General features: G+C 42.3%; 2 protein-coding genes and 2 long non-coding RNA genes across 6 annotated transcripts; 3 read left to right on the top strand and 1 right to left on the bottom strand.

Annotated features, from left to right (window-relative positions):
• The first annotated feature begins 39,242 nt into the window (after positions 1 to 39,242).
• On the top strand, positions 39,243 to 107,305 carry Smarcal1 (SNF2 related chromatin remodeling annealing helicase 1). 3 transcript variants are annotated; one of them, XM_070017578.1, is made up of 19 exons: positions 39,243 to 39,431; positions 40,221 to 40,295; positions 40,576 to 40,608; positions 41,493 to 42,380; positions 43,289 to 43,339; positions 53,213 to 53,425; positions 55,108 to 55,158; positions 60,034 to 60,220; positions 63,846 to 63,996; positions 65,283 to 65,441; positions 67,952 to 68,017; positions 80,422 to 80,562; positions 84,972 to 85,187; positions 89,366 to 89,436; positions 94,943 to 95,045; positions 100,765 to 100,947; positions 102,461 to 102,561; positions 103,530 to 103,626; positions 106,629 to 107,305. In XM_070017578.1, the coding sequence occupies exons 4-19, from the start codon at positions 41,552 to 41,554 to the stop codon at positions 106,860 to 106,862; spliced, it is 2,853 nt and encodes a 950-aa protein (XP_069873679.1). In that variant the 5' UTR covers positions 39,243 to 39,431; positions 40,221 to 40,295; positions 40,576 to 40,608; positions 41,493 to 41,551; the 3' UTR covers positions 106,863 to 107,305. The 3 variants fall into 3 exon arrangements, with proteins under 3 accessions (XP_069873679.1, XP_069873695.1, XP_069873687.1); XM_070017586.1 differs by lacking the exon at positions 39,243 to 39,431 and adding an exon at positions 39,929 to 39,945; XM_070017594.1 differs by lacking the exon at positions 40,221 to 40,295.
• Positions 100,937 to 105,592, bottom strand: LOC138824020 (uncharacterized). Its single transcript, XR_011370978.1, has 3 exons — positions 105,340 to 105,592; positions 102,557 to 102,779; positions 100,937 to 101,541 (listed from the first exon to the last, which is right to left on the bottom strand). It is a non-coding gene; the product is annotated as an uncharacterized lncRNA (long non-coding RNA).
• A 6,417-nt stretch (positions 107,306 to 113,722) lies between the features above and the next one.
• Positions 113,723 to 115,469, top strand: Rpl37a (ribosomal protein L37a). The gene is made up of 4 exons (XM_070017564.1): positions 113,723 to 113,822; positions 114,146 to 114,274; positions 114,466 to 114,548; positions 115,351 to 115,469. The coding sequence occupies exons 1-4, from the start codon at positions 113,820 to 113,822 to the stop codon at positions 115,412 to 115,414; spliced, it is 279 nt and encodes a 92-aa protein (XP_069873665.1). The 5' UTR covers positions 113,723 to 113,819; the 3' UTR covers positions 115,415 to 115,469.
• Positions 115,470 to 121,643: 6,174 nt separating this feature from the next.
• On the top strand, positions 121,644 to 126,725 carry LOC138830247 (uncharacterized). The gene is made up of 3 exons (XR_011372971.1): positions 121,644 to 121,717; positions 122,852 to 123,023; positions 126,624 to 126,725. It is a non-coding gene; the product is annotated as an uncharacterized lncRNA (long non-coding RNA).
• Positions 126,726 to 143,855: the final 17,130 nt, after the last annotated feature.

Here is a 143,855-nt window from a genome sequence, read left to right as displayed (position 1 = left end):
TCTCTGCTCACTCCCCACTTCTAGGGTCATAGATTTCAAGAAGGCATTGCAATGAGTCATTCACACAACAGTACTAATTGTAATAATGCTTTTATAAATCCTGGAACCATAGAACAATATTCAAAATCTCTATACCAAAATATCACCGGCCTGAAGTTCAGTCCAATGAATCATATGAAAACTACCCCCTTGCTGGCATTTTCATGAATGATTCATCCCTTTGAGCCCTAAGGGTCAAGGATATGTATCTGTGTCTTGATTAACCCAGTGTCACTGCTTGTCTGAATCATGCCCCAACACATGATATGAATGCTGAGACACTTCCAAGGTGTTTATAAATGATGCTGGTGCTTTTAATAAGCATAAAGTAATACTTAAATTATTGATACATCTATGAGCACTGTACTTCAAAGAGAACTTTATCTAAAATCCACTGTGCTCCACATTACCTTGTATCTGCCTCAAGCATTGTGCCAATCACCATACAAAATTTGTCTCATACATTCATCATATATTCATCTCCCCTTTACATGACTCAGAGCTGCTTTTTTGTTTCTATTCCTGGGGCTTGAATTTAGGGGCCTCGGGGCCTGGTTGCTGTCCCTGAGCTTTTGTGCTCAAGGCTAGTGCTCGACCACTGAAGCCACAGTTCTTCTCTGGCTTTTTTTGGTGCTTAATTAGAGATAAGGGTCTCATGGTCTTTCCTGCCTGGGCTAGCTTTGAACCTCAATTCTCAAATCTCAACCTCCTGGATAGCTAGGGTTACTGGAGTGAGTAACTGGCACTCAGCAACCAAGAGCTTCTTGAGTGGACAGTATTTTTCAATTTGCATCAGCGCTTGTAACACAAAATCTGGAATCTAGGTCAAGAAAATGACTGAGGGATGGGGCATGCCTCAAGCAGTAGAGAACCTGCCTAGCATACATAAGGCCTTGAGTTCAAAACTTAGTACTGAAGAAAAAAGACTGAACAAATAGATGGTCTTTTGTTTCAATGAAGCTACATATTTCTCCCCTTCAATATAGGCATGTGTGAATTATTTCACACAGGACTGAATATCTGCTTCATCTAAAATCGATTTTTAGGGTTTATGCTCATGAAATGCTATTTCAACTGTACAGTCCAAGCACACCAGGACAAGATAGAACAGCCATATTCAGAATCACAGAAATGAGCAATATCCATAAGAAGACTGCCTTTCCCAACTGAAAGTGAAAAGATTTCCATAAGCAGAAAGTTGCTATAAATGAAGAAAAACAATAAGATTTTTTTCAGAGAGATTGAAAGGCTTGAAAATTCTGCTTTGAATAGACTGTAAATCATGAAAAACATCACACTGAGTTAGATTCCCTTTATGTCAGTGCTGAATCATGAGCCCCAAGAGTAAATAGAAAACATAAAGAAAAATGTTAAATCAATGCATCTCCATTTAAACATTCACAAAATATAGCTATGAACACCAATCATAGGTAAGGGATGGTGTTAGAAGATATGGAAAATACAAAAATGAATTGTCAGAGTTGCATCCTGGAGGGTCTAGTACTATAAATACACACATAGTCATATTAAATGCTTCAAAGGTATAGAGCTTTAGGGGTGTTCAAAATAGGAAAATGGTACCCACAACCCGGTGGCAATTAAGAGAAATGCGAGAAGAAGAGAAGGATGATAATGCTGTGGGAAAGCCCTTCTTTGAGAAGGGACATTTGAGCTGGGGGCTCATGTCGGTAATCTAGCTACTGAGGAAGCTGAGATCTGAGAACCATAGTTCAAAGTCACTCCAGGCAAGAAAGTCCATGAGACTCTTACCTTCAAGTAATCATTAAAAGGCCAGCTGTGGAGCTGTGGCTCCTGTTTTGACACCCTTAAAACTCTATACCTTTGAGGCATTTAATGCTTTATACATTACATTATGGTTATGTATATATTTATAGTACTAGACCCTTGAGCTGAGACTCAACTAGTAGAGTGCTAGCCTTGAGCAGAAAAGGTAAGGGATAAGGCCCAGGTTCTGAGTTCAAGACCCGTACTGGAACAAGAAAAAAAGATAGTGACATTTTAACTGGATTAAAATGAGTAGAATTTAGCTGAAGGAAAAATTTCTTGGCAGTGGGAACACTGGTTGCTTTAGTCCTTCCATTTAGCTGGGCCAGAAGGTACTTTGAAGTAAGTAGCCAAAAGTAAAGGCAGGAAGGTAGAATGGAGCTAGATTACAGCATATCCTAAATGCCGCTCTGGGAGAAGATTTATTCATTGACCAAGTACTTGTTTTAATGGTTTTAAAGATTTGGAGCTGAAGGTGAAGGGCAAAAATAAACTTTATCGCTGAGCAGGTTAATTAACTGGATGGAATTTCATTGCTAACAGGTGGGAAGCAATCAATATTTTTTCATTTCACGCCAGAAAGTTCTTGGCTCCTTAATAGATTTATTCTTTTAAATGAGGTTGTTTTCAGACATATTTCATTACTTACAGAGATGCTGAGGTCATATGAATTAGAAGAAGAGTAGAGGAATGAGAGGCTCCAAGGAATAGACTATAGGAAGAAATATTAGCAGACCCAGAGCTTCAGAGAAGAATCACTATGAAGTCCACTGCACTTGCTTCTCCAAAGGAGGACTCTAAAGGGATTACAGGCTAGCTGTTGTTTCTTGTACTAAGACTAGCAGAGATTTTACAGAAACCTAAAAACAAAACCCAAAGCAGTCTAAAATGATTAAAAAGCTGAGTCTAAGATTCCACAGCAAAGTAAAAATGTCATACAAGAGCTAGAATTCATACACCTTCTAATCCTCACTATGATTTACTTTTCCCAATTTTCAGTTTATCCATATATATCCATATATATATATATATATATATATATATATATATATATATATACATATATGCCTCAAAATAGTCGTAGAATTACTACTAGTATGCAAATAACTAATAGCTACCACATACTGGACTTAGAAGTTCTTAAAGGTGTCTGGTTCCTCACTAAAGACAGAGATTCCACTGGACACCAATGGCTCACACCTGTAATCCTAATTACTCAGAAGGCTGAGATCTGAGGATTGCAGTTCCAATTCAGCCCAGGAAGAAAAGTCACCGTGAGACTCTTATCTCTGACTAACTACTCAAAAACCGGAAGAGGCACTGTGGCTCAAATGGTAGAGCTCTAGCCTTGAGCATGAAGAGGCTCAGGGGCAGTATTCAGGCCCTGAATTCAAGCCCCAAAACAAAAACAAAAACAAAAGTTCATTGAGAATGATTGTACATGCCTATAGACTCAACACCTGGGAGACTGCGGCAGGAGAATCATCATGAGTAGCAAGCCCGGGCGACATGTGAGATCCTATGTCCAAAAAAGAAAGAAAGCCAGGCGCTTGTCAGGTGCTTGTAGCAGGCAGGGAGGGAGGGAGGGAGGCTAGGAGGGAAGGAAATGATTTCTCAGAAACAATTATCTTACCAAAGTGATTTTTGATCCTCAAAACTCCTTAGGTAGCAGGTAGTGATTTTTTCCTACCTTTTCTTTTTTTCAGATAAGAAAACAAACTTGAAGAAACTAAGTTGAAAGTTGTGTACTTGGTGAATCCCCAAGATGAGATTCCAACAGAGGACTCCCTAAGCCTGAAGTCCAGGCTGCCCTTACTATGCAACACTGCCTTTCATTAAATTTCTGTGTGCTACATGGAATTCCCACATACTTTCTGTCATACTATAGACACTAGTTCAGAATTCAGGCTAAGATGGCTTAAGGAGCTTTTAAAATCTCTCCCATTGGTCTATCGAATGCCATGCCATTGTATGTGATTGACTTAGTGACTTTTTGTCGGTCCTAGGACTTGAACTCTGGGCTTGGGCACTGTCCCTGAGCGTCTTTTGCTCAAGACTAGCTAGCACTCTACCACTTGAGCCACAGAACTACTTCTTCTGACTTTTCCTGAGTAGTTTATTTGAGATAAGACTTTCCTGCCCCAGCTGGCTTCAAACCATGATCCTCAGATCTCAGCCTTCTGAGTACCTAGGATTTACGGGCATGACCCACAGGTGCCCAGCTGGACTTGGTGGTGGTGGTGGTGGTGGTGGTGGTGGTGGTGTGTGTGTGTGTTAATTCTGGGGCTTGAACTCCGGGCCTAGGCACTGTCCCTGAGTGTTTTTATTCAAGGCTAATGCTCTACTACTTGACCCACAGTTCCACTTCTGGCTTTTGATGGCTAATTGGAGATAAGAGTGTTACAGACATTCCTGCTCACACTGACTTTAAGCCAGGAGCCTCCAGTCTCAGCCTTCTGGGGAGCCAGGATTACAGGCATGAAACATTGGTATCCAAGTAGAGATTTATTTCTAATAAATAGAATACACCAAAAAGGATGGAAAAGTTACTTCAGAAAACAACACAAAAGGCTATAACTTCCACCTTACTTGCACATCCTCTCTGGTTTGTCTCACTGGCTTGCTCTGATGGACCAGTTGTGGTGTTGTAAGCTCTCCAATGGAGTGATCAAAGTGTTAAGGAACAGAGGGCATCTTCCAGCCACCAGCCAATGAGAAATCAAGGTCTTCCCTCCAATGGTCCACAAGGAACTGAATTATGTGAATGAGCTAGGAAGTGATTTCTCTCTTAGGTAGGCCTTAAGATAATAGCAGTCTTGGCCACATCTTGATTGTAGCTTCATGAAAGTGCCCAAACCAAGAAACCCTCCTCAGATAGGTACGCCTGAATTCCTCACCCACAAAAACTCAAGCATTTGTTTTAAGCCCTGTGAACTCTATTATAGCCCCTGTGTCCAAGACACATACAGAGACCACTTCTAGCCCATTTTGAACAAATACCAATCTGCAAACCTTAGAATACAAAGTTTTGAGAGTCCTTTATTGAACCTGAGGACATTATAGAAACAAAAAATGACGAAGAATTCATCAAAAGACAGTGTTCCATACAGGAAGAAGCAATGCTAGCACCATTTCCTTCCACTTCCTCTTCTAGAATATAAAGTTCACAGGGAAGGAAATTTTTGTTATTTATTTTGATGCTATGTGTCTAGACCATGGAACATAGTAGGTGCTCAATAAATATTTTACTCCAAGCTCTTTTACATCTTCATCCTTAACCAACATCCCAGCCTCCTCCTTACCTGAGCCTTTTACTGGGCCACTGACAAGGGTCATTTGAAGATTTTAATTTCCTTTTCTGCTCTTGACTCATGTCCTCATCAAAGACTTAGTAGTTAAGAAAGCAGTGTCCCTAACTGAGAGTTGCACATTAGTTGGGAAATTTTGTGGCACAGCAATTGATAACTCTTACATTAAATTCTTGGTATTAATCACTACACCCAGGTTTCTAAGTGCTTCGAGGTACTCCACTTTGACCTCAGAGAATACGATCATTCATAAGGCAATGCAAGCACAAAAGTGAGAACTCAGTGGGGGTGGAGGAGAGTATTTTGGTATGCTTAGTGAGTGAGCTTGAACTCATGAACTAAGAGTATTGCATTCCTGGCAGTAAACCCAGGACTTTGGGCTTGCTAGGCAAGTGGTCTGCCACTTGAGCCATGCCTCCAACCTGAGCATGTCATGAAGATCAATAGTGCTTGTTCAAAGTATTTTTTTGCCTGGGCTGGCCTAGACTGCAACCCTCCTATTTATGCTTCCCATGTCACTGAGATTACACTTCCCATATCACAGGAGTGGCATGCATGTGTTTCTATGCCCAACTTTAGTTGGTTGGTTCAGATGAGATCTCATGAGATTTTCATCCAGACTGGCCTCAAACTGTGACCCTCTTGATGTTTGTTGCCTGAACAACTAGAATTACAGGTATAATTTACTATGTCTGGTTTGGATTTCCAGCTTTTAAAAGATCCCTTGGATGGCTAAATAGGAAACAGACTGGAAATAGTCAAGAGTAGAGACTGTTTTTGCCCACTGTTCAGCTGTAGGACCTAGAGATAGATACAAGCAGAGTCTCAGTTTCCCAATCAGTGAAGTAGTCGCTTGGGATCAAAAGAACAACACCATCCCGTGAAATACACTGGTATCCTGAATTTGACTCAAGTCCCTCTAAGTGAGTAGAAAACTAAGTTTCTAGTTTCTGTCTCGCAGTATTCCATAATCACTTGATACCAGCTCAGCCTTTTCTCTACCTTCCCAAGGCTTCTGAATGGTGTCTGAAGCCACCCACATGCATGGCCTCTTCTTCCTGCTGCAGCCACAGCTCTGAACCATCTGTTGGAGTTTCCAGTTTGGGGATGTTCCTGAAGGGACATTACTGGCCAGCCTGCTTTGGATCAGCACCAACCTTACTGCCTACTTTCTGTACCCACAACTGTGTCAGCCTCTCTGAGCTATTTTTTCTGAGAAGACAAATGTACTATTAAATATTCAGTAAGCCTGACATGAGACTGTAGACATGATAGACAAAAGCTGCTTGTCAATTGTATGAAGGGGGCAGTTGCTTCAGAATCATCATGGAGCAGAGGAGGGATTTCTCAGCTGATGCTGCTTCCTGGGGCTCTTGTGACATGTTTTCTCTGCAAATATGCCCCCAATGTGAGAGTTTTTGCCCTTCTTTAGAACAAAAACCCCTACAGACCATTCCCCAATGACAATATATCTTGTTTGAGTGCCATGGGTATACATAGATTATAAGTGTGATATTAATGTGTATATCTGTAGTCTGTAATTAAAATAAAATCTGTATTTACTTCATGCTGCACAATGACACCCAACATTTAGCCATGGGTACCTAACCCCTTGTAGCAGTAGGCCTAAGTACTTAATGCAACATTGCTTTAAAAAAAAAAGAGTCTGTTTCAAATGGCTACCCAACGTGTACACATAGATCGATATACAGACAGATAGAAATATTGATTTTTAAATACGTACATAACTATAATAAAACCTTGAATTTATATGCCTTCTTCTCTAGGGGAATTCACAGACTGTGTCTAGTCTCTTCTATGCAGAGAGCACCAGTGTTTATCTGTGCATGAGATGTGAGGCAGAATTAATGTAAACACAAATGTTTAAAAGTCCTGTCACATTCTTGTCTATCTATATATGCCCTAAGCATTTGAATGCTTACAGCATCCAAGAATACAGACTTGTATGAAGAACTGAGACAGGCACCAGTGGCTCATTCCTATAATCTTAACTACTCAGGAGGCTGAGACCTGAAGATCACACTTCAGTGCCAGCCTGGGCAGGAAAGTCCTCGAGACTCTTATCTCCAATTAACCACCAGAAAACCAGAAGTGGTGCTGTGGTTCAAAGTGGTAGAACACTAGATATAAGCTGATGAGCTCAACGACAGCTCCCAGGCCCTGAATTCAAGCCCCATGACCCACAAAAGAAAAGCTAGCAACCTGTTCTTCTAAGCTGGGATCAGGGGAATGCAGAATACTAATACATATGGCCCATCTCAGAACTCTCTTAATGCATATGGAGTATAGAGCACTTCATCTTAATTTGATCTCACATTGTAGTGTCATCTTGATCACTGAAGCTCCTTGTGCTTGTTTTCTCATCTGAAAATGAGAAAGGAACTAACGACACTGGCCTACATAAAGATTAAATAAGAAAAAAATGAATGGAAAGCACTTTGAATGGTGTCTGGCACACGACTCTATAGTTCCATTAAGATCACAGTCATCACCCCTACTCCTGGCACTGACACAGGCAGAACCTACTCAATGCACAGTGACATTTAAGAGCCACAACCTCTGCTTCCTAGAACAAAAAGGACTACATATAACCAGAGACCTAACTAGTGATTTTTAATGTCCTGGTTGGCCACGTCATCCATAATGGACAAAAACCTTGTGGTTTCAACACCCTAGCAAGGCTTTATGCTTTCTAACTTTCTCAGCAAAACCTCAGCCTCTTCTTGTTGCAAGCTGCCTTAACCTTAACAGTACTTCTTTTCTATAGAAAGATTCTACTTCCTGGCCCAGGTCTTCCCAGAACATCCTGCAGTTATTGAAACTGGAAAAACTGGCCTAGCCATTGCTCTATCCAATGCACTACGTATGACAGTGGGCAGAATGAGGCATAGATACGTGTGTACAATGAGCAAAACATGGATTCAGGCTCAGATCCTGCATATGTTCCTTGGTGCGAGACATTTGAGACTGTGTAGGCCTTGCTTTTACAGTCTAGAAAATACAGCCAGGTGCTGTACTTCATGCTGAAATGATAGCTACTTAGGAGGCTGAGATCTGAGGATAACAATTGAAAGCCAGCCTGGGAAGAAAAGTCTGTGACATCTTATCTCCAATAAATCATCAAATGAAAGCTGGAAGTGGAGCTATGGCTCAAGTGGGAGAGCACCATCCTTGAGCTAAAAAGCTAAAGGAGAGTGCTCAGGCCCTGACTTCAAGATCTAGTTCGGGCATACGTGTGTGTGTATGTGCGTGCGCGTGTGCACACACATTTACAAATTTATCTCATATGTAGAAGTTAGATCTAAATTAGAAATATATGTAAACATATAAAGGTCATATGCATAAATACACAAACATATCAACTAAAGTATGGTATATGCAAGGAAGAATTCCAATGGTAAACCTCTCTGATCAACTAACTTACAGTTTAACAAAATGAATACCAAGAAGCTGCATCTTGTGGTGTGGAGGAGAGAGTCAGGAGGTGAGGTTTAAAAATGAAGAGTGAAAAGGTGGGTGAATGCAGTCATCATATTCAATGTATATATGTGAAGATGGAACTAGGAAATTTGAGGTCATGAGTTGGGGCTGGGAGAGATGGAGGAGGACAATGAAAGGGGTGACATTGATCAAGATGCATTGTACTCAGCATTGACATGCTGAAATAAAACCCCTGTGTGCAACTACTTAAGGATAATTGTTTAAATTAAGAAAAGTACAACCCTCTGTTTCTATATTAGAGGGTTGTATGCAAATGGAAAAGAGAACACACATACGGAGGAAGTGCCTTATGCAATGCAAGCACCATCACTATCACTACCAAAGAGAGACATGCATTTGCACTAAATAAGGAGTTTGCTTAGGAGAAGGTTTTCAGCTCTATTGTACAGAGAGCTCCCTACCAGCTAAAATCTCTTTGGGCACTGTTGTTGAGATTTGGTCCTAGCTAAGGTTGGCAAGATTTGTGCAATTTGTACACCTTGTAAAATTCAATCAATGTAGCTCTGACTGACATATGTAAGGATTGAGGAAGTCTATGTTCAAACCAACAGGTAATTATAGCTGATAACAGATGTGTAAACATGATGTTAATTAGTAACTCTTCTCATAGTGGTGCCCAGTTTGGGGACCTGTGTACAAATATTAAAGAATATGAATAGATTTGTGCATGCATGTATGAGCAGTCCATACCCCATTCTTTATTAGATCTTTCATTTTTTTTCAACAGAAAATATTACCTTTTTAATTCAAGAAAAGAGAGATCACTTTAGCCTTTCCATTTCTTATGCAATCCCTTTAAACTCAGGTTTCCTGGTAACCTTGTGCTTATACAAAGTGTTTTTAGGTAATATGGACCCTGGCCTCATTTCCTGAGTTCCTAAACAGAATTAGATACAAAGGCCTGGCCTGTCGTTTTTGTTTTTTGTTTTGATTTTTAAGATTTGAGAGTGATGAGTGATAGAGGGCTAAAACAAGAAGGTGGCTAAGATTTAATAAACAGTCATAAGCCAATAAATTGTCCTTATTGGACCAAGAAGGACAGAAACTACACAGGGGAGACAGTGACCCGAATGGAGACTCTGTCCTGCTTTCCAAAGGCTGTGGCTTGGCACTTCTCTTGCAAAGTAGACAGCATTCCCATTTATACTTCCCTAGAGATGGGCTGCAAAACTATTTTCAGTGATGAGCAACCACAATTAATTCCCTGGCCAACAGCAAAAATCCTAGAGGCCCTGTCTATAAATATTTTTTCTAAAGATACATCTTTTTAATTCTCTTTTTTTTTTGTTTCATTTTGGGTGGGGTGGTGTTTGAGTCAGAGACTTGCTGTGTAGATGAGGCTGGCCTCCAACTCACAACCTTCCTGCATCAACCTCCCCAGAGATTACAGGCAGACATCACCATCATGCTTGACTTTAATTGTCTTTATCAATTGATTGGTATGGATAACAAAGGAAAGCGAGGCATGATTTCCCACTCATCCCTCTTAACACTTTTCTTCCTTCAGTAATAATAATGTGTGTGTATACCACTTCCTTTGTATTCTTCTCTCATTGTTTCACAGTTTCCAAGAAATCTCTCTGGAGGTGGGATGGGGGGGGAGAAATCTCTCTGGATAAATAGGCAAGGAAAAGCAGTACATCCTAGTGGATATGACATGATTCAGAAAGATGTGGTTTTGAAAATCAGCCTTTGCATCCTTATACTTGTGATAACAACAACAAATGACTCCGAGTATTGCCAAGTAGCCCCAACTGGACAATATTTCTCTGGATCAAGAACCATTGGAGTACCCAGAAATGGTAAGAAATTTTACCACTTCTGGTTGAAAATTGTATCCCACTTGTCAATGGTTTCTTGAACATTGGACCTGTGATATATTTTTGTCCCGTTAGATATGAAACACTTTCTGGCAGATTCTGGAAACTATTTCCTTCTTTTTAAGGAAAGAGCAGAAAGAATAAAGAGGTAGCTCCACTTCTTTATCTGGAATATGGATATGACACTTGAAATTTAACAGCCATTGTGTAACCATGAGAGAAGTTCTCCTGGGAGGACTGACACTGAAAATGAAGGGGGAGACACCACCAGGCAACTTGAAGACATTGGTGAGAGACTTGGGTCACCATCCTGGACATTGCTCTCTCTGTCTTTGCATCTCTGTTATATGAAGTAGAATATTTTTTTTATTTTGTTTAAGTCATTTGGAGTTACATTTTTCAGTTGTTTGCAGCTCATAGGATCCCAGATGACATACACTTCAATATGAATGTATGTAGTCCTGGGAATTTCTGCAAATTCTCTTCTAACCACAAAGAAAACTTTTCACTAAGGCTTAGAGAAAATACAGAAGATGAAGAGCCAGGGAGAGAGAATTGGATCTTAGTGACAATATTTCAAATATATGAGACAATACAGATTCTCTGCTTGGCTTTAGTTTATAGAGTTCGGATTTCTATTCCTTACAACACAAAATGATCTAATAAATATAGATGGAAGCTGGTACGGGTGGCTCATACTCATAATCCCAGCTACTCAGGTCGCTGAGATATGAGAATCATGGTGGTTCAAGCTAGCCTGGGCAGGAAAGTCTGTGAGACTCCTATTGCCAATTAAATCATAGACAAAGCCAGAAGGAGCGGTGGCTCAAGTGGTAGAGTGCAGCCTTGAGTAAAAGGAGCTCAGACCCAGAGTTCAAGATTCAAGACGTTGAAAAAAAGATAGATAAATATAGGAATAGGGCCTCCCCAGTGAGAAAATCATCTCAAAGTAGACAAGAGATCTTAGTACTTTGGATATCAGTCCACACAAATTAATCAGTACCATTTTGGCGTATCTACGTCAATCAACAAAACAGTATATAGCACAATCCAAGCTACATCCCTACCTTCCCCAAATATAGCAAAAGACTTCTGTTTCAAATATCAGTAAAAAAATTTTTTAAAAGATATACGCTTCAAGTCTGGACACTTGTCACAATGTCTACCGAGTCATTATGGATATTGCCAAGAGGTTCCATACAAACATTTAATTGTGTTGAATCATAGTGTATGCAGAAAAGTAAAGAGCTAAAAGAAACTTAGATACACCCTATCAAATTTCTTGCTTTACAGAGGAAGAAACTGAGCTCAGCAAGGGGAAGTGAGTTTCAAGGTCATGTTGTTCATAAGTGGTAGAGCCAAAGCCAGAAGCTTTATTTCTTGCTGCTCTATCCTTCCCATTCTCCTTTGCCTCTTTTGTATGACATTGGACCCCGTTTTCTAAATTGTTCATGCAGAGACTGAAGAAGTGTTCTGCTTCTCCTGAAGTGCTAGACATGACTATCTCAGCACCTGGATCTTCTCAGGTGGTAGCACCCAGGTAAACACGGGCCTTGTGTCTACAGCCCAGGGAGGCTGTCCAGAAAGGATCACCACCACTCTCCACTCATTCCAATCACCAGTCTAGAAAGGCTTGTCCTTTAGTATGAGTCAAGCCAGCTAGATGGTGGAAAGGCAAAATAACCAGAGACCACCCCAGAGGAGAACAAACCTTCCTAATGGCAGAAGACATAGAATCTTTTGTATCCCTAAAAATGCAATCCAAAGTTAAAGCTGACACACAGGTGGAGTGGGTGGGCCTCTGGGATTTGATGGGTTCTCTACTGCTCTGCCTGCCTAAAAATATCTCTACTACCCACCTGCCTAGGGCACCTTTCCATCTTATCAGGCCTCTAATTCCTACCAATCCTGCTGCAAAGGTCTTAGACAACATAGAAGTGGGCATATTTCTCAAGAGGTCACCGTTAAAGCAGGTTTCCTGTGGATAAAGTAGGTAGAAGGAGAGAAGCCCTTGACCATGCCCCTTTCAGTACAAAGAGCTAATGCTGCCAGAAGCTCAGAGCACATAGGAGTGCCCTAGTTTGTCATTTTGCCTCCCACGGAGACACCAGTCACTCCATTCATTCATGCCCCTGTGACCAGGGCCTTGAAGAAATTAGACAACAGACTTTAACACAAATAAGGTTAGTAGTGTTACAAGGAAAGAACCAGATTCTGCCTCTCCTCTGTAGTCCCCTTTAGCATTGGCATCTTCCTCCTGTGGATTCTGGGCCCAAACTCCCACATGTGTGGGGATAATATGCTATCAGAATGTCCCAAAATGTAGCAGCAGCATTTAAGTATTCTATTTCCCCTCCCTAAATTCTTCCCTGCTTCCTCTGATCCCTTAGCTAATCCCAGAAGAAACTAAAACAAAACAATAAAACAGATGCCTTAGGTCTTTGCATGTTAGTCAGAAGTAGAAGAGTAAAATATCTGTGGGCATGGGAAGGCAGCAGAGGAGAGTCATAACCCTGTTGATTGGTTTTGTCCAATCCATTCCAACAGGTGTGACCCTCAGCTCTGTTCTGTCAGAGTCTGGAACAAAGCAGAGAGACTGACAGAGTGGGTCAGAGGGGAACAGTGGCTGACAGAGAGGGCCTGCCAGGCAGCAGAATGATGAATGATTTGGGGCTTGGAAAGCAGACAATGGTCACAGAAGGAAAGGATAGCGTTGATTGGGTTGGGAATTGTGCTAAGAATGTATATGCTCTGGTGTGAATGAGAAAGCTGCCTGAATACTTAAGATACTTGGTGAATGTCTTGCCAGTTGGAATCAGGATGAGAACTTTGATTTTGGTCAGATCATTCATTCATTCATTCATTCGTTCATTAGCAAGGTGTACATGCTGACTGGAGAAAACAATTGACTGATGAATGTCAAGTTGTTTCATGATCATCTTATCTGATCCAGATGGACATATCTTGGTGAAGGAAGGTGGGAAGCCTTGCTCTGGAAGCAAATGGATATTCTCATTGTCAATCATCCTGACAAGCATTTAATTTGATGCTAGCAATAAGGATATAAAGATGAGTATTCACGTGTTCATGTTTCCTTGAATAGGCCACTCTTCAGTTGGTGTTGCCGCCGTCCCCCTCCCCAAAGCTAAGAGAATTTGGGATCTATCTAGTGTGGGTGCACATTAGGTCAGCAGGATGACCCAATGATGACTGTCATTTGCCAAACATAGGTGGACAGGGAGCCAGGCAGGGGAACAGATTCAAAAGATGGATGTGATATGGAAGAAGATATTTTGGGGTTAATTCTCAGTTTTCATCACTCTCTACTCGCTTTAGGCTTACAGAAAAAGCCCTTTATCATTTATAGCTGAATCTCAGTGACCTTCTACAGCTTATAGGAGACACCAATCAAAAAGCAAAGCAGTGAGCAGTGTCCCTTGCCTGGAGGCCAACAAAGTAATGTCAGTAGCAGTAGTAGAGCAACTGTACCCAGTAGGGTACAGTACCCGATGGTAGATGGATGAAGCAGTGGCTGGAGAAGGCAGAATGAAATAACCTGATGAACTTGATCCCTGAGGCAGCCCTCTGAAATGGTATGAAGGTCTTAGAACGTTAGCTAAGGCTTATCCGCTGGGGTCTGGGACATTTTCTCCTGTGTATCAAATATTCCCAAAAGGCATGGCATTGAGTTGAGTGTATGGACAGAGATGGATGAGACCAGACACCTCCCTTCAGATACTTTCTCCTCTAGGTGATTTTACCCTGTCCCTCAAAATGTCTGAAATCAGATGCTCTTGAGTCCTGGCCCTGGAACAATAGTTTGTATCTTGTACATATTGTTGAGCCCATTGCTGAGTTTTAGGAACACGAGGTTTGTAAGGCTCAAGAGTATTTGACTCAACTCTTTATTTTTTGTTGTTGTTTATTATTTTTCTTCTCATATTTAGATTATCTTGCAAGGGAACGGATTCAAATGCAAACATTTTATCATCTTAGAAGAAAATACTAAAAGACGTTTGATTATTTTACTAAATATTCAAGAATTATTTTTCAGTTTATAAACAAGACAATAAGACCTGTTTTTAGTATCTTGATGAGAAATACAATAGCAACAAGTAGTATTCCACAGTACTAGTTACTGTCCGAATATATTCAAAATAACATTTTTCTGTCTCATACTGTGAAGCAAGAATTTCCTGAGTTCCAACTATATGCCTGCCAATCAAAAGGAATATCTAATATTCTTCTAGATATCAAGAAGTGTAATATACTCTGTGGTATAGATTACTTTGTATGGGTATCATTATAATTGAATACCATGGGAAATGTGTTTTACATGTTGACTCAACTCTTTGATTTCACAGGCTTGGAAATATTTATGTGGCAGGATTGGGTGGGGAATCCAGACCAGTTCCTTGAGAAAGGGTGCTTGGTGTAAGTTGACAAGAAATTATCACCCTCTCTCTGAGACTGTGATAGTCTCAATCTAAAAATGCCCCCTGAAGGCTCAGGTAAAATCCCTCCTAAGATCACCTGGTGGCTGAGTTGCTAAATGCTGGGCTTTTGAGAAACGATTGGATATGAGGGTCCTAACTTCTTTCCTGGAGACATCCATTCATAGTTGAATGGAGTATTAGGAGGAGAAACCTGGTTGGTTACAGGAGGCAGGGCATTTGCCTTTGAAGGGCATCTTATCCCTAGGCCTTTCTTCTCTGTGTCTCTGCCTTCTATTTACCATGAAGCAAGCATTTCCTCTGCCACATGCCCCTCACCATAGTGTCCTGTCTTACTATGCATGGACCCCAAAGCAACATGGCTAAGTAAGCATTGACAGAACCCCCTGAAGCCCACATAATGATCTTGTTGCCTCTGGTAGAGTAGCAACTTTTCTTTGAGATCTAATCCCTTCCCTCTTGAATCTGAGGTGGCTTTGGTGACTTGACTGAGCCCACATACATTTTTATCCCTCAGGTAGTCTGTCACAGTGACAGGAAGGCTGACTTATATGGAGTCAGAGGAAAGGTGACAAGTCCTGTGTCCAAAAGCATAGCTGAAACACAGCATTCAAGGCCTGGTTCTGTTGCAGGTCTATGACAAAAAGGTCTATGACTGAGCCTTTCAGAGCCTCTATTTTCTCATTTGTAAAATGAGGTCAGTAATGGCATCTACTTGCAGAGAGAATTAAATGAGGAAAATCTGTCAAAGGCTTAGTATTGTGTCTTGTACATTAAAAATGATGCTACTCTATAAATTGGTGATATAAAAAGAAAGGTTTTTTGTTGGGTTGCATTTTTTTTGCCTTTCACTCTGTTGGAGTTAGGGCTAATTTGTCTTCTTGTCCTGCCCCAAAATACATGTCAGCTGTACAGTCTGCTGGATTTAAAGCATCAGTTATTACCAAATGATAAGAATATGCTTCTTGCTGGGTGCAGGTGGGTCAGGCCTTTCATTGTAGCTACTCAGGAAACTGAGATCTGAGGATCATGAGGCAAAGCCAGCCTGCGCTGGAAAGTCTCTGAGTCTCATTTCCAATTAATCATCAAAAAAGCTGAACTATGGCCCAAGTGAGCTGTGAGCAAAAGAAGCTCAGAGACAGTACCTGCTATGATACTCTACACAAGGACTGGGGGCATGCGTCATTCAAGTGTAGAGCACTTGGTTAGTAAGGGTGAGGCCTTGAGTTCCATAGCCAGATGAAAAAAGAAATTCTAAGGGAAAAAAAAAACAGCCTTGGCAAGAGGTAAGGAAGGACCCAATGATCTATTGTCATGTAATGATCTATTGTCATGTAACAAACTTCCCTAAAACTTGGTGGCCTAAAACAGCAACTATATGTGTTCTACCTTATGAGTTTGTGGTTCAAGAATTTGAGCAAGGCTCAGCTGGCTTGTCCTGCTCTGTTTAGGATTGCCAGAGGTTACTTGTGAGATTCAGTTGGCAGACAGACTGGGATGGGGAATCCAATGGGACTCCATTCCTATGTCTGATGCTTTGGGACAAATGCCTAGAATTATAAGCTCAGCTGAGATGGTCAAGTGCTGAACAATCTTTCTAGAGCCTGGACAATAGGATATGAAACTGGCTTCTGAAATCACAGGACATCTGTCGTACCATATTCTACTTTCAGTCAAGTCACCAAAGCCACCTAAGATTCAAGAGGAAAAGGATTAGATCTCAAAGAAAAGTTGCTACTCTACCAGAGGCAATGAGAGCATATAGACCAAAATTTTAGTGTGGGGAAAAAAATCCCTCCCCACAAAAAAAAAATGTAAAAGATGCAGAAACAAAAGGAAGCATGGATGATTGCTTATCTCCTCTATGAATGGAGAAACTTTTGAAAGAAACCAGAAAAACAAATACTGTTATAGTTTCAACCCCTGTATGATAAAAGCTGTTGTAAACTGAATAAAACCTATCAACCTCAGGGCTGGTGTTACAAATGGATTGAGAGAACACTTGCTTAGTATATGCAAGGTTCTGAGTTTGATCCACATTACACACACAAAATATCAACCTAAAAGAAACTTACGAGAAATAGATTCTCTAAAGGAAAAAGAATGTTTCTTTAGAGGTGATAGAAGACAAATCTGAGATATGCACTCCATGGAAAGCCATGAAGGAGCTCTATAGGTATGTCATGGGATCAGGGAGACAAAGAAAAGCTGGCATTTTCAGAGGTAAAATGAAGCAACTAAACAGCTTCATCATATAAGAGGTTAATATCTGTAAGGTAGAGAATTAATACAAACTAATAAGAAAAAATAAATTCAAGAGCAAAATTAGGCAAAGTAAATGAATAGACAATTTCCCAAACAAGATACACTGACTAATAAATATGCAGAAAAAACTGCAGCAGTAGAAATTAAAAAGATTTTAATATATTTCAAGATATTTTTTAATCTCACAATTTAAGCTAACAAATATCCCCTTAAACACTGGCAAAAAGGTATGAGATTGGCATTCTCCTCAAACAGCCTGGAAATGAGCCTCATAATATATATATCAAAAGCTTTTTTAATGTCATATTCTTTTTGTGGGCTTTTTTTTTGTCAGTCCTGGGGGCTTGAACTCAGGGCTTGAGCACTGTCCCCAAGCTTCTTTTGCTCAAGGCTAGCACTCTATGACTTGAGCCATAGCTCCACTTCTGGCTTTTCTGGTAGTTTATTGGAGATAAGAGTCTCAAGGACTTTCCTGCCTGGACTGAATCAAACTGAAATCCTCAGATATCAGCCTTCTGAGGAGCTAGGATTTTAGGTGCATGAGTCATCAGCGCCCAGCAATGTCATGCTCTTTAATAATCTAATTCTACTTTAAGGAATGTGTCCTGCATAGAGCTGCATGGACAAAAATATTCACCTCAGTAGTGATTGAAATAATAACAAAAAAGTCAAAATGTAGCAGGTGTTTATTGAAAATGTAGCAGATGCCTTTATTGAAAAGCACTGACTCGCTTAGGCTCTGAGCTAACTCAGAGCAGAGGAAAAGCCTGGCAGCCCAATCTCCATTTTGTATCTGTCTTTTGCTCTCAGCCATTCTCTCTTGCAGCCACTTTACAACCATCTTGGAATCCAGAAAGGAACAGGCAGGAAGACCCAGACCACCTGCCTGGCATGCGTGATCCTTATTGTAATAAATCTCCAGCTGACCAATCTTGAGACAACAAGCTATCAGATCATATGACACCACCTCTGATAACTCGAACATATCTGTAACTAGGACTGTTTATGCATAACTCTCTCTCCCTGTTCCCCATTCTTTATCCATTTAAACCTACAACTCCTGTCTGATAGAGTAGCTGAAGATGTAATGAAGTGCTATCTTCCCATAGCTGCCCATACCATACAATAAATCTCCAGATTTGAGAAGAAATCTATCAATCAAAGACTGCTTAAATAAACTATATTTTCACAGGTTAATACTATATAGCCATCAAAATGAGGAAAACATGTTTCTTAACATGGAAAAAACTTCACATATGTTGTTAAAGAGAAATTATATAGTATTACTCTATTTTGGCAAGAAAAAATATATGCCAATATGCATATAGCCAATGTTAATATGCATCTATATGTGTGTGTGTGTGTGTGTGTGTGTGTGTGTGTATATATATATATATATATATATATATATATATATATATATATATATCAGAAGCATGCTATAGCTTCCATTTCTTGCAGCTATTTGAAGGGGCAAATCTTCTAATGATTTCACCGTAGCTTCATGGGTTGAATTCTGTCTCCTCAGAAGATGCTAAAGTCAACCCCTGGTGCGGACCTTGTTTGGAAACAAGGTCTTTACAGATAATTTAGTGAAGGAAGGGATTTAGGTGGGTCCCCATCTCATACCACTGGTGCCCTTATAAAAATGGAGGAAAGTGAACACAGAGATAGTCACGGGGGAAATATCATGTGAAAATGAAGGCAGACACAGGAAGATGATAGTAGAAACCAAATCCCAAGAACTACCAAAAGCTAGGAAAGACATGTGGAAAAAAAGTTCCTACCCAGCCCCCAGAAGGAACTAACCTGCCAATACCATGGTCTTATATTCCTATGTTCCAAAACCATGTCACACAATCAATACAAAAACTTAACATATCTCCAACTTTGACCTCTGAGGTTAAAGTTGACCTTCGAGCTTTGGATTATAAATCCTTTCTTGATATATGCTTTCCTTCCATGATGACAGAATCCTCCTGAAGTTCTTTTTCCTCCCCCTCACTTTTTTTTAAACTAGTGACATTCTTTAGTTCTAAACAGATACCACCTTTAGCTGTTTCAGCATAGAGAAATGGGATTTGTGGTGTCTCACAGAAACAGGACTGAACAGCCAAGTCTCAAGAAGGGCGGGGGGGGGGGGGGAGGTGTCTCTGCAGACAATAGCATTTGTGTGAGGTCATTAACTAAAAAACCAATGTTGCCATGAATTTGACTTAGTTGTTTCCTGATGCAATGATATAGAGGTTGTGGAACCTGTAAGAAGTGAGGTAAGTCCTCCAGGAAGTGGCGCTGTGGGTCAAGTGGTAGAGCACTCGCCTTGAGCTGAAGAGTTCAAGGACAGCGTCCAGGCCCAGAGTTCAAGCCCCACGACCAATGGAAAAAAAAAAAAAAGTGAGTCCTCCAAAAGGAAATGTACTCTTGACCTGACTTATGTGACTGTAACCCTTCTGTACCTCACCTTTATAATAACAATAAATAAATAAATATGTAAATAAATAAAAGTGAGTCCTGTATAAAATGATTAGGTCATCAGAACACTGCTCTTCAACAAGATGGATGCTTGCTTCTCAGGAGTGGGCTAGATCTCAGATGGGACTGTATTGGTTACTCTATGAACAGTATTATAACACAATATCTATTTTCTTGGCTTATTCTCTTGCTTCATCTCCACATGATTACCTCCTCTCCCTCTTCCCCCTCCACCTCCCACCCCACTGTGTCACCCTCCAGAAGCCAGAGCTAGTGCCACGCTCTTGGACTTCCAGAACTGTGACCTAAATAACTTCTTTTGTTCATTAAGCCCGTAGTCTCAGGGTGTTTTGTCAATGCAACACAACTCAGACCGAAGGCACTCTTCATCTTTCTTTTCAAAATGTGAAAGAACATTGAAGCCCACCCTCACAGACCAATATGGAAGGGAGAAAGGGACCCGAACTGTACTACTGGGCAACACCTTGAGTGTCACATAAGAAAGCTCCTAGACAGCAGTGAGTAGGAGCTGTGTGGTCACCAAATAAATAAAGCTCATATAAAGCCTGTAGACAATGTACTTAGATGGTCTCTGTCAAGATTTAATTGTGATACAGTTGCTTGTTTTGGTTAATATGTTCATATCTATATGGATTGTTGTATCAAACCGATTTGATCATCATACCTAGCAAAATGAACAACAACAACAGAAAATTCCTGATATCAATTACTATTCATTCTAGTTCAAATTTTCTGGTGTGGCAAGAGAATGTCTCTCTCTTTTTTTTTACATTTAATTTAATTCTATTCACATTTTAGTTTTAGCTTGGTGCATGTGGAAGGCATTTTGGAGAAGCATGGGGTGTTTTTGATTACTCCAGGCATGCTTGGGAGCTCATTCTTTGAGAAGTGAAGATGGAATCTTAAGTAGCTTGATCTTTAGCAATCTGTGACACAATCCTGCATATGATTTACCCCAGATCCCATGAAACTTTCAAATGTCCAAGCAGTAATTAAGAGGTGAAAAACTTATTATCACCTGAACTTTTGAATGTATCTTCAACTTTTACATCAGCAGATTTTTAATGTGATTTTTCTATGTGTGTGTGCCAGAATGGGGGCTTACATTCAGGGCCTCACATTCTTGCTTAGTTTTTTTTTCCAGCTCAAGGTTAGCATTCTACCACTTGAGCCACACTTCCACTTCCAGCATATTTGTTGGTTAGTTGGAGATACGTCTATGTCTCATAGACTTTTCTTTCCCAGCTGGCTTTGAACCACAGTCCTCAGATCTCAGTCTCCTGAGTGGCTAGGATTACAGGCACCAGCACCATCAGCTTTTAATTGATTTTTATTACACACTTAGTATACAATAAGAATGAGGCTTTTTGATCAATTAAAAAGATGGCATATGAGCTGGGCGCTGGTGACTCACACCTGTAATCCTAGCTACTCAGGAGGCTGAGATCTGAGGATCATGGTTCAAAGCCAGCCCGGGCAGGAAAGTCCGTGAGACTCTTATCTCCAATTAAAAAACAAAAACAAAAACAAAAAACACTAGAAAACTTAGAAGTGGTGTTGTAGTTCAAGCGGTAGAGCGCTGGCCTTGAGCTGAAGAGCGCAGGGACAGCACCCAAGCCCAGAGTTAAAGCCTCACAACCAACAACAACAACAAAAAAAGATGGCACATGTATCTTTTGTTCTTTCCTAGGGCTCTTCACCACTCAGGGAAAGAAAAAAAAACAAACATGTTGCTGACAGCCATGCTGCTCGTGGTGAATTGAGTCTCCAGCCTACCTGTGTTGGTGTTCATTCATAGCTGTCACATCCATGGTGATTTTACTTTCAGGAAATACTGTTTGCCTGTTTCAGTATGTTTACCAGTGTGGCCTACCCTGGGCTATCACTTATTGAAATGCACTCTGAAGTTTGGTTCCTTAGCCTCTTCCTGCTCTAAATTTCTCTCTACCCTTCTTCTCACCATGATCAAAACAGACACCCAAATCTCCAGCTGCATTGCTCAGAAGGTAATGGGCTGGCACCCAGGTGGGGTTGGGGCCAAAATGTGGACCTGGATTCCCTGGCCATTTTCCCCTGGCCATTTTGGGGGAAGGAAACAAGGGAATACATTTAGAAGTCACAACAAATGGAGAAGCTGACCAAGAGGAAACATTTCATAGCTCTGTCACCATCATCTATAGCAACATTTCTCCTATGTACCTTTCAGATTTGTTTCCATTTCCTGAGCACCTCCACCAAACCAGCCATTGTGCCAGCCATCTCTCAGCATCTGCACAGACATTATCATCCCCATCTTTACTTGAACAAAACAGACACAGCTTCTTCAATATAAGAAGCCACCTAAGGAGCTTCCTAGAACCCTCACTGGTTGGTCTTTTCCGAGTCCAGCTGACACACAACTCTGCTTCCATCCTCCGTATCTTGTTTTATAGCTGTGCAGGCTTGGCAAAAAAAGGGAGGGGGCAGAAAAAGCCCTGGACAGATGGTAGGGTAATAAATGGCTCTGATTTAATAATTTGTTGCTCTCCTCTTAATTAAAAGGCTTTTCCTAAATGAGTTGCTGATCACACAGACAGCACACCCGGGTGGGGTGAGGGACTGGGGGGCTCAGGGAAATCTAGATTGAGAGGAGGAGTTGGATAAAGAGGCGCCAGATGGGCAGAAGGGAGCCCACCCTATGTAGACTCCCTCCTCTGCAAGTCTGAAATGAGTTTGATCTGATGACAGAGCCTTGGGGAACTGGTTCTTCTTGATACCCGATTTTGTCTAGAAGCTGGCTTAACCAGAGGTTTTTTGAGTTTCTGAGATCAAGGTGTGAGCTTCATCTGAAGTCATGGCTCTCCATTCCATTCCTCCATGGCTTTTGGGACCATTTTGAATATGTCCTATAATTTATTCATCTGATATACAGAGAAGGTGGTGAGAGCTAGAGTAAGGACACTTAATTCCAAACACTATACTGTCAATACCTTCTGCTGCACATAATGATGTGCGCTCTGTTTCTCTGGATCTGCTGCCATTTGAAAGTCCCTGTGACTAAATGTACCTGGCAGAAATTATCATACATGTTTTCAGTCTCACATGTCATTGTCAGATGTTATTGATAAAGTATTGGCTAAGGATTTAGCCTGTGAGTCTCCATGAGGGATTGGTCTTGTAAGTAGTAAGTACTGCTTTCCCCCTATACATTGTAGGGGAGAGTCATAACAAGATGCCAAATTCAATCCATGCATACTCAGGGACTTCTGGTTCTCCTTCCCTTGTTCAGGATTTTTTTGTTTTCTTTATTTTTGTACATTTTTATTGTAAAAATACTGTCTAGAGGGGTTACAGTTACATGAGCAAGGTAATAAGTACATTTCCTATTGAGCATTGTTGCCTCCTCCTTTGTTTTTCCTCTACCATTCCTTCCCTCCCATCTCAACAAGATACAGTGTCTTGTACATCTCATTGTTAGAATGGGTCAACCTGTATCCCTATTTAAGCATTTTGTTTTTTCCCTTCCCCTCCCCAAATTAGAAAAATGTATATACAAGATGCAGGGCACTGACATCAAATACAGTAAAAACAGGGGTTATACCATAGGGTAGGAATATACAAAGAAAAAAAATCACATAGTACATAATAAATACATTAGAAACAATAGCAAGAAAGAAAAAATATTTGTGTCCTTATCTTGGGGTTCATTTCGCTTAATATCATCTTATGTAGTCATATGTACATAGATTTTGACCTTTTCCACTTGTCCTACACATGTACTAGTTATTGCAAATAAGGGAAACCATGGGATCTATGTTTCTTTGGGCCTGGTTTACTTCACTTAATAAAATTTTTTTCCAAGTCTTTCCATTTCCTAACAAATGGGGCAATGTTATTCTTTCTGACAGAGGCATAGAATTCCCTTGTATATACATACCACATTTTCTTGATCCATTCATCTACTGAGGGGCATCTGGGTTGGTTCCATATCTTAGCTATGGTAAATAATGCTGCAATAAACATAGTCATGCTGGTAGCTTTAGTGTGGTCTTGTTTGTAAACATTTGGGTAAACGCCCAAAAGTGGGATTGCTGGGTCATAGGGGAGCTCTATGTAGAGTCTTTTGAGGAACCTCCATACTACTTTCCAAAGTGGTTGAACAAGTTTACATTCCCACCAACAATGCAGTAGAGTTCCCTTTGGCCACATTCCCTCCAGCATCTGTTGTTATTAGAGTTCTTGATTATAGCCATTCTAACTGGGGTGAAGTGGAATCTCAATGTTGTTTTGATTTACATTTCTTTTATGGCTAGAGAGGTTGAGCATTTCTTCATGTGTCTATTGGCCATTCTTATTTCCTCTTCAGAGAAGTCTCTCTTTAAGTCTTTTTTTTTAAGAGATAAATTAATTTCATTTTTTATTTGAAATGCGAGATGGTATGTGATTCTGCACTATCAAATTGTAAAGGACCAGGACCATTATTTACATTTTGGATCAGATAGTTCTTCACTGTGGGGCAATATTCTATGTATTATGGGATAATTGTAGCAGAATCTCTGACCTCTACCTCTCTTTAAGTCTTTAGCCCACTTATTTACTGGGCTGTTGTTTCTTTGAGGATTTTTTGTTGGGAGATTCAATTTTTTGAGTTCCAAGCATATTTTAGATATGAGACCCTTGTCTGTTGTGTGTCTAGTGAAGATCTTCTCCCAATCCGTGGGCTTTCTGTTGATCTTGCTAGTTATATCTTTCTGCCATGCAGAAGCTCTGTGGTTTTAGGGGTTTTTTTGAAATAAAATAACATATGCATGAAATAGTAAGTGTATAAAAGTATGCAGAATAAGACAGGGCTGGGAAAATGGCTTAATGGTGCCAGCACCATTTACTGAAGAGGCTGTCTTTCTTCCATTCTATTTTTTTAGCTCCCTTATGTAAGATTAGGTGGCTATAGGTCTGTGGGTTCATTTCTGGGTCTTCAGTTCTATTCGATTGGTCCTCAGGTCTGTTCTTTTGCCAGTACCAAGCTGTTTTGATTACTATGGCTTTGTATTAGAGTTTAAAATTTGGTATTGATATTCCTCCAGCACTGTTCTTTCTTTTAAGGATCGCTTTTGCTATTCGGGGTCTTTTATTGTTCCATATGAATTTTTGTATTGCCTCTTCTATTTCATAGAAGAATGAGGTTGGGATATTGATAGGTATCGCATTGAATTTGTAGATAGCCTTCGGAAGTATTGCCATTTTCATGATGTTGATCCTTCCAGTCCAGGAGCATGGGAGGTTTTTTCACTTCCTAAATTCTGCTTTGATTTCCTTTTTCAGGTTTTTAAAGTTTTCATCATAGAGGTCCTTCACTTCTTTAGTTAACTCTTACGGTATTTTTTGTGGGGCTATTACAAAAGGAATTGCTTTCCTGATTTCTGCCATGCTTTTCTCATTGTTGGCATACAGAAAAGCCATTGATTTTTGAGGGTTAATTTTATATCCTGCTACTTTGCTCTTGTTCAAGTTTGTTAAAAGACACCCAAAGCGGCAGGGAATGTGGCTCAGTAGGGGAATGCTTGTCTAGCATGCATGAACCCCTGGGTTTGATTACTCAGTACAACATAAACAGAGAAAGCCTGACGTGGCACTGTGCTCAAGTGATGGAGAGCTAGCCTTGAGCTGAAGAGCTCAGGGACAGCACCCAGGCCCAGAGTTCAAGCCCCACAACCAGCAAAAAAATGAATGAATAAATAAATAAATAAAAGGCCCCCAAAGATCATTATCACATAGGAAAACATCCTGACAACCTGTAAGTCTCTGATAAATAGTAAAATCTTAGGTTGGATGGAGCTGGGAAGGTGGCTCAGTGGTAGAGTGCTTTCCTTGCATGCATGAGGTCCTCAGTTTGATTCCTCAGCACCACATAAGCAGAAAAAGCCAGAAGTGGGACTGAGGCTCAAGTGGTAGAGCGCTAGTCTACAGCTGAAGAGCTACGGGACAGCGCCCAGGCCCAGAGTTCAGGCTCCAAGACCGACAAAAAAAAAAAAAAGCATACTTGCACTAAAATCTTAGGTTGGAGTGTAGCTCAGTGGTAGCATATATGAGGACCTAGGTTTGATTCTCATTTCCTCTTTCTCCTTCTCCTCCTCCTCACCACCATTATCATCATTATTGCCATCATCATTATCATTATCACCATCACCATGTCATCATTTCCATCATCTTCATCTTCATCATCATCATGATCATCTCTTTTTACATTATTTGGATTAACAAAAATTTCCTCAGCATTTTTGCTTCTGTCAAATTAGATCATTCTTGATCCAATAACTGCTTTCTTCTCTGTTACTTTAGAGTGTCAAATTCCTACTTATTTTTAAAAGCCAGTACAGATACTACTTCATCCACTTAACATTCTTATTCTATACTTCTTGTTCTGCAGCTCTTCTAGCAGGGCTCCTTACTAAACCCCAACAGCAGTTCCTCCATTGCTCTTTCTGTGTTGTATTTTTAACACATCTTCTCTTTCCATAAGCAGTAACCTCTTTGAGACAGAAGTTTATATTCCATTCATTGTCAATAGCCAATAGTATCTTAAACATAGATAATGAAGACTGAGTTGCAGCAAAATGTTGTAAGTGAGATGTGGCTCAAGTGATTTTGTACCAGTCTTGAGCAAAAAAAGCTAAGGTACCAACCTTAGGCTCTGTGTTCAAGCCCCAGTATCAGAAAAAATAACACACACACACACACACATTCTCAAAATCATGAATACAGAATTAGTTATAGGACCTTAGACTAAGAATGTGTGAAAAGGGTTTATGAAGTTGCAGCTTATGTAATAGCTTCATAGTTTAAATCTGTTTGTAGCTTCATAGTTTAAATCTCCATCTGAAAGGAGCTATTTCCGTGTATAGAGTTTGTAACATGTACATATATTGCCCGTTTACAGTGTGTATAGTTTTTATTAAAACTGGCTTTTAAAATGTTTCAAAAGGTATCAGGGTGCTAATCCTTTATATCTATAATCCTAGCTACTCAGGAGACTGAGATCTGGAGGATCATAGTTCAAGGCCAGCACAGGCAGAAAAGTTCACTAGATTCCATCTCCAAAATGCTAGCAAAAAGTAGGGTTGAAGTAAAGGCTCAAGTGGTAGAGTACTAGCCTAGCAAGTTTGAAACCCTAAGTTCAAACCCCATTATTACAAAAACTTTTTTTTCAAAAAGCAAGCTAGGTATCATCATCACACCTGTAATCCCAGTACTTTAGAAGCTGAGGTATCACCCCTGTAATCCCAGTACTTTAGAAGCTGAAGTAAGAAGATGGAAAGTTCAAAGTTAGCTGTTATCAAAGCTCTGTCTCAAAAAAAGAAAAAAAAAAGAACTATTTTCACTTGTGTATAGGTAGAGAGTGATATGCCTATAGCCAAGTTGGAAGGAATACTGAGAAACTATCTGACATTGTCTATTTAACAGAAGCAGAGTGGTGAGAGGTGGGAATTTATTTCCATAATCCAGAAATAGAGCCTTATGCTGGAATTCTCAAAGGCTCCAAGACAGGATTGCATATTGCTTGCCCTACACAGAGTTAAGAAAGAGTGAGCCTGCTTTTTTTTTTTGGAAGCTTACAAGAAAAAATAAAATAAAAACTCAAATAATATTGAACTGATTGCTAAGAGGGAGCTGATTTCCTGGAAGCTAGTGCTACGGACTAAGTAGGTGACTGGAGGGGATGCTAATGCTCTTTCCCAAATGGAGCTGATGGCTGGTGGTTTTCTATTATTGCATCCAGGAGTGGGAGGTCCCTTACAGTAAACTACCTAGAAAGCGTTCATGCTCTTAACTGTTCAATTAGGATAATTTACATTTGTGATGAATGGAATGGTTCCTTCTTCTCAATTTAGTCGGGGAGTGTCTCCATCCAGTGCAGATGAACAAGTTCTGTTTGCTACAGAAATCCAGTCCTGTGTCCTCGCCACTCTGATGTCTGAATTTGTAGTTTGTAGCCTGGCAGCCCACAACCCCTCAGGTCAGAGAGGCATAAAATAACTCCCGGTTTTCTCCATAGTTCTTTCTCTCCAGAGGGGAAAACAAACAAAACAAATCTGAACTTGAAGAAAATCTAGAATGAATTCTAAGAAGAATCTTCTGACAGTAAGAAGTATGAAATACTGGTATAGAGAGAAGAAGTTGCCTTTTCTTTGGATCCCACACTTTGGTAGTTGTTTGCTTTCTGAGTTATAGTAAAGAGGTCTCAGTCTCTGTCTCTGTTGATTGATCTCTTCATTAAGGCTGGCACTCTACTACTTGCTTCACATCTTTACTTATAGCTTTTAGCTGGTTAATTGGAGGTAAGAGTCTCACCAATTTGTTTGTCCAGGCTGGTTTAATACTGTGATCCTCAGATCTCAGCCTCCTGAGTAGCCACGATTACTCGTGAGCCACCAGTGGTTAGCCCAAAGACTCTCTTAATGGTTCCTTCTCTGTTGACATTCTTCAATGACCTAATGCCTTTTGGTTTGTTTGTGTCTTGTTTTACTTTTGTCAAGGATAGCTCTCCCTTTTTTTCCTGTTGAAGATCATTCATCTGTCATCAAGGAAAGCAATTGGTGGCCAGTCAAACAAAAATTAAACACACAAGGATGCAGAAAAGCTAGGAGAGCAGACAGTGTTTCACTAGTACTTTTATTAAGAGCTGAACTGAAAACTAGGAGCAATTCAACTCATAAAGCAAGATTGTCCATTCTATGGACAATCTAAACATGTGAATAAAGAAGTAGAGAAGCAAGGGATGGTTTAAAAAAAGTAAATAAGTATAACACAAAATAAAACTGAAAGAAATAGGAAGAGACAAGAACACACAGGACCAAAACGAGGGGACCAAAGAAAGATGGGTGTCAGAGGGATCATGGGACACAGGCTGCCAGCTCTCATGGAATGTTATCTGCCCCCTAGTGGCACACAAGGATATTGCAGTTGCCTAATGACGGAATCCAGTGGGAAATCTTTCCCATCTGTAGACACAAATGGGATATCATCACTTAAGCAATTTCTCACAGGATGAACAGAACCTTATGAAGAGTAGATTATGGTGCAGAAGCTGATGGCTTTCCTCTGTGGTGGGATCCACAGAACAGTATACTGGGCCAGCAATAGGAACATCTAAAATTTAGGTTGGAGCGTAATTTTCTTCATGTTTTTAAACAAGCTACTTGACTCTTTAACTGTCATTTTTCATTAGTCACAAACAAACACAGATCCCCAAATTTATATTTGAAAGTAACACAGGAAAACAATGTAATTGTGTAAGAAAGCTTGGAGTGTTACCTCAACTTTCTCAGCCAAGTTTAGATCTACTGCATGAATGGAGAAGCTGCGTAATTGTGTACTAGATTCAGATGCTTGGTTTTGTGAGACAGAGATGGTTCTGGAGTCTATTATCTGCCATGGTTTCATTATGGCTTGTCTCTCCTGAAACTCATGTTGAATTGATTTTCTGGTGTTGTTGTTGTTAATCTTTAGGTAGTTGTACAAAGGAGTTTCCACTTAACAAAGCAGTTTTCCTGTTCAAAATTAATCCTTAAGAAGAGACATTAAATGGTGAGATCACTAAGAAGTGATTAAGACATTGCTGTCATTATTGGATAATGGTGAATTGGTTATCTCAAGATCAAGTCTGCTATAAAATCAGTTTGGCTAGATCTCTCCTGGACTTCCTGTGTCTCACCACGTTTTGGTCTACTTCTCTTTGAGACTCTACCAAAACTGTCAGCAGATGCAGCCTCTCACACCAGAACTGTGAGGCAAAATCAACCATTGTTTTTCTTTTTGTCAGTTGTGAGGCTCGAACTCAGGGCCTGGGTGCTGTCCCTGAGCTCTTTCACTCAAGGCCAGCACTCTACCACTTTGAGCCACAGCATGATTTCTGGTTTTCTGATGGTTAATTGGAAATAAGAGTCTCACAGCCTTTCATGCCTGGGCTGGCTTTGAAGCACAATCCTCAGATCTCAGGTTCCTAAGAAGCTAGGATTTCAGGCATGATTACCTGGCTCAGCCTTTTTTCTTTATAACTTCCCCAGCTTGTGGTATCATATAACAGCAACAGCAAACAGTCTAAGAATCCTTTCAGCCTTCCAATCTAGCCCTGTCTCCACCACTTTTTCCCCAGAACTCTGAGATGGCTTCTAATAGGATCTTCCTGTGGACTCTTTGCCTTCCTCTAGAGCTTTCTCCACTCTGAAGTCCCATGTAGGTTTCTTATTTGATGCTGCCACCCCAGTGCTTTTGCACAGGGTATGGCTCATTTTAAGTCCTTGAACTTTCCTTTAGTAAATGCATGAAGGAATGAGTAAAGAAAGTGACATTTGCAATATTGGAAGAAAAGAAAAAGCAATATTTTACAAGTTAAAGAAAATCAGAGCAGGGGCTGGGAAGGTGGCTCAGTAGTAGAGCGCTTGCCTTGCATGCATGAGGCCCTGGGTTCAGTTCCTCAGCACCACATAAGCAAAAAGAAAGAAAAGCCGAAAGCGGCGCTGTGGCTCAAGTGGTAGAGTACTAGGGACAGCACCCAGGCCCAGAGTTCAGGCCCCATGACTGGGCCCCCCCCCAAAAAAAAGAAAATCAGAGCAGGGTGTCTGGGATGGGGGTTGCTTTTAGCAAATGTATAAAGTACTATGTACAAAGAAGGCAGGTGAATCAATCCCAGGTAGGAAAGTCCAACAGTCTGGGAAATGAAGGCCCTTGGAGAACTCATGCACCCAGCTCTGAAATTCTTGCTGTAGAAATCCTCCTGCAGATTCATTTGGAGTTTGAGAGAGAAAGAGGGGCTGGGGGAGGCGGACCAGAGCAGGGAGAAACACTGAACTGTCAGGCTGAAGGCAATTAAACCCATCAGAACGGAACAACCGCTAAGGAGGGTGAATTTCTTGCCTTATAAACCTCTGCAGTGCTCCTCGGTGCTTTGGATATGCAAATGTCTCTTTGGACTGGCAGCACCCTGGGAGGGGGCAGACTCCTTGCCACTCAAGCTTTGCCACCCTCCCCATCTTATCACAGTATCAAAGTACTCCAGGCATAATGAACCTGAGAGGTGGTGTGCCCTTGAGCTGCCTGCCAAAGGACTGCTATGCCCTCTCTAGGAAATTAGCAAGGAAGGAAGAGGGGAGTCCATCGCTTACCTTACTAGAAGCCTAACATCTGATTTGGGTATCCAGATAGGTCGCTCCATAACTGTTTATACATCTAGCTAAGGTCTTTACACTCTAGGGAAAGAGATTAATGGTAAGGACACTTCACAGTGTTACTTTATGGGTAAAGAAAATTAGATTCTCTGGAAATGTGTTAGTAAAACTGTTATTATATTTTGAAGACTCCAGAGAACAGGAGGTAGAAAATTAGGGTTTACTGGTGGGAATGAATATAATGGCTCATGCTTGTAATCACAGCAATCAGGAGGCAGAGGCAAGAGGCTTATGAATTTGAGGTTAGTCTAGGCTACGTAATGAGACCTCATTTTGAAAAAAACGAAAGGTACACAAAAGTAAAAACAAAAAGACTCATACAAGCCTGGGAATGTGGCTTAGTGGTAGAATGCCTGCCTAGAATGCATGAAACCCTGGGTTGTATTCCTCAGTACCACATACACAGAAAAAGCCAGAAGTCATGCTGTTGCTCAAGTGGTAAAGTGCTAACCTTGGGCAAAAAGCAGTTAAGGGACAATGAATAGGCCTAGAATTCAAGCCCCAGGACTGGCAAAAAAAAAAAAAAAGAGTCATATGATGAAAGGAATATGTTTGTTGCTTTTTGCCAGTCCTGGGCCTTCAACTCTGGACCTGGGTATTGCGTCTGAGGTTTTTTTGTTTGCTTGTTTTTCCTGAAGGCTAGAGCTCTACCACCAGAGTCACAGCTCCACTTCCAGCTTTTTGGTAGTTAATTAGAGGTAAGAATCTCACAGATGTACCTACTGCAGAAATCCCAGCCTCCTAACTAGGTAGGATTGCAAGCGTGAGCTAATGGCACTCAGCTAGGACTATGTTTTAAGACACAGCTCTTGTCATCAAGGGAATGAGTCCAAGAGAGAATCTAGGGAGGATAAGGTGGAACCAAAGGGACTAGGTTGAATCCCGGAATGACAAACTCATACCGTTTAGATCCTTTTGTAATCATTGCCATTTTGTGGCTGTATTTCATAGAAAACACCTAGTAACAGTTCCGAGGTAGGAAAGGAAGCATAAAGGGAGGGAGGGAGGGAGGGAGAAGACTAACCTGGAACATAGAAGTCAGCCATCTTTGGATGTAAGCAACAGAGACTGGCATTGGTTGAATTATGCCTTCCCCCAGAAATAAAGAATCAACTGGCAAGCTAAGAGCAATTCATAACAGCAGTGGAAAGGGATGTCAAGAATTACAGGACCGAGCTGGGAAGGTGGCTCAGTGGTAGAGTGCTTGCCTTGCATGCCATGAGGCCCTGAGTTCAATTCCTCAGCACCACATAAGCAGAAAAAGCCAGAAGTGGCACTGTGGCTCAAGTGGTAGAGTGCTAGCCTTGAGCTGAAGAGCTGAGGGACAGCGCCCAGGCCCAGAGTTCAGGCCCCATGACTGGCAAAAAAAAAAAAAAAAAAGAATTACAGGACTTAGGCTTCTCTGAAAAGCTGGACAGCAGAAACTAAGACAGGGTCTATTCAATGCCACTACAGCAGGGCAATTGTGTCTGTTGTCTCCTCTCCTCCGCTGATACGTCTCCTGCTCAAGATTGGACTGGCAGAAGGACTCTCAGTCTGGTTATTTCCACTGTGTCCCCCAGCCACTGTGAGGCCTCTGGATTAATGCTCTCCCAAAGCCATGTTATGTCTCCTCCAAGATGCCATAAATGCTAGCCAAAGGAGGCTGAAAACCTTTGCTGTGCTTGAAGTGAGCCCTGCAACAATGCTATCTGGCTAGGAATGAGGAGATCTTGCAACACACTGCTCCTGTATACTGAATCGTGTTTCCTTAAAATACAAATTGAAAAGTCACCTGTATTTGGAGATAGGACCTACAAGGAGGTCCTGGATTCAATCTCCAGCATAATCAATCAGTCAACCATCAGTCCCTTCTAACTTTATTTATTTATTTATTTATTTTTTGGGTCCGGTTGTGGGGCCCGAACTCTGGACCTGGGCACTGTCCCTCAGCTCTTCAGCTCAAGGCTAGTGCTCTACCACTTGAGTCACAGTGCCACTTCCGGCTTTTTTCTTTTTGCTTATGTGGTGCTGAGGAATCGAACCCAGGGCCTCAGGCATGCAAGGCAAGTGCTCTACCACTGAGCCACCTTCCCAGCCCCCCTTCTAACTTTAAAAGTCACTATTTGGTGCATGTTTTTTCTCATATGTGGAAGCTTGATCTAAAATACAGCTGCAGGTGATAATTTATTCAGGACTCTAGGTATTCACACACAATCAGAGAATTATCTTTAGGGGAGGAACCCAAAGGCATAACTCCTTTGGACATTGAAAGTAATATTTATCCAAACAAATTCCAGGAAATGGGAACATGTGTTTTTGTTGTTGTTTGTTTTTGCTTTTGGGCCTTTTCTTTTTAGAGAGGCACAGGAGGGCACAGAAATGGGGGGAGGAAGGCTGAATAAATGCAGTCATGGTATTCAGTAGACACTATGTGGAAAATGAATTATGCAACTTGTGGGTGGGGACAGGAGGGGGAAATTGGGGGAAAGTGAAGGAAGGGGTGACATTGTACAAAAAGAATTGTACTCAGTACCTGACATGAAATGTTAACCCCTCTGTACAATACCTTAAGAATAACAATGCAATTATGCATATATATATATGTATATATATATATATATTAAAGAACAGATTCCAGACAGCCTGTCTATTCAAATAAAAAAAAGTCAATGTCTCTATGATTCACCCATGATTCAGCCATCTATCAGTGCATATTTCTGTGCTGCTAAACTCAGTCTGAGCCACTAGTAAGAGCAGACTGCTTTTATGGCTTCAGGTAAAATACAGAACACTGTTAAACATGCATTTCAGATGAGCAACGATTCCTTCTGTAGTGAATGTGTCACCTGCGCTATTGGAACAGACATCAGGGACACTTGCTAAGCTTGGCAATTCTAGCGACTTGTCTTCTATTCTCTGAAACTGTAACCAGTAAAAGGATGGAATCAGACTTTACTTATCTCTGGATGCCTTAAATTGTGTCTGCCACATTTGGGGATTTACAAACTGAACATTATTAGATTTCTTTTTAAAGAAAGAAAGGGGGCTGGGAAGGTGGCTCGGTGGTAGAGTGCTTGTCTTGCATGCATGAGGCCCTGGGTTGGATTCCTCAGTATCACATAAGCAGAAAAAGCCAGAAGTGGTGCTGTGGCTCAAGTGGTAGAGTGCTAGCCTTGAGCTGAAGGGCTTACGGACAGTGCCCAGGCCCAGAGTTCAGGCCCCACAACTGACAGAAAGAGAGAGAGAGAGAGAGAGAGAGAGAGAGAGAGAGAGAGAGAGAGAGAGAGAGAGAGAGAGAGAGAGAGAGAGAGAGAGAGAGAGAGAAACTTAAAATAATCAAATCTTTACCAGTGGAGAAACTAGTTAACCATTAGTAGCTGTCAAAAAACTCTAAGGACTTTACATTTGATAATAAGTATTTAGCTCTGGGCTGGGAAGGTGGCTCAGTGGTAGAGCGCTTGCCTTGCATGCCTGAGGCCCTGGGTTCGATTCCCCAGCACCACATAAGCAAAAAGAAAAAAGCTGGATTTGGCGCTGTGGCTCAAGTGGTAGAGCGCTAGCCTTGAGCTGAAGAGCTGAGGGACAGCGCCCAGGCCCAGAGTTCAGGCCCCATGACCAGACCCCCCCACCCCCAAAAAATAAGTATTTAGCTCTACAAAATGTTCATCCTATTTGTCCTTTTGTTTATTTTATATTATTCTAAGTCAACCATGTAAAGTTCCAACTCTACTGGCACCGTCCAGCTGATACTTGGAATGTCAGCTGTGCTGGTCAGTTGATAGGCTTGCATGCCTTCTTCATTTTTGCTTTAGCTTCCAGGGAGCTCAAAATAAAATTGGAACTGAATTGCCACATGTATCCTATCTTCTATTTTCATTCCTTGGCTCTTGTGCATCTTCTAGGCCTTTAAATTATTTTCATAGAATACATTTTCATTATAAATTGTTGTAATAACTTCTGAAGTATAGAATTTTTTTAAAAACCTGCATATAATCGCAAGATATAAGTGCTGTTTCTGAAAAACAAAAGACATGAATCTGATTAAGTTATTTCTGAAAATAAAAATTTTTTGGTTTAATGAAAGAAAAGCAAAAGCATTACAAGAAAGTAAGAAAAAAAGAGGAAATATATTTGTAAAGGAAACCAAAAGTTAATATGCACCAGGAGCTGGTGGCTAACACCTGTAATCCTAGCTACTCAGGAGCTGAGATCTGAGGATTGTGGTTCAAAGCCATCCTAGGCAAGAAAGGCTGCAAAGCCGGATGCTAGTGGTCACGCCTGTAATCCTTGCTACTCAGGAGGCTGAGATCTGAGGATCACGGTTCAAAGCTAGCCTGGGCAGGAAAGTCCATGAGACTCTTATCTCCAATAAACCACAAGAAAACTGGAAGTGGCGCTGTGGCTCAAATGCTAGAGTGCTAGCCTTGAGCTAAAGAGCTGAAGGACAGCCTTCAGGCCCAGAGTTCAAGCCCCATGACCGAAGGGGGAAACACAATGAACGAACGAAAGAAAGAAAGAAAGAAAGAAAGGAAGAAAGAGAGAAAGAAAGGTAGGTTGCAAGACTCTTATCTCCAATTAACCACCAGAAAACTGGAGTGGTGCTGTGACTCAAAGTGATAGAGCACTAGCCTTGAGCAAAAAGAGCTCCCAACACCCAGGGACAGCACCCAGGCCTTGAGTTCAAGCCTCACAACTGACAAAAAAAAAAAAGAGTTAATATGCTTCTATAATATTTGTTTCTTAAAAAAAATTAAGTTGTACAAAGAGGTTTCAGTTCCCTAAATCTGGCTATGAGCGCATGCCTCTTGATCAATGTCACCCTTTCCACCATTCTTCTCCAGCTTTGCCAGTCCCATCCCTACCCTCGTTACGTAGTTCCGTTTTCACATAGATAATATCTTACACTGAATTTTTATTTTAATTCCTAGAATTTTAAGACATTAGAGCTAGAAAAGTAAGTCACATCTTCTAGAGCAATTCGAGACTTCCCAAATTAGGGTTTATGAATGTACTGAGGACCTATGAATTAATACGAACTCTAAGCATCCACAATTAGGATCCACCAATCCAAAGAGCATGATGTTGTGAAACAACTGAGTCAGGAAAGTGAATGACTGCTCCAGTGACAGGCATGGTGAAGGGCTTTCTTAGCAAATTAATTGACTATTGGTGCAGGAAGGGCAGGGCTAACTCATTGATTAGTATTTATTCACACAATACCGCAGGAACTAGGTTGTGCATATACAGAATTCTAAGATTGACCCTAGAAGTACCAACACCCCTCTCACATCTGTTCTGGTATTTCACGTTTACTGAGCATTTTCCCTATATTATCTTGCTTCCAATCTAACAATAAGAAGGGTTAATGAGGTGTTATTTTCCATCTCTACTGAATAGAAGATGAAGGCTCAGTCCCTATGTTTATAGGGCCAATTAAAAGGATGTGTAGAGCTGAGATCTGAACACTTTCTATTAAGTCTCACATCCTGCAAGAAGGCCAAAGTCTGTCATTTCAACAGTGTCTTATAAGTTTCAAGTCATGCAAGTTCTACATGATTACTGTAAGAAAATTCAAATAATTCAGGGAGAAAAAAACGGTTGAAACATGAACTCCATCCAACCCTCCTCCTTCCTAGAACTTTCTCTGTTCTTACAAGGATTTCTTCTTCTCCCGTCACTTCCCCCACTCCCCTTTCCTACACAACTTGTGCTTTTTCTTTTTTGTCAGTCATGGGGCTTGAACTCTGGGCCTGGCCTCTGTCCCTGCGCTCTTCAGCTCCAGGTGAGCACACTTCCATTTGAGCCACAGTGCCACTTTCGGTTTTCTGGTGGTTTATTGGAGAGAAGAACTCACGGACTTTCCTGCTCGGGATGGTTTTGAACCTCCACCCTCAGATCTCAGCCTCCTGAGTAGCTAGGATTACAGGCGTGAGCCACCGGCGCCTGCTTTCCTTTTTTCTTAATATGACATTTCCATTTTCCAGATCCTTACAGTGAGAGCTGCCTCTTTGCTTTTTTTTTTTCCTAATTTTTATTTATTTTTTATTGTGAAAATACTGTACAAAGGGATTACAATTACATGGGCAAGATAATGAGTACATTTCTTATCAAGCATTGTAGCCTCCTCCTTTGTTTCCCTTTCCCATCCCTTCCCATCCCTTCCCATCCTCCTCCCCCTTCCACCCAATCCTCCCCACCCACCCCCCACCAAAGTTGTAAAGTTTGTTTTCTACATAATGACTTGTACTTCTCATAGTTGCAACAGGTCCATCTGTATCCTCATTTAAACTACTTGTTTTTCCCCTTCCCCTCCACAAATTATACAAACATCAAATACAGTGAAAGCAGGGGTTATACTGTGGGGGAGGGACATACAAAGCAACAAAGAAATAATCTTATAAATGCGTTAGAAACAGTCACATGAAAGAAAAAAACCATTTGAATACATATCTTAGGGTTCATTTCCCTAACATCACCTTACCTGACCTTTTCTGCTTCTCTCAGACATATACTAGATATTGAAAATAAGGGAAACCATGGGACCTATGTTTCTTTGGGCCTGGCTTACTTCACTTAGTATAATTTTTTCCAAGTCTTTCCATTTCCTAACAAATGGGGCAATGTCATTCTTTCTGATGGAGGCATAGAATTCCATTGTGTATATATACCACATTTTCTTGATCCATTCATCTACTGAGGGGCATCTGGGTTGGTTCCATATCTTAGCTATAGTAAATAATGCTGCAATAAACATAGTTGTGCTGGTAGCTTTAGTGTGGTCTTGTTTGTGATCATTTGGGTAAATGACTAAAAGTGGGATTGCTGGGTCATAGGGGAGCTCTATGTGGAGTCTTTTGAGGAACCTCCATACTGCTCTCCAAAGTGGTTGAACAAGTTTACACTCCCACCAACAATGCAGTAAGGTTCCCTTCTGTGCACATCCCCTCCAGCATCTGTTGTTATTAGAGTTCTTGATTTTTGCCATTCCAACTGGGGTGGGGTGGTATCTTAATGTTGTTTTGATTTGCTTTTTTTTTTATGGCTAGGGAGGTTGAGCATTTCTTCTTGTGCCTATTGGTCATCCTTCTTTCCTCTTCAGAGAAATTTCTCTTTAAGTCTTTAGCCAACTTATTAATGGGGGGGTGTTTCTTTGAGTATTTGTTGTTGGGGGATTTAATTTTTTGAGTTCCAAGTATATTTTAGATATGAGACCCTTGTCCATTGTATGGCTAGTGAAGATCTTCTCCCAATCTGTGGGCTTTCTATTGATCTTGCTAGCTATGTCCTTTGCCATGCAGAAGAGAGCTGCCTCTTTGTAAATGAGCAACTTTTACAGATATATTCAGGATAGGAAACAATTTGCCATCAATATGTAATCATAATTGGGTGTTCAAAGGTGCTTAAAAATTAAGTAAACTCTAAAGGTTTCGGATAAAAGCAAGACTTTGTCAAATGGGGATAAGAAGAATCTGTATCTCATAGGTTGTAGTCAAGAATTAAATAGTTTATGTTGATGCTCAGTACAATGGCTGATGATAGTGTAAGGTCCATTCCTGGAAGGCGAACAGACCTCTCCCAGTACCTGCATTACCTAGGCAACTGGGACACCTGGAGACTTCACATCTTAATCTGATGTGGCCACACCTTTCTCCCACCTGATCCCACTTCTCTTTACCTGGACACGCCTTTCCCCGCCCTTACCCTATATAAGGCCTAACCCGGGGCCAGATAGCCTCTTTTGCCAGCCGTGTGGAGTGCCAATCTTGCTTGGTCCCAGCAGGTCTACTGAATAAACCTACTACTTGAATACTACGTGCGTGCTGGTGCTGTTCTTACTCGGCTACCTCTTTTTAAAAACCTAACAGATAGCACTGCCAAAGAAGGTGACAATCATAAAGACCACTCCAATTCTCCTTTGGTCCAGGAAGACAAGGGTTGGGACAGCAAGTGTGGGGAAGAAGGGGGAGGGGCTTACATTGCAAATGTAGCAATTCTAAGTATGGATGTTCTGGGAAATACTTGTATTAAGAGCTACCAAATCATTATGTTTGGATTGCTTTCCAGAGGCAGTTCTGATCAAGAAACCGGTTTTGGAGTCTTCAATATCCTATTTGAGGATCTTTTAGCTTGGGTAAACGCTTTGGGGGGGGGGGGGGCGCGGAGAGAGGATTGAGAACTACAGCTCCCAGGGTGCATCGCTGCTCCTGTTTTTTCCCGCCTCATGACGTTGCGTCACTTCTATTTCTTGCCAGACTACCCACATAAAACTATAACTCCCAGAAGGCCCTGCAGCAACAGTCTCATCACTCCTGTTATTTGAATCAGAACTTCGGCCGCGTTGCTCACTGGGAGATGTAGTTCGGAGGCAACCAAGTTCTCTTGGTCCCGCCACTGCAGCAAGGCCGGTTAGCAGGCAGCACCTGAATTCCAGTTCCCCTAGCAGCGCTTCAGTTACAGTTTTCTCAACCGCGCGGCTGGAAGCGAAAACTAGTCGTGGAGGGTTCCGGAGAAGCGCCTGGCCGAGGCTGCGAGGGCAACCTTCATCTTAGGCCTCGCCGGGTGAGAAAGTGTACAGGGGGAAAGGCGGCAGAGGGGGTGGACCAGACCAAATGCCAGCCTGGAGGCGGGGGCAGGCGGGGGCCAAGTGGGAGAATCCAAGAGGAGAGGAACAGGGGCGGACTGGGGCGTCGGCAGCCGAGCTGAGAAGGGGCTCACCGGGGAACCGAGCGGAACAGAGGCCCCAGCTCAGTGGGGCGGCCGGGGGGCGGCGGTAATTCAAGGTCTGGGACTTCTCATCCGCTGGTCTCCAACCTGCGAAGTTTGGGAGTTCAGGAAAACCGTGGCTGGAAACAGAACTAGAGTGTTTGACCCAGGAAGAGTTTCTGCTGTGTACTGGCAACACACCTAGCTCCTTCCTAATCACTCTAGTAGGAGGTGTAACTTCTCTGAGGAGTTGGGGTGCTCCGGCAAGAGGAAGCCCCCCCCCCCAATCAGGGAAGGAAACCTGTGACTCTCCGTCCCTCTCTCAGAGGCCTAACTAGATACATGCAGTATCTAAATACATGCATGACATGTGAGGACCCTACTCCTGAGCCCAGACACAGAAACTGCGGTCTGACTCCCTCATTCCTATGGTCCAGCTCAGTAAAATGTCTAGGAGCAAATTCATGGGGAAAAAAAAAAAAGTTGGGACGACAGTATAAAATGTACAGAACAATCCTACTCTCCTGTATTGCATAAAAATATAATAGGAAGAAAAAGGCAAGAACTGTGTTGTAGTCTGAATTAATGTTGGTTCTATGGCTGGTGAGATAACGATTGAATTTTACCCCTTTACATTTTGTGTAGATTTGCACAATCCACTGCTCAATCCACACGTCTAACCCTGTTTTTTTTGCTGGTTATTTTGGAGAAGAGGATCTGGTAAGTTTTTTTGCCCAGGATAACCTCAAGCTGCAGTCCTCCAGATTTTATCCTCCCAAGTTAACATGAGGATTTTTATAAAGAATATTACATCCTTCCACCTCCTCCTCCCCTTTTTTTCCCCCCAAAAGTCACTGCTGTTGAATTTGTATTCAGGGACTAACTTGCTCACACTGGGTCACATGCAGATTAATTTACCAAGGATCACAAAGGATTAAATGCAAGGGGAAAAAACGAGGGTGTAAGTCTATTTGAGGTTAATGGTTTTTCCTTCTTCCAGGTTGGAGTTCTTTTGAGCAAGAATCACACCATGGTATGTGGTTGTTTGGTCTATTTATGTCTAGTCTGATATCCTTTCTAGTTTAAAATGTTGCCTTTTTTTGTTGTGAAATTTAGCTTATACTGTAGAACTTTCTTGGGGTCTGATAACTTCCTTGACTAGGAGATGGGAAAGAAAAAAATATTGTAGCTGAAATACTTTTTTTTTGGGGGGGGTCCGATCGTGGGGCCTGAACTCTGGGCATGGGCGCTGTCCCTCAGCTCTTCAGCTCAAGACTAGCTCTCTACCACTTGAGCCACAGAGCCACTTCCGGCTTTTTTTCTTTTTGCTTATGTGGTGCTGAGGAATCGAACCCAGGGCCTCATGCATGCAAGGCAAGCGCTCTACCACTGAGCCACCTTCCCAGCCCCGTGAAATACCTTATTTTTAGCTTTGAATTTGATGAATACTTTTTTCATTTGGGTCATTATTTTAGCATATTCTGCCTATTACCCCTGTGCATGCACTTTCTTTTTGATTATAACAGAAATTTAAAAGTCCTTTAGTCATTTCCCAGAACAAAAGCTTCTTAAAAATCAAGGTAGAAGCCAACCACTGGTGACTCACTCCTGTAATCCAGGCTGCTCAGGAAACTGAGATTGAGGATTATGAGTTTAAGCTAATCCAGGCAGACAAATCCATGCAACCCTTACCTCCACTTAACCACCAGAAAATCAGAAGTGGAGCTGTGGCTCAAAGTGGTAGAGCAGCACTAGCCTTGAGCAGAAAAGCTCAGGGACAGCGCCCAAGCCCTTAGTTCAAGCCTCATGACTGATAATAAAGAAATGAAGAAAAGGAAGGAAGGAAGGAAGGAAGGAGCATGGCAAGTTTAATGTTTATTTCAGTCTTTTGTTTTTGTTTGTTTGTTTTTGTCATAGCTTCCGTCAAGTTCCCACTTAAAAGGTTGACATTCCTGCATAGACATATCCCTGTTACAATGTCTTTGCCTCTTACTGAGGAACAGAAGAAGAAGATTGAAGAGAATCGACAGAAGGCTCTTGCTCGTAGAGCTGAGAAGTTATTAGCAGAACAGCCTCCAAGCCAAGGCTCTGGATCCTCCATTGCTACCAACCCTTCTCGGCCCAAGCAAGGCCCTTCTCAGAATTTCCTGAGGGAGCCTTCTAAGCCAGTGGGCCATGGTGTCACTGTTAAACAACAGAATCTCAACAACTCATTTCATGATGACCAAAGACTTCATAATTCCCACCATTTCCAGCCCAGCACATCAAACCAGGCTGAGAGGACATGGAAGAGCCAAGAAGAGAGATCCGTAGCCTGTCCTAGCCACAGCCCACCAAGTCAAACAACTCTTAGTAGGCTCTCTCCCCCCTTGGCACAAAGTCCTCCCAACGTCCTTAACCAACAGCTCTTGGGCTATAAGTTAGGTCAAAGTCATACTCAGGTTTCAGATAAAATCAAATCAACACCTGTGACTAATACAACTCATAAGCCTTTGGCCAAAGCAAAGAATTCCCAGGAAACTCCTGCTTCTTCCTCTGGACCACTTCCTAGAGATCCTGAATTTGAGGTCAGGACTGTAAAACCATCCACATCTGGGCAGAGCATTTTTGACACTCATAATAACTCAGGGGGTGTGACGTCCAAGATAAAAGGAAAATTTCAAGAGACATTGAGAGCCTCAGTCCAAAACCCAGTAAGCTGTCAGAAGGGGGTATGCATCAAGAATGGAGATCGCTTCATGGTGAAGATTGGCTACAACAAGGAACTCATTGCAGTGTTTAAGAGTCTGCCCAGCAGAAGTTATGGTAATGAGGCTTTTGTTCTGCAGATGTTTTTTCTATTTTTGGAATCTTGTAATCATGGTTTCTCATACATATTGTGAGAATGCACTGGCACATGCATTTTTTCTATTTTAGCTGGTATTTCCCTTTATAATAGTCCTTGCCTCCACCAGCTGCCATATTTTGGAGCTCCTGCTTGGCCATGAAGAGAGCAGGTGAATATTTACTAAGAAGCCAGTTCCTCTACCAGGTGTTCTAGATGTACTATTATACTCATAATTTTTCCACCTTCTTTTTGTGTATATGTATGTGTGTGTATCAGTCCTGGTGCTTGAACTAATGGCCTCGGTGCTGCCCCTGAGCTTTATTTTTTTTTTACTTCAAGACTAGCACTCTGCCACTTGAGCCAAGCTCCACTTCTGGCTTTTTCCTGGTTAACTGGAGATGTCAGTCTCACAGATTTTCCTGCCTGGACTGGCTTTGAATTTTTATCTCAGATCTCAGCCTCCTGAGTAGCTAGGATTGCAGGCATGAGTCACTAGTGCCCAGCCCAAATTTTAAAGCGATGGAACTGACTTGGAAAGGTTAGTACCATGCTTTGGTTGGTCTGGAGGTAACGGCAGGATGTGGCTGCTCATTTTCATATTGCTGTGCCTGGCTGCACTGGAACATGGAGAATTTAGATTCTAGTCCTAACTCTGCTTCAGCCCATGTATAAATAAGGCCTGTAACTTTTCCAGGGTCTTAATCCAATTCTATTAGAAGGCAACAAAAGAATGATCTGTATCTGCAATTTGTCTTCTGTAGAGATTGTAGGGGCTTGCTGGTCATATTTTGAACTTGGCATCTATCACTCAGTCAGAAAACAAGCTTTTATTAAGTGCCCAAGCACAGATTAAAACAAGAGTCATCAGCCTTCTGTTTCTTTGTAGATCCAGATACGAAAACATGGGATTTCAGCCTGACAGACTACAATGCCCTGAGTAAGTAGATTCATCCGTGGCTCCTGTGGAGGGAGATCCTGCATTGGAAATTTTCTCTGGGGTAGGAGATACAGTTTAGCTGGTGTCTGGCTTTATAGGTGGTGAAAACTTTCAGGGCATTATCCCCATGCTGCTTCCCACTAAGGCTAGTGCCTCATGGGGGGTGCTTTGGCTAGTGCCTCATGGGGGGTGCTTTGGCGAGTAATTTTCCTCCAGTATCTCCTCCCTTGGGCTTTGTGTTGATTGCTTGATGGCTTGTGCACGTGCCATTCCAGCTCTTTTCCTTGGTTGAGCAGATACCCAGGGTATTATGGGAAGAAGCATTTGAGCAGGCACTGATAAGCCTACAAGCCATGATAAGCCTACATGTTATCTGTCACATGTACTAGGCTATTCTAAGTCCTTAAGTTACATTATTTTTTTTCCCTTATAAGAACCATTTTACAGATGGGTAAACTGAGTCCCGTAAAGGATGAATAACTTATACAGGGTCACATAGCCAATAAGTTATACAACTGGGACCCAAACTGCAGACTGCATCTTTCCATTGGACATTGCCAACCTCCTGTGGTGTCAGGCAGTGGTGCCAGGTTTGCTACTTCTAGAGAGATCACACAACTCAGCAAATGACACCGTCCAATTCACAAACTATAGAGTACAGAGAGGAACTGCCCCAGGAAGGACTAGACTTTGCCGAGAGTGGTTGCAGCACCCCTGGGTCCACCACTGTCTTCTGAGATCTTGTTGGCCAGCATTTTATTTTATTTTTTCATACGTTTTTATTCTAAAAATACTGTACAGAAGGGTTACAGTTACATGAGTAAGGTATTGAATACCTTTTTTTTTGTCGGTCATGGGGCTTGAACTCTGGGCCTGGGCGCTGTCCCTCAGCTCTTCAGCTCAAGGCGAGCGCTCTACCACTTGAGCTACAGTGCCACTTCCGGTTTTCTGGTGGTTTATTGGAGATAGGAGTCTCACAGTCTCTCCTGCCCGGGCTGGCTTTGAACCGCGATCCTCAAATCTCAGCCTCCTGAGTAGCTAGGATTACAGGTGTGAGGCACCAGCGCCCGGCACATTTTTTTTTTTTTGTCGGTCATGGGTCTAGAACTCTAGGCCCAGGCCCTGTCCCTGAGCTCTTCAGCTCAAGGCAAGCGCTTGAGCCACAGTACCACTTCCGGCTTTTTCTGTTTATGTGGTGCTGAGGAATCGAACCCAGGGCCTCATGCATTCGAGGCAAGCACTCTACCACTAAGCCACTTTCCCAGCCCAAGTACTTTTTTTTTTTTTGTCGGTCGTGGGGCTTGAACTCTGGGCCTGGGCGCTGTCCCTCAGCTCTTACAGCTCAAGGCGAGCGCTCTACCACTTGAGCTACAGCGCCACTTCCAGTTTTCTGGTGGTTTATTGGAGATAGGAGTCTCATGGTCTTTCCTGCCCGGGCTGGCTTTGAACCGCGATCCTCAGATCTCAGCCTCCTGAGTAGCTAGGATTACAGGCGTGAGCCACCAGCGCCCGGCAAGTACATTTTTTTTTTATCAAGCATTTTTGCCTCCTCCTTTGTTTTTCCCCTACCATCCCTTCCTTCCCCACCTCCCCAACTACTCCCCTGCCTCCCACCCCCTCTCCCCCCACGGAAATTGTAAAGTTTGTTTTCAACATAGTGTCTTATACATCTCATTACTACAATGGGTCAACCTGTATCTCTATTTAAGCATTTTGTTTTTTTCCCTTCCCCTCCCCAAATTAGAAAAATGTATATACAAGATGCAGGGCACTGACATCAAATACAGTGAAAACGGGTTATACCATGGGGGAGAAACATACCAAAGAAACAAAAAATCACATAGTACATTATAAATATGTTAAAAACAATAGCAAGCAAGAAAAAACCATTATTGTCCCTATCTTGGGGTTCATTTCACTTAACATCATTTTATATGGTCATTTGTACATAGCTTTTGACCTTTTCTGCTTGTCCTAAACTTATACTAGTTATTGCTAGTAAGGGAAACCACGGGACCTATGTTTCTTTCGGCCTTACTTAAATTAATATGATTTTTTCCTTGAGAGCTTGTTTGGAGGTTCTAGCAGGGGAGCGCAGCTACTTGTATACCCTTGACCGGTCCTCCTCTACTGGGGATGGTCGTCCTCTTCAACTGAGCGCGCAGCTTCGGGAGGGACGCACATGGAGCGGTGAGGGAGGAAGGGGACACCCGCCTAGCCAGCCAGATCAGCCGAATCAACCCTGGCGATCAATGGGGTGGCAGATGTCGCAGCCAGATCGCCCTCACATCCGATTTTTTCCAAGTCTTTGCATTTCCTAACAAATGGGGCAATGTCATTCTTCCTGATTGAAGCATAGAATTCGTGTGTGTGTGTGTGTGTGTGTGTGTGTGTGTGTGTGTGTGTGTGTGTGTGTGTGTGTGTGTGTGTGTGTGTGTGTGTGTGTGTGTGTGTGTGTGTGTGTGTGTGTGTGTGTGTGTGTGTGTGTGTGTGTGACGTTTTCTTGATCCATTCATCTACTGAGGGGCATCTGGGTTGGTTCCATATCTTAGCTATGGTGAATAATGCTGCAATAAACATAGTTGTGCTGGTAGCTTTAGTATGGTCTTGTTTGTAATCATATGGGTAAACACCCAAAAGTGGGACTGCTGGGTCATAGGGGAGCTCTATGTGGAGTCTTTTGAGGAACCTCCATACTACTTTCCAAAGTGGTTGAACAAGTTTACATTCCCACCAGCAATGCAGTAGGGTTCCCTTTGGCCATATCCCCTCCAGCATCTGTTGTTATTAGAGTTCTTGATTATAGCCATTCTACCTGGGGTGAAATGGAATCTCAATGTTGTCTTGATTTGCATTTCTTTTATGGCTAGAGAGGTTGATCATTTCTTCATGTGTCTATTGGCCATTCTTATTTCCTCTTCAGAGAAGTCTCTCTTTAAGTCTTTAGCCCACTTATTTACCGAGCTGTTGTTTCTTTGAGGATTTGTTGTGGGGGATTTAATTTTTTGAGTTCCAAGTATATTTTAGATATGAGACCCTTGTCTGTTGTGTCTAGTGAAGATCTTCTCCTAATCCTTGGGCTTTCTGTTGATCTTGCTAGCTATGTCCTTTGCCATGCAGAAGCTCTGCAGTTTCATGCAATCCCATTTGTCCAACCTTTCTTTGATTGTTGTGTTTCTTGGTCTCTATTAAGAAAATTTTGGCCTGTGCCAAGGAGCCCTAGTGTTTCTCCTATTCCTTCCTGTAATGTTTTGAGGGTGTTTGCTTTGACTCCAAGGTCTTTGATCCATTTGGAGTTGATTCTGGTGCAGGGAGATATATAAGGATCTAGCTTTAGTTTTGTACCGGTGATTAACCAATTTTGCCAGCACCATTTACTGAAGAGGCTGTCTTTCTTCCATTCTATTTTTTTAGCTCCCTTATGTAAGATTAGGTGGCTATAGGTCTGTGGATTTATTTCTGGGTCTTCAGTTCTATTCTATTGGTCCTCAGGTCTGTTCTTGTGCCAGTACCAAGCTGTTTTGATTGCTATGCCTTTGTAGTAGAGTTTGCAATTTGGTATTGATATTCCTCCAGCACTGTTCTTTCTGTTAAGGATCATTTTTTGCAATTCAGGGTCTTTTATTGTTCCATATGAATTTTTGGATTGCCTCTTCTATTTCCTTGAAGAATGAATTTGGAATATTGATAGGTATCGCATTGAATTGTAGATAGCCTTGGGCAGTATTGCCATTTTCATGATGTTGATCCTCCCAATCCAGGAGCATGGGAAGTTTTTCCACTTTCTAAGTTCTGTTTTGATTTCCTTTTTCAGGTTTTTAAAGTTTTCATCATAGAGGTCCTTCACTTCTTTAGTTAACTCATAGATATTTATTTTTTGTGAGGCTATTACGAATGGAATTGCTTTCCTGATTTCAAAGGTTTTCTTCTCATTGTTAGCATGTAGAAAGGCCATTGATTTTTTTTTGGGGGGTTCGATCATAGGACCTGAACTCTGGGCCTGGGCGCTGTCCCTCAGCTCTTCAGCTCAAGGCTAGCGCTCTACCACTTGAGCCACAGCGCCACTTCCGGCTTTTTTCTTTTTTGCTTATGTGGTACTGAGGAATCGAACCCGGGGCCTCATGCATGCAAGGCAAGCGCTCTACCACTAGCCACCTTCCCAGCCCTCTGATTTAATTTAATTACTTGTTTCCATCTACTGGATTGGGGTTTAGCTTGTTGCTCTTTTCCAAGGAACTTCAGATGTCTCATTAAATTGGTGGTTTCAGATCTCTCCAATTGTTGATGTAGGAACTCAGAGCTATGAACCTGCCTCTGAGTACTGCCTTTGCTGTGTCCCAGAGGAGCTGATAATTTGTGTGTTCATTTTTGGTAAGTATCATGAACGTTTGAATTTCCTTTCTGATCTCTTCCGTGACCCACTGGTGGTTCAACAGTGTGTTGTTCAGCCTCCATGTGTTACAGGACTTTCTTTGGTGGCTTTTGGTGTTGAGTTCCTAATTTTATTCCCTTAGGTCTGAGAGAATGCAGAGCATAATTTCAATGTTTCTGAATTTGGACAGATTTGCTTTGTGACCTTAAATGTGGTCTATTTTGGAGAATGTTCCGTGTGTTGCTGAGAAGAATGTGTATTCTGATGCTGCTGGATGAAATAGTCGGTAGATGTCTGTTAAGTCTAGTTGGTCTATGCAGTTGTTTAGATCTGTGGTTTCTCTGTTGAGTTTTTGCTGGGTTAATCTATTCAGCGGGGGTAGTGGTGTGTTAAAAGTCCCCAACAATTAATGTCTTTGGATCTGTGTGAGATTTGAGGAAAAGTAGTGTTTCTTGGATAAATTTGGGTGCTCTGTTGTTTGGTGAATAAATACTTAGAATTGTAATATCCTCCTGAAGGAGAAATCCCTTAATTAGTATGTAGCGACCTTCTTTATCTCTTCTCACTAATTTTAATTTGAAGTCTATTTTATCTGATATTAGGTTTGCAACTCCCGCCTGCTTATGGGGGCTGTTTGCTTGGTAGATTTTATTCCAGCCTTTCACTTTCAGGATATGTTTGTGTTTATGGGCAATATGTGTCTCTTGAAGGCAGCAGATAGAAGGATCTTGCTTTTTAATCCAACTAGACAGTCTGTGTTGCTTAATTAAAAAGTTAAACCCATTGATATTGAAAGTTAGGACTGAGAGGTGTTAGGTAGTTCCTGCCATGTTATCCGCCTTCTTGGGGGCTGTGACAACTGGGTTCTTCCTATGATTCTTGGATTCTCTGTTTGGGTGCAGTTTCTTGGCCTTTTTTTGTGCTCTTGTTGGTTTTCTATAAGTATCTTTTGTAGGGCCTGTTTGATAGAGATCTATTGTTTTAATTTTTCTTTGCTATGGAAGGTTTTTATTTGACCTTCTGTTATGAAGGAGAGTTTAGCTGGGTACAGTATTCTTGGTTGATAGTTGTTTGTCATTAGGGTGTGGCACACATCATTCCAGGCTCTTCTTGCTTTAATTGTCTCTGCTGAGAAATCTGAGGTTATTCTGATTGTTTTCCCTTTATAGATGATTGATCTTTTCTCCTTGATAGCTTTAAGGATCCTTTCCTTGGTCTGAATTGATCCTGTATGGATTACAATGTAACAGAGGGATGTCCTGTTCTGATCTGGTCTATTTGGGGTTTTAAAAGCTTCTAAAAGCTGAATAGGCCTATCTTTTTGCATATTTGGGAAGTTCTCTGCTAGGATCCTGTTAAATAAATTTCCTAGACCATTAATTTCATTCTCTAGGTTTGGCCAGCATTTTAATTCCCTTGTCCCGGTGCCTAATATTTTTGTCAAAAAGAAACAGCCTGTGTCTCCTCATCTTCCACCTTACAAATCCTTCCAGCAGCCCTTTCTACACCCATTTAAAACAGAGAAAAAATGGTGTATGCTCAGACCACTTCTCTGATAATACAGTATAATTCCTTGGGGTCACTAGTATCATTTCTGTAGCAAAACTTCCTGGTCTTTTCCTTTAGGCTCTTACTTTGAATCGTGTGGTGTTAGTAGTGGCTGCTGTTGGAATAGTTTCCTAGGGTTGTTGTAACAGAGTGGGGACTTAACAATAGTATTTCCTCATGGTCTTAGAGGAAATAAATTGGAACTGAAGATTGATTAGCAGAGGTCCAGCTTCTCTCTGTCCTCTCATGTCCACTGAGCATACAAATCTCTGGTGATTTTCTCTCTTCTTATGTGAACATTTTGGATTAGGGCCCACCCCTAATGACCTTATTTAACTTGGAAGACTTATGGTCACATTCTAAAGTACTTGGGATTAGGGCTCCAGCATGGGTGTTTTGGAGGGACATAATTCAACCTGCAACACTGAGGCTGGTCTCTTTTGGGAAGGCCTTCACTCTTTTCTTGAGGGTCATGCTGTATAACACTGGCTGCCCATGAACTCATGCCCCTCCTGTCTCAGCCTCCCAAGTGCCAGGACAATGGGCATGAGCCACTGTGCCCTATTTGGAAAGCCCATTTTTAATTCATTTGGTTCAGCATTAGAAGGAGGAGACTCATATAACTGGTTTCGACACCTAGAGTGTCTAGTCTGTTTTCTTTGTTTTTATCATCTTTTATTCCTATTCAACCACAGTTTCTGGTGGCCTTTTTTTTTCCTCTGTGGAATAATCAGTTTTTGGATGCTTCACATATTTTTTGAAAAGTGTTTATTGGACACAAAATTCCCCATATAGCTTTCAGATGAAGTTTACTGATAAAGTGTTTAGTTCTTCTATATATACCTTGAAATTGACTACAGTAATTTGGGATTAGTGAATTTGTCCCTATATTTCTGTGTTTCACATAGAGAGTTATCATTGTTGTGTCTTTTTAGTAGGTTGCATTTTTTTTTAAATCAGTGCTACAGATATAACCCAGGGCCTGGCACATGGTGGATGGGTACTCTACTACTCAACTATACCCTTAGCCTATTTATTCTTTTTACCGATACAAATGTAAAGATAGTCTATCAGTCTTTCTATCATTTTGCTTTAAGTATATCTAGATTTTTGTTTTTTCGTGTGTGTGTGTGTGTGTGTGTGTGTGTGTGTGTGTGTGTGTGTGTGTGTGTGTGTGTGTGTGTGTGTGTGTGTGTGTACAGGTGTGAGGCACTGGTGGCTGGATTTTCTTTTCTTTTTTCTTTCTGTGTTGTTCGGGATTGAACCTAGGTCTGTGGACAAGTGGGACCAGTGTTCTGCCACTGAGCTACATCCCTAATCTGGATTTTGTGTTTTAACTTTGCCACACTTTCATTTCTGGGCATGCAAAGGGGATTAGGGTATAATATACAACTCACATAATCTATACTCAGCCACTACTCACATTTGTGTTTCTTCCAGTCTTTCTTCCCTGCATTAGAAGAAACAGATTTTATGTTTGTATGTGATGTGTATATTGCCTTTTTCAGTCACTGTTCCAGGCTAAATTTTTTAATTGTCTGTAGTTAATTCAGAATGATGAAAATGTGGGTGTTGGTTATTATAATGGAGTATTGTGACCTTCAGAAATTGGTCTCATATTATTGAACATAACATTTTTTGTACTTTGCTCCTTTCCAAAATTTCTTGTTTAAAAGCAAATTAATTTGCTGGGTACTAGTAGCTCATGCCTGTAATTCTAACTACTCAAGAGGCTGAGATCTAGGGATCGCTGTTTCAGCCAAGACAGGAAAGTCTATGAGATTCTTTTTTTTTTTTTTTTGGGTCCGGTTGTGGGGCCTGAACTCTGGGCCTGGGCGCTGTCCCTCAGCTCTTCAGCTCAAGGCTAGCGCTCTACCACTTGAGCCACAGCACCACTTCCGGCTTTTTTTTTTTTTTTGCTTATGTGGTGCTGAGGAATAGAACCCAGGGCCTCATGCATGCAAGGCAAGTGCTCTACCACTGAGCCACCTTCCCAGCCCCTATGAGATTCTTTATCTCCAGCAAAAATCCAGAAATGGAGCCTGATAGAAGGGGTAGAATGCTAGCCTTGAGCAAAAAAAAAAAAAAAAAAGGTGACAGCATCCAGGCCTTGAACTCAAGGCCTATGACTGGTACGTGTATACGCGCGCATGTGTGCACGCTCACGTGTGTGTGTGCGCACACACGCACTGCACACACATGTATCAATGTCTATGACATCCTATTGTATGAGTGGGTTGTACTTGCTTAAACTGTTTACTTCCTATTTAATTTGCCCCAATTTTTCCTGTTTTATAACTCTGAGGAACATCTCTGCAGGAATTGATGTTTGAATTTTCAGTTGTTACTTGGCTTAAATTTCCAGAATTTGGATTCTATCATCATGCTTTACAGCTCTTGTATATATTGCAAGTTTATACAAGACTAGCCTAATTGTTTTTTTTTTCATCTTGTAACTTTTGATAGGTTAAAAAATAAAGCTTTTTATTTCCCTGATTATTTATGAAGTTGGACATTTCTCCAAATATTTTCTAGTCCTTTTCTCTCCTGCTTTGAATTGACTATATTTCTGTCCTTTTTTTTCCCTTTTTTTGGGGGGGGGTCTTAATACTTTTTAAGCATGTGCTTTTATGCTTTATGATGTTTCTTGCAAGTCTCTCTGTCTCTGTCTCTCTGTCCCCCCCCCCCCACTCCCTCAGTCCTGAGGGTTGGACTCAATGCCTAGGCACCATCCCAGAACTTATTTTTCCCAAGGCTAGCACTCTACCACTTGAGCTACAACACCACTTCTGGCTTTTTCTGAGTAGTTTATTAGAGTTTATCTCATGGACTTTCCTGCCCTGGCTGGCTTCAGACCAAGATCCTCAGATCTCAGCCTCTTGAGTAGCTAGGATTATAAGCATGTGCCATCAGCACCTAGCTGCAAATCTCTTAGCAGTTTTTCCATTTTAGTTCATCTTGTTTTTTTTTTTTTTTTTTTTTTTTTTTGACAGTTTAGCTGTATGTAATCAAATCCATAAAGTACATCAGTAACAGGTAATGTTCAGAACCATGAGTGTGACCTGCTGGTCTTCTTCTCATTCCTTGTTCTCCAAGCAGTTGACAGAGTAGGGAGCTGGGAAGAGGATTCAGTGAGGGTGGTATGTTGATTTCAGAAATTTCTCCAACACATGACTTACCCAGGAAGTAAAATGTGCTCATTGTGATGAACTCTTCCCCCTGTTAATTTCTTAATTCTAATTTCTTTGAATTTTTTATCTTTTATTTGTTTACTTTTTTTGTGCTAAGGAAGGTTGAACCTAGGGACCTTGTTCATGCTAGGCAAGCACTCTACCACTAGTTATCCCATATATACATATGTGTATGTGTGTGACATATATATATATATATATATATATATATATATATATGTATATGCAGTTTTTGAGGTCTTGTCTCTCCTAGGCTAGCTTCTATCTCAATTTGTAGCTTATGTTGGCCTTCAAGAACTTCCTTCCTTCCTTTCAAATAACTAGAATTACAGGCATGCACTCCTACATCTGACTTGAATTCTAATTGTTTTTATTTGAAAAATTAAAGGAGCAGAAAAATTACATTGAGAGCGCTTTTTAAAAAAAATCAGGTTCTCACTGTTTCCCAAGCTAGCCTCCAACTCGTGGGCTCAAGTGATCCTCCTGCCTCAGCCTCTCAAGTAGCTCGGACTGTGGGCACACATCACTCTTCTCAGTGCTTTCAGTCCATAGTGAAAGTTCCAAAGCCCCAGTTAAAGAACATTTATCAGCCTTTGTAATCAAACAGTGCCTTTTCTCACCAAGCTGCCAAACCTAATTCCTCCTATACTCTGTCACTGCCATACTTTTCCTCTGCCCCTCCTGCTTACCTAAGCATGCTAGGTGAAGGTTGTCTAATGTTGTCCATCTTGTCACTCTTGTCCTTCTGTTCTTCTTGTATAGTGGAAGCAGCTAAACATCTTCCCACAGTCACACTCCAGCCATTGGAAGAGGTTGATGTCAGCAGTCGAAGACAGACCAATTTGCCTTTAGCTCCATCCCTGGCCTTTGTCAAAGGAAGATGCATACTCATTTCCCGGGCCCGCTTCGAGGTAGACATCGGCTATTCAGAGGAACTCATTGGGCTGTTTAAGCAGATGGATTCCAGACAATATGGCAAGTAATTGGTCTCTGTGATTCTCATGGTGTGTAGGGAGTGATTCTTGTCATAGAGCACCCTTGGTTCTCCTTCTCATATTATAGATAGATGACACCTGAATTGTTCCATATAGTGAACATTTAGTAGGAGCCATTTTATTTTCTCCTAAAGAGAAGACCCTACTATTTTTCCTGGTGCCTGGACATTGTTGTCTTGGTAAATGCAGGTAATTGCTGCTTCAGCTATTTAAATCTTTTTTTGCCAGTCCTGCGGCTTGAACTCGAGGCCTGGGCACTGTCCCTGAGCTTCTTTTGCTCAAGGCTCACACTCTACCACCCGAGCCACAATGCTACTTCCAGCCTTTTCTGTTTATGTGGAACTTGGCTATTTAACTCTTTCAGCCCTACCAGAGTAGACAAACAGTGGTTTCCTTAAAAAGAAATATCTTGAGTGTGCATGAGACCCCCTGGAGGGTTTGATACAGCATATGTTACTGGGCCCCAGTTTCTGATTCTGAAACTTGGGTTTCCAAACAAGTTCCCTGGTATTGCGGCTTCTGCTGTGTATGACCAGGTGCCATCGTTGCAGAGTCTGAAATGCTGTAGGCTCTGCACTCTGGCTGCTTTCTTTCATTAGTTTCACTGGGCTACTTCAAAAACACTGATGCCTGGCTCCTGCCCAACCTTCAGTTGAGCCTCATACTTACCCAGAATTAAAAAACATTGGTCATACCAGAGCTCTTCTTCCTTCTCTTCTTTCTGTATATATGTGCATGTGTGTGTGTGTGTGTGTGTGTGTGTGTGTGTGTGCGCGCGCGCGCGCGTGCGTGCGTGCGTGTGCGCGTGCATATGCTCATGCGAGTGTGTTTCTGTATGTGTATGTGTTTATGTATGTTTCTTCAAAAGCCACTAAGCCAGAATAAGGGACAGAAACAGCTTTGGAATCAACTTCTGAGCTTCATCCTGAATTTTGTCCTTAGCTTAGCATATGTATGATATTTTTTAAAAATGCTCTACCACTTGAGCCACCAGTACCTCTTCTGGCTTTTTCTGAGTAGTTTAATTGGAGATAGGCATCTCATGGACTTACCTGCCTGGGTTTGCTTTGAAACACAATCCTCAGATCTCAGCCTCCTCAGCCACAGGAGTGAACCACTGGCACCTGGCTTGCATCCTCATTCTTAAGATGTGGAAACTGAGGCACCAAGATTTTACATAACTTTCCCAAGGTCTCCAAGCTAGTAGGAAGTGGACCTGGGATTTCAGTATAAGTGAGTTGACTGTTTTGACCATGTGCAGCTCATTTTCCCCTGTGTAAAATGGAGCCAATAAGAGAGCCCACCTCCTAGAGCTGTGAGTTGCAGATCTCACAAGTCCCTGCTCGGGTACCAGGCGTGGCTTGAAGTAAGTGCTGAGTACATGTGAGCTGCAGCTGGCACCCAGGCATTCTGGCCTGGGCCTTATAACACCCTTTATCAGCCCAGGGTTGCCATCATTTCTAATTGTGTTTCCTCCCTGTTTACTCTGTATGTCTTGAGGGTAAGTCTCTTAATTTTATATCCTCAGTGCTAGGCACAGGACCAGCCATGTTCTCAGAGCATCCTGGAAGTTTTGAAGTCAAGGAACAAATAAGTGAATGTCATAGAGTAGTGGGAGGACAGCATATCCGGTTTGCTTACTGCTTTCTTCTCATTTTGCAGATGTCAAGACCAGGAAGTGGAGCTTTCTCTTGGAAGAGTACAATAAACTAAGTGAGAAACCCTTTTGCTGCTTTTTACTTTTTTTAAATCTTGCTGTTGTTAAGTTTGAGTCTGCCTTAACTGTAATGTCTTTGAAGAGTTTCCTCCTCCCTCTGATGCTTGAGGAGTGGATAGGTAAAGGTGGGTTCTTGGGCAGCCTTGTCCAGGTCTACCTAACATGTAGTGGCTTTGTGATAGCCCGTAACAATGCAGAACCCTCTGACCTTGAGAGTGAAATGGTGCTCCTAAAATTCCAAGGCCTAGGAAACTGTTCCAGGTTGGAAATGAGGGGTGTGGACATGGGGAATGGGAGATGCACTGGGATTGATTAGCTCAGATAGAAACTACTTAGATGACCTCTAGGAACAGGCTTTCAGTCTATGTGTAGAACCAGTTGATCAAGAAAGTAGCAGAGTCTCAGTGGTTATGGGACTCAGCATGGGCAGAAGTCTAGGCCAGAAACAAAGCATTTTAACAGATGTTTTACAGACTGCCCAGGGGGAGGGGCTGTGTGTACAGGTATCATGACTATAGTGGAGGATTTGGATTGCCGTGTTTCTTCTGTGTGCCCTGCTTAGATTGGACTGTAAATTCTAATATGCCTGACAGAGGGGGACCTTGCTTTTACCCTGTCTTGAAATGTCAGTCTCGCTCATCTTCCAAGCTGTGGTGATTGTGCTGTGAGTGTTCACCTGGCTCAGCTTATGTTCCCCCTGCCTGACACTGGTGGGCTTGTCAGGCCTCCCAGGCAGGAGTGGTGGTTGAGACCAGTCAGCCAGCAAAGACCTGACCTTGTCTTGGTAGCTAGGAGCCACTGGCCTACTTGCCTGTCTATCTAGGGCTTTAAGAAAGAGGGAAGTGTTGGGTTCCTTGCCTGTGTCTCCTGCTTATATGACAGACTGGGTGATATCCAGTGGTTTTCCTTGAGGAAGGACTTGCTATAATCTACATGGTTAAGTTTAAATATGTGGTGATGTTATTTAGTGTCAGGAAAAGCTTGGCTCAAACACAAAGCACAGCCAGTGTTGATCTGCAGCTCCCTGGCTGCATCTATTTGCAATTTGTAATTTTGGGGGTGGGGGTTGGGGGGGTGGAGGCTGTGGTCCTGGGGTTTGAACTCATGGCCTGGGTGCTATCCCTGGCCTTTTTTGCTCAAGGTTATTGCTTAACCACTTGAGCCACAGCTCCACTTCTGGATTTTTTTGGTGGTTAATTGGAGATAAGAGTCTCACTAACTTTCCTATCGGTGCTAGTTTCGAACTGCAATCCTCAGATCTCAGACTCCTGAGTAGCTAGGAGAGAACAGAAATGAGCCACCAGGGCCCAGCTAAAACTGTATTTTTGGTGAGAAATAGGAGTTAATTCTTTCCTTTTACATCATTGTCTTTTTTTTTTTTTTTTTTTGCTATAAAGACTTTGGCTTTTGTGGAATGACAAAAGGCAGGATACTTAGTGCACTAGTGGATGAATGTAATGGTAGAAAACAATGACTCGTGACTCACAGCATTATGTGATAGTCTATCTAGTCAGTGTGTGGACCAGAGGCTCTAAAATCACTAATGAACTCAATGACTTCTTCACTCAGGAAAAAATGCACATAATGAGCACTCATTATGTTTGCGTTTGACATTAATAATTCCATGGAGCCTAGATTTAGAGCTTTTACAGGCTTTCTCCTCATTACAATGTCTCCTAGAAGGTAAGATGGAACCTCCCCATTTTGCCGATGCATAAAAGCTTAGGCCTGGGAGTAGGGGGAACAAAGAGCTACTTTCCTTTTTGGAAATATTGCAGGGCCACAGGAAAGTCAGTGACAGAAATTTTAGTGAGACTACATTGCCATCTGCATTAGTAACATAACCCATTATGAAATTTAGAAGCGAGCTATATTGAACTAAGAAGCTGAGAAGGGAAGGCATTACAGAATACAGCACAGATCCCAATTCAGTTCTGATTCTACCATTAGTGCTGTCGACCTGGGGAGTGTGCACTCTCCTCACCCTGAGGTCTCCTTCCTTGTGTGTGAAATTAGATTACTGACCCTGAGCTTGTGCATTGGAAACTAATTAAGAAATGGCAATTAGGCCTGAGTCTGTGAGTACTTCTCTGTAGTGTGGCGAGCGTAGAAAATGAATCTAAGAGCTTCCTTCTCTTTTCTTTTCAAGTGACTTGAGGCCTTCTGCCCATAGTGAAATTGGCACGAGGCCTTTTGTTTTCTCCCGGCTGTCACAGTCCAGAAGGGTTCTCCACGATCTTGTCTTGTCAGCTGCTATTTGAAAACATTAGCTTCTCCCAGCTGTGTGGCTAGTAGCATTCTGCCAGAGATCTTTTTACAGAAATGACTTCTAAATGACTCATGAAGCCAGACAGTACATGCCTGTCATTTCCCACCACCAGGGAAGGGACAATAGAGACAGCCATTGGCCAGGAATGATGGCATTCTCAGAAACACACCCAGTGGGCTAAACTGGGAGCATAGGATTTTGGAGGCAGTAGCTGGTGGTAGACACAGTGGTGGTTGGATTTTTCTTCCCTTTTGAGAGGCTCAAGGAACCTGGTTGGTATAAAGTACTGCATTTCACACTAGCTGGATCACCAGCTCTTAGCTTTCATTGGATATTGGAGTTCTGAAGATGACTAGGATTAAAATGAGAATGGTCTTTTGCAAGTTCAGCCTCCAGAAATGCACAGAAATCAGCATGTTTGGATTTAATTTGGAGGTATAAAAACATATTCTTTCAACAACATAGACAGCCTATTTTATATTAAAGCTATCACCATACCTGGAAACTTTCCAGAAATAACTGGTACTTCTATTCAGTGAAGAACAGAAATAGATTTAAATGCATTGAAAATGCAATGCAATTTGAAGGCAACCGTGGGTGGTGTTGCCCTGAATATTTCCATCAGCATTTGCCCTGCTAACAACTTGATGGTGTGGCCAAGGATTCTTGGACTGTCTTGTGAGGATGTTAAGAAAACGTGATCATGCCTGACTATAGGGAATAGAGAGCCAACAACCCCGGGATTTCAAGTAATGCTAGAAATGAAATATGTCTAGTTTCACTGTCTGGTTTCTTTTCTGGACACCTGAGGACATTGAACCTGTTGGTGGGGTACTTGACTCCTTGGAAAAGGAAAAGAGGAAAAAAATAATTGAGAATATTTGTAAATAATGCTTATTCTTCTGCTTAGTTTTTTAAATAGAAAAGTGATAAAAAGAGACGCTCCATAGGACTGTAGGCTATGATTAGTTATTTAATCATTCTTCTACCAGAGATCATCTTGTCTATCGTTGTTTGTCTAACGTTTTAATCTCTGGTTTGTTCATTTTGTTTCACTGTTGAATAGAGATATGATTTTTTTTCTTCTTTAATTTTGAAATCAGGTAAGATTAAACTCTTTCAACTCTATAGTAAAATTAATTTGCTTTAATTTCTATGTATATTTTCTTTCTATTGGGTTAATTGCTTTGCATAGAAGAGATTGCTTTATGTGTGATAAAAGGGTTTAGACCCAGATCATTTAGAAGGGAAAAAGGGGGGACCAAACTGAAGGAGTTTAAGTAATGGTCACCCCAACTAATAGTGAAGACTCTTAAGCTTAGCTGAGAGTGCTTGAGATCAAACCCCAGTGCCTTATTACCTGTTTGGCATGTGATCTTACAACTGAGCTATAACTCCTAGTCCAGTAACTTGCATGTATTGAATACATAAGGCTTGTGGACCATGCAGTCTTAGTCCCAGCTGCTCCACTCTGCCGTTGTCATGTAAGAGTAGCCCTAGACACTTCATAGTGAGTGGCATGGCTGTGTTCTAATAAAACTTTTCCTGAAAAAGGAAAACAAACCAGGTGTCAGTCCAGGTGGGAAAGTCTGTGAGACTCTTATCTCCAATAAACCACTCAGAAAAAGCCAGAAGTGGCACTGTGGCTCAAGTAGTAGAGCACAAAGTATCTCAGGAACAGTGCCCAGGCCCTGAGTTCAAGCCCCAGGACTGGGAAAAATAAAAAAGAAAGGAAGGAGGGAGGGAAGGAAGGAAGGAAGGAAGGAAGAGAGGGAGGGAGGGAGAGAGGGAGGGAGGGAGGGAGGGAAAGAGAAAAACAAGCAGACTGACATGGCTCATGGTACTTAGCTTGCTGAGCCCTACTTTAGAAACTATGCATTGAGCTATTAAATTGCCTGTAGACCATTGCCTACTTGAGCTACTTTACCACAGAGAGCACTACTGCAAAATACAAAACTACATTCTTACCAGTTTGTGGACTTCATGCAGACTCTGCCTGTTGATCTCCCTATTTGTAAGTGGCACTGTTCTGCCCACCCGCCCTCCTTTCTTTGTCTCTTACTCTCTCTTTTTCTATTTCTCTCTCTCTCTTTCTCTTTCCTGCTGGTCCTGGTGCTTGAACTCAGGACCTGGACACTGTCCTTGAGTGTTTTCGCTCAAGGCTAGTGCTCTACTTTCAGCTTTTTGGTGGCTAATTTGAGATAATCTTATGGCCTTTCCTGCCTAGGCTAGCTTCGAACTGCAATCCTCAGATCTCAGCCTCAGCTAGGATTATAGGCATGTGATGCCAGTGCCTGGCAACATTTTTAAAAAGACACTTTTTAGTTCTTTGTAGAATCTGTATAGTATGTCAAATCGCTTTCACATTATCAAGTACCCTTTTATTTGTAGAAACTCAGAAATAGAGAGAAAACTGGTTCTGTGGGTTTATATGCTCTGCCAGATTGCCAGTATCAGCCCCTGGTGTGAACTCTGCTTAACCTTCTTGAGAAGGCTTGTAGCATAATTCCACTGCCTGGAATGTATATACCAAACTCCTTTACCTTCCCCCAGATCTTTTGGGTGTTGCCACTGGCTTACATGCCTCTGTTCTTCTTTGCAGTTGCAGAGGTGCGCTGCCTCCCACAGGTTCAGCTGGAGCCTCTGCCCAAGACTGTCACCCTGGCATTTGCTTCTCAGCTGGAGAAGACATCTCTCCATCTCACAGCAGACATCCCCGAGGCCGACCTTTCTGGAGTGGATGCCAAGCTCGTGTCTAATCTGATGCCCTTTCAGAGAGCTGGAGTTAAGTACGTTCTTGATCTTCCTTTCGTTTTCTCTTGCTTGAATTTCATCACTCCATAGCCTGGGTTAAAAATTTCTCTGTGAACTCTCATCTGGCATGCATGGCTAGAAGCATCCTAGGCTCTAAAATAGCCAGGTGTCCTTTTACTGAAGCCTTATTGTAACTATTGATTTCAAATTTCATGAGTTCACTAGAAGTCTGGATTGCAGGTGTGTAAAACCCAGGAAAGATAGTTACATGAACAGAAAGTCCAAGATCTCTAAGATCTCATCAACATTTTCTGTTTTCCCTTTTCAGCATTGTGTTCTTCCTAGTTTGCTGTCTTCTAGGTGCTCCTCCATGTAGCAGCTAGGGATGCCAGGAGCTTCTGGTTGCATTTCATCATCTGAGCAACCCAGCTTGAGCTGATAAATCTGACCTGCTGTGGCTTAAGACTGGTGGTGATGCCATCACTAGTCATGTGACTTAGAAGGCTTGAAGTCTTGTCAGTGAGACCCAGAGATTGGCCTGTCTCTGGAGCCAGAGGTAGGGTCTACCCCATCCAAACTCTGAGGACTGAGAGTGGCTCTTTAAAAGAATGTTCTAGCCGGAAGTGGCACTGTGGCTCAAGTGGTAGAGTGCTAGTCTGAAGCTGAAGAGCTGAGGGACAGCGCCCAGGCCCAGAGTTCAGGCCCCACAACCGGACCCAAAAAAAAAAAAAAAAAAAGAAATGACAGGTACAAACTTAGTTTTTTTCATGAAAATATAGGAGTTGAAGGAACAGAAAGAAGGTCTTGGTGATGTGCCCAGAATATTGAGAGTTAGAGCTGTTGGTAGACAGTGTGGCTGGACACAGAACTCCAGGCAAGGAAGTTCGGTTGTCAGTGGGACTGACAGATGTGGAGCTGGCCTGCCTGGAGCCTAGTGTGGTATTGTGGTAAAAGTTTGGCTACTTCACTGGTGGGATTTTTCTTTTCTTTTCTTTTTTATCGGTTGTGGAGCTCATTGAACCCTGTGCCTGGGTGCTGTCCCTCAGCTCTTAAGCTCAAGAGCCACAGGGCCACTTTGGTTTTCTGATGGTTTTTTGGAGATCAGAATCTCACAGGCTTTTCTGCCCACGATCCTCAGATCTCAGCCTCCTGAGTAGCTAGGATTACAGGAGTGAGCCACCAGAGCCCAACGGGATGTTTATTTTTGTGTGTTGTTTAGGCATTGCCACACTTTCCAACCCCACAGCCCTTGTTCTGTGCACCCCTTTTCCTCCTTTCCCCTGCCTCCCATCTTCCTCAGAAAATACACTTTGCAGGACTTCATCTGTTGAGATGTCCTTTGGGCCTCAACTTCACTAGGTTCAGTATGATTTATTCCCATGAATAAACCTTTTCTTCTTCCTGTGGCTCCTTCACTAAAGCAGAGACAATTGCCCAGCCCCACACCCTGGTTTTCAACCTCTGTCTATGGTAGTCAAGCTTTTCATGTTCTGGTAGGAATTCTTAGGTCCACATGGTCAATGCTGGCATTACCAGTTCATCTCAATACACTTAGGAGACTTGTGTGGGACACACAAATGTGTCACAGGCCCGTGTGACTACAGCTGTAGCAGTGGGACCAGGGCATGCCTAGCTATTTTCATCTCCTTATCTCTCTGTTCGAATAGTCTTTCTTCTAATATTTGTAATTAAATCTAGTTTGTTTACTTTTGCCTCTGAAAATAGAGGCTTAGTCTTGAGCAGAGGGAGATGTTCCCTATATTTTAAAGTAAGAATTAGATGCATCTTCACATTTATGGAACAGAACTCTTAGAGGTATCAGCTTCTTCTAATAGCTAAATTATCCTATTGAATGAAGCAAGGAGAATTGAGGTTTAAATCTGTTGTTTCTGAAGCATTTTTTTCTTTCATACTGAACTATAGAAAATGTGTTTAACTATATTTCTTTTATTCATGCCTTTTCTTTGTTGCCTTTTTTCCCCCAACCCCCTTAATTGGGTATCTTAATACAGGGAAAAGGGAAAGAACATGAAATTCAGGGATCCTTTCTCATTTAATAATGTCCAAATGGGCCAAATCATCTGTAACTTATAGACAGTAGAGACAGGGGCACTTAGAAGGGCTGGGTATCTGTGGATTTTGTTTATTGGGTGCTATCTATCCTACCTGATCACCAATTTTACACATCAGGAAATGTAATAAGACAGGAATCCTCTCATACCTGCCTCCCCCCTCTCCCCCCATTCATCTGTACTGTGGGTTGATCATAGAACTATCTAGAAGAGTTCATGGGGGAGGTGTGCAGCAGGAGGCCTACTTGTTCTGAGGAGAGAAGTAGTACCCCACTAGGCTCCTGCCCTCCTGGGAAGGGGGGTGTGCTGGCTAGGGTAGGCACTGCGGGAGAGGATGCCTTCTCTCACTGTGGCTGATGTGGCTAATGGAATAACGTCGTCTGACATGACACCTGTGGCCTATACCCTGCTGAGGTACTCCCTCTGGTCTCCAGAATTGTTGTTCTGTTTTTTCCACTTTAGGAAACAAGATTTCCAGGCAAACAGAAATTCTTATGGGCCCATACAAGCTGCTGATTAGAAGAGGTGATTTTCTGAGTTGGAAGGAAAGAAAAAGAACTCTTCCATAGACTTATCACCAGGGTCCTGAACAAGAATTACATAAAAAGATGTACTTCTTGAAGCAGGGAAGCAGATGCCTGCCATTCCAGATCCTTTTAGCATCATAGTGATTTAACTGAAGCAAGTCATTTTACTGTCTGTACCCTGGTTATGTCTCACTTTGTGCAATGATGGTTATAATAGAAACATTTCCTAGTACTTAGGAAGGGGCTACACACCATTTTAAGTACTTACATTTTCTTTAACTGCTCTGTGGGGTAGGCAACACTATTATTTCTATCTCATTGCTGAGGGTGTGTAAAGGTATATGAACCTTTATGGTGGAATTAGGATCCACCCCCAAACCAATCTGGTTCCAAAATAGTGGGCTCCAGCCTCATCTGCAGACTATTAGCAAGGCTTAGTACACTTAAGGGCTTTAGGCTCCTGGAAGCTGCCAGTTCCTGAAAAACCCTGTTCAGTGCTAAGGCCATGCTTCCTCTGAGACACCTGGCTCCTGTCATTCCCTTTTCTCCAGCATTTCCTGCCAGCGCTGCCCTGTTCCTTTATGCATACAGAGTGCACTCTGACCTTCAGAATATCTTACTTCTAATACCACCAGCTCTACTTTCTTTTTGTTCTTCCTGGGTATATCCTTCAAGGGAGCCATAACCCTGGTTGTGGACAGCTTATCACACCCTATTGTATGTTGCCCTGGGCTGCTTGTGCTTGGTTCAGGCTGATGTTTCTTACTGAAACCTCCTCCCTCTATTCTCATGACTCATTCGCCTTCTAGAGCTCCCTGCACGTCTTCTTCATTCCACGTCTTCCCTATCTTGAATGTCTTTCTCATTTCCTTTTATTCTGCACCCCTCCTTGGCTCCTTTCTAGTTCTCTTCAAGGAGAGTTTTGCTGTGAGAAGGGCCCATGCTAGCTGGTGTAACAGCCAGCAACAAGTGATCCCCTTCACTCTGCATGAGGCCAGGCTACCTAAAGCAGATGGGGCAGAGTGTTTCCTGTGCCACTTACTTTCCCTGTCTGCTTGCAGTTTTGCTATAGCCAAAAAAGGCCGCCTGCTGCTTGCCGATGACATGGGCCTAGGGAAGACCATCCAAGCTATCTGCATAGCGGCCTTTTACCGGAAGGAGTGGCCGCTTCTTGTGGTGGTGCCTTCCTCTGTGCGCTTCACCTGGGAGCAGGTAGGTTTTCTTTGGTTTGGAATCCTCACATCTAGAACATCAGAATAACACTTTGGAGACAAGGCCTGGGATCTTGAAGGGCAGGGAGAGAAATAACTGGCCCCTCAGGGTAGGCTTAATAGTTTTCTGAATTAGTCAGGTTATATCTCCAGGGAAGAAAGTCAAAAAGTTACCAACTGAGTGACATATGCCAGTACCTCAGCAGATACTTGCAGTACCTCTGGCCCCTGGGAATAATGCCTTCTATCTGTGACACATTTCAGTTCCAGATTATCTTCACCTCCTTTGTCTCCCTTAGTCCCATGAGACCACAGGCAGCCATTTCCTTTACAGTTGAGCAAACTGACTTTCACAGCGTTGAGTGCCATGCCTCAGGCTAATGAGGAGCAAAGCAGGACTTGGTTAAATGTAGAGGGTGGTGTGGTGGTATGTTCACTGTCAACAAAATAACCAAATGGATGGAAGACCTGATGTGAATATTGAGTTATCGTCCCTGTAAGCCAACTCAGTGAAAAAGGAAGGCCTAACTCATCATCCATAGCTCTTCTAGGCTGTACGCAACTGGTATCGGCCATCAGTTTCCTACAGCTTGGCTTCTTCCTAAGGCCTCTGTGCAAAAAAAAAAAAAAAAAAAAAAAAAAAACCTTGTGATCTGGATTCTGCCAGTGCTGATAGAAAGCAATCATTGAATGCATAACTCCCATGTATTAGATTCCTCAGCACCACAGAAATTCCAGGGAGCCATCACATAGATGGTTCTGAGCAGGGCCAGGACACAGAAAAGGCCAGCATCTCCAGTGTCAGAACAGTGTGGCCCAGGCAACACAGGGGAGAATCTGCATGCTTAGAGGCTGATGTGGAGACACCTGAGGGCCTTCGGAAGGGGCCAGGTTACTGACATAGATGTTCTCATCATTATTAATAAACATAGTTTGCCTTCAATGTACAAGCCTCTTCTGGGTCCTTCATAAAATTCTTCTTAAAGGAATCCCACTCTAAAATAATATTCTGCTGCAGCAGATACTTACTGTCTAGTTAGAAATCAATGGGATGAAGCAGACACACAAAGTGCCTATTGGCAAAGGAGGGTACAGTGGGTTATGGGTGCAGGTAGAGACAGCCAGAATTCCAGCAGGTGTACGAGGATGTGGAGGAGAGACCCGAGTTCATTTTAGGGAATGTTCTAGTTTGTTCACGTTGACAAAGTGCTGTTGATGATGGGGGCTGCAGTCACAGCTGGCGGCTGCTGTCACCATCATGACTTTGTTCTTTCCTGTCACCATCAGGCCTTCCTTCAGTGGCTGCCATCTCTGAACCCAGAGGACATCAATGTGGTGGTGACCAGAAAGGGTCGCCTGACAGCCGGCTTGGTCAACATTATCAGTTTTGACCTTCTTAGCAAGTTGGAAAAACAGCTGAAAACCTCTTTCAAAGTTGTTATTATTGTAAGTGACTTAGAAAAAACTTAAAATACTTTATTTCTTAAAAGCCCCAAGGACTTTGGTAGCTGTGATCTCACTGAGCCTTTCTGTGTCTCTTGTGGAATGGTGTTTCATTCCTCTCAAATAGTGGTTCTTAAACCAGACTGTGTTAGCATCTCCTGGGGAGCTTTTTAAACTGTTGGAAGGGATCTGTGCTAGGGTTCCTAGCCCATCTCTTCTGTACTATGAGGCCAGGTAGAGGTGATTACCTGGACACCAGACTACCTAGGGCTCCAGGGACTGAAATAAAAGTAAATTTTTGTCTTTTTTTTTACTTGAGTTACTTTTTGAAAAAGAAGGTTGTAGGGAGCCCTGCTCCCAGATTCCACAGCTCATGTTTCAGTGACACACATTTCATGAGGAACATCTGGGCTGACTTGGTACCCAGCCACTTGTCACTACTGAATGGGTTGAAATAGTTCCCAAATAAAAACATAGTGGGAGCACAGGGTGGGAAGGCAACACAATTGCTGACCTCTGGGAAATCTCTTATGTTCTAGACCTGAGAACCACTGAGTTCTTAGCATAAGTAAATAGAAACAAACATGTTTTTCCAAAGCTATAGAGGTAATGAGTCTGTAGGGGAGTCATTTCTGGCTTGGCACAAATTCAAATATGGCTTTGAATAAAGTGTCAGGATTTTTTAAGTGAAATACAAGTGAAAAGAAACTCAAGTGAAATGAAAACATTAAAAGAAGCATCCCAGGATGGTGGTGTTGGTTTTCTAGGATGTGTGGAGAACAATGCCTTCATTTCCTGTATGTTACCATTTATTAGAACTTCATATCTAACCATGAATCTTCCCAGTGCCCCTGGGAAGTGTTTGCCTTTATTCTGGGAGCTAACTATCTATTCCTCCACTGATGAAACTTGACAGTGAGAATTTTTTGCCCATAGACATCAAGCTGGAGTGTCATTGACTCAACCTGCTTGTATCTGGTTTCAGAATCCATGCTTTTCTGTTTCTGGTTCATCACTTTACCTGCCATTTGATTTTGGCAAGTCACTTACCAGGAGTGTTGGCTTGTTCTTCAGTGATGTCCTCTTGTGGTTTCAGAGATTCCTTGTAGGAAGCGATGAAGTGACAGCTCTGTGTGACACCCTTAGAAGAGGCTTCTGATTGTGATGGCTTGTGATTTGGCCCAATGATGCTGTGTTTTTACCCATTGACCAAAGTGCCTTTCATATGCTTTGTACTTCTAGTGATTTTTCTTTGTAAATGCCTCGTCTGTGGTTTCCATGAGGCTTCATTGTAAAATCAGACTATGAATGTAGCACCCCAGGCTTCTGGGTTCTATGTGCTGTTGATGTGGGGAGGGGGGAGTTATGGGACAGGACATAACACACATCTCCACTCTTCTCTGCTGCTCTGCTGTGCTTTTGAGTCCTTTTGTTCATCCAAGCTGAAATGGAACGGAATGGGGTTGGGGGAGGGCTTAGAGATTATCCTCAAGGACAAAAATGGGATGTCTCCGGTATTCTAGTCCCAAGGGAGCTCACTGAGTGGCAAGATTGTTCTCAGGGCTGCCATGTGTTAGTCTACTTAAAACTTTTAGGCACCTGATATATTAGGGATTAGCATTATAACCATTTTACAGATGGAGAGGTTGGCACCATGGAAAGGTCACTTAGTGACTCAGAGTCATGTAGCAAGGAGTCAGAATGTGCCAACCTAGAAGTTTCTCCCCAGGCAATAATAACATATTAGTTATTCAGCTGGGTTTAGAAAATATGAAAAATTCTATGCTTGCTTACACAGAGAATACAGAGCTGCAAACAGTCAAATTGCATGTTCTCCACATAGCAGTCAGACACCTTGGAGGACAGAAATCACAACATCTTCTCCTTCCTCTTCTCATTTTCCCATAGTGCTTTGTGCACACTGCCGTGGTGACAGTACTGATCATCTGGGCAGTTGTCAGCGTACCTGACCTTGCTGTACTTGGAGCACAAAGGGCAGGCTCTGGACCCAGAGCTTTGTACCAGTACAGGACACACAGTAGGTTTTCAGCACTCTTTTTGTGTTGGTCCTGGGGCTTGAATTTGGGGCCTGGGTACTATCCCTGAGCTTTATCACTCAAGGATAGCACTCTACCACTTTGAGCCACAGTGCCACTTTCTGGTGGTTAATTGGAGGTAAGAGTATCACAGACTTTCCTGTTCAGCTGGCTTTGACCTCAATCCTCAGATCTCAGCCTCCTAAGTAGCTAGGACTATAGGCCTGAGCCCCTAGCATCTGGCCTGTCAGCACTCTTGACTCTTGTGTCATGCAGATGTGAGAGCTGCTGAGAGAGGTGGGGCGAGGGCTTACTATCCTCATTGTAAAGTGGAAAACTGTCCTCAGAGAGATGAAGGGACTTGTACAAGTCCTGAGCCCTGGGTCCTTTCCTAGACCTGGCTGAGGTCAGGCTTAAGGTGAGCTCTCCAGCAACTCAAGACTGTTTCTCATTCATGCGTATGGCTGTTTCTTTCAGGATGAATCGCACTTCCTCAAAAATAGCAAGACCGCACGCTGTCGAGCAGCTGTTCCCATCCTAAAGGTGAGTGCTGCTGGGAATAGACTTGGGCCTGTGCCCACTGGGCTTGAGATCCACTGTCATTGGCCCAGGCATGTAGATGTCTTGTCAGGGCAGACTGCTGTGAGCTGAGGGCTGTGCTCAGTGTTGCTTCCAGCATCCTTCCTTAGGGTTTGCATGCCTGGTTCAGTTTGTCTTCTGGACATCTTGCTAAGAACCCAGCAGCCCAAAGGAAGACCTGTTGAGGATCACAGGCTTGGTTGAGACTGGACTTCAGAATCCTATCTAACAGGAGGGGGCCTGCAACAGTTTGTCCACTAAACAGCTCAGGAGAAACTGAGTCACCCATTGTGGCAAAGCTATTAAGGTGCTGGAAACCCAGGAGGTGAGTTATTCAAACCTAGAACCAGGCTAGGGCTGGCACTGTAAAGCTGAGACATGCCTCATAAGCCTGCCTATTTTCTTACCTTTGAGGTAACTGGAGGGCCAGCCATGGACATTCCTTTCTGTGGGGGCTTCTACCTGTCCCTGAGCAAGCGGGCTTCAGAGCAGGTGCCTACAAGGAATAGGGTCCAGTCTTTCTCTCCATATGTTGTCGTGCAGCTTAGATTCTATGTTCTGTCTGACAGGCTCACCCTTGTGTATCCTAGTCCCCCACCCCTCACAGAAGGGAAATTTCCTTTCCTCTTTTTTTTCCCCTCTTAAAATTTGGGTTGGGAGAATATGAAAGTAGCATTTTCCCTTAACCAGTTAGCAGTCTCTCACAGAAGACTGGAGGAACCATTTTGGTTGGTATGGACTAAGCAGACAACTGAGAGCGTATCCTATGCTCACTCTATTAAGGCAGGCCTTGTGTTCCATGAGTGTTTTCATATTGCAGCTTTTATTGCTTAAAAGAAGCTTTTAGTTTGACTTAAACTAAGACAAACAAGTTTACTAAATAATGGCAAAGTTTAAAGCCAGGTGGTAGTGGCTCATACCAGTAATCCTAGCTACTTGAGAGGCTGAGATCTGGGTATTAGGGTTCAAACCCAGCCCATCAGGGAAGTCCATGAGACTTATCACCAGTTAACCACCAAAAAGCTGGAAGTTGAGCTGTGGCTCAAGTGATAGAACACTAGCCTTGAGCAAAAAAGAAATAATGCATAGTTTAGAGCTTGAAAATTAACTTTATTTTCTCATCTGCCCCCAAAATACATATGTTTACTCATTTCAAGTTGTAATTCCCTAAGGAATAACAGTTAACATAATTAATATATTTTTGAAGACAGGGTTCTGTCACATGTTTCAAACCTAAAATTTAGTCTTTCACTTAAAAAGCTTGGCTCTGTGTTAGTATTGCCTATAAATATTTATATGTCAGTAGTCATTTATGGATATCCATAAATGAAATGTTTTGCCCTAGGGTAGTGACTCATCTTTTGGGAGGTGTTATTTTCGTAGAAAAGTATTCCTACACCTTGGTACCAATATTATGGCCACAACTAAGACTAATTCTCTACTCCTGATTGTCTAGACAAAAGAAAGGGTGTAATAGATAGATTATATCATTCAAGTTGTGATATGAAAGCTTATTAGCAACTAATATAGTCATTGCCTGGATTCTCTTGGGGCTTCTTTTTTTTTGGTCGTTTTTTTTGTTTTTTTGTTTTTTTGTTTTTTTTTTTTGGTCGGTTGTGGGGCCTGAATTCTGGGTCTGGGCACTGGGCGCTAGGTACTGTCCCTGAGCTCTTAAGCTCAAGACTAGCGCTCTACCACTTGAACCACAGCACTACATCAGCCTTTTTCTGCTTATATGGTGCTGAGGAATTGAACTCAGGACTTCATGCATTCGAGACAAGCACTGTATCACTGAGTCATCTTCCCAGCCCCTCTTGGAGTTTCTTAGTGGGTTCTAAGCCATGTGTCTCTGGCTAGACCTTTGGAACCATCATGTACATCTTTGACATCTTGGGTATGCTTCAAAATGACACTTTTAAAACAAGTCTTTAAACTGCCAACACACACACACACACACACACACTGCATTTGCTGTAGGAGTTCAGAAAACTAATATCATAAAAATAGGGTGTGTACACACACACACACACACACACACACACACACACACACACACACACACACACACACACACACACACACACACACACACACACACACACACACACACACACACACACACACACACACACACACACACACACACACACACACACACACACACAGCATTTGCTGTAGGAGTTCAGAAAACTAATATCATAAAAATAGGGTCCATGAACGTGGACCTGCTGTTCATGAATGTATCTCAAAGTTCACTCTCTTCTATAAAGTTGCTTCCTCTGATGCTCAGCAGCAGATTTTTGCTGGATGTTTTCTAGATCAGAGTTGCTCAGCCTAAGCATGGGTAAACCCATTGACATTTGGTGCCCCATGATTCTTTGCTGTGGGGCTGTCCTTTGCATACTGGTTGTTCAGTAGCATCCTCGGCCTTTACCCACTAGATGCCAAGAGTACTCCTAGAGTGACAGTAAAATGGTCTCCAGATGTCAAATGCAAAATGTCCCCTGTGGGGAAAAAATCATTCCCCACCCATCTACTCCCTGACTCCCACTGAGAACCATTGAACTAAATCCTCTAAGAAATTAATTTAGAATAAGAAGATACTTGCCACTTGATTGTTCCTTTAGTGTATGCTTATTACAGAACTATAGTCTGATCATTACATCACATTTTCAGCCAATGTGCTTCAGGATTTTATCATATAAACCGATATAACAGGACTAGGTCATATCCAGAAAAATGTCATTTTATAAATGACAGCAGTATTACAGAGAACACATTAGGTCAAAAGAAACTGCCAGGCTGGAGGATGGGTCAAGGGTAGAGTGCCTACAACAAAGCCCTGAGTTCAAACCCCAGTACCACGAAAGAAAGAGGAAAAGAGAAAGGAGGGAGGGATAGATGGAGTGGGGAAGAAAGAGACTAGTGACATTGTCCCTCAGGAAATGAGACATCATTCTTCCCCCACAGTACTATTATCCCTGGGCTACTAATACCAAGCAGGGTGGTTCTATTTTTATATATAAATATATGTAGGCAAGACAGTACACTATAAAGAACAAACTTTAAATCTTTTGAAAACCACCATTAAGTTTAATTATTTTTGTAACATGTCAGTTGTGGGGAAGATCAGTCCTAGGACTTGAGCTCAGGGCCTTGGCACTCTTTTAGCTTTCTCACTCAATGCTGGCACTTGAGTCACAGCTTCATTTCTGGCTTTTGTGGTGCTTAATTGGAAATAAGAGTCTCACAGACTTTTTTAAAAGCCCAGGCTGGCTCCAAACCATGATCCTCAGATCTCAGCCTTCTGCGTAGGTAGGATTGAAGGCATGAGCCACCAGTGCCCAACTAGGATCATCTTTTTTTTTCATAATAATTTTTATCGAGATTAAATGATTACATAAATTTCACAGTATTGTAGGATAGTGATACTTAGTTAAAATTACAAACACATTTTAACCTTCACAAGGCAAATTGTCATTATCTTGGCCTATAAAGTTTATGAATTCTACAAGCTTTAACAGTACAATTATTTCTTCGGCGTTGGGTGATATCTATATTTCTCTTCTTTTACTTTGTGTTAGCTGTTCCCTCTTTTTCTCTCCTTCCCTCCCTCCCATTGCTGCCCTTGAGTCACTTAGTTCATTTTCATGTCCAGTGCAGCTGATGTGCCCCTCTGTTGTATTTTTTCCCATTTCCCTCTGATTCTGTGCCCTCCTCCTAGCTTCCCTCAGATGTGCATAATATATATAATTTATGAGGTCAAGAACATGGAGTCATTTAGAAATTATATGACAAATTAACTAGATGCCCTTTGTTTCTTTTTTCTTTCTTTTTTTGGGGGGTCCAGTTGTGGGGCCTGAACTCTGGGCCTGGGCGCTGTCCCTCAGCTCTTCAGCTCAAGGCTTAGCACTCTACCACTTGAGCCACAGCGCCACTTCCAGCTTTTTTTTTTTTTTTGCTTATGTAGTGCTGAGGAATCGAACCCAGGACCTCATGCATGCAAGGCAAGTGCTCTACCACTGAGCCACCTTCCCAGACCCTCCTTTGTTTCTTTAGCCCTATTTACTTTGTCGTATCTCCTTGCATTTTGGATTTACCATCCATATATCAGGGAGACCGGATGCTGTTTGTCTCTTTGATCTTGTCTTACCTTGCTCAGAATGATTTGCTCTAGTTCTAGCTATTTCCCTGTGAATGCCATTATTTTGTTCTTTATAATGGCTGCATAATATTCCATTGTATATAGGTATCACAATTTTTGGATCCATTCATCTGTAGTGGAGCATCTGAGTTGTTTCCATATCTTGGCTATTGTGAATATTGCAGCAGTGAACATGGAGGTGCAGGTGTCCTTGTATCTTTGTCCCTGTGGCTCAGGGTAGATGCCTAGGAGTGGTATGGCTGGGTCATAGGGGAGGTCTATATTTAGCTTTCTGAAGTGCCTCCAGACTGCTTTCCAAAATGGTTATATTAGTGTACTTTCCCACCAGCAATACAATAGGGTTAAGATCATCATTCTTTTTTTTTTGTTGTTGGTCATGGGGCCTGAACTCTGGCCCTGGGTACTGTCCCTCAGCTCTTCAGCTCACGGCGAGCACTCTACCACTTGAGCCACAGTGCCACTTCCAGCTTTTTTGCTTATGTGTTGCTGAGGAATCGAATCCAGGGCCTCATGCATGCAAGGAAAGCACTCTATCACTGAGCCACCTTCCCAGCCCAGGATCATCATTTTTAATGACTGGAACATTCCATTGTACACACATATCCTGTAGTTAAACCTTCAGCACTTGGTTGTTTCCCTTTCTTTTTTTTTTTTTTTTTTTTTTTTGGGTCCGGTCGTGGGGCCTGAACTCTGGGCCTGGGTGCTGTCCCTCAGCTCTTCAGCTCAAGGCTAGCACTCTACTACTTGAGCCACAGCGCCACTTCCGGCTTTTTTCTTTTTGCTTATGTGGTGCTGAGGAATCGAACCCAGGGCCTCAGGCATGCAAGGCAAGCACTCTATCACTGAGCCACCTTCCCAGCCCCATTGTTTCCCTTTCTTGCCATCACAGGTAATTCTGCAAGTGAAAATCATCTTTCTTTATACTTGCTTGCTTATTCTAGTAGGACACATTACTACAAGCTGAATCTCTGGATTGGCTGTCATGTTTCCTTCTGGAGGCCTCTGACATCCAGACTGGCCAGGTGTAACCATTTTCGTTCCTATGCAAGGGTCTTTACCCTCCTATGAACTTTGAAGATTATGGTCATTCATTGAATATCAGAGTGTATGTTTCAGTTTTTTGTTTGATTTATTTGCATTTTTTGTGCTACTGAGATTTGAACCCAAGACTAGGACTTTCTAGCAGGTATTCTTACACTTGAGCCATATATCCAGCAGTTTTTGTTTTGTTTCTCTTTTGAATATGGGTCTTCCTTCCCCGCCAAGCCCATACCCCCACCCCTGCGACCCCCTCTGCCCAGGTTGGCCTGAACAGCAATCCTCCTATTTCTTCGTAGCTGGGATGACAAGTACATACCACCATACCCAGATTTTTATTGGTGGAGATGGGATCTCTTAAACTTTTGTCCAGGCTAGTGTTGAACCACAGTCTTCTGAGTTTCTGTCTCTTGAGGTCCTATTTTTTTTCCCCCTCATGTGAGGCTACAGGAGTTCCCAAGTCCAGTCTATTCTTATCTGTTCCCTGAAATTCAAATTCATTACAGAGCTAGACTTAGAAGGAAATTATTGAAGCTAAATTCTTTCTCTTGTGTTCTCTCTCTCTCTCTCTGTCTTTCTCCCTCTTCTTCTCCCTCTCTCTCTCCCTCTCTCTCTTTCTCTCTCTCTGGTTGCCATTATTGAGGCTTGAATTTGAGGCCTGGGATCTGGCCCTTAGCTTTTTTTGCTCAAGGCTGATATTTTGACACTTAAGACACAGGTCCACTTATAGCTTTTTCCTAGTTATTTGAAGGTAAAAGTCTTCATAGACTTACCTGCTTGGACTGTATTCAGACTGTGATCCATAGATCTCAAGCTTCCTGAGTAGTTCAGGCATGAGCCTCAGAGACTTGAAGTCTAATTCCTAAAGGAAAATAGTGTATTTTACAGAGTAAAACCACCTACCTTAGTGTTTAATTTTTAGGCTATCTTAATAATACCGCTACACAAATGATTTGCATTCCTTACAGCTCTGAATAATATGACTTTAATTAGTTACAAATTACCACTTGCTGAATTATAACATCTTGGTATTTTGAATCAAGATGCTGGTAATCAGTTTTCATCCTGTCTCTTACCCAAGGAATATGTGGCATCATAATTTTAGAGAGGTGGTACTGGCTTAGTTTGAAAGTGCTCTGTGACCATGCAAATGACCTTAGTGAGGTCACTACTCTTCAGGCTTTTACCCTTTAGGTAGTTAGCTAGAAGAAACCAGAACATTTGCTAAGTATCACTGAGAGATAGGTGGCCTTTGGCTGGTCCTGGGAACAGCTCCTGGTCTGCAGTGGCCATCTTGGGTTGGGCTTTTGTTATGGGGGAGTAACCCCTCAGATGCCTTGTGAAGAGTAGAACTTCTTTTTTTTTAATGTAACCATCCAGTGTGTTTACTTGTAGATTTATAGGCATATTCTAGTTACCACAAATGGCAATCGCGTAACCTGTGTTTCTTTGGGTCTGGCTTACTTAATAGGATTTTGTCCAAGTCTTTTCTATTTCCTTGCAAATGGTACAATATCATTCCTTCTGATGAGTGAGTAGAATTCCATTGTGTATATATATCACATTTTCTTGATCCATTTGTCCATTCAGGGGTGTCTCAGTTTATTTCATATCTTGGCTATGGTAAAACAGTGCTGCAGTGAACATGGTTGTGCTGGAAGCTTTAGTGCAGCCTTGTTTGTGTTCTATTGGATAAATGCCCAGAAGTTGGTTTGCTGGGTTATAGAGAAGCTCTATGTTTGGTCTTTTGAGAAACCTCCATATTGTTTTCCAGTGTGGTTGAGCAAGTTTACATTCCTACCAGCAGGGTAATAGAATTTCCTTTTGGCCACATCCCCACCAGCAATGTTTTTTGTTAGTTTTCTTGATAATGGCCATTCTAATTGGGGTGAGATGAAATCTCAGTGTTGTTTTGATTTGCATTTCTTTTTATGTCCAGAGATGTTAAACATGTGTCTATTGGCCATTCTTACTTCTTCTGAGAAGTCTCTCTTTAAGACTTTAGCTCATTTATTAATTGGGTTGTTGTTTCTTGAAGGGTTTATTTTTGAGGGTTTAATTTTTTTGAGTTCTAAGTATATTTTAGATATGAAGTCTCTGATGCATAGCTGGTAAAAAACCTCCTCATATTCTGTGGGCTTTCTGTTTATCTTGCTAGCTGTGTCCTTTGCCATGCAGAAACACTTCAGTTTGACATTGTCCCATTTATTCAATCTTCCTTTAATTTGTTGTGATTCTGGATCTTTACTTAGGAAGTTTTGACCCATGCCTAGGAGCCCTAGTGTTTCCCCTACCCCTTCCTGTATTTTTTTTTTTTTATGGTATCTGGCCTTACATTTTAGTCTTTGATCCATTTTGAATGAATTCTGGTACAGGGTGATATATAAGGATCTAGCTTCAATTTTCTGCATGTGGATAGCCAATTTTGCCAGCACCATTTTGTTGAAGAGGCTGTTTTTCTTTCAATCTGTGTTTTTGGCTTCCTTATCAAATATTAGATGGTTATCAGTCTGGATTCATTTATGGGTCTTTTATTCTGTTCCATTGGTTTTTAGGCATATTCTTGTGCCAGTACCAAGCTGTATTTATTTATTTATTTATTTATTTATTTATTTATTTATTTATTTATTTATTTATTATTAATTTTTCTGTTGGTCATGGGACCTGAACTCTGGGCCTAGGTGCTGTCCCTCAGCTCTTCAGCTCAAAGCTAGCACTCTACCACTTGAGCCACAGCACCACTTCCAGCTTTTTCTCCTTATGTGGTGCTGAGGAATCAAACCCAGGGCATGTAAGGCAAGCATTCTACCACTGAGCCACCTTCCCAGCAGCCCCCCCCCCCCAAACTGTTTTTATTACTACGGCTTTGTTACAGAGTTTGAAGTTTGGTATTGATATTCCTTCAACAGTGTTCTTCCTGATAAGTATTCTTGGAGTCTGTCATTCCATATGAATTTTTGGATTGCTTTCTCTATTTCATTGAAGAATGTTGTTGGGATTTTGATGGGGACATGATAAATTACAGAGATCTCTAGTCATTCACACAGAGATAGACCAAAGGAGGATATTCTTAGGAGAAGATCACAAAAGTGCAATAGCTATGTGCATCTGATCATATAAAATAATGAACTCCAGAAAATGTAAACAAGAGTTTTTTTTTCTTTGCTGCTGTTTTTGTTTTCCTTTGATTTGCTTATTTGTCTGTCTTTGGAAGGATAACAGGAGCACAGAATTGATGAGGCAAAGGGTGAACAAATGTAGCAGTGATATTCTCTAGATACTACATTGAAGTGAACTATACAACTTGTGTGTGGTACTGAGAGGGGAAAAACTGAAAGAGAGCAAGGGAAGGGGTGACATTGTTCAAAAGTAAATGTACTCAAACCAGGCCCCAGTGGCTCATGCTTATAATCCTAGCTACTCAGGAGGCTGAGATCTGAGGATTGCAGTTCAAAGTCAACCCCGGCAGGAAAATCAATGAGACTCTTACCTCCAATTAACCACCAGGAAAGAGGAAGTAGTGCTGTGGCTCAAGTGGTAGAGCTCTAGCCTGGAGCTGAAGAGTTCAGGGACAGCGCCCAGGCCCAGGGTTCAAGCCCCATGACTGACAAAAAAGAAAAAAAGTACTCTTTATCTGACTTATGTAACTGTACATCGCCTTTATGATAACAATTTTTTTTTTGGTTGGTTGTGGGGCTTGAACTCTGGGTCTGGGTGCTGTCCCTGAGCTCTTTAGCTCAAGGCTGGTGCCCTATGATTTGAGCCACAGCACTACTTCCAGCTTTTTCTGTTTATATGGTGCTGAGAAATTGAACCCAGGGCCTCATGCATGCAAGGCAAGCACTCTACCACTGAGATACCTTCCCAGCCCACAATAACAATTTTGTTTAAGAAAAGAATAGAACCTCAGTCTTCTCTATTACTGGATTTTTCCTTCCTACATATTGAGCTTTCTTTCCATTCTCCAGTCTTCCTTTTACTGAGAGGTATTGATTCTTCTGGGTTTTGGGGGGGGTTTGTTGTTGTTCTTCTTCTTCTTGTTCTTCCTGAAATGTAGCCTGAGATATTGCTTTTTTTTTTTTTTTTGATACATAGTCTCACTATGTAGCCCAAGCTAGCCACAAACTCTTACTGCTCCTGCCTTAGCCTTCTGAGTACTGCACTTAACATGCTGCATTTGTTTGAGATCTAAGTGCTTGTTGGTTGCTTGTCCCCAAAGTATGCTTGCCACTGTCCTTATTTTTGAAAATTCTGCAGTGACTTAAGAACTAGTTAAAACTTAACTAGCTCCAATGTCCATCATGTCGGGATTCTTGAGTGTTAAGACATTTGGGTGGTGTGGATGTGGCTTTGTGTTCGTTAGCTACCTTCAGCATAAGACATTTGGGTGGTGTGGATGTGGCTTTGTGTTCGTTAGCTACCTTCAGCATATCCTGTTCCTACATTGTGTACATTGCATAAGTTTCACTTAAACCATAGCAGTAGTTCTAGGCACCTAGCTCTGGGGAGCATGATTTTATTTCTGACCTGGCATGTTGGTGAAATATGTTATAGCCAATAAAGATATTCAATAAACCAAATTACTGGCTCTGATGCTAACAATTTCTGGACTGCTTCTTATATGAACTTTGAATAAATAACACTAAGATTCATTTCAGTAAATCTAGCAACTTACTCTATTATCAACCTGTTGTACAGATTTTGTTTCCACTTTAAAACCATTAGTAAAGTAAGCCTGTCTTGGAAGGTCATCTGTCCCGAGTAGTGTCTGTTCATAACTACATCATCCTTCCAACATCAAACAAATTCTTTTCTACATTGTTCCATTGTAGCTTTCTTGGATCCCTCTTTTCTTTCTTTCCCTAGGAGAGGTAATTAAAAGTGTTTGGTTTGGTGTTGACTTATATATAGCTTTGTGTGTTTATATTTCCCTAGATTAGAACTTCTCAGAGGTAGAGACATATAAATCATTTGCAGCTGAGCACAGATTAAAGGCCTTATGGATGGCAGTGATGACACTACATACATATTGGGACTGAGCAGGAAGTGGGCTAAATCATTCACAGCAGATGAGATTTTATTCTGGTTTCTTTTTACAGCCAGCCTTTTTCCTTTTCCATAATGTTACTTGTGCTTTTCCATACCTATACATATCCATTTGCACTATTCCCACTGCTCCTGTCTAGGAAGCATGTGGGGGAACTGACTCAGTACTAACTGCATCTTATACATATCCTACAGAGGTTGGAGTTAATTTCCATCACCTGGTTCAGGAGTCACTTTGGCCCAGGCTCTGCCTCAGGCAAACTTGGTGACATGGGGAGCAGGTTTGAGAGGATGGACAGGTTGTTCTCTCCTTAATGGAACTTTTCATTTTGCCCCTTCATTGAAATGGGCTTAAACCATGCAGAGAGATGCTACAGACATCATTCAAGAAGCCCATTGTTATTTTAATGAGTCTGCACAAACCCATGCAGGAAATTAGAAGGCCCAAGTAATTGAACTGTGGAAAATTATAGCTGGAGAAATTCATAGTTCTACCATCATAATGGAATTAGGTATTGGCAGTGGCCAAGAGGGCGAAAGTGCACTCTAGAATTGTATATATTGTATATTTATGAGGAATCATCTTTCTTCCCACTGTTACATCTTATTTATTTATTTTATGAGGCAGTGTATTCATTTGAAAATCTAATTTCCTCCCCTAGGAGATTGACTTCATGCCACTACCTTATATTACTGTCATTAACTCAAGGTTACAGTGGTTAACAAGCTGTTTCTAGACAACTGAGCTCTGCTCAGAGCTGAAGTGAATTTTACCTCCGGCAATTGTGGAGACTTTATGTTCTAATATGTTAAGAAGTGTCTTTCCTTAGTCTCGCCCACTTTCCCCTTATACTGAGAGGTGGGAGATGAGTCTGCTCTTCTCTTGGTTGGTGTCAGGGTGGTGAAGGCTCTAGAATTTGTCATTGGGGTTGACCAACTATTTATTTTGGTCCTGAGCACTGCTGAGTGGGCTGCTGGAGACCTAGGCTGAGTTTAGAGTCAGTGGAGCAGGTCTTACCATGCAAAGACCCCAAAATTAACTTGAAGCAAGGGTCTGCAGGCTTGAACCAGAATGTTGTTTGTAAAGGCATTTTTCTTTTTTATGAATAGTGGTAGAGTTTGAATTCCAGGCCTCATGCTTGTTAGGCAGGGGCTTTACCGCTAGAGCTGTACCCAAAGTCCTTTTTGCTTTAGTTATTTTTCAGGTAGGGTCTCATGTTTCTACACACGCCAGCCTTGGCCTCCTGAATAGCTGACAGACCATTGGCTTGCACAATGGTGCTCAGCTTGAGATGGGAATGGGGTAGGGGAGAAGTAATCTCATGAATATTTTTCCTGGGCTAACCTTGAACTGTCATACTCCAGATGTTCTTTCTAAGTAGCTAGAATTAAAGCTAGAATTAAATTTTGTTTTATTAAAAACAAAACAAAATAAAGCCCCCAAAGTCAATAAAGGTTTATAGCTAGGCAATCCCTCTCTCTTTCTCCTGGGCCTAGCAGTGTCTGACAGTAAATCCTTTTGGATGCGTTCTGTAGGAAGTTCAGCTCTATGGCTCTCTTTTCCCACTTCCTATTCCACTGATGGAGTCTTTGAGTTCACTCCATGTTTTCTACAACATTAACCAGCTTCCTTCAAATTATTTCTCAGCATCTAGTGAACATTTATTGGTGACTTGCTTTTGTGTGGGGCACAGAGTTCTACAGAAAATAAAGGGCATAACAGCTCAGTTCTTCATCTCAAGGAGCTTACAGTCGAGTGAGGTTGGCAGGGGAAAGAGAGTCCAGAATATTGTAGTCAGTGCTGTGAGAACAGCTAAGAGGCACTTTAGAGCTGAGAGCCCACCTGACTGCAGACATGGCAGTGGCACTAAGTTCTCAAAACACATATGGTTATGATACCCTGGCCTAGAAATCTCAGGTTATCAGCCACTTCGGAATCTAGACCTACCCTGAGATCTAAGGTATTTGAACTTAAGGACCATGAGAGGTGAGAGCTCCCAGAAAGTGGAAGGCCATGGATTCCAAGGAATCCTTCTATTACAAAGGGCACAACTCCTGCTCACTGGGGCATTTTGCATATTCTCTGTGTCCCAAACACCTCTTGTCATTTGTCTTCCAGGTTGCCAAGAGAGTGATCTTACTATCAGGCACGCCAGCCATGTCCCGGCCCTCAGAGCTCTACACGCAGATCATCGCTGTCAAGCCGACATTCTTCCCTCAGTTTCATGCCTTTGGACTTCGCTACTGTGATGCCAAACGGGTATTCTCTCTTTCCTCCCTTGCCTTGATTGTTCACCCTGATTTTGACATGTGATCTTGTTGCTCCTTCTCTTTGGCTGTGATATGAGCTGAGGATCAAGGGCTGGAAAACTAGACTAAGTTCCAGTTTGCTCCTAACCCTGACTTTGGCATATTTTCAAAGGCAAGATATATTCAGATGCCTCCTAATTTTAATGTCTATGGTGATTCTAGATTAGCATTGTCTACAAAAGGGACCAGCAGATAGTGCAGAGTTGTGCCCAGCTCTGATAGTCATAACCCTGAGCGACACTTATAGTTCCTCCAGCAGGCAGGGTTGCTGGGGCTGTAGAAGGAAAGTTCACACCAGATGCTGGCCCCTTGAAGGTACTATGGTGGCGAAAGGGAGGTCCTAGGCAGAGTCAGGAAAATACATGAAGAGGCAAGAGTTGCTTGGGAGGAATCTGAAATAAAACTGGGGGAAAAATCCTCTCTACAAAAAAGGCAAAAGATCCCTGGAGCAAGCAGAGTAGGAGCATGATCCAGAGCTTCCATGGGAGGTTTTTCTGCAGAGCCTTTACTCCTAATGGTGACTTAAGTGTGTCATCCCTGGCTGGAAGGTCTGAAACCTCTGAGCCATCAATGCCTGGCTTAAAATACTTGTTTTAAAAGAAAAATCCTAGCTGGGTGCTGGTGGCTCATGCCTGTAATGCTAGCTACTCAGGAGGCTTAGATCTAAGGATCCCTGTTTAAAGCCAGCACAGGCAGGAAAGTCCGTGAGACTCTTACCTCCAATTAACCTTTAGAAAACCGGAAGTGGCTCTGTGGCTCAAGTGGTACAGAGCTGAAGAGCTGAGGGACAGCACCCAGGCCCAGAGTTCAAACCCCACAACTGACCAAAAAAAGAAAAATCCTTTATACATTTAATTGGTAAAAGTATTGCAAGAGTCCTGTTTATAATTATAGTATATATAACACAAATTACAATGATTTCCAAAGTTAATTCCAAACTTTTGTAGTTGATTGTTGATGCAAGAAATTTCTCAATTACTAAATGCATTAAAAAATTGGGGCTGGGAAGGTAGCTCAGTCAGTGGTAGAGTGCTTGCCTCACATGGATGAGGCCTTGGGTTTGATTCCTCAGCATATAAGCAGAAAAAGCTGGAAGTGGTGTGGGGACTCAAATGGTAGAGCGTTAAAGAGCTGAAGAGCTGAGGTACAGCACCTAGTCCTAGAGTTCATGCCCCACAACTGACAAAAAAAAAAAAAAAAAAGCCTATATTTCTTTTTCTATGAGGAGTGAATATGTGGCCATGCACCTCTCTTCTGGGGGAGGAGCGGTTGAGACAGCATCTTGCTGTATGGTTCAGGCTAGTGTGTGACCAACTATGTAGCCCAGATTGGCCTCTGAACGTTTGATCCTCCTGCCTCTACCTCCAGAGTGTTGAAATTAACAGATGTGTGCCAGTGTGCTCAGTTCTCACCACATGCTTCTTTAACACAGTCTGTGACTCATTTTCTCTGTGGTTGGATCTAGACCGAGTTGATTTTGTGTAGGTTTCAGGTATGCTTTGTACTTGTGACTTTGTTTACAAATAATGTTTGGATCAGGATTTCTTCCTAAGCTAGTTTATCTCTATAGCTAGAGATAAACAGGCCTGAAGGCTGAGTCATTTTCAATACTCCCTAGGTCATCCCTTCCTTTGTTGTCTGTATCAGGCTCATACTAGAAACTCAGTCTATCATCCTTGAATTCTTCCATTCCCCCCTTCTCTTCACTCCCTCACCTCCATTCCAAACACCATTAGTGCTTTTTCCTTTTCACATCCTTTTCCTCAGCCCAGGGTCTGGGGTCAGTAAGTTTTCAATGAAAGTTTGTTGGATTGTGATTGTTCTAAAGTCCAGTTTAAAATCATTGGTATTATTTGGCTTTAACCTACAAGATTAAGAAGAAACAGTATTAATCTTAGAATGTGATGTCAAATTAATTCTGATACCTTCTTGTGCCCAGCATGCTTTTTTTTTTTTTAAAATTTCCAGCTTCATGCATTAAGAGAAGCTGCTGAAAAGAGTGCCCATGCTGAGCTCATTTGCTGCCCAGTGGCTATCTAAAGGAATCTACTGAGAACTTTCCATTGATTTCTGCCTTTAAAATTTTTTTTTAGTTTTCTTTAAGTACTCCTACAAAGGGATTTTGATTCAACATGTCAGTTTGTGAGTACAATGCATCTTGCTCAATGTCACCACTTCTGTCATTCTCCCCCAATTCTCCCAACCCCACCCACCTACCCAGGTTACCACTTTCACATATGTACATTGAATGTTATGGCTGTATTCTCCCACTCTTCCTCTCTCCATTTGTTCCTCCTTTCCTCCCAACTGAAACAAAACATGTTTCAGCTTTCTGGTATTCATTCTGTTAAACTGTAACTTAGTTATTCAAAAGAGACCATTGGAATCCTCCCCTGTATATGCCCTACTGTAGTAATATGTTTGTGTATATATACATACATATGACCCTGTATATGTTTTCATATGTTTATAATTTAGATATGACTTCCACATGTCTCTGGGCCTGACTTATTTTACTTAACATAATTTTTTTGTAAAAAAAAAAAACCAAAACACAGCTCTGAGTCATTGTATATCTTCATCTTTGTCTCTTTTGGTTCTCAATTGAGCAAAACTCTATAGGACACATTGCCTGCTCCCACTACGATGCTGAGCCCTTGGGTCCTTTAAAGTAAGCAAGCCCAGACCCTCCCTTCAGGCTGCTCATAGTCCAAAGAAATGTGAAGCAGGAGAGACATAAGCAGTTGAAGATGCAAAGCAGGCACTGGTGGCTCAAGTTAGGGGCCACTTAGCGGAGGCTGAGATCTGAGGATTATAGTTTGAAACCATCCTGGGTAGGAAAGTCGATGAGACTCTTTATCCCCAATTAACTGCCAAAAAAATGGAAGTGGAGGTGTGGCACAAGTTCAGAAAAAGCCAAGCGAGAGTGCGAGGATCTGAGTAAAAGCCCCAGAACTGGCACAAAAAGAGAGAGAAGGGGAAAGAAAAGGGGAAGAGGGGGAGGGGAAGGGAAGAAAAAGAGGAGGAAGAAGAGCAGAGGGAGAGAGTATAAACTAGGCTTCCTGGTTTTCAACTGTGGAAATGAGTCCTGTTTCCTGTAAGCTTGTTTGTCATGGACAGGATTTTTATGTATTTGATTTGTTTGTATAGTATGGTGCTGAATGGAGCCTGGGGCCTCACACATGCTAGATGTACTCAACCACTGAGCTACATCTTCTCTACCTGCATGACAGGAAATAGGCATTTGCGCTCACTGCTTCCTAGGAGCTGCTGTTTGGGGAAAGCAGGTTGTGAAGGACTGCTAGCCCTCCTGGATGACCTAGTCAAACCAACCCCAACCACCGTTTACCACAGTAACACTGCAGTTGGATTTGATTGGGTTGCTGTGATCCACAATGAGAAATAAATAGTTTTTTGTTTTTGCCAGTCCTGGGGCTTGAACTCAGGGCCTGGATACTGTCCCTGAGCTTCTTTTATTCAAGGCTAGTAATCTATACTTGAGCCACAGCACCACTTCTATAAATTTTTTTTTTGGGGTGTCCGGTCGTGGGGCCTGAACTCTGGGTCTGGGCGCTGTCCCTCAACTCTTCAGCTCAAGGCTAGCGCTCTACCACTTGAGCCACAGTGCCACTTCGGGCTTTTTTCGTTTTGCTTATGTGATGCTGAGGAATCGAACCCAGGGCCTCAGGCATGCAAGGCAAGTGCTCTACCACTGAGCCACCTTCCTAGCCCCCACTTCTATAAATTTTTTTGATCCCCAGAAATCCCATCAAATAAAGATGTTTCAGATGTTGTTTATGACACAATGTAATGGAGTCTGTAGGATTCACCTTGAGGAGAATTTCTTTCTGTATTTAGTATATAGGAATAGTCTGAAAGCTATTTTTTTTATTTTTTAATATATACCTAATCTGAGCTGAGAATGTGGCTTAGTGGTAGAGTGTGTGCCTAGCATGCATGAAGCCCTGGGTTCGATTCCTCAGTACCACATAAATAGAAAAAGCCAGGAGTGGCACTGTGGTTCAAGTGGTAGAATGCAAGCCTTGAGCACAAAGCAGCTCAGGGACAGTGCCCAGGCCCTGAGTTCAAGCCCCAGGACTGGCAAAAAAATATATATATACATAAAATAAAATAAACATCTAATCTTCTGAAGTTCTGCATTTGCAGCTGGAAAAGTTGATGCCAAACTTTAGGATGCCCTGCCGTGTCATTTTTATGATCTCCTGGCTGTTTTTTCCCCACCTTTCTTCCCTTATTTATCTTATCTGGGGCTAATTTCTCCTCATCACCACCTGGGTGGTGATGAGAAAAGCACCCTGCCTGGAGCAAACAGTCTAACGCAATCTCATTTCTCCTCAGCTATCCTGGGGCTGGGACTACTCGGGCTCCTCCAACCTGGGAGAGCTGAAGCTCCTGCTGGAGGAAGCCTTCATGCTGCGCCGCCTCAAATCTGACGTCCTTTCCCAACTGCCTGCCAAACAGCGCAAGATGGTAGTAGTTGCCCCAGGACAGATCAGCGCCAGGGCCAGGGCTGCCCTGGATGCAGCAGCCAAGGAAATGACCACTGACAAAACTGTAAGTTCTGGCCTGGAGACAGGCTGGAAATGGATGCAGACAGGTGTTCCTTTCTGAACAACTCTGTGAAAATGGCCCAGGGTTCTCACCTTGCCTTTCCACACTTGCTGCACCCAGGCAAGAACAGCCAGCCCTTCCTTGATGACTGGTGTCAGATTGTCATAAAAATAACCTCAGGGGAGAAGCAAGATGGTGATATACATGTGTATTCTGACAGAAAGCTGAAATTTATCTTCAGAGTACACTGAGGCTGCCTCAGTATGGTAGCAGTTAAGACCATTAGGGCTCCATCTAGTGGGTACTTAAGTTACCCCTCAGGTCACACCTGTGCATTGGCACCAGTCAAGATAACAAATGGACATGGGTCCCAAAGCAGAGTTTTTGAACCCTCTTAAACCTTGGAAATCCTTAAGTCATCTAATAATGGCTGGCAGGAAGTTGGCAGGTCCATTTTACAGAGAGGGAAACCAAGGCTCACAGGATGCCAGGGTCTTATTTCTATTCTACAGTAGAGGCAGGGCTAGAGCCAAGATTCTTGTCCCTGTAATTTAGGGTTAGGCCTCTTTTTTTGGGGGAGGGGGGAGGGTCAGTCGTGGAGCCTGAACTTTGGGCCTGGGCACTGTCCCTCAGCTCTTCAGCTCAAGGCTAGTGCTCTACCACTTGAGCCACAAGTGCCACTTCCGGCTTTTTCTGCTTATGTGGTTCTGAGAAATCGAACCCAGGACCTCATGTATGCAAGGCAAGCACTCTACCACTGAGCCACCTTCCTAGCCCCTTAGGGCTATTTCTACTTTCACCTTTTCAAAACAGTTATTTTACTATTCCAGCTCCATTTGTGTCTCTTAGGGTAATAACCTTCTTGCCCTGGTGTTATTCTCATTGGTCAGGCAATAATCAGATGTTTGCCATTATCACAAAGCATTATTTGAGCCTCATATTATTTATTTCATAAAGAAGCTTAAATATCAATAAGGTCTCAGCTTTGTAGGAGATTGCAAAATAAATAAAAATAACAGGAGACACAATGCATGAAATTTTTAGTGTCATTTTTACCATAAGTAAAACTAACCCATCACTTTTAAGAAGAAAATGCATTGGTAAATTGTTACACTGTATTTAATTTATACTATATTACATATACTAACCTGGATGATTCCAAGTAAATAGGGTAAGCACAATCTCTTTGCTGTAGACCTTTACTGTGGACCTGTAGAACATTGTTCTTCAACTTCAGCAGAATCATGGGGAGAAGCAAGGTGCTGTTGTAAAAATAGTTCAGTCCTCCTCGTCTGATGGGAGTTAAAATTCCAGTGAATAGAAATTTTCATCTCAATTAAAATTTTTTTCTTATCATCTTTTCCTAAACTTTTAATATCTGCTGACTTCTGTCCAATAGTGAATAGCACCGGACAAGAACTGATGAATAAGGACCAAATATAAAGGGTGATAGTAGTGGCTGAGGAACCAGTATCATAATGTCAAGATTGGACTCGATACCTGTAGGCATTCCTTCCAGACTCTGACCAGCTAGGAAATCCTGAGTTCAAAGTTAAATGGAGAATCGTGGTTTTATGGTTTTAGTCAAATAAGAAATCCATCTTGCTATAGTTAATAATTAATTTTTAGCCCCAAGTTTCTCTTTTTTGTATGTCATGGCAGCTCCACCAAGCACTGCTGACCTGCCTGTCAAGAAATGATTCTTTGTACCTTTCCATTTAAAAAAAAAAGAAGAAGAAGCGTTAGGAGAGGGACAGGTATGAGAGGTGGGAACACAGAGTGTGGGGGGAAGCTTTAAATCATAAAAAGGTAGCCAGTTTATAATCTAGGTTATAATGAAGGCTTTTTCTCATTTTTTTCAGCTGAAATAATAGGTCTCTCTTCAAAGGCTAAGGAAAGGCTGCCTGTAATTGTCTTTTTGTCTAAAGCAGTTTTTGATCAGCAAAAGCAGGAGCAGAAAAAAAGATCATGTCCACTCAGACTTCCTGGTGACAGTCAGTTCACTCATGACATATGACATTCCATTTAAAAAAAAAGTTTAAAAACTCCAATACATCTAATTTAACCAAAGTCTAGGAAGCAGGAACAAAGAATACAGGCTATTTAAAATTTTCTTGCTCACAGCTAAAAAAAAAAAGTGGGGGGGGGGAGATCATTAATATGAGATATCTACCCAACTTGGAAAGTGTTCCTTTTCTTTTTAAGATAACACTATTATAATTCCTCCTACATTAAAAATCCATAGGTTTGGGGATGTAGGGCAGTGGGAGAACACCTGCTTAGCAGGTTGAGAACCTTGGGTTTGGTCCTCAGCATTTCCGAAACAGAGAAAGAAAGAAAGAAAGAAAAAGTAGTTGCTTATAATGCAGTAGATATCTATTCTATAAAATCTAAAAAATAAATAGGTTGAAGGCCTGGTGCAGGGGCTCCTACCTGTAAGTTCTGCTCTTCAGAAGGCGGAGTGATTAGGGAGGATCACAGTTTATGGTCAGCCCAAGCAAAAAGTTAACAGTACTCTGTCCCACAACAAGCCTGGCATGGTAGTGTACCTCTGAAATCCAAGATACTGCGGAGGGTTAGATAGGATCCCTGGCAAAAACATGATACTATCTGAAAAATAATTTAAATTTAGGGCTGACAGTGTGACTCAAGTGGTAGAGCACCTGCCCAACAAACAGAAGACTTTGTATCCAATTCTCAGAGAAAAAAGGAGAGGTACTTACAGTAAGGAACCATTGAGTGCTTGCTACATGCTGGGGATGATGCTTTCTGTGTTTCAGTTATTTAACTCTCACCATCAGGGTCTAAGCCCATATACTTGAGCTCCCAAGACCACATTGATTTCTGGTTCTGTCAGGTGTTGGTGGCTCACACCTGTAATCCTAGCTCCTCAGGAGGCTGAGCTCTGAGGATTGAGGTTTGAAACCAGCCAAGGCAGGAAAGTCCATAAGACTTTTATCTTCAGTTAACCATCAATCAGCCAGAAATGGAGCTGGGGTTCAAGTGGTAGACTGCTAGCCTTGAACAACAAGCTAAGAGACTGCTTAGGTCCTGAGTTTCAAGCCCCAGTAACACATGTGCACACACACACGCGCGCACACACACACACACACACGCACACACACACACACACACACACACACAGGGCTGGGGGGGAGAAAAATTCTAGTTCTGCCTTTAGAAACAGTGTGGCATCAGCTTATGTGTCTTTTCTACTTTCATTTTTCCATGTCTGCAAATGGAGATGAGATCATTGTGCTGTCTTCAAAGCCATCTTCATTACTGAGTTAGAACTCAGTACATAGCCTTTACACACTGCAGCTAATAGCATTAGCTGTTATTTTTATTTCTTTACTACAAAAAAATAATTATCTTTGCAGCCATATAATTTAGAATATAGCATTTGGGTGTTTTTCTGAAATGCTTGTATATGTGTATTTTGCTTTAAATGTCTATAATTTCTCTATAAAATATGCCTTATGTGACTATATATAAATATTCCTACATATTTGCATATACCTATAATGCATATTTATATGTAAAACATATCACTCAGTAAAACCATGTTCTATTATATGCAGAATACATGCAAACAGTGTCTGCATTTCAAGAGAAGAATTGGGACCATGCAAATATGCATTAAGTGAGCAAGGAAACCAGTGACAGACTGTTGTGAACACCTGCCCATGTTATTAAGTGTTCTTCAAACCCAATGTCTTAGTCTTTGCTCACCTGGCAGTGTTAGAACTTTGCCTCTCCCACTTATTTAGTTGGATCTTGAAGTTGTCATCACTCCCTTACTCCCCTGAGTAACACCACACTGACAGAGTAGCTTGTGTATAGATTTGTGCACATATAGTTCTAGCTCATGAATATACTCTTAAAGAGTAAATTCTGAATCCCAGGGGGATGAAATGCTTTCCAGAAGAGCTTTCATGATCCTTGTCTCCTTAGGTCCATGCAGCTGTTACGGGAATGACTGAGGATCTGGAATGTTGGCTCTAGAGAGAAAACCAGAGCAGTTCCTCTCACCTGGGCAAAGCGAGCAGATAGGTCAAGTGTCAGTGCTAGGGTCTCTCCCCATAAACTGGTGGCTGTTGGGAAGCTCAGGGTAGCCACAGTTGAGTCAGCTTGTCAGAGTTCTCACAGGACACCTTTCAGCTCTCCTCCTCTTTCAACAGAAACAGCAGCAGAAAGAAGCCCTCATTGTCTTCTTCAACAGAACTGCTGAAGCCAAAGTCCCATGTGTCATGTGAGTACTTACCAAGTGTCCACCTGTCATTCTCTCTCTCTCGTCTCTGTTACCCCTATCAGTCTGCCAGAATCATTTTACTGCTCTGAGAGTTGACCAGCACGCCGGAGATGTGCTCAAGTAGTAGAATGCTAGCCAAACAAGGAAACTGAGCAACTTCAGGGCCCTGAATTCAAACTCTGGTGCTGGCTGGAAAAAAAAAAAAAGGAATTGAGTAGAGTTTAGAATTATAGCTGCTTGGAAAATCAGTTTAGTCTCCATGAACTCACCATCCACCATGCATAATCACCCTGTTACTGGAGCCACACCTGGGATGCATAATCACCCTGTTACTGGAGCCACACCTGGGCTGTAGTTGGAGTCTCTAACAAGCCTTTCTCAACCCAAGAGGGTACTGTGACTTAGAAAGAGGGTAGAGGGGTTAGATATAATGGTAAGCACCTGTAACCTCAGCTACTTAGGAGGCAAAAATAATAGGACGATGGCCAAGTACTGAAGGCTCACATCCTTAATCCTAGCTACCCAGGAGGCTGAGATCTGAAGATTGTGATTCAAAGCCAGCCCAGGCAGAAGAGTCCCCATGAGACTAATATCTTCAACCAGAAAACCGAAAGCGGAGCTGTGGCTCAAAGTAGTAGGGTGCTAGCTTTGAATGAAAAAGCTCAGGGACACCACCTAGGCCCGTGAGTGCAAGCCCCACAACTGACAAATAAATAAATAAATAAATAAATAAATAAGAGGACTGTGGTTAGAAGCCTGCCTCAACAAAAGTCCCTATCTCAAAAATTAGTTGGATTTGATGCACATGCCTGAGGATCTCAACTTCTAGGGAAGTTCAGACAGGAGGATTGAGGTCTAAGGCCAGCCCAGGCAAAAACATGAAACTTGCTCTGAAAAAAAAATGAAATAGGAAAAATAAAAGGATGCGTCTTAACTGACTCCCCAGCAAAGTTTTCCCTGGCTTGGGGAACTGTAGGCACCTGCCTTTAAGAAAGAAATTAAAGAGAGAAGCTGCTTTTGAGGATACTCTCTGCCTCTCTCCACAGACATGAGATTTCAGCCATTACTTACCTAATTTTTTTTTAAGTGGGCTATTGTCACATTTAGTTCTCTTTTCCACCATATAAACTAAAGCTGAAGAAATAATTGCTGTTCTAGTTTTACTGATTTTAAATATCCACAATTGCTGCCTTTCTTAAAGAAAAACCCACTCATGTTCCAGTATCACTGTGGTTGGAACTTCAGGCGACCCTAATGGTAGACAGTTGGCATTATTTTTTTTTTAATTGTCTTTACATTTGTATGAGGCTCTGGTGGGATTATGGTTCAAGTGATTGAGTCATAATGAAAATAAATTTGGTGTGGGCTGAGAGGTTCCAGACCAGCTATGGAGAGAGATCTGTGGGTAAACTGACAAACACCTGGCCTGCCCTGCCCTCCCACTAGGCCCTTGGATCCCCTGGCCCACCAGCCTGGCCCTGCCACCTTTACTGCTACACTCAGGTCCACATGCCCCAAGAGAGACTGCTGATTGGCAGCCTGTTCTCCTTTACTCTCTAGGCAGGGCCCTTTTCATTCATAAGACTGTTGTGGGACTTGTGAACTCCAGATGTGGTTTTTATGACCTGGAAACTTCTCATAGAAACGAATCTGAATTGCCCTTGCCAATGCATTCCTCACCTGCTGCTAAGTAACAGATGGCAGGAGGTTGTTCTTTGCCTTGCTCCTTCAGCCCAAGACCTACAAAATTCAAGGTCCATGGGGCTATCTATGTCTTTGGGTGTTGAATCAACAAGCACACATTGCCCTTAGAATTTTAAGCTAACCTTTTGTTTTTTGTTGTCTAGTTGTGGTTTTTGTTTTTTGTTTTTTTTTTTTTTTTTTTTTTTTTTTTTTGCAGTGCTGAGGATGAGACCTTGGGCTCCATATGTGCTAGGCAAGTGCTCTACCATTGAGCTGAATTCCCAGGCCTTAAGGCTAAGCATTTTACCATCTCATAAATAAACTTTGGTCATACATCATACATACTTTTTCAAAGTTGTATGGTAAATTATATAGTTCTTTACAGTTTCTAAGCAATTTTTAGCTCTATTTATTTTTTGAGTGTGCCAGCACCAGGGCTTGAACTCAGGGCTTCTTGCTCTTGCTTAGCTTTTTTTTTTTTGGTCGGTCGTGGGGCTTGAACTCTGGGCTTGGGCGCTGTCCCTCAGCTCTTCAGCTCAAGGCGAGCGCTCTACCACTTGAGCTACAGCGCCACTTCCGGTTTTCTGGTGGTTTATTGGAATAGGAGTCTCACCGTCTCTCTTGCCCGGGCTGGCTTTGAACCGCGATCCTCAGATCTCAGCCTCCTGAGTAGCTAGGATTACAGGCGTGAGCCACCAGTGCCCAGCTTGCTTAGCTTTTTTGATCAAGGCTGGCACTCTACCACTTTGAACCATACCTCCACTTCCAGATTTTTATTGTCTGATTGGTAGGTAAGAATCTCATGGACTTCACTGCCTGAACTAGCTTTGAACTTCAATCCTCAGATCTCAGCTTGCTTGCTTGCTTGCTTGCTTGCTTTCTCTCTCTGTCTCTCTCTCTCCCTCCCTCCCCCTTCCTTCCTTCCTTCCTTCCTTCCTTCCTTCCTTCCTTCCTTCCTTCCTTCCTTCCTTCCTTCCTTCCTTTCCTTTCTTCCTTTCTTTCTTTCTTCCTTTCTTTCTTTCTTCTTTCTTTCTTTCTTTCTTTCTTTCTTTCTTTCTTTCTTTCTTTCTTTCTTTCTTTCTTTCTTTCTTTCGTCATGGGGCTTGAACTCTGAGCCTAGGTGCTGTCCCTCAGCTCTTCAGCTCAAGGCAAGTGCTCTACCACTTGAACCATAGCACCACTTCCAGTTTTCTAGTGGTTTATTGGAGATAAGAGTCTCATGGACTTTCCTGCCTGGCCTGGCTTTGAACTGCAATCCTCAGATCTCAGGCTCCTGAGTAGCTAGGATTATAGGTGTGCACCACCAGCACCCAGCCATGGGCATCTTTTAATATAATAGGACAGTTACTATGGTAGGCAAGTGCTTCCAGCCTGGTAATTGAGGGACTTGTAATGGGTAGAACGGTGAAGCTGTGTCAGATGGAGAGGGAAAAGAGGCATTACAAAAACTGGGACCAGAGGTCACCAAATTAATTTTTTTTTGTGGCCCTGTGACTTTTTGATGCTGTAGCAATAACCTTTTTTATTTATATCATGGCAAATTTTATGTTTCTCAAAATAATTAATGTGGTTTTATTAGTACAACAGTTCACAAACTGAACTCAAATCTGGTACCTTCCATCCACCATAGTGTTGTTTACAACTCTTAGTTAGAGGACAGTCCACTTAATTCTCTAACTCCCTACGTATAACAGGAAGCTGTTGAGATTTGTTTGTAAAGGAAGGCTGCAATATTCTTTGTGAAGACTGCCATATCTGGGGATGACCTCAGGTTGGGGGACAGGAGGGGAAGCTCTTATGATTAGGGACGGGAGCCGCAGTTACCTGCACAGGCTCACCTCTTCCCTGGGGTTATGAACCTCTACAGGGTGCTAATCTATGGGGAACAGCAGGGGTCTGTTAGCTGGGTCACTCATACCACTCACACTATAGCTCCACCAGGAGTGAGGCCTTTTGAGGGCTTGCAGATAAGAAGTGTGATGTTAAGAAACAAGGCAGGGAAGTGGTTCTGTGGCTAAAGTGGTAGAGCACTAGCCTTGAGCTGAAGAGCTGAGGGACAATGCCAGGCCCAGAGTTCAAGCCCCATGACCAACAAAAAAAAGGACTGGGAATGTGGTTGAGTCGTAGAGTGCTCACCTACCATGCCCAAATCCCTGGGTTTGATTCCTCAGTTCCACTTAAACAAAAAAAAAGCCAGAAGTGGAGCCATGGCTCAAGCGGTAGAGCAGTAGCCTTGAGCAAAAGAAGCTCAGGGACAGTGCCCGGGGCCAGAGTTCAAGTCCCAGAACTGGCAAAAGAAAAAAAGAAAAACGGGGCGGGGGCTGGGAAGGTGGCTCAGTGGTAAGAGTGCTTGCCTTGCATTCATGAGGCCCTGAGTTTGATTCCGTAGCACCACATAAGCAGAAAAAGCTGCAAGTGGAAGCCCCACGACCAACCAAAAAAAAAAAAAAAAGCTGCAAGTGGCACTATGGCTTAAGTGGTAGAGCACTAGCCTTGAGCTGAGGGACAGCACCCAGGCCCAGAGTTCTGGCCCCATGACTGGCAAAAAAAGAAAAAGAAAACAAAAGAAAAACGGGGAAAAAAAGAAGACTGGGTGTATATCTAACAATTAAGGTTTGAAGCCAGCCTTGGCAAATATGTCTGTGACGCTCTGTCTACAGTTAGCCAGCAAAATGCTAGAAGTGGTAGAGCATCAGCCTTGAGTGGAAAAGCTAAGCAAGAACAAGAGGTCCTGAGTTCAAGCTCCAGTACCAGCATAAAACAAAAACAAAAAACAGTGAGTGGAGGAGAGAAATAAAGGGAGGTTTTAAGCAAGTGAGATCCTTTTTACCATATTCATTTGCCTTAGAAAATTCAGTCACCACTGTCTTAACTGTGGGCTGTATTTTCTGAATTCTGAGTAGGAGGAAAAATAGAACCAAAGAGCCTTCTCTGCATATCTCTTCAGTATCATTATATTTTTCATTATTATTATTATTACTGTTATTATTTGGTAATGGTTTGTGGATTGTACTCAGGGCCTAACCTCATGCTTGTTAGGCAGATTCTGTACCATTTGAGCCATGCCTCCAGTCCCTTTTTGTGTTTTTATTTCTAAGATACGGTCTTGTTTTATGTGCAAACCAGCCTGGGCTGTGTTTCTACTACTTTTGCTTTCCCTCATTGTTGGGGGTGACAGGTGTGTACTACAGTGCCTAACCGTTGAGATGGAACCTCCCAAACTTGCTTTTTTGCCCAAGCTGAACTTGAACTACAATCCCTCCATCTTCACCTCCCAAGTAGCTAGGACTCCACACTTAAGCCACTGCAACAAGAGTCACTTACTTCTTAATATTAAGCTTCTAGAAATTTGCGAACTGTTAAAAATCCCTTAATGCCCTGCCTGTGTGTTCCAGAACTATAAAGATATTTCAGTTTATATGGAAAACAGATGAACATCCAAAGTTAACAAGTTAGCAACCAAAGTGAGAATTGTTGGTGACCTTCTCTGATCCAATTAAGAAGACTGTTTCAATAACATATCATAGACACATAAAACATTAAGGATACTTCAATATACTTGTGTAGGCTAGATGACTGAAAAGTATAGAAGTCTTTCTGCACATGGCAGAAGATGGCTTCTCAGCAGCTTCTCATTTTGCTTCTTGTCCACATGACCTGGTGTGAGGAAAAAGGGGAGCATTCCTCTCCTAGAGAAGGGAGTAGATAAGCTTGGGAGTGCAGTTGATCTTGAAGGGTCTGCTGTCCATGTAGAAACTTTTCAGTGATTAACTTCAACTAGATGAGCATATGTTTAATCCATTTTATTTTGTTGTCCATGCAGTGAATATATTCTAGACCTTCTGGAAAGTGGAAGAGAGAAGTTTCTAGTGTTTGCACATCATAAGGTGGTTCTGGATGCAGTTACAAATGAACTTGAGAGAAAGGTAAGCTCCCTTTGACTTTGAACCACTGGGTCTTGAGTGAATTTCAGGGTGCTTTTACTGCTTATTTGTTGTTTTTTTTATGGTCAGGGCTAAGCTGGTAAAGGAAGTGATGGTTCCCATACCCACAGCTGATGACCTTCTGAAAAAGAGTCCTTGCTTGTTGGACAAGTGGGCACAGTTAGTTCCCCACAGGGAATATTTCAATTACCCTGTGCCCTAGATAGACATCCACAGCGTTTTGTTTTAGGCCTGTCTCCAGGGACTCTTCCACTATTCTTCACTTATAGTACAAAACTTCCAGAAAGGAAGGAACAAACATTGTCCTCTTTGGGGGAAACAAGTGTTTGTATGCATGTCTTCTTGTCTTCTTTCTTTTGTTTCTCTTTACTATTATCTTTTATGAATTATACATAGCAGTGTGCAGACCAAAGTACACAGGAAAATCCACAGGGATCTCTAAGGGTGTTTGTTAAAACTGTACTTTCACTCTTGGTTAAAGTTTAGGACCATGGATTTCCTGTTGTCTTCCTTCATCCTTTGCAGTGATGTTACATTAAACACACAACCTCAGGTACATACACAGCACCTATGTATCTTACACCAAGACTGAATAAATCTAAAGTTTCACTGTATTAATTTCAAGGCTTTTTTTTTCCACTACCATATGGAGATACTATTATTTATCTACTCATCAATAAGGCTATTTGGGTTGATTCCACGCTTTATAAATATGAATAATACTACCATACTTTGGTTGCTAACTATAATGCTGAACTTTAAACTGAGGAATGGAAGTCCGTGTTGAATTATTAAGGAAATGTGGTCAGCTAATACATTAGTATTGTAAGTCATTTAAATTTATTGTTATATGTTTTGTGGCCTAATAACATTGACATTCAATATGTTCTTGAGAACAATGTATAGTCTACTTTTATTGGGTTTAGAATTCCATAAAATTTGTTTTATGTAGTTGGTTTAGAATGATTTCCGAATCTTTTATTTCCTGTTGATCTTCTGTTTAAGTATTCCATCCATTAGCACAAATAAAATGCTTGTCTTTGACTACTCCCTCTCTCCTTCCATTATCTCTCTGCCCTTCAATTTTATCAGTTTTTGCTTCATGTATTTTTTAATTATAAATGTGTTTATACTAATGACTCCTTTTTTTCTTTTTTGGGGATTAGTACCAGTTAGTTACCAAGGTGTTTCATTTTAACATGTATATATATGGATACAGGTATCTATTAGTTACCTCCCCCATTCTTCTCTCTCTTCCTTTATCTCCCTTCTCAAACCAGTCTCAAGTTTCTTTATTCTGTTTTCATGTTCATAGATTATTATGCTTGTTTTCATCCTCCTTCTCCTTATCTGTTCATCCATTGCATTTAGCACTACTGCTACATCCCAGCCCAGACATGTGAATAAAGGGAATGATCCATGAAGAGGAAATTACAGTTGTCAACATGTATGCATCAAATAGTAGGATACTCACATTAAACTAACACTGACTTACAAATATTGAGAGATCCCAGCACAGTAATAATGAGAGACTTCAATACCCCATTCTCATCAGATAGATCATTCAAATAAAAGATCAGCAAATTGCAAAGTTAACCGATACCATAGACCAACAGACATCTACAGAGTATTTCATTCAGTAGCTGCACAATACACATTCTTCTTAGCAACCCATGGAATTTTCTCTAAAATAGATCTTATCCTAGGACATGAGCAAGTCTAAACAAATATAAAGGGCTGGGAAGGTGGCTCAGTGGTAGAGCGCTTGCCTTGCATGCATGAGGCCTTTGGCTCGATTCCTCAGCACCACATAAGCAGAAAGAAAAAAGCTGGAAGTGGCGCTGTGGCTCAAGTGGTAGAGTGCTAGCCTCGAGCTGAAGAGCTGAAGGACAGTGCCCAGGCCCAGAGTTCAGGTCCTACAACCAGACCCCTGAAAAAAAAAAAACAAATATAGAAAGAAATTTTTTAAACTCCTTTAAAACTATATATAAAGTATAGTCTAAACTAATATAGACATGGTCATTCAATGGAGAATGATTTCCTAAGCATATAAACAAAGTTATAAAAGACATTTATTGAGGGGCTGGGAAGGTGGCTCAGTGGTAGAGCGCTTGCCTTGCATGCCCGAGGCCCTGGGTTTGATTCCTCAGCATCACATAAGCAAAAAAGAAAAAAGCCGGAAGTGGCGCTATGGCTCAAGTGGTAGAGTGCTAGCCTTGAGCTGAAGAGCTGAGGGACAGCGCCCAGGCCGAGTTCAGGCCCCACAACCGGACCCCCCCCTCCCCCCCCAAAAAAAAGACATTGATTGAAATAATGTAAAAAAAATATGGATTTACTCATGGTTGTTGTGTATACTTGGTATATTTGTACATTTGTCAATAACTTAATAAAAACTCACTTTTCCAAACTCTCCTTTTTAGGAATTTATCCTAAGAAAATAAATGATCAGACTAGTGAACAAAGATTTATTTATAAGGATATTATATATAAGGATATATGTCATTCTGTTAATATTTAGAAACTTAAAAGGTTATCAGCAAATGTCCCATTAAATAAATTGCAGTATATATAGCCATAAAAATACAATCACCGGGGCTGGGAAGGTGGCTCAGTGGTAGAGCTCTTGCCTTGCATGCCTGAGGCCCTGGGTTCGATTCCTCAGCACCACATAAGTAAAAAGAAAAAAAGCCAGAAGTGGCGCTGTGGCTCAAGTGGTAGAGCACTAGCCTTGAGCTGAAGAGCTGAGGGACAGCGCCCAGGCCCAGAGTTCAGGCCCCATGACCGGACCTCCCCCCCCAAAAAAAGTTGGACCCAGTCTTACTATCCTAGAGCCCAGTTTAGCCCCATTCTCCTGCCTCAGCCTCCCTAGTACTGGGATTACAAGTGTGCATCACCACATCTAGCAACAAGATAATTTTTTTGCCCCATCAAAAGCAAGATTTAAAAATGTGTGATGCAGGCTGAGAATGTGGCTTAGTGGTAGAGTGTTTGCCTAGCATGCATAAAGCCCTGGGTTCGATTCCTCAGTACCACATTAACAGAAAAAGCCAGAAGTGGTGCTGTGGCTCAAGTGGTAGAATGCTGACCTTGACCAAAAGCTTAGGGACAGTGCCCAGGCCCTGAGTACAAGGCCCAGGACTGGCAAAAAAAAAAAAAAAAAAAAAAAATGTGTGTGATGCTCACTGTTGATAAGAGTGCACCAAGATAACATGCTCACACTTTATGTTGGAAAGTTGACCAATGATATCAAGGAGCCTTAAATTAGGTTTTTCCCTTTTGCCTTGGTACTTGGATTGGTTTTAGGGCAGGGGAGATGTTTTATTTTGGGGGAAGGGGGGGCGGTGGTTTAAGACAAGGCCTTGCTAAGTAGTCCAGACAGGCCTTGAACTTTTCAATCCACTGTCCCCAGCCTCCTGAATGCTAGGATTACAAGAATGAGTCACCATGTCTATCATCATTGTAATGTGATACACTGCACATAAACACAGAATTTGATAAGAGGATATAGAGTATCTCCATCAACCTATTTCCTCAGTCCCCTGTCATTACTCTTTTCTCTGAGATACCTTCAGCTTCCACTGATCTCTTTTCACTGGGTTAGTTTGCATTTTTTTTTACAGGTTTATGTAACTGTGTAATCCAAGTATATGTTTATTTGGGGGATCTAGTTTCTTTCAAGGTTTTTTGGGATTCATCCTTATTGTGTGTGTTATTAGTCTATTCTTTTTTTTTTGCTGAGTAATATTCCATTGTATACATGCACTATAGTCACATGTGAATGGATGTCTGCCAACCCTTCCTTTGAGGGAAAAAACTGGAAACCCTCTAAAACAGCAGAAATAGAAAAACAGTTATACTATTGACACATAATAAATTAGAACCAGTAAAAACCAAACTTGGAAAACTTGCTAGTAGCTTAGTCAAAATATGATATTTGTTGTAAAAAAACTGGAAATAAAAATTTTAATTTGGCTGGGTAGGTGGCTAAGTCGTAGAGTGCTTACCTTGCATGCATGAGGTCCTGGGTTTGATTCCTCAACACCACATAAGCAGAAAAAGCCAGAAGTGGCTCTGTGGCTCAAGTGGTAGAATGCTAGTCTTGAGCTGAAATGCTGAGGGACAGTGCCCAGGTACAGAGTTCAGGCCCCCAAACCGACAAATAATAATAATAATAATAAAAATTTAAACTATGTGCCATAAACACTGAGAAAAGAAGGACAGAAAATAAAATAAACTGTTATGTTTACTATTTGTTTTCCTTCTAGTGTTTTACCATTTGAAAGGTGAATGTAAATGTTCCTTAACATAGCTAAGCTATACTCAGGAGGCTGAGATCTGAGGATCACGGTTCAAAGCCAGCCCGGGCAAGAAAGACTGTGAGTCTCCTATCTCCAATAAACCACCAGAAAACCGGAAGTGGCGCTGTAGCTCAAGTGGTAGAGCGCTCGCCTTGAGCTGAAGAGCTGAAGGACAGTGCCCAGGCCCAGAGTTCAAGCCCCACGACTGACAAAAAAAACAAAAAAACATAGCTAAGCTGAACATATAGTTACATACAATCCAGCTTCTTGGGTATTTATCTGATAGAAAGGAAAATTTAATGCTCACACAATAATCTGATCATAACCATTCCTGGATTTTTTTTTTTTTTTGGTCAGTTGTGGACTTGGACTCTGGGTCTGGGCGCTGTCCTCAGCTCTTCAGCTCAAGGCTAGTGCTCTCCCACATGGGCCACAGTACCACTTCTGGTTTTCTGGTGGTTAATAGGATGTTCCTGCCTTGGGCTGGCTTTGAACCTCAATCCTCAGATCTCAGCCTCCTGAAGAGCTAGGATTACAGATGTGAGCCACTGGTGCCCAGCCCCAGCTTCTTTATATGTAGTGCCCCAAACTATATCAGCTCAGATGTCCTTCAGTAGATAAGACATTAAATTATGTACATACACATAAGTGGATTCTCATCCTTGATAACAAAGAGATCACTGATTTACTCAATGGCTCTGTGAATCCCCACAAAATAATACTGACCAAGCTGGGAAGGTGGCTCAGTGGTAGAGTGCTTGCTTTGTATGCATGAGGCCCTGGGTTCGATTCCTCAGCACCACATAAGCAAAAAGAAAAAAGCCGGAAGTGGCGCTGTGGCTCAAGTGGTAGAGTGCTAGCCTTGAGCTGAAGAGCTGAGGGACAGCGCCCAGGCCCAGAGTTCAGGCCCCATGACCGGACCCCCCAAAAAAAAAAATAATACTGACCAAAAAAAGTCCTTCCCCTTCTTCCCCCCCCCCCCAAATTACACATTGCATGATCACCTTTGCAGGAAATGAAACATTTTAGAAATGCAGAACCAGTTAGTGGCAGAGGTTAAGGACTGAGGAGAAAGAATTACAGAAGGATCCTTGACTGTGGAGATGAGTACATGAAAAGTTTACTTGAGTAATAAAAATGTGTAGAGCACCCATGCATTCAGGAAGAGAAATCTGACGGTCAGGAGGTTGTATCAAAGTCAGTCCAGATTGATGTCATACTGTTCCAGGAAACCTGAGCGCTGTGTACAAAGGATCTCTGAGTTATTTTTTAAGGTGGTATGTGAGTATGCAATTGTGTTTAAGAGCAGAGGGCCAGACAGTCTCTGGGACCCTGCTGAGCTTGCTCTTCAGCCTCTGGCACCACAGCATTGTAGCCGGCCTGAGTTTCCCCTGTCCCTGCAGCACGTACAGCACATCCGCATCGATGGCTCCACACCCTCAGCCAACCGAGAAGAGCTGTGCCAGCGGTTCCAGCTGTCTGAGGGACACTCAGTGGCAGTGCTGTCCATCACTGCCGCCAACATGGGCCTCACTTTCTCCTCAGCTGACCTAGTGGTGTTTGCCGAGCTCTTTTGGAACCCAGGGGTAAGGGGCACAGAGGACTAGAATCTCCCTGGGCATGCTTGTTTCTGGGGGAGTAAGGGAGATGGGTCTGCAAGCTTTCCCCAGTCGAGTTTCATTAACACTTTTCACTCCTTTCAAGTACTGCTTCTTAGGTCTTCATGGTATTCTGCAGGATTGGTGGCTCCACATTATCAGTGGTAAAATCGGAGCCCTAGATGTCATCTCTATGAGGAGACTGGGAACAGAGAGCTGAGGTAGTCAGCCGGCACAGCAGAGTTGAACCTTTAGGGGCGCATGCAACAGCGTTGGGTTGCAGCCTACTGGGTTCCAGCCAGTGCTCCTTTTTATTAGCCATCTCTGTGAGCTGCTCAGCCAAGGGGTCCTCACACAGAATGACCGTGCTCAGTGTTCCCTGGATGTCATGAACCACCTCCCTTACTGATCACAGCCAGAATGAAGGCTGTCACACAGCTGTAGGGCATTTGTTTGAACTCATAAAATTTTCTTCTTAAACTTCAGAAAATGAGTTATTTCCCTCTGATGCTCTTGATATGTGGCTTCTACTGGCCAGACTTCAATGAGTGCTTTAACAATAGGTGGACTTCAAGGTCACAGCTGTCAAGAAAAGAAACAGTTCTCTTGATTTTAGTTACTTATTATGCGGTATATACCATATGAAAATACCACCCCACCTCTAGCCATATATGGCCTCTTTCCTGGATGTTATCTTTCTGGTTCTTTAGAAGATAACATTGACTATCCTAGAGACAAGAAATGGAAATGTGGACTGGGAGTATGGCTCAGTGATAAAGTACATACTTAGCATGTGCTAAACCATGGGTTTAATTCTCAACACTGCAAAAAATAAGAAGTGTTGGAGTCCGAGAAAGGATATCAAGCAGTGGTAGAGTGCTTGCTTAGCATATAGAAAAAAAGAAGGAAAAGAAAAGAAAAGGAAGAGATAAAAAGAGATGGAACTGGGTGCTGTTGGCTCATATGTGTAATCCTAGCTACTCAGGAGACTGAGATCTGAGGATCATGGTTTGAAGCCAGCCCAGGCAAGAAAGTCTATGAGACTCTTATCACCAACTAACCACAAGAAAACTGGAAGTGGAGCTGTGGCTCAAAGTGATAGAGTGCTAGTCTTGAGCCTGAAAGCTAGGGACAGTGCTCAGGCCCTGAGTTCAAGCCCTACAACTGACAAAGTAGGGGATGGGGAGAGAAAGTGATGGAGATATGCCAGGTTACCCTAATTTCCTCTCAGCAACAGCCTGATGGTGGAGCCTGCACATTTTTCACTGCAGCACCCAGCACCTCCACAGGGTCCTTTCCGATTCCAGGTCCCCCACCAAGGTTTGACTGTCCTTAAATGTCACGTCTGAGAGATAGTGAAATGCTGTGAGGAGGAAGGGCTGAAGTACAGCTGAGAGACCAGAGGCTACATGCTGTGATTAGGCTTGGGGTGGGGGGTGGTGAGGGGAGGAAAGGCTGCTTCAGGCCCTCTCCCTAGCTGTCTTGATCCCTGGGCACACAGGTGCTGATCCAGGCCGAGGACCGAGTGCACCGCATTGGACAGACAAGCTCCGTGGGCATTCACTACCTGGTTGCAAAAGGCACAGCGGATGACTACCTTTGGTATGCCTAGCTGGACAGCTGGATGTGGAGTTGACCGAGGGTGGACACTGTTTTCTGAGCTCCGGAAGTGCTTCCACTTGTGCTGAGACCTCCAGAAACCCATTAGTCATGGCACCACAGCATGACTATGTTGGAGCTGTGACACTGGCATTCTTTGGGGACTTGCAAGGTGCAGGAGAAGATCCTGTGGGACCAAGGGGAGGTAGCTGCTCTCCCACCTGCTCAAGAAGGAGAAGAGCACAATAGGAACTGGTTGTAACAATGTAGATGGTTTAGTTTGTAAATCACTCTGTTCCCAGCCATGAAGACAGTTGTTAGGATAAGCATCCCTTTTCTCTTTTATGATGTGTGGGATGAACGCTGCATCTGTCATCTACATCTGCTGCTGCTGGATGCAAAGACAGGCTCACCCTGGACCATGCAGTGTTCTATTAGTAGGGCTGAGATCACGTGTTCAGCCCCAATGTTTTGTGTCTGTCAACTAAGCAAAAAAAAAAAAAACAAGCCCCCAGTACTCTTTCCCAGTCCCATTTCTTTGTTCCTGATCTTAAGTCTCTGAGTTATCTCCTTAGTGTCCACTAAACCCTTTGTCCAGCCTTAATGACCAAGGTGTATGACGTCTGCAGTGCACATGGACCACTCACTTCTCTCTCTGTTCAGTGGGCTGGTTCATTGCACAGCTCATAGCACCATCAGGCTCACAAAATTCCTATAGTGAGGCCATGTTTATTTCCTGAACATCTTCAATTAGGAAGAATATTGAACCAGTTCTGATGAGTCCTAAGGTGGAGGTTGGTTACAACTGAGAGGGGCACATATTTCAGGGTAGATCCCGAAGCCTTGTAAGATGCAAAGATGGGAACCACTTACCACCTCGCCGTCCCCTAAGGAAGAGCAGGATGGCTTCATTCTAATCAGCTGCTACTTCTAGAAAATTACGTTCACTACAGTTCATTTTTCCCTGACAGGCCCTTGATTCAAGAGAAGATTAAAGTTCTAGGAGAAGCTGGCCTTTCCGAGACCAATTTCTCAGAAGTGACAGAAGCCACTGATTACTTCTACAAGGTAAAGCCAGCCCTGACTGCCTATTTCTGGAGTGGAGGCAAGGCATCAAACTGTCAGCCAAGCCCTTGAGACCTAGGGACGCAAGGTGTGATTCACTGCTTGGGCTGTCTCTGGCCCTGGGGCTTCATCTGGCCCTGGAGTTAGAAAAAGAAAAAGAAAAAGAACCTGCAGTCATGCTCAAGTCAGCCCATTGTACAGCCCTTTATGAGGAAGCATTGACTCTTAATGCTTCTCACATGCCCCAGAAGAAACCAAGGCTTCCAAATGCTGCTTTCCCTCAGCCCGCCAGAAATGGAAAAATTCAAGGCAATTGTTGAATTGTCACCAAAAAAACCCAAAACAAAAAAACAACCAATAGCAACACCAATCATAGCAGGACTACTATAGAACTGTCTCCAGCACAGAACAGAGAAGACGCTACCTCAAAGAGCAGCTTCCCTTCTGTCATTTAATTTTATTCCCATTTTGTAATGGGGTAAACTGAGACACAATGCAAAGTCACAGGGGTATGTGAAACCCATGCCATCATGTCTATGGCATCAGCCCTCATTCTAAAGGGCTGTGACAGGCCAGAAGACATCATCCCATGACCAGATAGGCTTTGTCAGAGGGGCCCAGAGGGAGCCCGCCTTGCTTGGCTACATGCTGATCCAGTGGCTACCATGGCCTCTTGTGCCACCATTTAAGTGGGATACCATGGAGCAGGAGGCTCAGAGACCAGCCCAGATGGTCAAGGAGTTGGGCGAGTCTGAACCTCAGACAGGAAGGCAGCTTTGTAGCAGTATAGTCAACAGGGAACTAAGGAACCTTCTCCTTTCTCTGCAATTGCTGAATACTGGAATTTGAGTTAAATGGATGGATTTTATTAAGAGCCTGAGCCGAGTACTTCTGGCTCATGCCTTTAATCCTAGCTACTCAGGAGGCTGAGATCTGAGGATCATGGTTCAAAGCCAGCCTGGGCAGGAAAGTTCCTGTGACTATTTCCAGCTAACTATTCAGAAAAAGGAAGTGGCACTGTGGCTCAAGTGATAGAGTGCTTGCCTTGAGCTGAAGAGCGCAGGGACAGCACTCAAGCCCAGAGTTCAAGTCCCACAACCAACAAAAAAAAAAAAAAAGAGAGAGAGAAATAAGCAACCACCACTAACTACTCAGAAAAAGCTAGAAGTACTTCTGTGGCTCAAGTGGTAGAGTGCTAGCCTTGAGTAAAAGAAGCTCAGGGATAGCACCCAGGCCCTGAGTTCAAGCTCCTGGATTGGCAACAATAATAATAATAGCAACAATAACAATAATAAAGATAAAATGGAGTTTGAATATTGACTTAACAAAGAAATCCTTTTTTTCTTATTATTGGCAGTAAGACTCATCATATTTTTAAATATCAACTGTAAATTATCCTTTTAGACAAAAGCAGTTACTAAGCCAATGTTAAAACAATGTTATTTTTAAGCTTTTGAAAGCTAATTCAGCAGAATGATGATTTTGTATGTCAGTGAAATCTAGGTTGCCCTGTGCTATTGGAAAAGAACAGTTCCCATTTGAACTCATTTTCTCATTTTGGCCTTCTCTCAGTTACTCTGAATTAGCTAAGAAATCTTACCTAAAATACAAGTGCAAAATAATGCAAATGAAGCTTACTAGTATTACAAACATACCCAGATTACACCTTAAAACATTCTTCCTCTCTGTTAAATGAATGAATTAAAACACCCTTACGTGTTAAGTAGTTGGTGTTTAGTGTAAAGAAAGGTGCAGTAAATCCAGATCCAAAGTACGGGAGCACCATAACCACTTATCCTTCACTGAAAATAGCAGCTCCTTCTCAAGGCCCTCCCATTGTAGCTCCAATGGACCCTAAAGGCTGTAAATCTCCGGTTACTCTTGTCTACAGGGTGTTGTTGGAAGATTGTTGGAAGGCAGAAAGACAATTGGCCATGTGACTCCACGTCTCTCGTCCTCATAATCTTGTTCCCTTGAGCACAGAGATAAAAAGGGCTATCAGTGTTTATTTTGATTAAAAAGGTATCAGCTTATTTTTATTAAGATAGGGCTGAAATTTTCATTACCAGCTAGGGAAAAGAAAATGTTACCTCCTATACGGGAGACAAAAGCAAAAGAGGTTATATTTCAGTAAGATAGCCTTCCTTCTGAGAGGGGAAATGAAATATTAATCTGATCTTGGAATATTCTTCCAATTAATTATGCATGCTCCAGGTTTGCAGTAGAATTGCCAGTACCTTAATCACATGCAAATTAATAGGTATTCCTACTGGCAGTAGTCTGCTACTGCCTACTGTTGTATCCTGCTGTGATATGATTCAGTCATGAATGTATCTATGTTAAAGTGCTGTTATCCAAGCTGGGCACTAGTGGCTCACACCTGTAATCCTAGCTACTCAGAATCGCAGTTCAAAACCAGCCCGGAAAGTCCATGAGACTTTTTGTTGTTGTTGTTGTTTGTGGGGCTTGAACTCTGGGCCTGGGTGCTGTCCCTCAACTCTTCAGCTCAAGGCGAGCACTCTACCATTTGAGCCACAGCGCCACTTCCTGTTTTCTGAGTGGTTTATTGGAAATAAGAGTCTCTTTGACTCTGGAGTCATCTGGAGCTTGAACATTAACAGACACAGGGATAGGTATCCACAGGGATAGGTGGGTTAGGAGGAAGTGAGATCCTACAGCGATTTCAACACTGAAATACTGATTTGGAAAGGAAGGGAGAAAATATCTCCAACATAAATTATAGTGGAGGAACAGCTCCTTTGTTATTGTCACAACCATCCTTTTTACTCCTAACCCAGTGAGCAGCAGAAAAGATGTCAGGCACTAAGAGAGAGAGGCTGCTGTATTGGTAAATCATTTACTGAGATGGTTGGTTCATTACCATGTAGCTCCAGATGGCATAAAATGTACTGTCTGTCCCCTTGGAACTCTCTTGCAGGATACAATGGAGAAAGGTCAGTGATAGAGCCTGGGTTCTTACTTTTTCTTTCCTTTTTCCAATGAAGGACCCGAAGCAGCAGACAATCTATGACTTATTCCAGAAGTCATTTGAGGAAGATGGAAGTGACTTAGAGCTCCTGGAGACAGCAGAGTCCTTTGACCCAGGAAGTACTTCAACAACCTCTGGAAGTGGTTCTCTGGGAGATACTCTGGATGAAAACACATTGGCAGCCAGTTCACCAAAGAAAGGGAAATTTGAATTTTTCGATAACTGGGACAGCTTTACTTCTCCTTTCTAAGAGGATGCAGGGGAAAAAAGGAGGGGCAATTAATATTCAAAGAAAATAAGAAACTTTGATTATAATGCCTGTTCCTTTTGTCATGCAGCAGTATCTGGGTCCGTCCTCAAGCCCAGTGGTATACCAGCATTTCCATTCTCATGTTCCTAAGTGGGGACTTGCTTGGGGGCTTAATTAACCTTAGAAAAGGAGAGTGGTTTATAATTTTGGTAATTCACATTCTTTAAATAATGAAGTGCTCCCTACACAACCTCCAATACCTACATCTTAAGAATTTAATGACTATATGTATAGAGCACCTAATTTGTGCCAGATAGTGCCTAAGTACTGATAATAACTCATTGTACAAAAGAAAAATATGCTTTTGTGGGGTTTATTTGACAGAAGAAGCAACACTTTGTAAGTCCTCTTTTCCAATAAAGTTCTGTAAATGAACACTAAAATTTGAATTTTTTAAAAAATTTTCATGTGTCACCAATTACTGTTTTACATGTGAGAACTATTCATAGCCCACTGTCAATAGAAGCAGGTGTGGATTGGTATGGCACATCTCCCATAGTCTCTCAGCTCCTTAGAGTAACATGAGTAACATCATGGAATGGCAGTGTAACGCAAGCCACATGTGTGATTTTCACTTTTCTAAAAGAACATTTTAAAAAGAAAAAAAAAAACCATAAAACATTGAACCCAATATATTCAAAACCTAACATTTCAACATAAACTCTGTGTGTGTGTGTGAGAGAGAGAGAGAAGATAGAGAGAGATGCTGGGAATCAAACTCAGCACGCTTTACATATGCTGGGCAAGGGCTGTACTTCTGAAGTTCATGCCCAGCTTTTTAAAAAAAATTTTTAATGAGGAATTTATAATTTGATCTAAGTCTTTTGAGACCCCAGTGCATGTATACACAGCATTTTAGTTTGAACTAGCCATGCTTCAAGTGTTTAAGTGCCACATTTGATTGATGTCTCTTGTGTTCCCTCAGTAGAATGTCATGATGTTGATGGAGAATAAAAGGTAATTATATTAGATCAAAAGAGCTGAAGAGCTCACAGGTCAAGGTGAAGATTCTGGACTGAGTTAGAGGCATGGCTCAGGTGGTAGGTTGTCTGCCAGCAAAAGCATCAGATACTGAGTTTGAGTCCTGGTTTCAGACAAAAAAAAAAAAAAGAATCTGGATTTAGTTTTGAGTATGAATAAATCAACAGATGTCCAAGCTGGTGGCTCATGCCTGTAATCCTAGCTATTCAGGAGACTGAGATCTGAGGATTGTGGTTTAAAGCCAGCTCCAGCAAGACTCTTATCGCCAGTAAACTACTCAGAAAACTGAAAGTGGCACTATGGCTCAAGTGGTAGAGTTCTTGCCTTGAGCTGAAGAGCTCAGGGACAGTGCCCACGCCCAGAGTTCAAGCCCCACAACTGCCAAAAAAAACCCAACAACAACAAAGGGTGTGTTCAGGTTTGGTTTGATTTCTTGAGACTCACTAGGTAGCCCAGACTGGTCTCCAACTTGCCATCCTCCTGTCTCTGTCTGGGAGTACACTTCTGTGCCACCACACCCAACCACTGAATGGTTTTGAGCAGAGGTATGAGATGATTTGATTATAACTTTATAAGACAGAACAATTTCACAAGAGAGAACTACTTCACATCAATTTGTAAACAGAGCAGGATGGGCTGGGAAGGTGGCTCAGTGGTAGAGTGCTTGCTTTGCATGCATGAGGCCCTAGGTTCGATTCCTCAGCACCACATCAGCAGAAAAAGCTGGAAGTGGCGCTGTGGCTCAAGTGGTAGAGTGCTAGCCTTGAGCTAAGAGCAGAAAGACAGTGCCCAGGCCCAGAGTTCAGGCCCCATAACTGAGAGAGAGGGAGAGGGAGAGAGAGGGAGGGAGAGAGGAAGGGTGGGAGGAGGGGGGAGCAGGAGGAACAGGCCATGAGATTTATATTCAATTAACCACCAGAAAAACTGGAAGTGGCACTGTGAATCAAAGTGGTAGAGCACTAGCCTTGAGCAAAAAGAGCTTAGGGACAGCACCCAAACCCTGAGTTCAAGCCCCCGACAAAAAGAACAATAATGAGCCCTCACCCAGGACTCATATACATCTCCAGAGACTCATCTACCTGCCCTGACCTGACAGACTTTGGTGCAGCTTTTCTGTGAAAAATCTCATTTCCTATACTTCCTCTTTACTCCAGGGATATGCTTAGGAGACCACTAGTGTCCTATTTAAATAGAAAGTGAATATCTTTAGGTTTAAAAAAATGGATTTCAATAGTAACCCTTTCTTCTCCATTTTTTTCTAACTCACCACCCTACAGAACCATATTTCAGGAATTGCCACTGGGAATGAAGAAAAGCAGGACCTCATCCATTCCCATTTGTTGGTTGAAGACAGGATCTCACTGTGTAGCCATGATGGTCTAAGAATTCACTATAGTCCATGCTGGGCTTGAGCCGACGTCCTCCTATCACAGGTTTCTGAGTGCCGTGTTCAAGGGTATGTACCACCAGGTCTGGCTTCAATTGTACCTTATGATCTCTCTCTGGCCTGCTTTTTATATGCCTTCCCTTTCCTGGATGATAGTTGATTTCTACCTCTAGTGCTATTCCAAGACACCTTCACAAGGAAATAAGAGCTCCCATTTGCCTTAATCCTGTTGTTCGAGAATTCTCATGTCTTTTTCCTCCTTGGCTTCAGATGAACCTTTTTTCTTCGATCAGTGGAGAGAGAAATTGTATTTCTTAGGGCCATCTTGGTCTTAGTTTTGTCTGTACATCCTTGTCCTCCTGCACCTTTGATGCTTTTTGAAGAAATAAGTGTCATCTTAGGTTTATCCCCATCTTCTCATTTCCCACTAAGTTTAGGATTACGAATGTGGGAAGAGTTTTAAAGGGGGTTGATGGAGTAGTCTTGCACACTTGGCCTTTGTCTTGGCTTTATGTTTCTTTATGGGGTCTCAGTGAAGAAAACGAATATCTAATCTTAGCACAAAACAGTGAGAGCCTGTGAGTCAGTCTTCTAGGATTATACAGCCATTGTATTTTTTAAATTTTTATTTTCTTGTAAAGATGCTGTACAGAGAAGTTACAGTTATATCAGTAAGGTAATGAGTACATTTCTTGTCCAGCATTGTTACCCCTCCTTTGTTTTTCTCCTACTATCCCTTCCCTCCCTGACCTCTCCCATTCCTTTCCACCCCCCAAGCCATTGTATTTTACAACATTGTCTGCCCACATTTCCCTCTTCAATTTCCATCCAACTGAGTTTCAACTCAAGGGGCTTGAACACAGGGACTGGCTGCTGTTCCTGAACTCTTTGAATTGTAATCCTCTGATCTCAGTCTCCTGAGTAGAGAGGATGACAGTAGCTAGGATTACCTAGACAGGAAAGTTCATGACATTCAGATCTCCAAATAAGCATAAAAAAAGAAGCCAGAAGTAGAGGTGTGACTCAGAGACCCCGCGTTCAAAGCCGTAAGACCAGTGCACACACAAAAAAAGATGGGGGAAAAAGACTTTGGGTTGGAGACACTAGTAATTTACATGTGTGTGCTGGCACTGGGCTTGGACTCAGGGCTTCATGCTCTTGCTTAGCTTTTTTGCTCAAGGCTGGCACTCAGCCACTTGAGCCACACCTCCACGTCTGGCTTTTAGTTGGTTAACTGGAGATAATAATCTTTTGGATTGTCTTCCCAGGCTAGCTTCAAACTGGGATTCTCAAATCTCAGCCACCTGAGTAGCTAGAATTATAGGTGTGAGCCAGCAGCACCTGACCATTGATAATTTATTCCCAATATCCAGAATTTGTTCTTATAAAAACTGTTATCACACTTTCATACTGGAAATGGCCTGTTCTGAATGTTTGAATATTGTTTCATATTGTCTCCTACTGGGTGCACTGCCCATGTAAAATGCCCTTGGAAATCCCCATTAACAGCAACAATACTGATTTTTAAAAGAAATCAGGGAAATGAGGAAGGAAATGAGGGAGGAAGAAAATGAGGGGAAATGAGGGAGGAAGGAAAGAACATATACTCCTGAATCCACTTCAGACACCCTGATTCTCAATGTCTAGGCCTCCTCTTACTGAGGCTCCTCTTCCTGAGCCTATGGCTCTGGAACATTGTGGAGGACTGGATTTTGTCTGTGGTTACCAGGTACTTCTGTGAAGATCAGCAGGTTAAACCCTTTGTGTCTTCAGCATTATACAATTGGGAACCACGCTTGTGCCCATGATTTCTTCCAAGAGTAATGTGTTCCACATGAGAACTGGTTGCCTTCACAGCTGGAACTCTTTTTGGGGGTGACTTTTAACTTATTTATTTTTCCACAGATGAAAAGCAAACTTTGAGAGCTCCTGAATAGCACTGATGACTCAAAAGAGATTTTTACCGTGACTTTTATGGGATGCATCACTGTGAATGTCCTCCACCCTGATGGTCCTCTAATGGGGGAGGAGATTTACTGCCCCACAGATAAGACCGATTGAGACTTTATGAGAGAGACAATTTTCTGAAGTCACTTAGAGCTGATTTTATGACAGTGCTATTTGTACATCCTCAGGCTTGCTATTTAGGGAGAATTGTTCCGTTTTGATAAAATTGCTCTGAACATGAGCAATTTCCTCCCATTATGAAGTGGCTCATTTTCAGCTGCTCTCTGTCACATTCTTCTTCATACACTGCCCCACCCCCTTTCCCTAAAAGCCAGAGACAGGAGAGTATGCACAGATAGGCAGTACATTTTCTAAATGTCATCAGAATTAGGCTGTAGAGAGCAAAGGGCTCACGTTAGCTCAGTGTTGGCTGCCCCACACGAGGCCACTGTATCTGCTCAACCAACCTGAGACAGCTCAGCATCACTCCTGCTTGGCTTAAGAGTCCCAGATTGGAACATGAAGACCACCACCAGTTTCTCAACACTTCATTGACCAATCCCATTTGTTTAAATCAATATGACTACATTTTGTCTTAATGTATAGTTCCTGGGGACAGGTATTTTTTTTTTTTTGGTGGTGGTGGTGGTGGTAGTCATGGGGTTTTGAACTCAGGGCCTGGAAGCTGTCCCTGAGAGCTTTTTTGCTCAAGACTAGCACTCTATCACTTTGGGCCACAGCTCCACTTCTGCCGTTCTGGTGATTAATTGGAGATAAGAGTCTCACAGACTTTCCTGACCCATCTGGCTTTGAATAGCCATCCTTAGATCTCAGCCTCCTAAGTAGCTAGGATTACAAGTGTGAGCCACGGACACTCAGCAAACAGGCATCATTTTAATGGAGAACTTCTGACATCATCCTCAAGAACCTTTTCCTTCTAGAAAAAAGGGATTACTACCTTGGCTCAAGCCATTCTTCTATCCTTAGGAGGAAGAGGTGATCTGAAGGCAGAGCCAGCCATGGACTGACACACCTTAAGTACATTCCACTCCCTTTGTGGACCTCGGGTGGGAAGATAGCTAATATTATGATTGTGGTTACAGAGCACGTTGCTGTTTTTTTGAAGCTTTGAGCCTGACACCTCAGGAAGCGTCCAGAGAGTAGGTTCTCAAGAGGCTGGAGCAGGCCATCAAAAGTAAAGAGCCTGTAATCCTAGCTACTAGTTCACACCTAGTTCACACCTGTAATCCTAGCTACTCAGGAGGCTGAGAACTGAGGATCGAGGTTCAAAGCCAGCCGAGGCAGAAAAGTCCGTGAGACTTTTATCTTCAATAAACCACTTAGAAAACTGGAAGTGGGGGCTGGGAAGGTGGCTCACTGGTAGAGCGCTTGCCTTGCATGCATGAGGCCCTAGGTTTGATCCTCAGCACCACATAAGCAAAAAGAAAAAAGCCAGAAGTGGCTCTGTGGCTCAAGTGGTAGAGCGCTAGCCTTGAGCTGAAGAGCTGAGGAACAGTGCCCAGGCCCAGAGTTCAGGCCCCACGACCGGACCCTCCCCCCCTCCCCCGCCCCCGCAAAAAAAAAAAAAAAAGAAAGAAAGAAAACTGGAAGTGGTGCTTTGGCTCAAGTGGTAGAGTGTTTGCCTTGAGCTGATGAGCTGTGGGACAGTGCCCAGACCCAGTACCAACAACAACAACAAAAAAGTAAAGACCATTGGTCACTGGTGGCTCATGCCTGTAATCCTAAACTATGCAGGAGGTGTAGGATCTGAAGATGGCACTGTTCAAAGCCAGCATGGGCAGGAAAGTCTGTGAAATTCTTATCTCCAGTTAACCACCAGAAAACCAAGAAGTGGAGATGTGAGTCAAGTGGTAGAACACTCAAAATAAGTTCAAGGACAGAGCCCAGGCCCAGAAGTCAAGCCCAAGGACCAAGACAAAAAAACCTCAAGCCAAAAATACCAAAAACAAACAAACAAAACAACCCCCCACCCTCAAACAAACAAAAACGATACTGGAGAGTCCCAGGGAGGAGCTAAACGGTGATACTCTACAGGAACAGTTAATCCCACCCAACTTTAAACTCAGACTTTAGGAAACTTCAGGCTCTTTTCATATCCATTCTTTCATTCATTCTTTCGGAACTCTGATCAGTGAAACTGCATCACTCATAAACGTGACTGAATGTGAACATGGCCCAGCATTGCAACAACTTGTTCTGAGAGCTGTCTTGGGTTTTTGTCACCACGATGGTCAGCAGTCAGGCATAGAGCCTAACAATTTTATATAATATAGTGGAGAAAGCAATGCGATTCGGCAGTGGGCTAAAGGTTTAAGGACTTCGCTAAGCCAAGCATCTAGTAAGCAAAGTGACTTAATACTGTTTGTTTCCTTGTGGACAGCCTGGAGGAAATCATTGTAATATGCAAACCGGCCTCCAGGGGGAGTAAACTGCAGGAAAACCTCCAGGCGATAGAGCTGAGTTCCTAGCGAGGTCGTTTCACCACTTCCGGTCTCCTGCCTAAAACCGCGCCTGCGCGGGACGGCCCTTCCTCTCTGGGCCTGGACCTGAGTTACGGCAGTATGGTGAGCGTTGGTTGTTCTGTGACATAAATCTCTATCCATCCGCATCCGTCCTCTCAGTGTTTTTCGTCTACACCGTCCTCCATCCATCTTCTTGTCTTGCATTCCACCCCGGCGTCCGTGTCCCCTTCGCGTTTATAGGCTTCATTCCAGGGACGGGGGCGGCTTGGTGGGGCCTAGCTCCTCCGAACCGGCCTGTGTCAGGGCGTCGGGAGGCTTGGGACGCCGGTATTGCTGCACGTAGGGAAAATGAGGTCCCTCCGGAGGTGAGGGGGAGATGCAAGGGCCGACTCAATATTGTTACTCCCATTCCTCCGTATAAACAGGCCAAACGCACCAAGAAGGTCGGCATCGTCGGTAAATACGGCACCCGCTATGGTGCCTCACTCCGGAAGATGGTGAAAAAAATTGAAATCAGCCAGCACGCCAAGTACACCTGCTCCTTCTGTGGCAAGGTAAGGTGGGGTCAGAGCTGTCTGATGGTTGGGGCAGAAGTTCATTCCAGCTGAGGTGGGCGTCCTTGCAAAACTTGCAGTTGTGCGTAAATAAGTATTTGGTCCATTGTGTTCAAAAGTTGGTTTTCTTGTGCTCTCAAAAGCTAAGAAAAGGTTTTTGTTATTTGTGCTGAAAATTACTTCTTTTGTAGACAAAGATGAAGAGGCGAGCAGTGGGCATCTGGCACTGTGGTTCCTGCATGAAGACAGTGGCTGGTGGTGCCTGGACCTACAAGTGAGTCTTTGTGGTGCTTAGAGCTATTTGTGGACCAGACATTGTCTGTAATTCCATCTATAATTTCATATTAGATGAGGAAGGTAAAGATGCTTTGGATGTTTCCCCAAATTCTTCAGTGTTACTGTTTACTTTCTGTCTACTCAGAAATAGCTACTGAAGCAAAAGTTGGAAGAATCCTCTACACCTCCATCTTGGGGGTTTAGTACTGTGTAGCATGCAAAGCAAGCATTTGACCACTGGCTACATATTCCTAGACTGAGAATCAAAATTGAAGAATTAAAGTTTAAGCTGATTTAACAATGTAAATTTTGGAGATATGTAAGATATACATAAAAGCACCTTAAGGTAAAATCAGAACAAGGGTGCTCTGTTCTAAACAGTGAACGAGCATTTGTATACATCCATATGAGGTGGTTTGCTTGATATTTTTTTTAAGGTGTCCCTTGAATAGTGAAGCTTTTTCTTAGGGTTCTGGGGATTGTACCCAGGGTCTAAGCAATCATTCTGCCATTGAGCTGCATCTTCTGACATTTAAATCTCTCTGACACCTTAGTAACTCACTGTATGATCTTGGTAATTTAGTTTCTTCTGATCTGTCCATGCCCTTAAGAATAGGTCAGACTGTTAGCAGAAGTAAGGTTCTGAGTACAGTGCATCCTGATCAGTGTTACCCCTTCCATTGATTAACTGTGGTATAGTATTGCTAGAGTGGAAATTCAGACTTAGAATTGTAATGTTACAATGTAGGTCTTCTTGTTACTTTAACTAATTATGTTGGAAACTGCCTTTTTCTTAACAGCACCACTTCTGCCGTCACAGTCAAGTCTGCCATTAGAAGACTGAAGGAATTAAAAGACCAGTAAAAGCTCTACCATCTGAGATATCCCTACCCTACAATAAATGGGTTAATTTATATAACAGTGTTATATTTTTTGTAATTATTTGTATTTAACTATACTAATTTGTAGTGAATTGTTGGATTTTTCTGATGGGCACAACCTGGCCCTGGTAAGATTTGGAAGTTGAAGTCTTCCTGGTTTGATTGGAAAAGTTTTTGGTGGTGGGTCAGTTGCCTTGATCCAGTCTCTTCTAGTCTGCTGATAAAGTGTAAGAAAAGGTAAGCCTTATGGGTGGGTGTTGTATGTCTTAGGAAGTATTCTAATGATTCCACTTTTCTGAGGCAGATTGTGCTTTTTTTTTTTTTTTGCCAGTCCTGGGGTTTGGGACTCAGGCCTGGACACTGTCCATGAGCTTCTTAAGAATTTATTTTGTAGTCTGGGGCTTGAATTCGAGCTCTCTGTCAATGAGACATTTTTGTTCAAGGCTAGCACTATACCACTTGACATAGCTCCACTTTCAGCTTTTTGCTGTACTTTTCTTGTGTCTTTTGAGCTTAAGTCAATATGGTGTCCAATTTTGTCCATTTTCCTGAAAATGACTTTTTTCAGGATCTGAGGCTTGAATTCTTGCTCTGGGTGCTATTCCTGAGCTTTTTTGTTGTTTTCTCAAGGCTACTGCCACAGCTGTACTTCTGGCTTTTTGGTGGTTAATTGGAGATAGGAGTCTCGTGGACTTTGCTGCTTGAGCTAGCTGGCTTTAATGCACCATCCTCAGATCTCATTCTTGTGAGTAGCGTTACAGGCAATGGCCATTGATATCCAGCTGGCTTCAATTTTTTGTAGCCGAGTAATTTTCTGTGGTGTATACATACCATATTATCTGTGGCACCTTGGCTGATTAAATTGAAATCTTGACTATTTTGTCTATTTTAGTCTCATTAATCTCAGTAAGTAGGGATGTTGAGGCAGTAGGATAGCTAATTTGAGACCAGCCTAGGCTGTATTGTGAGATCATGTGTCAAAAAATGAAGGGAGTAGAGAGGAGGAGGGGAGAGGAATAGAAGAATAAGGAGAGCTGGGTTCCAGTGGCTCACACCTAGCTACTCAGGAGGCTGAAACCAGTTGTTCAAAGCAAGCTCTGGCAAGAAAGTCTTGAAACTTCAATAAATCAGCAGAAAATCAAGTGGTGTGGTGGCTCAAAGGAGTAGAGTATTTCAAAAAGAAAAGGGAAGAGGGCAGGGGAAAGGAAGGACTTCTGCCTCTTAATATTCTCTGGATACTTTGTGAATATAGAGTAAAGCTCCCATTCCCTAGGAGTGAACAAGAAGTAAATGTTCTTGAGACTAAAGAAGAGTTCAAATAATCTTATTCAGTGATTGGGTTTTTAGTTCATCTAGAATCTTCAGTGTTCTAGCAGCCTGTAAAAAGCAAGTATTAGTCCTTTCTGAAAAAAGGAAAAAGTTCAAATCAATAATTTATGTACCATTTCTGTCATCTAAATAGCTAAACATATATGGAGGCAGTTCAGGCAGTTCAATTTAAAAGCATAGAAATGGTGAGCTACTAAGTTTTCAGAGTAAACAATGGAGTTGCCTGGCATGGAATTAAAAATAGCAGCTTAATATAAGAAGGAAATGAAAGATACTACTAAGAATTTCATTATAAAGGCAACAACTCTTACTTAGCTTAAAAATCTTTAAAAATACTCTTTATAGGGCACAATGATATTTTGCTGCACATATTCTACATTATTGGATTGGGATAATTTTATTTTCATAGACCTAGGTTTTTGTGCTGGGAGTCAGCCTTTTTTAAAATTAAGTACATAAATGTAAATGAGTCATTGTACTGTGGTATAGAACCCTAGTTCTTATTCCTCCTACTTAAAAAAAAATATGGATGGATCTTAACAACAGATTAGGTCTGGCTCAAGAGAATCAAGTAAAATAGAAAAAAGGAAACAGACAAAAGCAATGGGAAAGAACAAGTATGAGAGGCAAACTATGGTGAAGAGTTTTAATACATGGGAAAATAATGGCTTATAATTTACCAAAACCAATGTAAGATACCAAGCTGCAGATTCACAGATCCCTGTAAACTACATAACCTAAGAAATTGCACCGAGGCCAGTCTCATTGGTTTAGGCCAGTAATCCTGTAGTTACTCAGGAGACTGAAAACTTAGGGACTTGGTTCAAAGCCAGCCTGGGCAAGAAGTTTGTAAGATTCCAGTTAACAAGCCGGGCACTGGTGACTCACACCTGTAATCCTAACTACTCAGGAGGCTGAGGATCACTGTTCAAAGCCAGCCCAGGCAGGAAAGTCTGAGACTCATCTCCAGTAAACCACTAGGAAACTCGGAGTGCTGTGGCTAAGTAGTAAAGTGCTAGCTTTGAACAAAACAAAAAGACCACCCAGACCCTGAGTTAAAGCCCAAAAAATTCACTGGAGAATGTTATACTAGTATTTAATATTCAAAAAATAGCCCATAAAAGGAACAGTGCTGTCTTGATTTTTTTTTTTAAATGTCAGTCATGGGGCTTTAACTCTGGGCCTGTGTATTGTCTTGTTGCTCAAGGCTAATGCCTTGAGCCACAGGGCCACTTCTGATTTTATGGTGGTTATGGTGGTTAATTGGACATGAGAGTGTAATGGACTTTGCTGCCCAGGCTGGCTTCAAATATCTGTCCTTACATCTCAGCCTCCTGAGTAGCTAGGATTGTAGGCATCTGTTGATTTTGCTGTTGTGGGGGCCTGAATTAGGGGCCTGGGCCCTGTCTCAGCTCTTCAGCTCAAGGCTAGTGCTCTACCACTTGAGCCACAGCGCCACTTCTGGCTTTTTCTGCTTATGTGGTGCTGAGGAATCAAACTCAGGGCTTTCTGCTTGCATGGCAAGTACTCTACCACTGAGCCACCTAGGATAGAAGCTAGAATACAGTAGGTTTGTATTTCCTATTCCATATCACATTGACCTATAGATCTGTGATCTATATGAATGTGTAACTTGACATATCTTGCAAAAATATGGCATAGTGGAACATGCAAGTAAGTGAAAGCAGAAGGGACCTTTGTAGCTAAGCACAAGTGAATATAGACATGTAATGGCAACCATGACTTTGGAGGCATAATATTAAAATAAAGCAACAACAGACTGGGAAGGGATGATTAGTGTCAAAATGCCCTTTTGTATTGGAAGATAAAACTACAAGTATATGTTGTAACCTTTGGTGATTGAAAGACTAGAAAACATGTAACTAAGCAAAAATAAAAGCAATCGGAGGAGGGAGGGAAAGAGGGCTGTTAACAGTAAACCTGGTATAGCACTTGCTGAACATGTGCAAGGTCATAGTTTGATTACTAGACCACAAAAGAGGGAGGGAAAGAAGTGGAACAAGTAGGACAGGAATATAGTAGATTAAGCATGTATTTACATGTATATCACTACATACTTAATTATATACAACTAAGTCATACAAATACAAAAAGCCAAAAAACTAAAATGGTACCATATGTAAGCACTCATCTGAAGTACTACATTAGTATCTGACAAAAGAGGGCTTTTTTAAGGCAAAAGTTAAAATTTTATATTGTTGCACAAAAAATATGGACATTTTTGGAAACAAGCTGATTTCTAGGCCATAGATTAAAAAAAAAAAAAAAAAAAAAAAACCACCGGATGGGTCTGGGAATGTGGCTTAGTGGTGTGGCTTAGAGTGCTTTGCCTAACATGCATGAAGCCCTGGATTTGATTCCTCAGTACCACATAAACAGAAAAAGCCAAAAATGGCTCTGGTTCAAGTTGAGTGCTAGCCTTGAGCAAAAAAAGCTCAAGGACAGTGTCTAGGCCCTGAGTTCAAGCCGGACTGGCAAAAAACAACGTATTGATGTCTGAGAAGGTTCTTGAGGTACAAATTGAAGGACTTACAGAAATACTTGGCGAAAACAACAGTGAAATCTGTAAGGCCCTTTGCCAGAGAACAAGATGATAGAACAGGTTGGGATTGTTATAAAACAATAAAACGTCCCCCCCCCAAAAAAAAATGAGTTAATTTTAAAATCATAGATGTATCGATGTGACGCAAAAGCAAAATAGCAAGAAGCATTTCAACACTCGAGGTAGAGGAAATAGATGCAACTCACTGAAAAAAAAATACACTTGATGTAGAAACTAACCCCCTGCCATTCCACCTGTTTTCTGAACTGGTATACAACTTGATAGGCGCTTACAAAGTTAATTATTGCATATAATCACTATGTTCACAATTTGTTTTGTTTGTTGTCTTTGAAAAATTACCTTAATAACACATCATAGTTTAGTTGTTAGTTCCTTTAGCTTTGATAATATATAGTGAACTCTGGCTTTGGAATCTAAAGAATTTACATAAATTCTTTGGGAAACTAACCTATTAATTAGGACTTGTCTGTTCATTCCTTCTGTTCATTGACTGCAAACATCATACATACCACTAGAGGTCGATGCAATGTCAAGTGAAGAAAGCCATAGCATGGGGAGAAGGAAGTGAGAGCATCTACGAAACTTTGAAAGCATGCATAAGATTACAGTAAGTGTAAACTTTTTAAAAATTCCCATAATGCCATAATATAATCAAGCTGTCTAAAGTAGCAATGAGGAGTTAATAATTCTAGGCCTTCTGGAACAAAAGCTACGTTACTAATATATAGCTGAGACAAACAGGTATATTTTCTAACATAAGATAGAAAAGAATATTAATTTTGCATTTTCATTTGTTAATAGTTAAATTATTTTTATGAATCATATAACCAAAACTTGTGAAGTGGTAATGTACTATTAAAATACATAGGATTTTACTTTAAAGTGTTTTTCCATTGTCAGGATTGGCTTGACAAGCATGGGAGCCAGTAGGAAAGGGGGCTGTTTCTCTCAAATGGGAGCTTTGTGCTATATATGCACATGAGTGTATATACATGTATGTGGTGTGAGTTTCTGCAATCACGGAGCAGTACCACAGGAGTGACTCCTCTTCCCTGATGTTCTTATCAGTCTTTTATACTTTCCTTCTCCCACCAAGCAACTATGCTTTTCTCTCACTAACTCAGAGCTGTTCTGCTCATATGCTTCACTGTTTTAATTTCTAGTCATGATTACTCTTCAGAAGGTTTTATTAGGAATATGTAATATGCCTATTGTCATGAGTTAGGCTGTATTCTAAAGACTTGAACTACATTTCTAATCTTCACAACAATCTGTACTGGGTAACTATGGGTCTTTATTTTACAAAACTCTTCATGACTGACTTCCGCTAACCTCATCAACCCCTTCTGTCATGATGTCCTGTCCACTTTGAGCACCAGCCCTGCTAAACTTGAACACCCTCTGCTTTAAGATTATAGCTCGTATTTATAGTGCTGTTTTATTGCCAAGTCTCCTTTCCTCCTTCATTTTCCCCTTCTCTTTGTACAAGATTAATGTGTTTGTCCCACTTTACAGATGAAGGGGAAAAGTTTAGGGAAGTTAAATGTTATGTTTAAGATTACACAATCCAGAGAGGAATTAATAAATGTGGAAAAAGAATGAGCTTTGAACTCAGAAGTTACCGTATCCATCTTCATCTCTGTCATTTACTAGCTTGAACATCAGAAGTTTTTTCTTTTTACAATTAAGGGACTGAGGGATGTACCACTAGGGTATGGCTTTGGACAATAGGAGGACCAGTCCAGACTGTGATGAAGACATAAAATTAAGAGTCAGAACAACAGAATGGAAAGGAAATAATGTTTTCAAGAGATTATTTTAACAAAGTACTCACAGGATTCTGCCAATTAACTGAGGCCTATACTTATTTTGTGCTCTAAACTAATATTAAGGACATTGTATTTTACCTAAGAAGAATGCAGAGATGGACAGCAGGGGGAGCCCCTTGAGAAATTTGATCAGTCAAATGGATTTAGAGGAATGAGAAAGTGATGTATTTCCCTGGTGATCACTGACAAAGAGCTTATTTCTTCCAACTCTTGTCTTTACCTAGAAAGTTCTGTTTCCTTAACAGAAGTGGCCATGGAGGAATGGCTAGGGATCTTGCCTCTCCTCCCAGTGCCCAGGGATGCTGCTGCTTCCTTCATAAGATGCAGCCAAGAAAGGTCAGGAAAGGAATCTGCCACACCAAGTTCTATTCTACAAATAGTAGGTAGTTGTGTCAGGATTCCAATTCTTAGAGGACTCTTTAAGTTTCCAAAGTTCTACCTTCTCATACCCAAATCCTTATCTGGCACCCCCCACATCTTTTATGGTTCTTTATTCCCTTCTGCAGATACAAATGGGACTTAAAGGACACTTCCTAGTTCCACAGTAAGTTCATTTTGGCAAGGCCATTGTAAAAAGTGTCTTAAAGGAGATGCTCCCCCCCCCCCCCGAGGGAGCAATATGAGTCTAATAATAGCAACGCAGAGCCCATTGTGGATTTGGGGTTCAAAAATCTCCCCATAATTTCACCAGGTACTAGTGGCTCACACCTGTAATCCTAACTACTCAGGGGGCTGAGATCTGAGGATTGCGGTTTGATGCCAGCCCAGGCAGAAAAATCCCCATAAGACTCTTAGCTCCAACTCAAAAACTGTAAGTGGTCCTATGGCTCAAGTGGTAGAGCTCTAGCCTTCAGCATAAAGAGGCTCAGGGACAGCTCCCAGGTCCTGAGTTCAAGCCCCACGACCACCAACCACACCACTACCACCAATAACATCCAAAAACTCCCCATAATTTCCATTCCTTCACCTCTCCCATCATTTATAAACAACTAACACCATCTTAGATCTAAAGCCTTGCAAACATTACCTTCAAAGCACTTCCATGCTGCCTCCTCCAGACCCTCTCCAAGCACCCCGGGCTGCCTCTACTACAAGGCGTGCCCCCCTCTTGTGAGGGATAGTGGGTAAGGCTATGTTGTGCCGGGGACCCCCAAAGCCACGGAGCTCCAGCTCTGAATCTTCAGCTGCCACAATATAAAGGCTCCTGTCTTCTTTCCTTCTTCCTCTGAGACACCACTGTGCAGCTCGGCATGGGACCAAGTCTTCAGGGGGGCTCAGTAAAGACTTGGTGACAAGCTGATGGATGGATTCCCCCGCCTTTGCCTGCCTTCTTGCCCACTCCTGCAGGCTCTGGCCCTAGTCCACTGTCCGGCTGCCTGAGGGGTCTGCTTTTCTTTGTTGAGTCAGCACCAAGGAGTTAGGGCCAAGATCAGCTGGGGGCCCAGGGAGGACTTCAGGCAACTGGGGAGAGAGTGAAATTTAGTGGCGCCAAGGAAAGGCTGGGGAGAAGCCTCTGGGCAGAGGGCGCTGGATAAAGGCGCTGGATAACAGTCTTCATGACCTATGGTGTCAGTAGAACTCTTTTTTTTAGTAAAATACGATGTTACTCAAATATTGCTAAGACCTCTAAAAAGTCCCAGTCATGTTCCTTCCATGTTTCAACTCTACTCTCTGAAAGCTGTCCAAAGGGAGCCAGATCTCTGTGAACTCTGCTAGTGGAAGTCAGAAGGCGGATGAGTGGAGTTCTCGGGCACACCTCAATAACAATCATGTCCTTTTGTCAGAGTTGCTAAGGATAGCATCCTCATGGCATCCTCGTGTACTTCTCCATCCACAGGTTGTACCCTTGGGTAAGTGGGGGCAAGAGGAGACTTGAATATGGCTTGAAAGTAGAGGGACAAACTACAGAGAAATCAGCCTTTCTTAGGGAGAGAATAGATGGGAAAAGTCAAGCCAATAAGGCTATTCTTGCCAACAGTCAGGCAAGATAGCTATGCTAATGTTGCCCCCTGGAATCACAGTCCACATGACATCCTGGGGCATGGTGAAGGATGGCCTTATTCTACTCTGACATATTAAAGAGGAGATGGAGGTTCTGGAAAGTGGGATATCTTACCCGCAGTCATACCACTGGGTGATACTGTAGCCTTAACCCTGAATATGTCCATGCTATAAATGAGGACTAGATTTATAAGAGGTCTCTGGTGAATTCAGGATTCAGGGCTGTTTCAGACATAGGGTTGAGAATGAGGGCCTGGGGCTTTTGGTTTGACACTTCTGTTCTCTGAGGGAAGCAGTCTTTCTTTTTTTTTTTTTGGTCAGTTGGACTCTTGAGCCTTTTTCATTTCCAAGAGGTAGAAATGAAAAAGGCCCTCTCCCTTGGAGAGGGCCATGGAGAGTGAAAATGTCCTCTAAAAATACCTTGGATTTCTGCCTAACATAAGAGGAGAACTAGCCTGGAAGGATGTGGGAAGGTCTGCTTTTTCAGGGTCTCACCGGGCAGATAGGGGGAGTCTGCATGAGATTTATCAACACTATTCTGGGAAAGGAACTGCATTTCCATTCCTGGGCCACTCTGGTCCCATGTTCCTTTCCCAGGAGGCTGAGGGGCACCTGTTGTGAGGATTAGAAGGATAAAGAGCAAAATTCCCTGTGACTAGAAACTGTGAACCTGAGCATATGGCCACATGTTGAGATCATACCCACACCCAGGCTCCCTTACTTCTTGTAACTGATTTTCTACCCCTTATAAAAAATCTGGCATGAACAGGAAGGCTTTCTGCTTTGGTGGCACATTTCTTATACAGTGAGACAGTGACTTTGGAAAGGAATGTAGCCCAGCCTCCCCCATGGGCCAGGTCAGTCACTTTTAATTCTCCAGGGCCGCCTTCCAAGGCATTTGAGCACAGCACACATGGCTTTCTTTGCAAGAGTAGGACAGTGTTGAAAATGGTCCTGCTTTCAGAACTCAAGAGGCAATTGAGACCAGGTGGCAATGTCAAGAGTCGCAGCGTATTTCAGGGAGATAAGCACTTTGAGACAATCTGATGTGGCTCAGAGGTCAAGAAGCTGTCCTTTGGAGTCAGACCATTTGCCTTCCTTCAATAATTCTCATATCTTAGAGATCATTTTCAGTATGTAAAGTTTGTAGTGTCTTTGGGTAAATTTCCTAACCTATCTAGGCCTCTATTTCCCAGTCTGTGATATGAGGATAATAAAGTTAGCCACCTCAATGAATTGTTAAGAAGATGAAATAAGATAATTTTTTCTAAAGTGCTCAGCCTGACCCCTGAACATCAATTGACATTTGATTTTTACTTATTTATTTTTTTGCTCGTCCTGGGGCTTGAACTCAGGGCTGGGGTACTGTCCCTGAGCCTTTTTGTGCTCAAGGCTAATCTACCACTTGAGCCACTTCTGGCTTTTTCTGAGTAGTTTATTGGAGATAAGAGTCTCAGACACTTTTCTGTCCAAACTGTGATCGTCAGATCTCAACCTCCTGAGTAACTAGGATTACAGGTGTGAGCCACCTGTGCCTGGATACTATGTGATTTAAAAAAAAAAAAATTATTGCATTGTTCTTATCTCCAGTTAAGTACAAAGAAAAACTTGTGGTAGAGTGCTAACCCTGAGCAAAAAAGCTCAGGGACAGTGTCTAGGCCCTGAGTTCAAACCCCAGAACTAACACTAAATAAATACATAAATATATAAATAAAATATGGGGCCATGTGGACATCTGGAGATGAGCCAGGAAAAGACCCATTATATCTCAGTAAAAATTCCCAAATTTCTACTCCTAGCTATGCTCTGTGTCCTTGATGGTCAGCTGTGGGCTCTACTATTATTACTGTCCTTATTCCAGGATCTCATCCAATGACACTCACAACTGATCCTTAGGAAGTGACTCAGATTACTTCTGCCCCCATTTGATGACCAAAGAAAGCCACATGACCATATACGCATTCCACAGTAGGGGTAAGCCTGGTTTTCTCACAGGGAGGTAACATGATATGATGGTTTCTGCATAAGCAAAGATGATCTTAGTGTTGAAAAACCAGCTCCAAGATGTCAAAATTAGTATGAAATCCTGAAATTCTTCTACAGCATAAAAAGGAATGTCTTTTTTAATTACTCCTTGAAATTTTTCAATTTTTGTGGATATTTTCTCAATATCCACAAAGCATGGACAGAAAAAATTTCTAATTATTGAAGGTCAAACTCCTAATTCTGTGGCTCATTGGGGATTCGCAGAACCTTGTATTAGAATGTCATGGAGGGTTTACCTTTGTTCCCAATCTCAAAGGGCTTTCTGTCTATCCCATGTGATTCTTGCCTCCTGGGGCTCATTCCATGAACATTGTTGATTCACTGCTAATCCATGATCTAGTTGCTATAAACACAAAAGGAAAGGGAGGAAACCCTTCTAGTCAGAGAAGACATGCAGTAAAGTCAACATATAGATGGTATGATCTGGAGGCTAGGAAACAAGGAGAGCCATTTATCCTAAGGCAAGTATTTTCAGAAAAGTTTTATCTGGAAATGATGTTATTGGAACTTCATTCTGAAGAAGGGGTGGGAATTATATAGTAGGTTAAAGTTATGAAATGTTATAGCTACAACCTATAAGTAATAAGTGTTGAAGCATCTTGATATTTCTTTCATATTAGCAGCATTCATTTCTGACTGATGGACATGGGTGATGTGCCAGGAGGTTAAATGACTTATTGTGTGCCCCCTGAGACTTCACTAAGCTGGGCAGAGGTTTTCAAATGAATTTTTCTTGAAGACCAGAATGCAGTCCAAAAAAAAGATAAATCTGCCAGGGAGCTTGTTTATGGTGCATATTTATGAGTCTCAACCTAGAATCTTTGTTTTTTGGGTGTTTTTATTGGTGATGGGGCTTGAACTCTGGGCATGGGCGCTGTCCCTCAGCTCTTCAGCTTAAGGTGAGCACTTTACCACTTGAGCCACAGTGCCACTTCCAGTTTTCTAGTGGTTTATTGGAGATAAGATTCTCACTACTTTACTGCCCAGGCTGGCTTTGAACTGTGATCCTCAGATCTCAGCCTTCTGAATAGCTAGGATTAAAGGTGAGCTACCAGTGCCCGGCTTTCAACCTAGAATCTTTAGATGTAGGACACAAAAATTGGCATTTTAAGCAAGTGCTTAATGATAGATAGATAGATAGATAATCTATATCTATATTGATAGAGATATATCTCTATCTCTATTCATACCTATCTATATCTGTCTATCTTTCCAAATTTAAGAGTTAGTGCTTAAAAGGTAGCTATAGTATTAATGCATGTAAAGAGGGCTCATAGAAAACAGGATGAGTGTATAGAACAAAGACATACATTGGAGCAAAAGGGATTTGTGTTAGCTATGAGTTGGGGCCAGTGCCCTTGAGTCTGAGAGAAAGGTTAGAGAACATGGGATTTCTCTTTCAGGACTGCTGTTGACTTCAGTTCAGGACCATCTCATCAAGCCTTCTTTCTGATGCCAACATGATACTTAAAATAAAAAGGTGCTACCTTTCATTCCTTTCATCTCTTCCAATAAAATAGTTTAATGGCAGAATCTGGTACCTGCTTTGTGTAGAACAGCCAATTAAGAGTAAAGATGATTAGTGAATAATGACCTCTTTGTTGGGTTAGAGTTTACAAACAAATTGTCTCATTTGATCTTCATCTAATACTCACTCTAAGGATAGATCTTAGGCTCAATTTGCACCTGAGGAAACAGTAGGGTGGGATAGGCCATCTGATCAAGGTCAAGTAAGGTTGTGTGTAAGCTAGCTATGCTGATAAATGCTGGCTTTCTTTGAGAACCAAGGCTTTATGGGACTATTCCACTGTCTTTAATGATCCTGGATGAATAGTAAGAGAGGCACTCCTTTATAAAAAATCTCCATGAACCCCACCTTGATCATTTGATCCCTATGTTGGCTCCTGGCATCCCTTGGTACTGCTAGATCCATAAGAATGAAGTATACTGGGGAGCGTGAGGAAGAGACAGATCAAAGAAAAAGGTCAGAAAATGCCTGCCTTCTTCTCAGTAACCCACTGAACCAATACTGGAAATATTGCACAGCTTTTCATATTCTACAAACTCTGTCTCCCCCACTTTTCTTCACCTAACTTTTTCTTCACCTAACTTTCAACCTTTTCTCCCAAAGGACCTGTAAACTCTCTTGATGTGAAATAATCAGAGAGTTGGTGTGTTCCCCTTCCAAGAGACATGTTCCTGCTTTAAGTACAGGGACAATTGGGGGAAATGTAAAATGTAAAGGAACAGATCTAATGATCTAATCACTTCCTCAAATCCCTACTCCCAAATGCCATACTCTGGGGGTTACAGAAGACTTTTAAGGGGATATAAATGTACAGATCATAGCAGGTAGCCTCTTTTGAGAACTATTTCTGATCTCTCATGAGAAGAAGAAATATCTTTATTTCTTCTGTCTTTTATCTGGGCCCCTAACCCACTGGATGGTACTCATACATATAGAGGGCAGATCTTCCAAGTCAGTCCCTGTGCTCACATGCCAGTCTCTTCTGGAAGTGCGCTCACAGGCAAACCCAAGATAACACTTTTATCATTTCTCCGAGTATTCCTTAATTCTTTAGGTTGACACGTAAAATTAACCATCAGATCTGTCACTTTAATTTTATTTCATAGCTGCCAATTGTGAGAAAATTCTGTTGTATAACATGCAGCCCCCTGTCTGTGGTATTTGGCTGTGGCAGCATGAGATGACTAATATAATAAGCATATTTGAAGGCTAACTGGACAGAAATAGAAGCATGGAATCACTGGGTCACAGTGTATATGCAGTTACAAATTTGATGGTCAATACCAAATAACCCTTCATAAGAGGGTAGCCACTTCTATTCTACTAGCAAGCTATGACTATCAAACTATTTTCAAAATTAGGGTTTTTTTCTCCTCAAATTCAGACAAAAGTGATTAATGTTTGTAAGGAAACATTCTATTTCTGCCATAAACTGAAAATTAGCAATATTTTTCCCTAAATAAAATGTGACTGCCCAAAATAAAAAAAAACAAGAAAAACAAAATATTATTCAATTTCTGCTGGATTCTCTTGTTTTCAGAATAGCCAGAACCTGAGATCTGCCCTTACTTGTTAAGAAGAGAGATCATAAGAAGCTTCCTATTTAGAAAATCAGACATTGGTGTTTAGAACTCTTTTTGGTCCCAGACTCTTAATTCTACCATCCTTCCTTAGCTGCTATTTAGCTGAGGCCATACAGGTTGAACATCCCTTATCTGAAACTGTTGGGGCCAGATTGCTTCTGATTGGAAATTTAAAAATTTTTACACATGCTTGCATATTGTATATGAGGAACTATCTTGGGAGATGTTGCCCAAGGCTGTAAGTGAAGTTCACTTACACACTTATACACACAGAGTGACTGTTTTATATGACCTTTTTGATGTTCCTGTGGTTTAACTACAGCCTATCACATGAACTCAGGTGGGACGTTTAACTAGTGGCATCACATTGGCACTCACATGTTTTCATTTTGGAGGAGTTCAGATTTCAGATTTGTTTTTTGCATTAGAATTGCTTAGGTAACATAGGGGAAGCTATTGGTTAGGTAGCTCCAAACATGGCTGTCTGGATGGGTACAAGAAAGGCTCGATCCTGCCTACTGACTCATTGTGAGCAAGTCCTAGGGCTCATACTTGTTGGCTTTGCCCTTCTAGAAAGGAAAGGCTGCCTGCCTCCTGCCTTCATGGGACTTTGGTTCTGGGCCAGAGCCTTACCTGAATTTCTGATAAAGTACCTGTTGATTGTAGCTACTTGAGTTAAGTCACATTTTCACTATTTAATTTTATATTAGGAGTGTGTGTGTGTGTGTGTGTGTTTTTTCCTGGGGCAGGAGTGTGTGTGTGTGTGTGTGTGTTTTTTCCTGGGGCAGGAGTGTGTGTGTGTGTGTGTGTGTTTTTTCCTGGGGCAGGAGTGTGTGTGTGTGTGTGTGTGTGTGTGTGTGTGTGTGTGTGTGTGTGTGTGTGTGTGTGTGTGTGTGTGTGTGTGTGTGTGTGTGTGTGTGTGTGTGTGTGTGTGTGTGTGTGTGTTTCCTGGGGCTTGAACTTGGCCTTAGTGTTGTCCCTGAGCTTTTGTGTTCAGGCTCTGTCACTTTGAGCCACAATGCCATTTCCATCCTTATAGTAATTAATTGGAGATAAGAGTCTCAAAAACTTTCCTACCTAGACTGGGAAGGTGGCTCAGAGGTAGTGACTAGCCTTGAGCTGAAGAGCTGAGGGACAGTGCCCAGGCCCAGAGTTCAGGGCCACCACTGGCAAAATAAATAAATAACAAAAAACAAAAACACCCAAAACTTTCCTACCCAGACTGGCTTTGAACCGTGATCTTCAGAGCTCAGCTTCCTGAGTAACTAGGATTACAGGTGTGAGCCACCAATGCCTGGCAACAGTTTTAAAAATCAACTTTTTGACAGTAGTGGGGTTTAGGCTCAGTGCTTTGTGCTTACTAGGTAGGCACTATACTGCTGGACCCGCATATCCAGCCTAACAATTTGAAGAATAATTTTAGATTTAAAGACAAATCAAGCATACCCAACTTCTCAAACATTACTGATGTTAATGTACTATTACTAAGAAATTACTAAAGCCTTTTGTAATATGCTATATTAATGAACCCATATTGATACTATGTGATAAAATCCATGGTTTATTCAGATTTCCTTAGTATTTACTAATGTCTTTTTCTGATCATGGGTTGCACATATGCAACTTAGTAAAATATAAATAATCGCGTTTCTGTCCTGGAAAAAAAGACAGTAAAATGTATTTCTCCAAGCCAGGACTAGCTTTAAACAGTCAAAGAATTACAGGTTATTTTTCTGGCATCAGTGTTTTTCTTTATTCAGGCATGACTATCCCTCTAGAAACCACATTACATTTACTTCCCATGACTCTTTAGACTCCTCTCAGCTGTGACAGTTTCTTGAATTCCCTTTGTTTTTATGACTCTGAGGATTCAGGGGGCGGGGCGAGGGGGCAGTGAATCAACTCATCCCAAATGTGGGATGACTTCTCCTTGCATTTGGTAAGTAAGCTATCAAGTCTGCAACTGATACCTGTTGCACATCTTCCAATTCATTGCTGACCTTCTGGAGGCATTAATTCCTGCAGGTTGAATGCTTTGTCCTAAAGACTGGCCACTCACTTCAGATGCCAGTCAAAAGCCCCAGTGATCTGTGCTCTGACTGATCAGCTATCAATCAGGGTTTCCAGCCAAGTGCCAGTGACTCACGCCAATAATCCTAACTACTCAGGAGGCTGAGATCTGAGGATCCTGGCTTGAAGTCAGCCCTGGCAGGAAAGTGTGTGAGATTCTCATCTCCAATTAGCCACCAGAAAACCAGAAGTGACATTGTGGCTCAAGTGGCAGAGCTCTAGCCTTGAGCAAAAGAAGCTTGGGAACAGTACCCAGGCCCTGAGTTCAAGCCTCAGGACTAGAACCAAAACAAAACAAACAAAAAAAAAAAATAGAGGTGAAGATACCCAGAGCATGTAGATCCCATCACCAGCCTATACCCAATACTCAGCATAGCTTCATAAATCTAACTTTACTTTGGTTCCCCAATCTGTACAACTTGGATCTTGAGACAAACAGGAAACTCCTCCTCTACTTTGTCTTGTCTTGAATCTCTATAGAGTTGGGCACATGGCAGGGGTTCAAACATCCTTGTTGGAAGAAGGAAAGCCACAAAGTGCAAAATCTGTCTGGATTTAGACCCCAGGGACATCATAGATGAATAAAGACAGAGAAAGAGAGAGATACAGATAGAGAGGGAAAGGAGAAGAGAGAAGGGGTGGGGGAAAGGTCGTTGCAAGTCCATTGAGTGTGTATGCTAAAGGAACAAGGCCTGTTTTGGGCTTGGGGCAGGCATAGGTGGCATGTGGGCTGACCTCTTACTTTAAATAGGAGATTGATGACTCCAACGGGGCTGGAGAGAGGGATCTATAGAATGAAGCCTCGGTTCCATATCAGGGTGGAGGCAGCCAGGCTGGAGGCGGGATACAAGATCAAGGACCTGGAGGCCCCATGCGTTTATCCTTTCTAGCCTGCCCACCTCAGCTTGGGGCAGAGGCATGTCCACAGCTGAACAAGATGTGGCAGGAAACCATGAATCAAGGGGGCGAAGGACTTCTTGAAAGTGAGCTAGCTTGTGGAGCTAAATCCCTTTCTTTCTCTTAGCTTCCAGGCCTGCACTGGCCTGTCAGCCCTGAGGCTGGCAGCTTCCCTCAGCAGTGTTTTCCAAATCAGATTGCCAGCCAGGTGACAGTTAGAACCAGGGATGGCTTAGCATGCATAAAGTCGGAATTCTAAAAGGAAGATTTACTGCTGTGGAGAGGGTGCCCTTTATGTCGTACTTTTATGGAAAGGGAAATTTCTTGAAATTAGTTTCAATAAAGGAATCAGTGTGACAGCAGGGAAACAGACTTTTCTTTGAAAAGCCAAAGAGCACATATCTCATACTTGGGATGCATGCTGTGAATTTCTCCTGCATATACTCTTAACTCACCTGCAGAACACAAATGCAGCCAAATGTTGGTTAAATGATGTAATGGTGTTTCAATAAAACTTTATTGGGTCTCAAATTTGAATTTCATTTAATTTCCATGTGACATAAAATAATAAAGCCATACCAAAACAATATTCAGCCAGATTGCAAGAGGTCATTTGTACCGCCTAGCATACAGCGTGGATATGGAATTCACACTAGGCCCCAGTTTAAGACCAGCTGGGCCTACACACCTGATATCTGATCTTTGATGAGTGCTTTAATCTCCTGGAACCTCAGTTTTCCTATCCACACATAAGGATAACTCTACCTGCCTTAAAAAGGGTATTAGTAAGCAATAAAAGATTCTGACATAGACTATTGGGAGTCATTAATTAGGTAGAGGTATTTATATTTATTTCTTATTAGCAGTACTGGAGCTTGAACACAGAGCCTGGGTATGGAAATGTCCTTTAGCCTTTTCCACTCAAGGCTAGTGCTCTAAAACTTGAGCCACAGCCCTACTCCAGTGTGTGTATGTGTGTGTGTGTGTGTGTGTGTGTGTGTGTGTGTGTGTGTGTGTGTAAATGTCCTTTAGCCTTTTCCACTCAAGGCTAGTGCTCTAAAACTTGAGCCACAGCCCTACTCCAGTGTGTGTGTGTGTGTGTGTGTGTGTGTGTGTGTGTGTGTGTGTGTGTGTGTGTGTGTGTTGGAGATAAGAGGGACTTTTCCTGCTTGTGTTGGCTTTGAATCATAATCTCAGCTTCCTGAGTAGTTAGAATACAAGTGGGATCCACAAGCATCCTTCAGTAAAGGTTATTATAATTGCTTTTCTCAACATTACTCAAGCACATAATAATGTTATTCTGTTCTCTCTTACTACCTAGAACCTAAGAAGTCTTCATTTTTTATTTTTAATTTAATTTTATTGTCAAAGTGATTTACAGAGGTGTTACAGTTGCACAGGAAAGGTAGTGAGTACATTTCTTTTTTTTTTCTTTTTTTTTTTGTTGGTCATGGGGCTTGAACTCTGGGCCTGAGCTCTGTTCCTAAGCTCTTCAGCTTAAGGCAATCACTCTACCACTTGAGCCACAGTGCTACTTCTGGTTTTCTCGTGGTTTATTGGAGATAAGAGTCTCATGGGCTTTCCTGCCTGGGCTGGCTTTGAACCGCGATCCTTCTATCTCAGCCTCCTGAGTAGCTAGGATTACAGGCATGAGCCACCAGCACCCAGCTAAAAATGTTGTATTTTTACATATAAAAATTCTCTATACAAAAAAGGCTTCCTCACTAGAAATCTCTCATATTACAAATCTAGTCCTCAGATCTCAGCTTCCTGAGTAGCTAGGAATACAAATGTGAGCCACTGGCTCTTGGCTTCCAGCCAAGATTTTTGCTGGTTCTTTTTTTTTTGGTCAGTCGTGGGGTTTGCACTCTGGGCCTGGGCACTGTCCCTGAGCAGTTCAGCTCAAGGTGAGTGCTCTACCACTTGAGCCACAGTGCCACTTCCAGTTTCCTGGTGGTTTATTGGAATAAGAGTCTCAGGGAGGGGGCTGGGAAGGTAGCTCAGTGGTAGAGCGCTTGCCTTGCATGCCTGAGGCTCTGGGTTCGATTCCTCAGCACCACATAAGCAAAAAGAAAAAAGCCGGAAGTGGCGCTGTGGCTCAAGTGGTAGAGTGCTAGCCTTGAGCTGAAGAGCTGAGGGACAGCGCCCAAGCCCAGAGTTCAGGCCCCATGACCGGACCCAAAAAAAAAAAAAAAAAAAAAAAGAGTCTCAGGGAGGGCTGGGAAGATGGCTCAGTGGTAGAGCACTTGCCTTGCATGCCTGAGGCCCTGGGTTCGATTCCTCAGCACCACATAAACAAAAAGAAAAAAGCCGGAAGTGGCGCTGTGGCTCAAGTGGTAGAGTGCTAGCCTTGAGCTGAAGAGCTGAGGGACAGCGCCCAGGCCCAGAGTTCAGGCCCCATGACCGGACCCAAAAAAAAAAAAAAAAAAAGAGTCTCAGGGACTTCCCTGCCTGAGCTGGCTTTGAGCCATGATCCTCAGATCCCAGCCTCCTGAGTAGCTAGGATTACAGGTGTAAACCACCAGTGCCCAGCATAGTACATTTCTTGTTGAACATGGTTATCCCCTCCCTCCTTTTTTGAGAAATCTGTTTATAAAGGCAATCGCCATAGTCTTTTAACAAAAGCTATAGCTAGCTCTACTCTTTATTAAATCTAGTCTTGTTAAGTCATCTTTTTTTTTTAAAAAAAAAATTTGTTTCTTGATTATTTCAACACACTCTCACAGAGCATCGACTTTGCACAGGCTCAGGTGCAGCGGGAATGAGGTATGAAAAGATGAACTTGATAGAGTCCTGGCCAACAGATGAATATCTACTTAAGAGGGGAAGGAAATAAGATGCAATTCCAAACCATAAATCAAAACAGCACGTGTAATAAGACCTCCTAGGGAAGCAATTGTGCCTTCCATTGTTGAGCCCTAGGCTCCATGATGCTAAAGTCTTCCTGTACACTTGTTAATCACATTAATATAACTCCAGAAGTGGGGATGGGGAACTGTTACTATGATAGGTTGGAAAATAGTGCTGAGCCTTAGAGATCAAGAAGGCACTTGCCAAAGGTCACACCAGTGTGAGCAGAGGACCAAAATACGGGCCTGGATAATGAGGAAGCCAGAAATTTACCATGCTCCAGAGCTCAGAGAATCCTTTCTGGCCCTGGTGGCAAGGGAGGCTTCAGAGAGGACAGATTTCTAGCTGTCCCCTGAGTCCTGGGAAGGTCTTTTCAGGTTGGTGGGGATGGAAGAGATTCAGGCTCAGGCACAGCATTAGAAAATATCCCTTGGCAGGAATGTGGAGTGCACTAGGTGTGTTTAAGGAACAGCATGCAGCCTCTCATAGGATGCACTCCACATAGTTGTCCTATCTGGGTGCCTGGATTTCTGAGTGCCTAAATTCAGGCAGGGGTGGAGGAGAAGCAGGTCTGATGACTGCACCACAAACACATAAACAGGAACTTCTTGCAACAAAGCAAGACCTTCTCATTTTAAAACAATTTGCTGTATAGGGCCATACACTCTTCAAACCTGTTCTGTATGTTCTAAATACCTCCCTGACTTTCAGATGTGGTTTCCTGGTATGAAGGAAAGGTGGGGTGGTTGGTGTGTCGAGATTAGTGTTGGGCACAGAGGTAGCTTGAGTCCTGGTAAGGCACTGTGTGACCCTGGCGCTCACCTGAGTTTACTCAAGTGCAAAATTAGGAGTTAGATGGCCTCTGAGTCCTTTCCATTTACACTCTTCCAAAGTATCTACTAAGCCTGAGTGAGGAAGACAGCATTCACCTCCAGCTTAACCCAAGTGAGGCTGCCGGGTAGCAGCATTAAATGGTACCCCAAACATCCTGGGGACCAGTCATCTATGTTCTGTCTACCTACCCTCTTTGCCTTTTGCTGAAGAGCATAAAGATTTGATGTGTTGTCTACCCATTTACAATACATAGACTCATGCATTTACTTTTTTAAAATTTTTTTCTGGTCGGACATGGGGCTTGAACTCTAGGCCTGGGCACTGTCCCTGAGCTCTTCAGCTCAAAGCTAGTGCTCTACCACTTGCGCCACAGCGCTACTTCTGACCTTTTTGTTTATGTGGTGCTGAGGAATTGAACCCAGGGCCTCATGCATGTGAGGCAAGCACTCTACTGCTGAGCCACCTTCCCAGCCCCACATTTACTTTTTATTTTCATTTTTTGTGCCAGTCCTGGAGCTTGAACTCAGTGGCTCACTCTTGCTTACCTTTCTTGGGCAAGGCTAGCACTCTGCCACTTGTGCCATACCTCTGCTTCTGGCTTTCTGCTGGTTAATTGAATAAAAGAGTTTCACAGATTTGTCTGCCCAGGCTGGCTTCAAATGGTGATCCTCAGATCTTAGTCTCCTGAATAGCTAGGATTTCAGGTGTGAGCCATCAGTACCTGGCTACATAGGTTTATTGATTCACATTTAGTCTCTGGAGCTAAACAGCAAGTGCCTTAGATTCTTCCGTAAAATGAGGATCACCATGGAAGCTGGTTGGCAGGCTTGTGAGGATTAAGTTAGTTAATATCCCTGGTAGCATGTAGGAAGCACAGTATGAGAGTTTATTATTACTACATTCAAAGCATTTCTTATGTGTCTGGAGCTGTGTGAGGAACTCTCCCTATGTAACCCATTCATCCTCCCCACAGCTCTGCCAGGTAGGCAGTACTGAGCCTGCTCCTCATTCGAAGAAACTAAAGCCTAAGATGTACCACTGCCCCCAAGGGCTTCAGAGGACACGTCAGCGGGACCAGAAGTGAGAGGACTGGGAGAAGTGGGCAGGTTACCTCTTGCCCCTGTCACTTAACATCCATCTCTCATTGCCTCTCCCTGTACTTTTTGGTTCTTGCTCCAACTGGAGGAGCTCCTGCTGATGTCCTGTCTTGAACTGTAGAAGCTGTCAACACATGAGAATCATTTGCTCTTGGGAGAGCAATGGGATTTAGAGGAGGGTAGCTCAGTGAGACCAGAAAACCCGTGCTTCATGGTTCATTCTGGAGTTGCCTCTCAGCCAGAAGAAATGGGAAACTTCCTGCTGAGGACGGATCAGGACATTACTACCCAGATGAGTGAAGACACACATGTCTCCACCAATATCCCCGTGGATCAGCCTGATTAGGGTGCACGGCAGAGCAATTTCCTCTCCGTTTCTGTTTCCTTGGCTGGACATTGTGCAGATGGTAAGCTTTGCTTACTGGAAGTAAATATGGAAATGATAAAAAACAGAAATATGAGACTCTTGGATATCACTTCAGTGGAAACTTGACACCATGATTCTGATTGAAAATCCAGCAGGCCTCTCTTGACCCTGTGTTCTGCGTCCTCCCTTGCTGGACTCCCCTCACCAGTTCCAAATCCTGCTGTTGCTAGCCCTGGCTCAGTCAGCCTAACTTCTTCTCACTACCAAGTTAGCCTCACCATTAGATTGCCAGGACAAACTGGGCACTGGCGTCTCATGCCTTTATTCCTAGCTATTCAAGAGGGTGAGATCTAAGGATCATCGTTTGAAGCCAGCCCATGTAGTCAAATCTGTGAGACTTTTATCTCCAATTAACCTGCAGTTAGCCAGGAGGTGTGGCCCAAGTGGTAGAGTACATTGATCCCTCACCTATCGAAGGAGTTACATTCCAGAGACTCCCTGACTCTCTGTCATAGGTGAGGGATCTCTCTCTCTCTCTCTCTCTCTCTCTCTCTCTCTCTCTCTCTCTCTCTCTCTCTCTCTATCTATCTATCTATCTATCTATCTATCTATTTTAAACCTGTGATTTAGTGGAGCCTCAATGAGTGAACCGTGATATGGCCAGGGGCGGCTTCACCAGCCTTGAGCAAAAAAAGCTAAGCAAGAACAAGCGGCTTTGAGTTCAAGCCCCAGTACCAGCACAAGCAAAGCAAAACAAAACAAAACAAAAAAGTTTGCATTGTGGGTATGGGAAGGAGCAGTGACTCCTGAGGCCTGTCACCTTAGTATGTAGATGTTACCTTTGCCCTGTGTCCACCTGTGATCTCCCCTCTGAACCTGTGTCCTAATCTTTTGCTATAAATCAGGACACCAGTCAGATGGGATTAGAACCCACTCTAGTGCCCTCATTAGCTTAATGGCTTCTTTAAAAGACCCTGTTTTAAAGAAAATCATATTCTGAGGTGCCAGAGTTTAGAACATTAATGTTGGAATTTTGCAGGTACTCTCTACTTGTGCAATATATACTACTTGTTTATAGTGCTGGATTTTTTTTTTTGTCAGTCATAGGGCTTGAACTCAGGGCCTGGGTGCTGTTCCTGAGTTTTTCTGTTCAAGGCTAGTGTCCTACTATTTTGAGCCACAACTCCACTTATGTTTTTAAGTGGTTAATTAGAGATCAGAGTCTCACGGACTTTCTTGCCAGGGCTGACTTTGAACCACAATTCTCTATTCTCAGATCTCAGCCTCCTGAGTGGTAGCTAGGATTACAGGCATGAGCCACCAATGCCCAGCTTGAATGCTGGAATTTAATTTAACCTTCCTAGAGAACATTTCCTCTGTAAAATGAGATTAGTAAGAATTCTGATCTTTTCAGGTTACGTGAAGGATTAAGTAAATTCATGTAAGGCTTAACATAGCCTGGGTCAGAAGTACTTAGTAAATGTTTGAAGCATTTAATGGCAATGAGGGCAATGATGATGGTACACACCAACCATTAGCAGCATGTGTCTTGGTTATAATGGGTTTCTACAGCAACTAGTGATGCTTGAATTGTGCCACTTTTAGTTTTCTCATTTCTCCACAAGTCTTCACTGTGGCTGCCCAGTACCCTAGGCTTAGGTCCAAGCCACTCTCCACCCTCTGTCATGAGGACTGTAATTGCTCTGTCAAGGGGAGATACTGGACCTGCCCTCCTTTTCTGTCTCCTCTAGATAACCAGGAGGCTCAGGGGCTTCCTTGATCACAGATCTTTCAGGCAAGCATCTGCTTCTGATCTTGGTACCTTCCCCTGTGAAGTACTAGGTGCCTGGGGCACTGCCAGCCCTCCCAGCCTGCCAAGCTGAGTCTTCTATCACTCAAGTAATAGAGAAAACCTCATCTCCCCTCCAGCAGGGAGTCTCTCTGCATGAGTCACAGAATGGTCTGTTGTTTGAGGTCCCAAGTGCTGTCCTCACCACCTCCTCGCATATGCTTAGCTTGCACTCAGAACATCATGTAATAAAAAAAAATCTGCTCAGAACTCTACATCTATCTTCAAGTACCCATCTCTCAGATTTTTTTTTAAATCCTAATTCATAAGGCTGAGTCTTAATTCCATTCTCCATGCTGTGTGTTACATGTGCATAACATGCCCAGCGGAAAGGCTGAGTCTTTGCCATTTACAAAGCAGTCACACCTGGGCACTTTGCTCTTTCTCCACCTTGTTGCATGCTTTCGTGCCTTGTATCTGCTGCTTTCTCTCTGTTTGGAAACATATCTTCTGCCTTAGTCCTTGGAGGAAGGTTTGTTCTCAGGTCTGGGCTGAGGCTCTGGGCTGCATCACTGACCCAGATGCAGAGCCTCTGCCTCTCCCCCTTCCATGGCTCCTTTGTGCCTTTGGTGGCCTTTTATCCATACTTAGTATACTGTACCATGATTGTCTGTGTGGCTTACTGGCTGGACTGAGAGCTCCTCGAGGGCCGGGATGGTGATTCATTCAACTTTGCCTCCATGGTACTCAGCACAGTGGCTGGCTATGGATGAATGAAGCCAGTGAGGAGAGCTCTGGGCCCCGGCCATGCTGGGCAGTGCCTTTCATGGCATTTTCCGTTTGGCCTCACCTCTTTCTTTGTCCTGTTTTTAGCCTAATTCCTTTCAAGGCTCTGGCATGGGACTCAGAGCTCATTTTCATGATTGCTTTAAATATTTGGGGCTGTTGGCATGCCAACACGGGGACCCACAGTAAGGAGGGAGAGGAATTCTCCAGCCCTCTGGGTCCTGCCCAAACTCAAGGAATGTGGCAGAGGCAGGGGAGGTTCTGAGCAAGTGCCAGCGTGGGTCAAAGTAAACCGCTTTTCTACATGGCCTAGGGAAACAGGAATTTGGGTCTGAGACAGGAAAATGAGAGGATGCAGGAAAATGAGGTGGAAAGAGATACCTTTCTGGGAAACCTCGGACCAACCTCAGATGGAAGTCACAGGGCAGCAGTGTGACAATCAGATATAGAGGTGCAGCATCTAGACCCCCGGATGGCAAAGAGCTCTTTGGATTAAAGGCGTGGATGTGGATGGCTGAGAAGGAGGGAGTGACTTCTGAGGAAATTCTAGAGTCCCATTATGGTTGAGTTAGGCAGCCACAACCTTGGGAACCTTGAGCACAAAGAAGGTCTTTGGGGGTCACCATATACAGTCCCTGCCACCTATAGATGAAAAAATGCAAAGTCAGAATGAGGCCAAAAACACCAATGGCAGCACCAGGACCAGACTCCAGGTCTACCTGTTCTCTTCCCAAGGCTCCAGTTTTCTCAGGTGGAAGGAAGCTAGAATTAGGCTTTTCAGATTTTCTCTAGCAGTTGTTATAAATAGAACTGAAAACCAAGCTTCTGCTTGGTGACTTCTTATTGTATGTCAGGAGCAATATTGATAGCCTTGTGAGGTACACATCTTTACCCCATCCCTCTTTTCAAGCTGGGGAAATTGGGGTTCAAAGCCTAAACGGTTTACCTTAGATCTATCACCCACTGAGTAGTGAGGCTCAGATTTGAATTCAGAGACTGACTCTGGAACTCTTTCAGAAAACTACTGATTTCTAAAACCTGCCCCTTATAGATCTCTGGAGACTGGGCCAAAGAAAGATGACCTTCAACTTTGTAATGACAGCGTTCTAGCCCTCCTGATAGGGAGAGTGGATGCAGGTAGGCATGGGCTTCTGAGGAAGGTTGGGCATTTTTCTTCCCTAGACATTCTTTAATCCAAAAGAAGCCTATGGAAGATGAATGCTGGAGAGGGGCGGATGGCCCACCGCGAGGATGCTGATTCAGAAGTAGGTTTTAAGAGAAGACAGCTTGAAGAGCTCTCTACAGGGAGGGGATGGGGGCTTCTTACTTACTTCCCTTACTCTAGAGTTGTCTAAGAGAGTGGGTTCCTCCAAAGGCAGAGAGCAGTGCTTCAACATTCATAACACTTTCATTCACATAGTCACTTCGAGCTGATATAGTGCTTCCCACACATCCTTGGATTTTTTTTTTCTATTGCCACTTTAAACATGTCACATGGACTCAGGAATATTGAATGGCCTACTCAAAGGCACCCAACTAGGTAGCAGCAGTACCAGCCAGAACCCATCTCTCTTGAGTCCTCTGTGAAAATCCTGCATCTTGACACTACTGCCAGTGAACAAAGCCGCCAAGTATAAGGAAGTTGTTGGAAGCGCATTATCTCCAGAAATGAGGCCTCAATTCCAGGGTATGGCTTACCCTGATCAGCCTGTGGCAATCCTAGTTTCTTTACCACCAATTGGTTCAAGAATGACTATGTGACTAACTCTAGAAAGAATGGAGATCTGCTGAGCAACCAATGGGATACTCTCTCCTAAAGAGGGTCACAAGGAAGGGCAAATTCCATTCCTCTGCTTTGTTGTATCTGGCACATGATAGCTGGGACTGTGAAACCAACTTGCAAGTTGGAAGATGCCAGCACAGGGAAGAGGGATGAGCAGAGATGAGTTTGGGTCTCTGATGACGTCATTCAGTCAACACTCTGTCCCACCTAGCTGCACAGCCTACGCATCGTTCAGATTTCAGAGAATAAAAGTAGGCCCCTATTGGATTTTTGTCATGACGTTTTTGTCCAGCATTAGATCCATGGCTTTCCTAACCCAGGCAAAGTTAAGGGATATGCAGATACAGTAATTGTTGGGTACGTCAGTATATAAAAAGCACACATGCTCCATAAATACAACTTTGATTGTGTGCCAGGTGCATTACACATATCATCTCATCTAATGCCCTTCCTTGCCAATGCTCTAGATAAGGAGTACTGTTAATAGCCTCACTTTTATAGTTGAGAAATCAAATCATAGCTTTTGAACAATTTTCCCAGGGGCTTCTCAGTCAGGAAGCTGCATAAGTAAGTTTTAAACTCTGGCTCCAGAACTCATGCTTTAACTTCTCACTAGGGTAGGTAATAAGTCAATTTTCTTGAAGCCTAAGGCTGTGTTCCCTTGAACTTCTGGTAGGGAAGAGGAAGGGGAAATAGATGCTGTTTAATATCTATCTAGATTGTTTGCCTGTAGATTTCTACCTCTGTAGATTTCCTGTGATGTGGGCCAACAGATATTCTTATGGTTGAAGCCATTTTAAGTATATTTTATCCTATTACTTGTAGTTCAACTGTCCTAACTACATGGGTTATTATTGTGAGATGGAGTAGTTAAAAAAGCCTTCAAAGAGTAAAATGATTTGAAGGATGGATAGGATTTGGCTACCAAAAAATGCAGAAGAATGGGGTCAGGTCTTTGAAGTTCTTGAGCTGCTGTGTGGAGAAGTATAGACTTTATTCAGGCTGTGAAGTTTATACAACATCCCTGAGCAAGAGGAACCTAGGTGTGTGTAAAAAGTCATCTACAAGATGATCAAAGGGAAAAGTGTGTGGGGAGAGCTGGTTTTTGTCTTACCAAAAAACCAAACAAATATAGTGATAGAGTTAGAAATGGAAAGGGAGAGATGGTCCAGCAGACCTTGCATCATAGCTGATGACCGCTTAGTTCCTGGAGAAACGGTACAAGGTTCCTTTGAAGTTTCAAGCTTTGGTGGCAGGAGCATGGAGCTAGTCTGGGGGAAATGAGAGGGAACAGCATATGATAGACCTGTGGTGTCAGACTTGGATATTTGAAATGACAGGACATTCATGTATAATTAATAAGTAAGTGGAAGCATAGGATGAAGACATTAGAGGCAAATAAAAACCAGAGGGGCATAGTAGGAAGCTGAGGTATAATGGGGTGGATAAGTTACGGAAGAAGAGGACATGAAGAAAGGAGAGAAGACTGAAGTCTAGTTTGAGGAACCACCAACACCAGGTAATGTCTGAAGAGAAAGGAAGAGGTAATGCAGGAGAGGTAATGCAGAAGAGAAAGGAAGGAGTGATCAGAGATGTACAAAAAGATGTACAAAAAGACAGAATACTGGGCCATTGAGAGGTTTGAAAGGGATTAAGAGTATTGAATCCTTTCACTTTGCTGAAGTCTATATTGCCAAAAGCAAACATTTTCAGTAAAGAGGAGGTATGGACCATGGTAGACAACCAGTGTCTTCACAAATTGCTTTGGGGAAGGTACATTGGCATACTCTGTCAGAAGAACAATTTGACAGTGTTCAAAAGCCTTAACAATGTAAAAAAAAATTGCTGGTTCAGAAATTTTTCAAAGAGCACAATACAATCTCCCACCCAATAACACAGTAGTAAGGAAGGATGGCCTTGCTTTTAGTTCTTTACATTGGTTACACAACTGCCAGAAGGTCAGAACCCCTTACACTGAAGAGGATGAAGCACAGAGAGACTTGAGCAATATCTAAGAACTAACAAGGCATGACACTGGGATTGAGATGAGGGAGACCAGCTGCGGGGGCCTTGGTAACCACCAGGCTGGCCGACCCCTGGAAATGATTAGAAATGAACACAAGCCTCACCCTGAGGGTGCTGGATTTAATGTTATAATAACAGGAAGCAATCTAAATGCTTAACAGCTGGAGGATGGCTGAAGAGAATATGATTTCTAAAGGAGGCCATGCCATATAGATGTTAAAGCTCATTTTGTGAAAAAAAATATTCACTGACATGGGAACATTTTGATGATACATTTTTAAGTGAGAAAAGCTGTTTTCAAAAGAATATGAACCCAGATGAAAAAAGGAAAGATATTTATTAATCACATGTGCAGATATTGGCACATGAACTATGCTAGATGATCTGTATTACTTCTCATCCTGCTTAGTGTGAGAACCTACCTGTGTAGCCCCTTCGGTTTGGGGGTAGTGGTTCTCGGGCCTCTGGCCTGAAGTGCTGCATGTTTTATTAAAGGAATCAGGATGTAGTGTCGAGTTCCATGCTCCAAATGTCATTGTTTCCTTTCAAGTAATTCTGGAAACATTTTCTGGATGAGGTAGGATTCTTCGAGAATGTTGACTAATAGAAATGGTTGGGTGGAGCTCATAGGAAGATTATTTCAAATATATGGTCCCATTTAAGAGTGTGGAGGGGGTTTTCCTGGAAGTGTTTGTAAGAAGGATGTGCTACTTCTTAAACTGTGGAGAGCAGAGCAGCACCTGTACTCCCTGAGGTCAGGTTTGCCTCGCAAGGAACTGTGCCCCAGTTTGATTCAGAAATCTCACTTAAAATCCTCTTGGTTTTTCTGTCCTGTGCTTTATCCCAGCTCTGTATCCATGTTCAGGCAAAGCCCAGAACTGACTGCTTAGAAAAGTATTTAACTGAGATTCCTCCTACAGTGCCTATTTCAGTCTCAATAAGGCCTTGGCATGCCATGGTGGCTAAATATATTGGCTGTTTCCTCTCCAATGCCAATCTAGTTTTAAAAAATGTTCCCAAGTGCAT

Source organism: Dipodomys merriami, unplaced genomic scaffold (genome assembly GCF_024711535.1).
Source record: "Dipodomys merriami isolate MVZ:Mamm:240054 unplaced genomic scaffold, mDipMer1.0.p SCAF_1, whole genome shotgun sequence".
Taxonomy (NCBI): Eukaryota; Metazoa; Chordata; class Mammalia; order Rodentia; family Heteromyidae; genus Dipodomys; species Dipodomys merriami.
This window is presented reverse-complemented; position numbering and strand designations above follow the sequence as displayed.

Bases quoted from the DNA above. Each gene is read 5' to 3' on its own strand.
- Smarcal1 (XM_070017594.1), top strand. From the start codon at position 41,552: ATGTCTTTGCCTCTTACTGAGGAACAGAAGAAGAAGATTGAAGAGAAT. The intron at 55,159-60,033 runs GTGAGAAACCCT...TCTTCTTTGCAG, and splicing joins GGAAGAGTACAATAAACTAA to TTGCAGAGGTGCGCTGCCTC. The intron at 80,563-84,971 runs GTATTCTCTCTT...ATTTCTCCTCAG, and splicing joins GCTACTGTGATGCCAAACGG to CTATCCTGGGGCTGGGACTA.
- Rpl37a (XM_070017564.1), top strand. The intron at 114,275-114,465 runs GTAAGGTGGGGT...CTTCTTTTGTAG, and splicing joins CCTGCTCCTTCTGTGGCAAG to ACAAAGATGAAGAGGCGAGC. The intron at 114,549-115,350 runs GTGAGTCTTTGT...TTTTCTTAACAG, and splicing joins GGTGGTGCCTGGACCTACAA to CACCACTTCTGCCGTCACAG.